The sequence below is a fragment of the Netta rufina genome (assembly GCF_964035555.1).
Source record: "Netta rufina genome assembly, chromosome: 1".
In the NCBI taxonomy this organism is placed as follows: domain Eukaryota; kingdom Metazoa; phylum Chordata; class Aves; order Anseriformes; family Anatidae; genus Netta; species Netta rufina.
The window spans coordinates 102,105,451-102,249,629 of record NC_140123.1 but is presented as its reverse complement, the minus strand read 5'-3'; the positions used below and the strand labels follow the sequence as shown (position 1 = coordinate 102,249,629).

The window sequence follows — 144,179 nt, the reverse complement described above, 5'->3', positions numbered from 1 at the left end:
AACATTAATTGATATCTCTACCATTTCTTTGAGCTTTAGATTGCTGCACAATAGTCTATATCATTTCTAACAACAAATGGAGTAATAAACTGTCATCCTGACTTGACGGAATAAAAGTACTATCAAGGACCTCTTAAGAAATCTGTCATAACAGCAACGAAACTTGGTATTGATTTAAGTTAGCATGGTTGGTTCATAAAAAAAAGAGTGGCAATTAATTTGGAATCTGGCTTTGCCTAGAATACATGGGCTGTCTCTGAGCCATGAGACACAAGAGATTACTGAAGAGAAATATGCAGAATATGGCATTCTCCCTTCAGATCTCTTATTCAGCTTGAAATTGTTATATTACGTTCCGTTCTGTTTGTTTCTGTTCATCGCTGGCCTTTGTTTCTCACCAACTTCAGTGTGCCAACTGGCACAAAGAGAGGACAGGGTAAGCTGGACTCTGTAAGTCTGATGTCCTTGTGGTTGCCCTCACTCCCTTTCCTCCCTTTGCCCATTTCTCTGACAACGACCTGAAGTTCTTAGATTACTTCTTTGCCTTTGCAAAACATCTGAAAATATTTGGAACATTTAAAACTCATCTAGACTCTCAAATTTCCATTTTATTATTATTATTATTATTATTATTGTTACAGACTTTGGTGAGAGAATAACTTAACATTCACAACATAAAATTAATAGCAAGTGCCTATTGTCTAAAGTGCTATTTTCATTATGTTTTTGAAGATAACAGTTGCAAGTCAGAAAATATGCAATCTGGGAAAACTCATCACATTTTTTATTTTTTTTTTTAACCAGGGAAATGCAATCCAGTTATATGATTTCAGTTTCTTTAATTGTCATGGTCTGTAGAGAGACAGTGATTCTTTAGATTCTTCCTTGTCCTGTTTCAATAGCCTCATCACTTCTCCTCTCATGTCTAGCTCTACTTCTGAACGTATGTTTGTATTTTGAAACATAACCTGAGAGTAGCTATGGTCATTACTCAGCCCAGGTGAATTTCATGGTAATTAATGTTTGGGTAATTTTTTTTCACAGGCCATTGTTTGCCTAAAGGGCCATATATATTTATAATTTCTCCTCACTCCACACATGCCCTGCCTACACCCTCCCCTGCACACACCCTACCCCTCCCTTTGGCCCTAGACTTTCTAAAATAATAATCATATAAATGTACTTTGCTTTTGATGTAGCGGTCATATTCATTAGGGGGAAATGTTTGTACTTCTGCATTTCCTGTTTAGTTCCTGAACTGTTTGTCATGTGCAAAAATACATATTTATATATATATATTTATTTAAAGGGCGGGGTGGTAAAAGCCTTTAATGTTAGCTTAGCTTGGAAATATTCTCACAAAAATACAAGGAAAAGAATTTCTGGCCAGAAACATACGTGCTCAGATTATTCACTCACTGGACTTATACATGCAAAACCCCACTGCTATAAATTGCTCATTTCAAGAGAGGATCTTTCTTGAAGAGATTGCAAGACTGGGCTTGCGGAGGCTGATACTTTCTGCTCACCTTATTCTTACTTTCTTCTAGCCCCCAAAAATGTGTATGCTAGCATGTAGGTGGCACTAAAATAACTGAAGTGATTAATTTGACTCAGTGGAATACAGTCTTTTATAAGGTCAGTATTATTTTGCCTTACGGGAATGCAATTTCTTCAAGCATGCTGACTGATATAATTCTATTGCTAACAATGTAACAAATTTCAAGATTAAAATTGTTTAGAAAAAAAAATAAGTATAAGGCTTGTAAGACTTAAGTAGTGGAATGAGCACTCAGTATAACGCTTTGCTAGATATATAAATGTATTGCAGAGATTTTTTTTTTTTTTCCAGTATTTCTTATGGTGTTTCTAGTCAAAAGGCAGAGGGGAACTGCTCCCACAACATTCTGCCTAACATATTTCATCAGTGCTAGCTATCAGTAAGTCCAATCTTGTTCATGATTATGTTCTTTCTCAGTTATTGCAAGGCTGATGGTGGCATTCTCAAAACAGTATCTATTACTAGGTTATACAATACATAATAGGCTATATGTTTTACTGCAACAAAAAGTCAAACTAATTTTAAAATCTACCTGTAACTGTAATTGAAAACTGAAATTTCTCAGGTATCTGAGAAATGAGTAGGAAAGCTGGTGAGAGCATATATTAAAAGCCAAATGTCATTCAACGACATGGCCTTAATGATAAGAGTCAGAAAACACCTCCATACCAAGCCAGCTCTCTAAAAATAACCACTCTAAAATAAATGACAAATTCAAAATAAGCTATAGCACAATGGTCTGTACCTCAGTAGTGCGGCATCTCAATTCATCGTTCCCAAGAGAACCATATATATTTCTAAAAAACCTATCTTATTAAGACTGCAGTCTAAGAATGCATTCTTTCGGTAGTAAAGCAAGGCATCTGTTACATATTATTGTTTCATTTGTACGGTGCAATCAATATTCTAATCTGTTATGGTGCTTTCACATTAATGTTATTATTTTCAGAATAAGCAAACGGCAAAAATTGAGAGGAAATGGAAGAAGGGAACTGTTCCACAGAGAGAAACATTTTACAAACAGCAGAGGATCATCCAAGCATGCTCTCTGCTGTGCTTCAGGAAAACAACTCATTTACCAGATGTTTCAAATTGTGTGTAAAATATAAAAGCGCTTATTGGGGAAAATGTATTTAATGCTACAATACGTGTCTGTCTATTGGAAGAATACAACACAAGAAAGATGAGCTAGCTTAAAAATATTAAAGTGCATTCTATTTTACCCTTGAAACATATAGCTTTATCTTTGTCAAATTATTCTCATTGCTTTCAGGATCTGAAGAGTTTTTAGTTGTTACATTTTTCTATTTGTCAAAAATGAGCTGATCCTTCTTTTTCTTTTTCGCCTCTCCCTTTATTGACTTTTTTCTACTTTATTATTTCACAGTTTTTCTATGGTGACTCTTTTAAGCAGGATAGAGATGTGGAAATATACAATAAATACTTGGGTGAATGGCAAAAGACAAAGACCTACTATTCCAGACTTCATAAATGGGTAAGAGTCCAGCCTATGGAGATTATAGACCAGGTGCCTGCTACACTGAGTCTGCTAGAAGCAAGAGAACAGAAGTGTATTTTAAAATAGGTCAATCCAAGAAATTTGTTTTCTTAGCAACTCCTCATTGCAACACAGTGGGAAGTAATATGGGCAGGTACAAAAGCTGCCAAAGAAGTGGGAACATGATGTCCTGTGATACAAGTTATTACATGGGGCACTCTCCTGGTGGTCAGTGATAAGTGAATGAAAGATTTTTTGTGTCCAGACTTGGCAAAAATGGAAAGTGCAGTCCCGTGCACCCCTAGCCTACATCACCACCATTTACATTTCCCAAGTACCAAGCAAATTACAGCAGGGCACGGCAAAACCTCTGCAATGAGTTTCACATGTATTTGTACCTTGATTGTGAGCCCTAGTGTATCCTTTGATGTCTGACAAAGTAGAAATTTATAGTGCTTTTTCTGTATATTATGCATACTACGAGAGAGTGGAGAGAAAATAAGAGAAAGATAATATTGTCTTGCTTCTCTAAGTGCTAAAGGGATTGTATGATGCTCACTGTTCCCTCTGAGCAAAACTGGGGCCCACACCCACAAAGGAAGCGGTCATGGCAGGGGTCTGCATATGAGGAGGACCAAACCATGCCCTAGCCCTAATGCCCATGGTCCTTTGTGAAATGACACTGTGGTGACATGCATGGGCTGAGGGTAGGCTCAAGTGCAACAGAAGCTTGAATGGTTGCTTTCAAGGTGAGCTGACAGAGCTGTGCTGAAACAGAGGAGATAGATACTATATGGTAGCAGTCCCAACCTGAAGGGGCCTTATCCTGAAAGACATGACTCTATTGAAAATGGGAGAGTAGAAAAAGAGGTAGGGGAGCAGCTGGAGGCATTACCAAGTCTTCTAGTGACACTGCCAGGTGAGTCCTATTTTCACATAATCTTTTATAAGCTTTTCCTGAAAAGACATTACTCAAAATATGGCTAGCCTCTCTTGAAGTAATGAACTTTCCTGTTAGCTATATGACTTAGGTATAACATTTGGGGTTTGCAGATTCTTGAGAACTGGCTGATTTGCATAAGCACGTTTTTTTCTTCTAAGCGGAACTGGCAATACTGCCAAAAGTTTCACTTGGCCAGCAATTTCCATTGTAAAATCCTGCTTCTGCTGGGTTAAATTATTTTTCAGTGTTCTGAAATTTCTTATGCCAGGCTTCTGCCTCAGGGTGAATACTTGCTATTTTGTTTTACAGTTACTGAAGTGTTTTTGTTTTGTTTTTTACATTTTTGAAAAAAAAAAAAAAAAAAAAGAAAGAAAGAAAAAAATCGTCTGTTCTCAAGATAATTGTAGCATGATGCATTTTCCCATGTCCCCAAATTCTTACAAGTGTTCTACTGGGACAGGACAAAGATCATTGTGCTTTGTAGTAGCAACTTGACTTCTGGACAGGGAGAGCCCTGTGTGTCTCTGCGGAAAAACTGCTTTGTTCATGAAATTTTGCCCAAATGTGGTCAAATGCATAAGCCTTTGAAGCATCTCAGTTCCTCTATGCTAATTTGAAACTCGCTAGGGTTTCTTGGCCAAAGCTCTGACACTCCATCTCCATGGGTTCAGAGGCTCAGAGTTAAGCAACATTGCATCGAGCAACAGATCCAGGGCTGGAGCAGCCTGTGGCTCTCCCAGGTCTCACAGTCTCTCTAACAGACCAAGAACCAGCAGGGACCATCCGGCCTAAGTGTGGGGAACACAAGCACTGACTGGATTACTGAGTCCTTGGGGGAAAAAAAGGATAGAGCTGGTTTGATTCAGGAAGAAGGAGATTTCTGTACATCTCATCCAGGAACCTCTACTTTTTCTAACTCAAAATAAAGCCTGAAAATTTTGAAAGTGTTAGAATTTAAGAAAATGAAGGTAAAAATCATCCATCCCTTAATTCTCCCTGCAAGGGCTGGGTCTAAAACCAGACTCTGGATATGTCCAGTCTTAGGATGGCTCAGTCACAGTTCCAGAAATAAGTGTGCTGCTTAAACTCACATCAGTTGCTAGAAGCATTATTTTACAATGCTTCTAGTTTAATCAGTACAATTACATAAAATTTGATTATATTTATAATCTCAAAGAAAAAAAAAAAAGTGATAAATAACCCATGTGGCTTTAGAGTGAAGGGTATATCTAAGAATAACCCATGCAACAGTACCAGTCTAATAAAGGGGGTCTACGAGAAAGCTGGAGAGTGATTCTTTGTCAGGGAGTGTAGTGATAGGACAAGGAGTATAATGGCTTTAAACTAAAAGAGGGTAGGTTTAGATTAGATATAAGGAGAAAATTCTTTACTGTGAGGGTGGTGAGGCACAGGTTGCCAAGGGAAGCTGTGGATGCCCCATCCCTGGAGGTGTTCAAGGCCAGGCTGGATGGGACTTTGGGCAACCTGATCTGGTGGGAGGTGTCCCTGCCTATGGCAGGGGGTTGGAACCAGATAATCTTTAAAGTCCTTCCAACCCAAACCATTCTATGATTCTACTACATACAAGAAAGATTCTAATATGGTCTCATGGGGCTGCTGAACACCACTGCCTTCACAAAGGTATGGCAATGAAATAAAATTGCCTATCTTACATGAATATAAACAAGAGACAGCAGACTGAATCTAAATGCTTTTCAATGTGCTGCAAAGATAAACATCAGAAATATATCTAATCATTACATTTGATGGAAGTCATATAGTCAGAGACATTTATAGGACTAATGACAAATATGTCCAGCCTGACAATTTCTTACCATGGGCTAATACCTCTAGTCCTTCTGGTCCCAGAGGAACCTAATGACTTATATCTGAGATATTTTTTGTATATGAAACAAACACAGTGGTATTTATAACACATGACAAATATGTGAGAGGAGAGAGTCTGGTGTTTGAGAAAAGGAACTTTGGCTGATTTGCATATGTTTTGTTGTTGTTTTAAAACAAAAAAGACAGCAAGAAGACCACCAATTAGAGGACTTTTAGGGAAGAAAAATGCTTGCATTAAAGGGAGTTGCTGGAAGGGCTAGCTGAGATAGGACTGGGTCTGTCCAAAAACCCTGGTGTTTCCTGAGGTCTGTACAGCCAGTCACCTTGGACAGTACCGCCATCTGCCCTGTGATCCTTCACATCCTCCCAGTCAACATGAATCCAGGTGAGAAGTGGGTGTAAAACAGTGTCCTTTAAAAGACAATGATGCAAGCAAACAGGCTTCAGGCAGAAATTAGTTTTAATTTAGTCATTGTAGCCCTTTGTTTTAGAGAACATGGGAACTGTTGTGTTACATACTGAAGAAACAGACCTGATCTATTCTGATCACAGTCTGACTGTATAACTCACACTGACAAATAGCTTCTTTTATACTAAACATCTGTGGGAAAGGCTGCTTCCCATGCTGGCCACATGCCTGCTAAATAAAACCCAGAGGAAATTGGCCAGGCAGTTCTGCATGCCATTGTGAGAGAGGTTAAGGTTCTGTAATGACCTCTGGTCTCTTGCCCCTTGAACTGATGGGGCTAGATGCACCATGAAGTTAGCTTACTAAGTCTTTGCTTTGCTATAGGATTGCCCTGACCAGTTAGGTTATTCTTTAAAGGGATTAGCTATCACAACTCTGGGAGCATGTTTCGGATGGTCAAAGTCCTACTTTTCCTTCCTCATCAATAACCTGGTTGCAAAAATGCAGAGTACAAAAACATTAGAAATGTTAAAATACAGAAGCTAGACTGAAATATTTTTTAAAGCTGGTTGATTTATGGAAGGGAATTTTATTAATAGTAACTTACCAGTTGTGTAATTGGTTGCATGCAGAAATCTGTGAAATTATAGGCCAATAATCTTTTTAATAAATGCATTCATCCCCATAAAATTACCAGTGATCAACCGTGAAGCAAATACTAACTATACTCTAAAGACAAATTTTAGTGATGAATGATCCAATTAACCATAGTGCAGAACTCTTTTAAAACGCCTTTTTCACTCTTGGTGAAGTATCTTGGTCCTTTCATTACATGTCCTATAACAAACCTATCAAAGGGACTGCAAATAGAAAAGTCACATTGCAGTATGATTTTGCAGTGCAGTGTTTGATGATGGAGAACACGGCGTGCTGATGCATTCAGCGTACCAAGGAGGATAGAAAGAATTTCAAAGAAGCAATGGAGTATTGTTGTAAACTTAGTGGCAAGGCCTCTGATTCTTTAAATATTTGGAGACTCATTTAACTTTATACAGCAGTAGATCAATTTAAGACAAATATGCAATAGTTGGAGCTAAACTCTTATATATATTTTGAGATGTTTGGGTGTATATATGTATGTGGTTACTCCCAAAGTTGGGTAGTTGGAGGTGGTGGTGAGAAATTCTGCTTCATTCAATTCAAAAGATATAAATCAAATTTAATAGCTTACAGGTCTTCAAAGAAAGGAGGAGGTCAAAAATTGAGGAAGGGACTGTCTTGTTTGAACAAAACAGAGATTTACTTTGCCTGACCTCATGCACATTTACCTTGATATTAGCAAATTGTTTTTCCTGCAGAGAAGTGCAAAGAAACAGAACATTTTAAAGAGGTTATTTATGGAAAGTAAATATTGAAATCCTAAGTACAAGAGCTTGCTGAGATGCTTGAGTTTAAATGTCACTCAGCTCTTAAAAGAAAAAGCCTGCTTTATATGTCATCCTAAATACAAACCAAAGGGTGTTAGGAATACTGAATACTTATTAGTCATTGCAAGTAATCTACTAAGAGTGATTCACTTATAATTGGTGATAAATTTTAGCTATACTTGTAAAAAGTGATCCTATTCCAGGCAAATGAAACATCTAACTTGAGCAATTGCAGATCTTTTTTGGTTCAGATCAAAATGTAATGCTTCATTCAGCAGTGTTGTCCAATTCATAAGACACCAGAGAATGCAAAGAAATGTGAGTTATCTTGTCCTTCTCTGACTGTCCTTGTTTTTGTGGGTATTAGTCAGACCTTAAGCAATGTTTGTGTTTTTTGTCAAAGATAAGCTCTCAGGCAAACAGGAAGAGAGGGTGTAGTAAAAAGTGAATGTAAGCCATACACTGGAACTGCTGGTGTCCAGAGATTTTATCATCCTTTTCTTTTTTATTATGTCTGTATTTACCATATATTTATCCATTGTTTTTTCTTTTCTTGCAGAGCTGTCCCTTAGTGCTAGTAAATTCTGTATAACACAGGGTATTTTCATGTCCAGACTGAAAACTCTTATGCAGCATTCCTTTTGTCTACATGGCTTTTATGAATTTGCAGTTTGTGTCATATATAGTTGGCTTGCAGGTGATGGCTTCAGGGGAACAAACATCATGAGGAAAATTCAGTCTTTCTGTGCATTTATTCAGCCGAGTAGCAACAACCCTCTGTGTGTTTCACGTACAATAAAAAAACTCATTAACACATGTGATCTGAGGATTTCAAAGCAAATCAGCTGATACAAAAGCAAATATTTCAGCTTCAAAAAAGTCAGTGATATGCAGAAACACTCATTGAATCCATCAGTAAGGCACCTTTTAACTTTGGCTTTCTCATACAGACTACAGATACTGTGAAATAAACCAAATCCCTCCAGAGGCTAGAAATAATTTGGCCCTCTGAAGAAATCACTTGGGTAATAGAAACATTCAGCACATTGCCATCTCTTAATTTGTCTCTAATTTTGGCTCATCCTATTTCTCTATGAACAAAACCACGCCATCTCCCAGAATTTTTTTTCATTTTAGATGTAAGACAGCATCTGCCGTAGTCCCTTCCTCTGAACGGAGAGCATTATTAGTAATACTTTTTACCATCTTGTTTGTTCAGACTTATAAACTCTTTCAGGAAAGCTGTCTTTTATTCTAGGTTTTGTTTTATAGTGTGTTTAGCACAGTAGTTCCCCAGGCTCAGTTGAAGCCAGCGTATAGTATTGCCATATAAACAGAGTTCTGTTCTTTCATCTGCATAGTACAAAAGAAAAAAGTAAAAAAGAAAATAAAAATTAATAAACCTTTAAAGTAGCATTGGAATTTGGTTGTTTAAGCTATTAGCATCTCAGAGTGTATTAAAAAGTTGCCCAAAAATATTGCCTGCCTTAGCTGTCTGAAAGTTGTCTTCCTGACCCATTTTACCTCAGTAGGAATTGTATTGTGTGACAAATTGTGCTTAGAAATGTCTGCAGCAGTTTACCTTGATTTTGTTATCCTGATTATGATTTTGCTCTCAATTACATGAGGTATTTGCAGGGCAACAGAACTGTACAAAGCTCGGTTCTCCTGAGGTAAGTCCTGAGGTCAGGCCTTATATTACCCTTCATTTTCTAGCAGACACGTTGTTGTTTTCTTGAGATTGCTTCTACCACTTTAAAAACAAGCATCTCAGGAATTTTCTTCTGAAACAGGCTTTCCATTTCCAAATCAAATTATACTATTTCAGCTGGGTCATTTTCAACCCCTGATTCATTGTTGTTGTTGTTGTTTTATTGGGTTTTGTTTGTTTGTTTTGTTGTGTTTATTTTTCTTTCTTCTGATTTTATTTGAATATATATATATCCCTGCCATGGGGAAAGCAAGAGGAGTTTTCCCAGAGCTGACATATGGCTGTGCTCCAGCAACCCTCATGGCCACAGTTGTCTGTGGTGGGCTCCCACTGGAAGCCAGCAGGGATGTGGCGCCGGCTCCCCACTGCTCAGCATCACCAGAATCCCCAGTGGCATTGCTGCCACCCCACCACCTCAATCTTTAAATTAGCAAAAGCAATTTGGAGTTAAGGTTGACATTTAGCATTGCCCTTTGATTGCCCTTGCATAGTTTTTGAGCAGAGGGCATGATGTCAGTGCGGTGACAACAGATGCCATAAAATGTGTCCAACAAGCAGTGACTCTGCACTGTGACTGCAAAATGTAGTGCCTGCTTGTTCGAGGTGCATGATCTAGGAGAAAGTACCATCAGCAGTATCATCAGAATTTCATTAAAAAAGACATTTTGGTTTGAAGGAATAATTGTAGAAAACTTTATTAATTAAAAAAAAAAAAAAAACAACTTTGAAGCACTTCCATAGAGTTTTCCCTCTAGCAGTATTTCTCTGAAGTGTCAATTATCATTTGTGTTGTATCCATGTATAAAGACCCTCTTGTTATGGGTAGTGAAAGAGGACAATAATGAACCACATCACTGTCTTCAAAAAAGTGGACATCTGTTCCTAGAAGACATTTAAAAAAAATAAAATGTTGTGGAATTAAATGTAATTTCTTGCTTTAAAATAAAGTATAACATAGTCTTGTGCAATTAGCGTTTTTGCTATCTGCAGAAAGTTGTTATCCAGGATTTATGCGGATTACTTAATACAGATTTTTGTTTTAAAGAAACCCTTACATTTGTCTTTCAAAGGCTTCTTGGTCTTTCCTAAGAGAGGCCTCTGAGCAGCTGCAGAGGATGTCACTGCCGTGCTCCGGGCCAGCAGGCACGAAGGCACTGCTCATCTCCCAGCCAGGCAGGGTGACAACGAGCACTGAGCACAATGAGATATTGTGGGAGCCTTTCGGTAAGCCTGGAGGCGCCAGTCTGTGCCTGCAGAAGGACTTTAGAACTGGGAGGATGCCATTTCCCTACTTAGGTGTCTTTTTGTTGGAGGGCTGGGCAAAGGCCTCGTTGTGTAACAGTTTGCGTTGCAGCCTGGCTTTTCAGTCAGCAGTGTGTTGCTCAGCAGAAACAGTGAAACAAATCAAGTAGAGAGGCTTTCAGGACTGGAACACATGTTCACTTCTGCTGTGAAACACCGTATAAATTTTCTGAACGGTTGTGCCACACACAGTGACAAAGGGCGAAGATGTCTGTCTCTGACAGCTATCACTGCTTCTTGCTTCAGCTACAGTGCTTTATCTCTACAGCTGGAAAGAGGCTTGAGGTTTATAAAATGCCTGAATCTGGGTCAGGAAATATTTCTTCTTATTGCAAGCTGATTTCCTCATCTGATGTATGCTGGAGGTGTAGAGAGCAAGATTTTGCTGCACAGTTGCTCTCCCTTCTGATACTGAGCTGCTCGGAGGCCAAGAAGAAAACTCTGGGGCAAAACAGCAAGACAAAGCTGCAGCCCGCTTTATTACCTGATATGTTCCTGCGCTTCTATCATCATGTAAGTGTTTAACCCGAAGAAAAAACACACATCACAAACACACATATCCAAAGGGGCACCAACCAGCAGACAGGACAGGAGAAGGACATGTTAAACACAAGGTGTGAGGTTTGTCCATCAGTTGTGGGTTGGAGTCCCTGGCGTCCCATTTCACTTGTCCCTTTCTTCCTCTGTTACTACCACATGGCAGCATGGTAAGGTCTTGTCCTCCTTACCAATGCTATTTCTTACACTACAGAGAAATGGGACTTAGTCTGAAGTCCTGGGGAAAAATAAATAAATAAATAAATAAATAAATAAATAAATAAATAAATATTATATATATATATTATATATATATATATATCACATATATTTATATGTACTTCACATAAATATATGTGTGTGTGTGTGTGAAATAGATCCAGCTGGGGAGTGAACCGGTGGGAAGGAGATATGGGTTCAGCTGCAGCTAGTATGTGTCTTAGAAACACCTTCCAGGTAATAAACCCTGTTTTTAGGGGTCTGGCACTCTCATTGTCAGGGGAGGTCACCCTCTGAGCTGTAGCAAAGTATCTCTGGGAGTTTCACCTGCTATTTTCTGCTAGTTTTGCATCTCTGTTCCCTAGCTAGATCTCAACCTTGTTGGAGCTGGAACAGGTGCCAGATGAGGAAGAAGAGTTAGTGGTTCAGGAAGACTGTCTGCCTTTGTCTCTGCACTGCCAGTGTTTCAGGTTAGTCTAGGGCCTGACAAAGTCATTCCCAGCCCTGTACCGTCGAAGCAGGTGTTGCTGCATTTACAGTTACCACCCCTGTTGTCCTCTGAGACTTGTTCTTACTGTCCCAATCTGCATTCACTGCTTCCCATCTCAGGGGTAGTTGTATTTCACTACTGCATGTTTTTATTTCTGTTCATTTTGTACATCATTTATCTCTTGAGATTAAAAATACAGCAGAAATCAAGATTTGTAATGTTGTTGTGATTGTTTTCCTTCTTACAAACTGCAAACAGTAAATCGCTTAGTCTTATTTAATAAATCATGTCATCTAAGTGTCTAATATTTTTATGCTCTTTCTTAGTTCACCTTGACTCTCTTTTCTTTCCAATCATATTAAAATATTTGAAATTATATACTGGCTTGAAAATAGGACATTTTTCAAAAAGGAATCTTTATTGTCTAGTCTAAGAAGGAAACTGCTGCATATGGATGTTTGGTTGCCTGTATATTAGAACATCATGTTGAAATATATTTTGAACTTAGGAAAGTTAAGAGTCAAAGCCTCTACAAAATCTTTTACTTTTTTGTTTTTACTTTTTTTGTTTTATTTTGTTTTAAGCCAAATTATTATTATTATTATTATTTATTTATTTATTTTTTTTTAAATCTGTGGTACAGAAATGCAAGGAAGCTGGCTTGTTTGGGGGTTTTGTGTGATGTTTTTTGTGCCCTTTTCTTTTTTGGGGGGTGAGGTTCTTTGCTTGTCTGTTCTTATATTTGTGATTTTTTTTCTCTTCCTTTTGTTTCCCTCTGTCAGATATATCACATGAAATCTGTTTTTGGCTCAGTCCCCTTCACAGGTCTAGTGAGGTTAAAATATAACACAGGTTATCAGTGGGATTAGGAAAGCTGTACTTCAAAGTGGTCAAAATATCATTAGGATACTCTCTAGAATATGGAAAACTCAGATGTACCAAACATGAGAACAATATTTGAACACAAGCTTCCCATACGCCCTGCTTTATGTTGTGGAGGGTTGTCTGCTGTTTTGTGAATGGAATCTTAACTCTGAGCGTGTGGCCATGTGGCTGTGTCAGGACTTTTGTTTATGAGCTCAGTCACTGTTTCCATTTCAGAAAAAAATAAGATAAATCCTTCTGACATTCCAGAGTTTTCTGTTCTTGGCTGTAACTCATGGTGAATAGTTCAGATTTGGCAAAGAGCATTGTCTGCCCTAAAACTACATTTTTCAACAAATAAATGATTTGCTGGTAGAAGTTTGCCAACTCTAGTCAGGATTGCAAAGTTTCTTATCCATTTCAAACCTGAAGAAGAGCCTGTGTGAGTTTTTTTCCAGCTGCCTTTTGTTCTAGTAAAAGATATGGCCTCTTTCTACAAGCATTGTATATCACCATAGGTACTCATGGTTCTATATCTGCATATATTGTGCACGCCTTTATTTCTGTAATGACTGCAAAATTTTTATCACGTACTTTACTTCACCATTTTAGAAAATCGTGGTGTTTTTTTTTTACTTGTTTTGTTGTTGTTTAAGACTTAAGAAATAAATAGATGAAAGTTTATTACCATAATCCGTTAGTCTCAGTAAGTAAATGGCTCTTGAAAAATCATTCCTCTAGGATATACATGTATTTTATGGTTATCTGCATGCTTCAGAAAGCTATTATGAGAGTTCCTCTTTGCATCACTAATAAGTTAGGGCAGGACCATCAGCTTACCACTGTTAAAACACTCTACTTTGGGCAGCAAATTCTTCAGGCAGAAGCACAGCAGATCTGTATCACTAATTTCTTGCATGTCTTTTTCTTCTTTCTTTTGGAAATTCTGATTAGAAACTTTATACCTAGACAAATGCAGTGTTTTCCACTTCCATTCTTTGTGAGGTAGAAGACATTACACATGAGATAGGAGTAAGCTTTCATAGCAGAAGCTTATTCATTACATAAAGTTAAGGAATTTATTCACAATGTATATTCTATGTTAGCTGATGGAAAGGGGGAAAAAAAAGGAAAAAAAAAAAAAAAAGACGCTTACTTGCTTCTGCCAAACAATTTCATTTAGTAGGCATGAGGATATGAATGTGATAGAAGCAGTACACCCAGAGACATATCCTTCACGGATTTTGAAGGAAAGTCCTACATCATCATTTCTGTTTTAATTGTGACAGACTAATATCTCACTTGTAAATTGAATGAGGCAAACTGCAGAGAAAGAAAACAAAACTGGAAAACAAGAAACAGAGAGAAAGAAAAAAAAAGAAAAAAAAAAAAAAGTGCTGACTTCTTAGATCTGTTGAGAAATACCCACACATGCACTTATTTTTGTTCTGTTTCTTTCCCTTGCTTGTTCAGTAACAGGCTTCTTCCAGATTTTTAAGTGCATTTGAAAATGAAGATCCAAACTTTTACAGTAAGAGCCTTGGAGAAGTCTGTTTCTTCTGAAAGGAAAAATCGTATCTGTTGAAATCTAAGCAGTATTTTATTAGACTTCTCTATACAGCTATTCAATTGCAGCCAATAACAAACGTATATATTATTTTGGATGTGAATATCAATTGCTCTGAAAGAGCAGTATAGGATGCTGAGAATGCATTGCAGCTTCTGAAAGATTTTTAAAAATGGAATAGATAACATCAACTGTTTAAGCATAGACTTTGAGTTTTTAATTTTGTAGATACAGATACTCATGCATCAAAGACAAGCAAAGTCATCCATGCTGTCTTTTCAGGAGAGAGAGAAGAAGGAAAATAATGAGGGTTGTACTGCAGCTTTGTGTCAGTTTCTGTCACCTGAGTGCCCTTGCTCAGTGGCTTTTGTTAGCTGTGTTACTGGGTAGCAAGCAGTGAGGGAGGCAGCAATGCCTCTAGTACAGGAAAGCCCAGCTGGCATCAAGTAATGCATTCACTACAAATGGAAGCTGGGGAGTGAGTTGTTCACCCAGGTCAGACTGATGAAACATCTGTGAATTGTACATAGGCAACTTGCAAGGCCCTGAAGTTATTCATGTCCCTTTATTCAGGTGTGAGACAGGGAATGCCTTCACTTTTCTCTCTGGCTTCAAAGTACTTCTTAGAAAACCTGTAAACAGGCTGCTCAACAACTAGCCTAAGATATAGTGATTCATGTGGGTTTGGGATGAATTTTCAGACCAGCTGTGGTTTTATCACTTACACTGAACTTCAGTAGAACTTAAGTGGCTCGAGATGTCTGCTCACAAGAAGGTTGAACAAATTTGGAAATGATGGTTGGTTTCCCCTCGGACAGCAAAACTAACCAATCAATATGCACATGGCAATCACTGTCTGCTTAGGTGTTGTGCCTGTTTCAGTAGTTCCTTGGTCTTCGGTGAAGTTAATGATAAAAACTCTGCTGTAGAGAGGCTTGCAGGTTTTGAAAAGAGCTTCTGAGCTTTCTGAGACAGCTTCATCTACTATTGCCAAACAGAGGATTTGTCATACTAACCACTATCGGCAAATGCTGCTGTTTCTCTGTAGCTTTTTGTAGCATAATAATCTGAACAGAGGGTATTTGGTAAACAGCATCGGCATCTGATATTTATTTTATCAAAATGAAAACTCCATCATGAACTGTAAAACTGTAAATAAAGCAAAAGGATCCTCTGCATTGAAATTTGATTCATTATTTGCTTGAATGACTACATAAACACTGCAAAACCTTTATGCCTGCACACGAAGCATGTAAGAAAGGCAGATGTTCTATTCGCTTCTGTTCATTGGCATCTAATTGCTGATCTGGTTGCTATTCAGCCTCTATTTAAGGTAGTCACATGAAAAGTTCATGACAGCAGCACAGCTTTTAAATCAAACACAAAAAATGCTTTATTTGCAAGGTGGGTAACCAGATTTTTCTTGTTAAGTTTCAAGTACGTTCCCCAAATCACTGACTAGTTGTATATTTTGACTTATCTATTTTGATGCAAAGTAATGAAGTATACAGTCACAATTGTTTTCTGTTATGTTGATACATAACTAATAAAATATGTTCCTGCAATGTCTGCGTGGCAAGGACTAGAAAAGGAAAGTCCAGGGAAGTGCTCATGACAGATAGTCAGTGTACAGATAATAAATTCTTACCCAAGGCATCTACATGCACTGCACAGAGCTTGCTGAAATGGGCCCAGCTGTTGTCTACTCAAGTGTGGTTGCAAATGGCTGTGATGCATTTAGCTGTGGGAGGGAAGAAAAAAATCCTAGAAAGCCACAGACGCAAGCATATGCACACACACACAGCTGTATTGGTGACACATTCACCATTCTAACCTTCCTTAATCTGTAGAATCAGCTAGATATCTCAGCAAACCAAATCCACTCATTCTTTCTAATTAAATCAGTACAAATTTAATTAATCATAAGAAATTATAAAATACACAATTTACATGCACAGAAGACGTTGATAAGTAATAGGTTCAGCTCACAGATTTGACTGTGTTTTTTCTTAACAGCTACAAACTAGTGCATATACAGCATTTTTATTTTCCAAAAGAGAAGGCTGTGCATTCAGAGTTATATGATTGCTGTCCCTGACTCCACATTTTTTTCTTCAAAGTGCATTGTTAATGAACTAAAGACAATCTCGGCCGTTCTGAGGAGGAGGAGGAGGACAGTGCTGACTCATTCAAAAGGTTGCTGCGGAGTCTCGGGAGCACTTGAAGCCCCGTTTTTTCGGGGAGGACACGGCAGCGGCCGCGGGGTGGCACACGGGAATCGCACACGGCTCGGCTCGGCACGGCAGCGCCGCCAGCACGCCGGCCAGCAGAACCCGGATTCCTCCAGAAATCTTCATTTGAGATAGAAATCGCACAGGGACTGTGACGGTCTCTAGCACACCGGCCGCGATCCGCATTTCAGAAGCTGTTGAAAGAAAGTCTAAGAGTAATTTGAGTTTAATCGATGTAGAAAATTATGATCAACATCACATGCATTGAGTAAACTTAACTGCATGCTCTCAAAGGATAAATAAATGAATTTGGACTTTCAGATGTTAAAACTGAAACATTCAATTTGCTTGATGAGAAGGCAATCCATTCATTCTGCTCATAAAGACATTTTTCAGCAAATCTTTTCCCACAACAATGAAATCTAAGATGTCATACCTGGTATCACTACACCTTTGGGCATGGAAACAAAAATCCATTTTTATGTTACTGTGTGCTGAAACAGAGATTAATGAAACTAGTTTTCCAAAATGACTGACCCACCACAGAAACCCAATGACACCTATGTACTCAGGGCGCAAAATGGATGCCAAAGCACTGTGCCCCTCCACGCTCCAGGTGGCACCCTTCCAACCAGCAGCCTGACCCCTGCTACAATTCCTCTGCTCCAAGCACTGTGTGTTGGTGGGCACAAGACACGAGCTACCATGTGCCTTTGCTGGAGAGGCTTTGGAGACCCCGCTGCCCAGGGGGAGACCAATGTTGTGGTTGACCTGCGGAGAGGCCCCTGGTGGAGCAGGCTGTCCCCCTGCAGCCCATGGGTCCCACATGGAGCAGCCCGTGGAGGAGCCCCAGGTGGAGCAGGTGGATGTGGCCTGGAGGAGGCTGCGGCCCATGGAGAGCCCCCGCAGGAGCAGGCCCTGGGCCGGAGCTGCAGCCCGTGGAGAGGAGCCCATGCAGGAGCAGGGAGTCTGGGGGGAGCTGCCACCCACCCGTGGGGGACCCGTGCTGGAGCAGTTTGCTCCTGGGGAATGGACCCTGTGGTACGGAGCCGTGTGGGAGCAGTGCTTGAAGAGCTGTTGCCTGTGGGCAGCCCCCGCAGGCTCAGTTCAGGAAGGACGGCATCCCGTGGGAGGGACCCCACAGGGAGCAGGGGCAGGGAGAGACCGTGAAGGAACGGAGGTGTCAGGGACTGACTGCAGCCCCCATTCCCCATTCCCCTGTGCCACTTGAGGGGAGAAGGTAGAAGAGGGTGGATGGGGGGAAGGTGTTTTTAGTTTGTTTGGTTTGGTTGTGTTTTGTTGTTGTTGTTGTTGTTGTTTGTTTGTTTGTTTCTGTTTCTCATTGTTCTAGCTTGTTAGTAATAGGTAATAAATTACATTAATCTCCCTACGCAGAGTCTGTTTTGCCTATGATGATAATTGTTGAGTGATCACCCTTGTCCTTGTCTCAACCCCTGAGCCCTTTCCATCATATTTTTTCTCCTTTCCCCCCTGAGGAGGGGGAGTGAGAGAGTGGCTGTGGTGGAGCTCAGCTGCCCAGCTGAGTAAAACCACCACACCCACTATGCATTGTGCTGGTGTAGCCTCACCTCAAGCACTGTGTACAGTATGTACAGTTTTGGGTGCCACAGTGTAAAAAGGATATAAAACTATTAGACAGTATCTAAAGGAGGGCTGAGGGGAGGCCTCATGGTGGCCTGCAGCTCCCTCACAAGGGGAGTGGAGGGGCAGGTGGTCTCTGGGGACAGTGACAAGAGCCAAGGGAACGGCATGGAGCTTGGACAGGGCAGGATCAGGCTGGGTGTGAGGGAAAGGTTCTGCACCCAGAGGGTGGTCAGGCACTGGGACAGGCTTCCCAGGGCAGTGGTCACGGCACAGAGCCCAATGGAATTCAGTAAGTGTTTGGACAATGCTCTCAGACACATGGTCAGATTTTTGGGTGGTCCTGTGTTGAGCCAGGAGTTGGACACAAGGATCCTTGTGGTTCCCTTCTAACTCAGAATATTCTATAGTTTTATGACCCAATGAGACTCTTGACTCAGGGTTGATGCCTGCTGCTTGCAACCCCTCCCTTGACATCACAGGAGGTGAGGACCAAATTGGTGGGCAGACAGTTTTCTCTCCCACCAAGGGAGCAACCCATGGAGCACAGTGACCTGACAAGTGGGAGGGCCAGGCAGCAGCTGGTCACCCTGTTGGCTTTACGCCTTGAGGCCACTGGCCTGGCTCATCACACAGGTAGTAAATTACCATGGAAGTGTCTGGCAGTAGTACAGTCATGGCAGGACGCCTCATTTACTCCCTGGCACAACCTCTCTCTTTGGCCACTTAGTGACTGCCTTTTGGATGATAAATAGCTGCCCTTTGGGACAAGGGCTGCCTTTCTCTGCAACAGCAAGACATGCTCATACCATGCCTGCAAAAAACAGAGACCAACCAGGCTGCAGCTTCAAAAAGCTTGTTCAAGGCACACGTTGTTAAAAATAGTAGTGCTGAATGTCGAGGCATATGGATTTAAGTTAGACTCATAAATTCATATCTTTAATACTGACCAGGATTTTCATGGTTAAATAACATGGCCTTCAGTTTAACACAGCCACTAAGTTCCTCTGAATTAATTTGTGCTTCAAGTTCAAAATGAGGTATAATGAGATATAAAGCTGCATAATTAGATGGCCCATTTCATCTTAGAGAAGCTGGTCATCTCAGCCTCCTTAGCCCAGCTGTGTGAATTGAGTAATTAAGTATAATAGCTGATTGGCAAGCATGGACTTTTGGGGTTTAGTTTGCTTTCTCCATGGGTCATGCACAGTAAAAATGTAGTAACTGTATACTATTTTCAATATTTTTGCTTTTAGAAGTACTAAAATCATTACTGCTGGGGAAAAGAGAGGTATCTAGAAAAGCAACAAAGTAAAAAATGTAGCAGTACCCACCTAGGAGATCCAAACCATACACGTGAACTTCAAAGGGACTCCTATCTTAAGTGCTCTGACAGCTCTCTGTTACATGAAGATAGGGAAAGTATTTAGGGTAAAGGACCTATAAAGCCGAGCGATAACTCCTCCCCTCATCAGTTTTGGAGTAGGTTATGGATTTGTTTATTTCTTTGTGCATCTGTGTTGCAAAATAATGCATGGTGGCATGTGCTATGGTAGCTATGGTTATGAGAAAGGCTCTGCCTTTCTGCCAGTTTTCCAAGCTTGGATTTTATAAACAGCATACAGCAAGAGACACTTGAAATGTGTTTTTTGTTGGTGGTGGTGGTGGTGGTTTTTAAATGACATTTGGTAAAATAATCTCAGGATATTTTGTTTTCACCTTGTCATTGGTGTTCCCCACTAACTGGTGGTTAGGTGCCCACCAGTCAATCCTCACCTTCCTTCCCCAGCATCTATTTCTGTCTGCAGACGATCTTCTCTGGAGCTGTAGAAAAAGGTGACTGAGTGATAGATGAGACCTACTCTCTTGCTCGAGTGGTGATTTCTTCTATACAAAGATGTTCAGGAATAATTTAACATTGGACTAAACTAATCCATCAAATTCTTTTCAGCAATCTACGTAAGGGCTGTCAGGTTCATTGTTGTGAAGGAACTACCAGCATTGACACAAGGGAAACAGAACTGTTGCTAAAATGTATAAAATGTAAAGGTTGTCCATAGAGCTGGGTGTCCCTGGTACATATCCAGCAGTGGTAATACTCACGGGACTAATGCGTTCTCCACAGTGCTACAGAGATCTTCAGGAAAATAATTATAATATATATATATATATATATATATATATAATAGCACTAGGGGGATGGCTGTGAAGTGCCTGAAAGTGTCAGTTGTCTGCCAGGAGACCCTTTTACCCCTGCCCACCTCTCTTCACTGCCAAAAGTAGTGCTAGTACCAATTATCAGTTATAAGAAAACTGTGTAATGAATTTAAAGATATTCATCATTTTCCAAATATTTTATAATTATAGCATCCTGTCACCCAATCAAGAAAGTTTGGTATCTGTTGTGTACTCTCAAGTACTTGATTCAGTCTGAACTGGATGACTCTGGCAATGCCTGTTCCCTTGGGGAAACTTCTTTAATTTCAATGTAATGTTTTAAGTTTTCTTATAATAATCACCTTTCTCATCTTCACACTCCAATTGTTTACATCAGTGGAGCTCAGAGAAGTCAAGAAGTCCTTCCAAATGTTTTTATAACTTTACAAGTGCGAAGAGGCAGTTATATTCTAGATTGGGAGGAGCAATAAACTCTTTGCTCAAGGAAGAAACTGTCGGTTTGAAGCTGTCAGGTCACGTCTAGTCCCATTTAATAATTCAGAGGGTTGCTTGCACAACTTCTAAACAAGGGGAGATGTAAGACTCCCAGTAAAATTCCCACATGGGTGAGAACAGATGATTTTAAACATAATAAAATAGATGCTAAAGATATTTGGGGGGGGGACGGGAGGGGAAGAGGATTTGATAGAATTGTGGGGGAGAGAAAGTTAAAACTAATTAATTTGATTCAGTTAATATTGAAAACATACATAAGGATATTTTCCACAGCTGTTTGTTAGTAAAATGGCTGATTAATTTGATCAAAAGGCAAAGCTCAGAAGAATGAAAATGATGTAGTGTATGGAAATGGAAGAAGTAGCATATACTTCTGGGGATACATTTTCACAGGACAGTTAGTTGATTCTCATGGAAAATCCTGAAAAAAATCCCTTGTTTATTTCTGAAAATCTTCATTTCCCATGGTTTCAGATGAAGGTTGAATTTATTTTAGTTTACACACACACTGTGTGTTACAGTAAGGTTATTTTTATAAACTGAACTGATCTCTCATATTCAGCTGATCACAGGAAATGCTGTGCTGAGTCCCACGGCCTCCCTTGCAGAATGTCTAATACCTGCAATTGCTTTCTTCTCGCAGAGAAAAGCACGGTGGGAACTGTGGATTTAATGCTTGCTGAGATTAATGAAAACCCTCCCACTGATATCTGGACTAAAGATGAATCACAGAATCACAGAATCACAGAATTTCAAGGTTGGAAGAGACCTCAAGGTCATCGAGTCCAACCTCCAACCTAACGCTAACAGCCCTCCACTAAACCATATCCCTAAGCTCTACATCTAAACGTCTTTTGAAGACTTCCAGGGATGGTGACTCCACCACTTCCCTGGGCAGCCTGTTCCAATGTCTAACAACCCTTTCAGTGAAGAAATTCTTCCTAACATCTAACCTAAAACTCCCCTGGCTCAACTTAAGCCCATTCCCCCTCGTCCTGTCACCAGGCACGTGGGAGAACAGGCCAACCCCCACCTCGCTACAGCCTCCCTTGAGGTACCTAAAAAGAGCGATAAGGTCACCCCTGAGCCTCCTCTTCTCCAGGCTGAACAAGCCCAGCTCCCTCAGCCGCTCCTCGTAGGACTTGTTCTCCAGGCCCCTCACCAGCTTCGTCGCCCTTCTCTGCACCCGCTCAAGCAATGAGCCTCCATATGAGTTCAGTGAAATAAAAATGAACCTATATTAGTAGGTAGATGTAGTAAATTTTGTGCCATATCAGTGGAGATAAACCAAGTCAAGTCTCTTTAATTTCATCAGCTTTCCTTCCCAAAGAGTATATACATTTTCCAGCTTCACTGCAGCAACACCTTTCTGCAATGCTCAGTGTATCACACATACCAGAGGATCAGAGCATTTGAATACTGAGGTCCCATCATTCAAACTTGGATGAATACAGTGAAACCCAATCCCATCACTCTCCCCAGAATGAGACCTGTTGCTGCAGTGATCAATAGAGCATTAAATATCACCTCCTATTACAGTGAATGCCAGATAAATACCAGGAGTGCAGCGCAACCTCAGCTGGTAAATATTGTCCGCTGAATTCCTTCGAATGAAATGAGTGATCTCAGAGGCCATTTTAATTACAGGATCTCTGTGAGTGGTCAGGGGAATCAGCAATACGGGTAAATCGGAAATTAAAGGAGCAGAGAGAAGAGCTTTGCCGAAGGCTGCACGTGGCTATGGCAGTGCGTAGGTGTGCAGCGTGTGCTGGGCTGCGTGACAAACATGGGCACGGCTCAGGATGGCAGCAGTGCCCTTGCAGGCAGATTTCATGCTTGCTTCCATGCTTGATCTGCTGTTCTGAGGTGGGCGTGGGGGCCACCCCACTTTTCAGTTTGTCAGGCCAAGAAGGAAACAATTTATGTAGAAACAGAAGGCTCCGATGTTGGTAAATGTTTGCCCTTCGCTTTGGGGGGGGGGAGGGAAATAACTACAGAGACTACAGCCTTATGAGACCAGTGGCAAAATATGCTTGCCTGGCTCAGCCACGCTTGCATTTCTGTGCAGCCAGTCGGCATGACACAGCTTTATCCATACCTCTCTCCTGCCTGAGATTTGCATTCAAGCTGGCAGAGCTCTGTTCTCAGTGTTTCTACTGTTGTAGTTTCCCTTCTTAAAAATGATCTCTCCTGAAATTACTGTAATTTCATATAGAAATAATTGGATTGATATTATTAGTACCAGAATATGTTCAGCTTTGGGTATTCACCGCACTAAATGATAGCATTTAGCACTCGGATGATTGTTTCTGAAGAGGCAGCTATTCTGTACTGCTATTTCTTCAAAAGATTGAATGTGTCTTTGTAGTCACCTCATATACATATTTTATAGTAAACGATAGTCTGTAAGTAAACATGTGGCAGTTTGTGCAATAAGGATGAAAAAATGCTTATTAAATATAGCATAGCCTCAGACTATGTTAGTCATTCAAAATTCTTCTTGCAGAATGGATCCTTTGTAAAATGTAAAGACATTCTTCACTCTATTGAAATACTGCTGAATGCTCAGTGTTACCTGGCGTTGTACACCAATGGAAAGCTACTGAACATTTCAGAGAGATTGGAATTTGGCCAGGGCTTAGTGTTTTTGAAAAGCTTCATCAGAAGAGACCCAAGTAGTATTTAGCCCATTTACAGATGATACTGTTCTAACATTTCTGTTTAAAGAGGGGATGAGCCAGAAGCAGTTTAGATCTTCTTGTTTTATGTGCCTACCATTGTACTGAGGTATTTACATGCTTATCATTCTGTATGTATCGTTGGAGTTACTCATTACACAAGTGCTTTACTTTATTCATATTTTATGGCCATTTTCTCCACTTTACCTGAGCATTGACAAAATGAGTTTGTCAAGTTCCTATTTCAAGGTGAGTTAAACATTGTAAAATGCAAAACTTTTAAATGTTTGGTAATGGGAAGTGTAGTTGCTGGATGTTGCCTCTTGAGTGTCATCAAAAGTAGCTCTCCAGTCCCAAGGCTCTGTCCCTTTATCTTCACTGGCTGCAGGCTTTGGATGGACCTCCCCGACCCTTTTTTCTGATCCAGGGCTGGGCTGCACCTTCCTCCCTCCCCTTCTGCAGCTCCCAGCCATGACGAGCTCAGCTGGTCCAGCCTCAGCTGCAGGTTTGGCTTTTGGAGCTCTGATAATTGGCCAGGTGGCATAGACAGCTCCTTCAAAAAAAGCAGAACAAAATGAACCCAAGATGAAAAAACAAGGTTAATAATTTCCTTTTCTTCAGATGAAGTCCCCAGCAATAGCTGAGGTGGGTTCTCCCTGCCCCACCTCTGCCTCTAAACTCACAACTGCCTCCCCTGGCAAAACCTCTGCAATCTTCTGGATTATACCTGCATCTCTGCAGAGACAAATTTTAATGAATGACGTTGACCTTCTTCTCAGGTAAAACAGGATGGTTGCAGGGCAAGACTGAGGTTTTCTCCATTGTTATAAGCAACTGGTACTAGATTAAGGGAATGCTTCTTTTGGAGTCCATTGTTTTACTGTTCCTAGGGGTACACATAGGTGATCCTGCACAGTCTCCTTTCATTTAACTTTGTTCATTTTGGTGAGGGGTTCTGCAACACTTAACAGTGCAATCAGATCAGACACGTTGTTCCTAAAAGCACCAGAGAATTACTGTACTTTTTTAGTTCACCTCCGTGCACATGGGAAATCACACTACTTAATTTTGTAAGTACACCTGCTGTTTGATTGACAGTACTGTGATTGACTGCCAATTTTACTGAGTTTTATGGCTCCACTTTTTGCTTTGATATCATACCTGCTGGATTATGTGGATATGAGAATCTCATTTATAAAAAATTAAAAATTTCCAAACCTCATGAGTCTGGAAGGAAACTAGAAAGTAAAAACATATTTCAATGTGTAAATAGAAATAGAAAAACCAGGAAGCTACTAATTTACCAAAAATAATCACATTTCCTTTTAAAGACAATAAGGGAATGTGGCAGTAGGAATGCATATATTCATGATTTGGAACACCTGTAATAAGACCAAAGTAAGGTGTTTCTCAGAGCTGGCTGTTGGGTTTTGTTTGCTTATTTAGAAAACAAAGAGAAAGTGGGATGTATGATTATACAAAGCTATTTTGTTTGTTAGTTTGTTTGTTTGTTTGTTTTTTTACAGTGCATGTCAGTCTTATGCAAGTAGCCCAAGATAAACTACAGATAGGATTATTTTTTTTCCTTTAGTGAGAGAAGTATCTGAGAAGACATGAAAGAGAGGTATCTCAGTAGGCTATGCACAGAAGACATTGAAATGTCCATTGATTGATGACCAGTCCAGAAAGTAATTGCACTGAATCCTCATAAACCTCCTAAAAATATCACTTGAACAGGGGGAAGAGACAATAATGATTAATATCTGGTTGTCCAGACTAGTATTTCACTGTAGCTTCTTCACTATTTTATCTGGAGGTCTTACCTGTATTCGCTTAGGTTAAGGTATTGAAAATTTTTCAGATGTGTGTTATTACTTCTGCTAAAGGAAAAATGACTCTATTATTTGAATGCTTCTTGCCATGACTTTTTTTACAGGTCATTAAAGAAAAATACATGCAGAAGAACATAAATACTTATGGATACAACTTCAGAATACAAAACTGAATCTAAATAGTTGAATGAACAGAATTAGATGCTATTATTTAATTTTCTAGATGTATGCGAATTTCTCTGTAGTAAATAACATATCAAACTATATTCAAACCCAATCCTTTTTTACAAGCATTGCAATATAGATTTTTTTTCTTTTAAATGACTGTGCTGGCATGACAGTATAATCAAGTGCAGAAATATGTGCAGTTTACTAAAGATTTTTCATAACTGGGTATAAATAGAGCTTTTGGAGAAAGTTAATTGTGTCACAGGCATGTCAAAACTCTGTGGTTTGTCTGTTAATTTTTATCTAAAAAATCAATTTTATAGAAAGATTTTTTTTATAAGAAAATCCTTGCAGCATACATTTGTAATACTATATGCACTGTGTTAGTGGTAAAAGCCAGCCTCTAGTCTTGCAATAGACTGTATCCAAGCTATTATATGATTTTTTCAGAAGAGCCTCCGTTTATCATCCCTTGATGTCTAAATCTAATATCACCATTTATGGCATTGCACATTTTTTCCAGGAGATACTTTTCCTGGAGGGAACTATCTCTGGCATTATCAAGCAATGACAGATTAAACATCTTCCACAGTGTTTCCGCAAGTAACAGTCAGTGCGGTTGCAAAGATGGAGAGCTGATATTATACAGCTGCCCCCCTTCTTTTTGGTTTGCAGAACTTTTGTTGTTGCTTTTTTTATGAAGACTTGCATAATGAGGGTGAAAAGAAATAGAGTACGTGTGTGAATGCAAAGTGGGAACGTGAAGTATTAGATTTTCACCTAACTCCACCTATGAAATTATTCAAAACAAAAGGGTAATTGTGTTTTGACTTGTGATGAAGATTCTTATATTCCTTTGCTTTAGTAATTTCTGTACCTGTATGTCCTGCATTTCTGATAGCAACCAGTACCTTTCTGAAATGTGCGTGTGTCATTTCTTTGCCATTTCTTCTTGCTTTTGCTCTCATGCCTCTTTTTTTTTTTTCCCTTTCCTTTTTTTCTCTTCTTTTCTTTCTTTCTCTCTTTTTTTTTTCATTGTTTTCTTTTTTTTGTTTTTTTCCCCCAAGGAAGTGAAGAGAAAGGGAAGTAGAAGGGAAACCATAAAAATGGATATGGATGAAAAATGGATAAAAGGGGATAAAAAAGGATAAAAATACTATGGTAGCTAGCATGGAAAACTTGGTAATTTTTTCTTGTTTTCTTTCTAGTCTCGATTGGAAAAATTTTCCTACCCAAAATTTTCGCAAAGATTAGACTAAATAGGATGTTTTCCAAAACTCTAAAAACTTGGCTCTCGGTTCTGTCTTCTGTGGTACAGAGAACTGATATTACAAACGTGTTCCATATGCTAGCTTTTCATTCGTATGCTTTTCTCAACCCATTCTGGCAGGTTTTGAAATACATTTGTTAAAAGCCCACTGGCATCAAATACGCAGATCTGTTCAGAAGAGAAGAAAGAATGCAACTTACGTGATATTGTTGTGTTCTTACAGTCCCGGTGCCATCCTTCCATTAACCAAATAAAGTAAGATTCAAACAGGTGAGGTGATGTGGACATCAGTGTCTTGAAACTCCACATCTTTCTACCCATTCCCTTCAGAGGTCTAGTGTGGAGACACTGGAAATCATTTAAAAAGGCTGAATGGACCTATGGACCCATTTATCAGATTTCTTGCTGCACTGAAGTTATAGGAACACAAAAGTTCCTTGTTCCACACTCCCTAGAACAGATTTTCCCAAACTCTTAATATGTAACAAACATTTAAATTAAAAAAAAAAAAAAAATCTAGAGGAAAATTCAGGTCTTTCCAAGCCACTACCCCAACTGGCTGGTGGCAGCCCTGTGCCTGCTATGTGCCATATCTTGCCCCTCATCTTCCTGCAGACTAAGACTTGCCAAACTCCCCAAGGTGATTACTGAGGGTAAATGTCAGAGAATCTCCCCCCCCCCCCCTTTTTTTTTCAGGAGTCATTAAAAAAGGAGCACCATTCCCAGGTTTAATTTAAAGTTAGCTACAACATACTGCAAGCATTTTGTAGGAGTTGACATACCTATTGGTAATTTCACTGAATGCTCCATGAATTACCATCTGTAGAGTGATTCTCTATTCCCTATAGGCTAAGACTGTGATACCCTTAATTATATGGGAACCATGGGATGTGACATGCTTTGGCTGCTTTGTTCCACTATAGAGTAATATGACCTGGTTGGAAGTAACAAGACTCTGACCTGTAATTCATAGCAGAGTGTAGTGTACACATATTAACTGGCATGTAAATAACCTTTTCCTTGCTAGGATGCTATGTCTCATAAGCTACACATATAAAACAATTATTTTCCTGTGCAGTTCTGGAAAAAAAACACTTTTGAACTTTCAAGTACTTTTTACCTGTCTGAAATATTTAGATCCCAACTCTGGATGCCCCACATCACTCTTCCTCTATCAGACAACTCAGATGCTGTGACAACACACATTTAAACACTCGGACATTTTGAGCACTTTGTTGTTGCTTTTTCCTCTTTAGAAAAGCTACTGTGTGGCCCTTTGTATAATTTATTTACCGAATGGGAAAGATTGAACAAAGGGATATTGAATGCAGGGAGACACGAGCTTTTTCCTCAGCTACCTTGTCTAGTTAGCAACAAAATCCTTCTGGTAGGAAGAACCATTAAGATGTTTCTGATCCAGCTTCCTGCCTAAAGCAAGATCAGCCGGGGATCAGACCAGGCTACACAGGGCTTCCTACAGTTATGTCTCGAAAACCTCCAAGGATGGAGCCTGTACAGGCTCTCTGCGCAACCTGTCTGACTGCTTGACTGTTTTTCATGGGGGAAAAGTTTCTTTTTATATCCAGTCTGAACCTCTCTTCTCAGTTTCTGTCTCTTTCCTCTTGTTCTCGTGCTGCTCACTGCTATGAAGAGTTCAGCTGCATATTCTTGCTGGCCTCCCCATATGTGCAGACTTGCTTCCCCTGCAGCCAGGTGGCAAACAGGTTTCCCCACAGACATCCTTTCTCCAGGCTGAGTAAAGCCTACCTGCTCCAAACTCTTCTCAAAGGGCAAGTGCTCCACCTTGGTGGCCCACTGCTGACCTCACTCCAGTTTAACCACGTCTTTCTTGTACTGGGAGAGGCCAAAACCAGATGCAGTATTCTAGATGTGAAAAGATAATTGCTAAATAAAAAGGACCAATCTCCTTGGTATACTGGCTCAGATCCTGTTCATACAACTCAGGATGCAATTGACCTTCCTTACTGCTTAGGCATGCTGCTAACTCACACTACGTTTGTTGTCCACCCAGATCCCCAGAGCTCTTTCTACAGAGCTATCCTTTCTTTCAGTGAGTAAACCTCCATCTTGTATAACTGAAAGGTGTTATTCCTTCCCAGGTGAAAGAATTTCCCCCTACTTGTATCCCTGATGAATTTCATGATGTTCCTGTCAGTCCATTTCTCCTGCCTTTGAACATATCACATGTTCCTCCAAATTTGGCATCATCTGCAAACTTGATGAGAGTATACTCCATTGCCTCCCCCAGCTCATTGACAAAGATGTTAATCAGGACAGGCCCCAGGACAGACCCCTGAAGTACTCCACTTGTTACTGGCATCCAGGTGGAATACATCCCATACGACACTCTCTGAGTTCAACTGTTTCACCCATCCAAGACACAAGATCCCAAACTAGATACTGGGTGATGTGGGATACAGTGATGAAAAATCTTGCTAAAGTCAAGATAAATAATGTCCACTGTTTTCCCTTCATCCTTATCACCTTATCTGTCACCTTCCCATGATAGTCATCTTACCACAGAAGCCATTCAGGCCGGTCAATCATGATTGATCATACCCTTGTTCAGTCCAAGCTGACTGTTCCTTAACATCTTCTCACCCATGTGCCCAGAAAAGTACTTGCAGATGACTCGCTCACTCCTTGATGTTCCTGGGACCAAAATGAGGCTGACAGAAGGATAGATCTCTGGGTTTATTTTTGTTTGTTTGTTTGCTACTTTGTTTTTTGTTTATTTGTTTTCGATGTGTGCATTTTGTTTGTCTTCATAGTTTTTAATTGGGTACCTCTCCTGATCTCCACAACATTTTGAAGATGACAGAAAGTAACGTAGCAGTGACACTGGGCAGCTCCTTCAGCATCCTCAAATGCTGCATATGTGTATGGTTCAAGTCCTGTCAGGTAATTCCTGACTTCATTCTCTTCCACTGCCTTGAAGACAATTCTCTTCAAACTCTTGAATTTAATTTTCCTTTCTTAAAGCCTGCCTCTGAACACAGATACATGGGAGACCTTCCTGGTGGAAAGTGAATTAAAGAGAGCATGCTGTACCTCAGCCTTATCTATGCCTACAGTCACTAAATTACCTGTCCCATTCACCAATGAACCCATGTTTTCATTGTTCATCTTTATGTTTCTTAACGCCTGCTTCCTGGTCTGTCCCTTCTTCAGCTTCCTGCACACTCCATTTCTGCATTGGAGCTCAGCCATGAGTTCCCTGTTCAGCCAAACTGGTTTCCTGGTATGTCTACCAGGATCTGTGATCCAGAGACTTCCTTAGGTTATTTAAAGAAGGCTTTGTTAACCTTACCACCAGTGCAACATAGCCCTGCTAAGGTGCCAGCCTCTCCTGGTTCTGACACAAAAGCTCTCATGCAGGCTGTTGTCTAGCCCATAGCAGAGTTCACTGTGTCTGAAGTGCTCCACCACGTAGAGGGCAAGTCCCACTTGTCCTCCTAGCTTGTCTCTCCTGAAGAGCTGGTATCTACCTGTTGCAGCACAGCAGTCCTCTAAGCAAGCTATCTCATGACATCACAGTTATCCCAATAATATCATAATTTGGTGGAGCTCTTGTTCCTTCTACCTCTTCCCCAGACTGCAGCTTGAAGTGGGCATCATTTTGCCCTATTTTACCATTCCTGAGATCTCCCCTGTCACTGTCACCCAGCACTCCTTGGCTTCCACAGGTGACTGCCGCTACCACACCTTACTGTGAGCCTTAATCTCTCTACCCTGCCTTTCCCAGTTTAGCGTCCTCCTTACTCCCAGTAGCAGCAAACCTGCGAAGACAGCAAGTCAGGTCAGCAAGCGAGTGTCTAACTATTATTAATTTGCATAACTGAAAATGTAAAGTTCCCAAAGCTTGTAAAAAGCTACAGAGAGAGAAAGCATTGTAGATGAGATAGGATAGGATTTAGGAAGGGAAAGGAAGTTTCCTACAAAAATGTCTTATTTTATTTCATACTTTTGTTCACATTATTTTTAAGATAGTGCTAAAACTGGGGTAGTTACACAAAGCAACAGTACACAAGGCCACCACAACACAGATATAAGTACTAAGACAGTCAGAGGAAATTACTTTTTTATCTGATTACTCTTTTTCTCCTCAGCTGGGTCAGGTTGTTGCTATAATTCTGTTTCTCTCTGTCTCAAAAAGGAGCTTTGCTGGTCACATATGATAGGATCATCAAACTTGTGAAACTGAGTTGTTGAAACTTATGCTATCTTCTGATAAATTTTACTTGAACCTGAAATGCTTCTTAAACAACTTGAGAAAGTCATCAGGCACTGGATACAGATAGGTCAAGAAATCTCTAATAAGAGTTTAATAAACCATTGTTAGCTCATGGATGAGGTTTGATCTTGGACAAAACTCTTCTTCCCCTGAAGTAGAATTTTTCATACTAGTCTAATAACACTTCAGTGAAAATCAGCTCTTCTGCTCCTTAGGTGTTGTTCTGTACTAAAAGCAAGGCCATGTTGAAAATGTAAATTTTCCTTTCAAGTTCCACCATTAGCACTTCTCAAGTGTGGAGTTTCAAAGAAAAAACATCATGTTTTTCCTTTCAGCCTCGCTATGAGGACTCATCAGTGCTTGAGAAAAAGAGGGATTGATTTTAAATTTACAGGTAACAAGTGCTTAAAAGCAGGATTGAAAGCTGATTTGAAGCTTCCAATTCAGCTTCCTAAGAAGACAAACTTCAAGTGAATTTCAATTGGCTTGCAGGAGTTGCTGATTAAATCTATAAATCACTGATTAGAAACATATAGGGATTTTGTGTGTGTATGTGTGTGTCTGTTCTTCATACTCAGAATTTTTAGATTCTGTCTGTCTGGGAAAGATGAAATGTCTTTGTCCCATGTAAAAAATGATGAACAGGTGTTACAGAGCCTAACTTCTTTTCCATTCCCCCTATTCCTAGTCCAATAAACAAAACCAAAAAAAAAAAAAAAAAAAAAAAAAAAAAAAAAAAAGAGAGAGATCAGCTGAGTGCCAGGTAAAACAACCTGGTTTAGCAGTGCTCAGTATGGTGCCATTTGGTTTGGATTTTGTTTTTCCAGACTTTAAGTATTTCATGTGCTCTGTTTGAACTATCTGGGGTTCTTGTTTTAGCTTTTCTTTCATCAAAAGCCTTCCATTTAGGTCATTTAGTACAGCCTGTACTGAAAAAAAAAGATACTAGGAAATGAAATGTATGGTTGCTGTAGGCTAGTGCTTGCTGTGTGATCTTTTCTGAAGTTAGTGCCATAACTATTATTTGTGGGATCATGCCATGTTCAACAAATGAATGTTTTAAGACTTAGTTGTCTGCACAAATGTGGCATAAGTGAGAATCAAATGCTGTGTTCTTCTACTGCTAATGTGAATGCAACAGAAGGGTAATGAATATAGCCAGGGATGAAAAGACTCAGATCTGAGGCTGCAGAATTATTAAATTGTTTCTTTTTCCTTTTTTACTTTTGAATCACTGCAGCAGAAGCTATTGCACCAGCAGACACTCATACAGCTATTTAGCATATGCAAGACCAAACTGTAGTATAGACAACACTTTGCATATGGTGATAATGAGAAATAAAGATTAGTTATTTAATGTCAAGTCTCAGCAAATCTCTAACTCTTTGCCAATAAAATAATATTTATTTATTTATTTACTTGAGATTTAGCCTGCTTAGCAAGAATGGGAATCTAATAAATAGGCACTACTGTTTTATTCCCTGCACCAAAAATGGCACACAGGAAAAGCAGTGCTAAGCAACCTTCTGCTGTTCCTCCAAGGCCTTCCTCAAAGTCATTTCTTTCACTTTTCTTTCTTTTCCCTAGTGCCCTTCCTTACCCTGGTGTTATTATGGTTTTCTATTGTGTGGGTCTTTCTATTGCAGCAGCCAACCATGGGCTCTAATTGGTAGTAGGACCTACCATGCTGGGCACGTTCATACAGGTGAAGAGCACTAACAAGTTAGTCCCTGCTCTGAAAAACTTGCAGTGTGTAGAACTGACTGTTCCCTATTTCTATTCCTGACTTTATTCACATCTTTAATAGTAACAGAGATAGCTGTTAAGGATGTGTGAGATGAGTGCAGCCCCGTATGAGCTATAAGAGATTTGGGAAATTTCTAGTATGCTGCTGGAACTCTTTTATAAACACAAGAGTAGAGGCAGCCTTTTTTGGATAGCCTTTGTTTTATGTGAAATAATCATCATAATAAATCACCTCCTGCATGTTCTCCCATACACCTTTATTTTTCTAGCCTGTCTTCCCCATTTTTCTTTCTGTCTGGTACAGCTCCAAACTTGCATGGTATGATTGCGTGGGGGTTGTGTAAGGTGCTTTGCTTATGTAGCATGGAACAGACACTCGCTAGTAGTTCATGACAACCAAAAGGTTAAAAAAAAAAAAAAAAAGTTGTAAACAGATTTTGCCACAGTGTGCTTTTTAAAATATGTATTAAGGCATTGGTAAATATAAGTGGAGTGCAGGCATGGCCGAAAGAATAATTCCTTCATCCTCCAGCTCTACAGTCTAAAAGTCAGTCAGAGGGGGAAAACATTCACCTTAAATGCAATTTCACACAGAGGACACACCCTTGTCTGTATCTTTCTGCACTCAGCCTGTGGTATCACAGACACATAGAAACACTAGGGCATCACTGAGATGACAGTTAAGAAAGCAAATAAAAATCAAATGACTGAAATTACTTCTATTTGTGCCTGATGCTGTGGCTAAGAGGACAGAACTCCCACTGTGGCTGGCTTTGTGTGGCAAAGAAACAGGACCCCAGTGATACCTTCTGGTGTTTGTAACTCCATTGCCCTGGTGGCCATGGACAACTTCTTGGAGATGCTCTGGTCAGGTCTCTCACAGCAGGATCCCTCTAAGACAGGGATCAGAGCAGAAGTAGACAAAAGTGTGCTGAAATAAGACTGCCTTTTGATTCCCTCATCTTATACCCACCATCTGTCTCTGCTACCATCGTCATATCACTTCTACCTGGATGACCTTCTTGCTACATGAGATCAGATAGACAGATGCCCTTACACTAAGGCATCTTCCCACCCACATAAACACCTCCCTTGGACAGGGCTGTTAGCTTCACTAGAGCCTCTCTCCTCAATTGATATGTTCTTTGTCTGAGATCTGCATTTTGCGAATAAGCAAAATAACTTTTAAGTAACTTGCACAAAATGTCACATAGAACCAAGAAAAAATGACCACCATAAGGCTGAGAGACAGCAAATGAATGAAGTGAAGTGGCAGGGATAGAGGAGAAGATAAAATGTGAATAATATATATATGTTAATCAGCAATAGTCATGGGCAGAAAGTGACTATCTTCTCACTTTTCCCAGGGGAAGACCTCCTTGAAACTATGTTTTCATACTGTAGTTGGATCAGCTTTGCTCCAAGGTTAGATATTCAGTTCTGAAGCTATTAAGGAGAATCTTTTAAGAGATTTTAATATTTTAGCTGCTGTGTTTTCTGGATCGTTATTAAAACTTCTGTGACAGAGTTAATGAGAAAAAGGGGTCATCAACCTTTATGTTTGGTTCAAAACGATGATTTTCCTCCCACCTCTCTCAGTGTTGCACAGTGCAGTGTTTGTCACAGTTTACTTTGTAGAGATATTGCCCTCCATTGACAGGGAGAGATTAGCAGATGGTAATAGTCTGGGACCTTCTAGGATGAATGGTGGGATTAAAATAAAGCATTGCAAGAGATGTATGACACAATCCGTAAAAAAACGACATGGCCCTTAATGATTTTCTCAGAATCAGCAGTAATGCCATGGAGGTCAGTGATGTAAAGGAAAGACTATTATATTTGCAAATTACATCCTATGTTGTAAAAGGTATCAGTACTCAACACTGTTGTGTTACAGGCTCAGTGTTAAAGTTCATGCCAAACTAGAACTTACCTACAAAGCTGACAAAGAGAGAAGATTAAAAAGTGAGGAAATTTAGTCAACTTTACAACTTTTCTCAGTCAGAAACACCTTAGGATACATTCAGTTCTTTAATTTGGGAAGAGGGCGTGTGAGAATAGGTTTGAAAGCAGAAATCATCCTAGCACTGACTGCCTGAATGATACTCAGATTAATTTCAGTAAACATAGTGAGACTGTGGGAGAAGAGATGAAGTCAGGTATGACTAATCTCAATGTCTAGAGATAATAACTTGTCCCTAGTTAGGGGAGTGTGCTTTATCCATTCCTCCCTACGTGATGTTTTTACATCCACCATTACAACTTATTGTTATTATTATTATGCTTTTATATATCTGGAAATGCACAAGACACCTCATACTATTAAACCTTTAAGTTGCTGCTGCTTGCCAATTCAACTGTGAAACACAGAGCAATCATATCAGTGATATAAAAATTATATGATGTTTTCTATAATCTATTTATATGGAAGAATAAAAATCTTCATAATAAAGTGTTCTGCTCTCTTCTTTCAAAAGACAATGAAGATCCCTAGCAAGAGAAAGGATTTGCATTAATAAACAGGGGAAAGAGATCGTTTTGAAGATTTACTATTTTAATTTGGTTATTTTTGAAGACCACAAGTGAGAGAAAGGAAAAAAAGATAATGAAAATGGAAGTCAGAATGGAATTCATAGCTCATGAATTGGTTAATACAGCTTTTAGATGTTTTTAATGAGGTGGCACCTTTGGAGATATGGCCCTTGTCTTCCCTCTTTCCCTCCCATCCCCCACATCCATAGGAGTAGGTTTTTCCCTAACAGCCAATGCTGCAGGCTCTTCCTGGCATAGCAGTGGTGCATCCAAGTGTGGTGCAGGCCTGGAGCCTTGCACAGCAGAGGGATGTAAGGAAAAGAAGGTGCAGAAGGCATTTTTTCACCACTCTCATAAGCTGGGAAGCTCAGAATCAAATGCAACATAAAAAAAATCCTGTGTAGATGAGCAGCCCAAAGCTAGCTACTGGCTGATGATTTCAGTTTCCCCCTCTGTGGGATACCAAAAATTTTAGTGCTTATTCATTGTCAAATTACCAAATGCAAGACCTGGGAAAATCCCTTTCAAAAATGAATTGGCTTTACCTGAACTCTGATGTTTTCATCCATTAATGTTCTGGCAAATGGATTTACGAGTGGGAGCAGTCAATGTAGCACTGCAGCTAAATGCACTTATAAAAGATACCCAGAAAAAAAGTGATATTTGAATTCATAAATGGCATTAAAAAGACCAAAAATTATACTTAGCAGAAGAGCAAAGAGTCCCTGAGGATAGGCATCCAGTATGGACTAAGCAGTGTATGCCTTGGTCCTGCATTCAAGTCTCCATGGCCATAAGTGTTTACCCAAGTGGTTTCAGTAGTGAGCTCCAGCACAACTGACTGAATTTTGATTGTAAGAGAGTCACAAGAGACTGCTTATGAACTGTCTGAGAGAAAGCTGAATAATGAACAGATTCAAGTAAACAGCGTGCTGTTCTTAGAAAAATGAACCATTGGCTCCAAGCTGAGGTACCCTTGTGGCCAATGTTGCTTTTCATTGGCTCTGCAGGAAAAAAAAAAAAAAATGCATCTGGCATAGATTTTAATTAGTTAGATTACTCTACATTATTTTTACAGTACATCATGAATAGCTTTTATTATTTCAAAGACATCAGTATTTCTAAAACAGTATGAGAGCTCTTTCCTTATCATGTTTTTGTAACCTTCCCCATTGTCTCCCCTGTTGTAACTCCAGTAAAATCACTGCTGATTTCAGTGCGAATCTCAGTAAGAACCTCCACATTTGGCTTTATTGCTTAGGGCTTAATCTGTGCTCTTAGAAATAAATATGTTCGTTTGCCCTTCATGTAATTAGTCTCACAGATTGAAAGTTGCAAGTAATTCTGATCTTACCACAAGTAAATGCATTTAACAGTGTGATTGCCAAGCTGTTCAATCTGAAATACTAGAACCTGAAATTTGATGGCATATGCATGATTCATAGCCTTGCCTACATTAGAAGAAAAGACACATTATTTTACACTAATCCAATGTGCAAAGATGCTGCAGTTTCCTGGTGTCATGACTGTGAAAGGCGTATTATTTGGCTGTTTAGTTGCAAAAATACAACTAAATTCATGCCATATTTGATCATTTGCCATTTTGTTGTTGCCTTCAGCAATGAAGTGGTGTCAGGATTTTTTGCTGGGGGGGGGTCTTTGCTTGGTTGTGTGTGGTGTTTGTTGTTTTTGTTGTTGTTTTTGGTTGGGCATAGCCATGCATGTAAAGTAATTAAGAAAACAGGATATCATGAAGTTGTGTTACAAGTATAAGACCCACTCTGAACTACCAAACTGCAAGTCTTTCTGGCATCCTGAAGTGATGGCACCTGAGCCATATTTCCCATTTCTACTCAGAAGTCCCATGTACCAGGAATGCACTTCCAGTCCGAAAGAGGAGAAAAAAGGCCACCTCTAAATATAGCTGCTCCTCCTGCCAGCTGTACTCCCTTCCCAGAGTCTCACTTGGCCTTGCATGACTGATATGTTGAAAGAGAAGTCCTCACTTCTAATTCTGATCTTGCAGGAACACTGCAGCGGAAAAAAAGAAAGCAAACTTTATGAAAATAAAGTTGACTTTAACAAAATGATGGTTCTGACCTTCTTTGTCTGGGATCACTGTGATCCCAGAGTGAAAACTGTGAAACACCCTACAGAAATGGTTAGAGTGCCATTAATGCTTCTGGCCTGTTCTCTGTCACCACTCTTTTCTTTCTTTTGAGATAATGTAAATCCAATCCTGCACAGATAGTATTATCCAGTTCAAGACACAGTAAGGGAAGGGTTAATTCAATTTCTGTTCAAACTACAGTAATGCGTTGTAACACTTCCCACTGCACTTTGTCTCTGTCCATGCTAACCATGGAGCTGGGCGCCCAGTGGAGTGCAGTGGAGCAAGAGGCTGTGATGCCTAAAGCGACTAGGATGATCCAGTCCAAGTCTAAGCCAAAATTTTTATTTGCTGTTTGGCTTAATTAAGGTGATACATTGTGTCTTGATTATCGTTCTTTCATACCACACTGGTACATATAGCTTTAGAGCTTCTAACTGTTGCTAAAAGTAGCTGCATCTTAGGGGGCAATATTTGCCTATGAGAAGAAATGACCCAGCAATGAGGCTGAAGTAGCATTTCAAAGTAAAGGAAGCAAGCATTTTTAAATATTTATGTAATGTTATTTTAGTTGCAAGGCATAAACATACAAGAAACAACACTGTTCTTTCTACTGTGTGGTATGTGCAGAGAAGCTATTTTATTAAAAAAAAAAAAAAAAAGGTATATTATTAACTGACACATGACTTTGAGGTGAAGGAAAACATTAAACTGGAGAACTGTCTGCAATGGAAGTGGTAGAATAATCCCCATAGTGTGCATTGCAATAAAGAAATATGAGAATGCTTTATTCCCATCTGTCCTTATGTGGCTTATCTAGCTGAATTAACAGTTTACAGGTGCGTCTTTATACACTCCTTATGCAGAAAAGACCATGGGGGCACTCATTCTGCTGTGGATATTACAAAGCCCCCATCATGGATCCTCAAAGTATAACCTGAAGATCAAGATTATTTGAGGTGATATTATTCCTGTTCAGTGTCAGCAGCTGCCTTCAAACACGGGGCCCAGAGCACGGTGCCCACTGTCCCACTTGGGGCACCATGAGAGCGAGCCTCTGCCCACCATCAGTGAGATGTCTGCCCACTTCTCAGTGAGAAGAAGATGGTGGTTTAGGGGGTGCAGCAGCCCCTCTCAAGCAAGCAACACCACACTCAGACTATAGCAGAGTAGTATTTCCTTGTCTTTTTAATGCTGCTTCTTTCCTTTTAACTCCTAAACTTCTCTGATATCTTTGAGAATTAGGTACAACAATCATTAAAGAAGTCATTTTCAGATACAATGCTGAGAGGGGGATTAAAAAATATGGTGTAAAAATGTGGAACACGGAAGGAAAATCAATGAGGCAGACTGCTTAGTCTTTGTACTTTTTCACTCATCAGTCCTATATGGTTTTGTTACAAACAAGCCCAAGTTTGATCCTAGAGTATGTGGACCCGTGAGCTTCTCTCCCAAGGAATTAGCTGCAGATCACTTCCCCTTGACTGCACCCAGAGGCACATTTTATGGGGATAAGCCAGCAGGACTCTGGCGCTCTTTTTCTCTGATGGCTGGGTTCTGCACTCTTCATTCATCCCTGTAGTCCCAATGATGGATCAGGGCTTTAAACATTTTGTTTCAGTGAAGGGTTCATTGGGCACCTAAAAGACACATTAAATGACTAATGGATGCCCTTCTCTTCATGTCTTAAGGGTAGCAGTGCATAATGTTATCAAGGGCCTCTCAGAGTGTATCTTATTAGCATGGGCTTGTAATATTAAGTATACTGTTAACTTTGATGGACTTGCACCATTAACATTTACTGGAATATTATCAGCACTTTATCAGACATATAAAGGAGGGTGACAGGGCCTTTTTACACCCAGGCCTACATTTTTAACTCATGATTTCCCATGTTTTTGTGCCACTCATTGACTGTGTAAGCCAAAGGCTTGTGAGTAACACACACGGTTCTCTGCTATGAACAGCAGGAAAGCAGCATTTTGGTTTGGAAAGTTTGTTTCTTTCACTCTGTAAAATATAAACCATTCAGCTTGGCAGATCTGGATTTGCAGTCACAAACAAAAGAGAAGGGGGGAAAGATCTCTATCATGGTAGTAGGCAATGAGTTAGGGTTAAGAAGTGTGGGACTGGGGAGGGAAGCCTTAGCTTTCTTCCATTTTATGGATTTTTGTCATCTTAACTGCAAGGTTCAAGGCAAGCAGAGGGATATCAAAAGCTGTATTTTATTTTCTTATAGTAAATTTTAACAAGAAGAACCTGGAAAGTGTCACCTAGTAACATGTTGCTTCAGAAATATCCTTTATTGGAAGTAGTAGCTGAAAAGAAGACTCACCTGGCAGCTGGAGTTCTGAGAGGGGCTAGAAGATTGGTCCATTTCTAAGATAAGGCACAAAACAATTTCATCTCTTAACCTTCCTTCCCTTTCCTTTTCTTTCAATGAAAAATAATGAAGAATAGAGGGGATTAATAACATTTTCATTTTATTGCTCTCGGAACCAAAGAGAAGAAAATGAGCACTGAAAGTTCATACTTTCTATGCTTTACTATATTTGCTGTCTGGTTTTCAAGCAGGATTTAGTGCACACAATCTCTGTCATAATTCATGGGACAGAAATAAATGCAGCTGGCAAGCAATGAGTAGGCCTGTGCTGTACTGCCATCCTTTCCGGGTCCATGCTCAGCATCAGCTAATCCTTCTGTCTTTTCACTAAGGTCTTTTTGTTCCATAATTCCTGTGACTCTGGTGAGAAAATAACAACTTTATTTTTTCTCAGTTTTGTAAATAAGGGCTTTTTGTAGGGAGATATTTGATGCCTGGATAGTAGAAACTGAAAAACAGAAGGTAAATAAAAACAATGCTGTATTTATTTTATTTTTTTAACTCTTACCTTCTTGTGAAGGCACGTTTAAGATGTTTGAATAGTTGGGTTGGCAAAAATCAACAAACCTTCAATGATTTTGAATTTTAGCCTACTGCCTCTATCATGACTTCCTAAATACAGTACTTTCCAGGTACAATCTACATGACAAAAGATTTCAGGATTGAGTCATGAACTGACATGCAAGATAGGACCTGTTATTTCAAACAGAAATGTACGTGGGACAACTGTGAAGGGAGCAGGATTCATGGGAGTTTTTTCCTCTGTCAGCTCTATACAGGGTGGTAAGAGAAAGCCATAGTGAACTATATAGACTCTCCAGGCATGAGCCTTCCTCCCCATCCTCATGGCTGACACGAATGGAGTCTTCGTTTCCTGGTTAATGACCTCCTGAGAACTTACATATGTTAACCCATATGAATCCTAGTGCTCCATCAAGATACTGAGTCTGCTCCAGTGAGTTACTGCACGCTAATTCTGGACTCATCAGCAAGGTCTTCCCCTCGTCTCTCTTCCCCAGCCCTTCCTCAGATTTAGTCCCAGGCTCCTTCTGTGAGAGTCTTTCCCTTCTCTCATAGCTCCTCATGGGTCATTAGGCAGATAACATTGTCACGTTGACAGGGTGGGAATTGCTGAGAGCACACAGCAAACACCTTTGCAGTCTCCAAGTAGCAGTGGGGAGTTTCATGCAGCACTTGAAAGAACTGAAGTAGAGCATAATCTTCATCAGATGGAATTAACAGAGATTAGCAGCAGCCAGGTGCTCTGATGAGCAATGTGAACTGAACACACATAATTTGGCCAAATTTGAGTAAGATTTTGCAGGGGACAACTCACAGCGTGTGAATCATTCCTGCCACATTTCAACTTGCAGCTGCAAAGATACTAGAACTGCCACATGCAGTATTCTATAGGGATTTTTTAGTATAAAACAGGAAATGTGTTTGTTCTCCATAGGGATAACTGACTTTTATTCTAAATGATCAGGTGTAGGTGATAGGTAGACAGCCAAGCGTGTTTCAGCCCAGGACATCTAAATATGCCAATACTGTGACAGAAAATTGTCTTATACCTAAAAATCTACCTCTCTCCAACACTTGGACTACTGTATTCAAGTTTTTTGAAATTATTTACTTAATTACAAACTTTTTCTACAGAGATCTTCTGCAGCTAAAAAATATGAATGTTTAGGAACCTGATCCAGTCCCTTGGTGTTCCCAAAGGTGGGATCCATCTGTTTGATTATACAGGAGTTAGGCATTGAATCTCTGTTAGTCAAGGGAGAAACAGGGAGACAGGAATCCCCTCACAGTATGTTATGCCTCCACGGTCAGCATCACATGGAGTAAATCACCACTGAGTGCTGCCTGTCTCTGCCAACTGGCCAGAGCAGGTAGACAGTGGATATGGTTAGGTGTCCAATGTGGAAGTGTCTGAAGTGAGGTGATATAAATCCTGGCAGAGGAAGCTTTCTCTTAATATAATCAGAGTCAGAACAGGCACTGTAATATATTCTGGCTTTCCATCTAAGTTTATAACCCTTTGAATCTCAGTCTTATAACTAAGCAAATTAAAACTCAAAGCAGACTTTAAGAGAAGAAGGGGAGAGTGGGGGAGGCATCCTTTCTGTACCAGAAGCCTAATACTATCTTGTGTGATGGTAAACCCAAGCCAACATCTATATCTGGCCTTATGTCTTGGTAGCGGAAAGAGAGGAGAGGACACAGAGCCCTGTTCATCACTCTTCCACTAAAGAAGCTAATGTGGCTGAACTAAGAGGAGATGGTTACAGCTTTCACCTCCTATACAGTCAAAGAAAATTACCCTTCATAGAGCAAGTGAGAAAGCCAGAGAAGTTTACAATTAGCTCCAATAATTCAGTCACCACCTTTCCTACACAGCTGTCACCATGGAAAAAAAATGCAGGTCTGTAGGATTCCAGGGTTCAGGTGCAAAAAGGATGCTAAGGTGAAAAAGACCCAGTAGGTTAGCCCATATTCTGGGTGAGCTATAAAATCCTATTTCTCAAAAGAGTATTTTTATGTATTTGGAGGTTTGATCTATTTTTTTAAAGTTCAAAACATTATGAAAGAACATTAATTGAGTCCAGAATACTTAATCTCTGCAGGAGGGTGTATGAGTCATATTTACTTCCAGCTCAGAGAAACTTGATATAGACAAAGATAAGCTACTCTCAAACATAGCATAGGGAATACCATCTTATTCCAACCTTTTTGGGTAGGTTAGATTGAAATTGTTTTAATCTGTAATATTTTCTGAATATTTGAACACCCCAAAAGGCTACAAGGGGTATTCCTGCCTTCTAATTTCCTTTATTCATATTCCAAAAAAAAAAAAAAAAAAGTGTGAACTGTAAGCATAATGGGTCTATTAATGATTGTATTTGTCCCTTCACAAAATTCATCCCCATATTTAACCCTCATACTGTAATGAACAGTGACTCAGCTAACATTTAGCAGAGTAATTCTTTCCTTTAGATTTATTATAATTTGAGAATCACAGGCCATCAGCCATTGACTGCTCATCTGTGACAGGCTGAATATCTTGCTGATGTTTAGTGGCAGACAGTATCTTCAAATAGTAAAACACGATGATACCAACATTACTGTGACATAGTTGGCTGCTCTGAGCACTTAAGCATTGCAAGCTTGAATCAAGGGCACATACTTTTCACTACAGCAAGGTCAATTATCACTAATAATCCTTCCTAGAGGTTTGAGTGTGATAAACTATTTCATAGGGATCCTATGGCTTGGATCAGAAAATCCAATATTATCATCCTGATTTATTTTGTTTTATTTTGTTTTATTTTATTTTGTTTTATTTTGTTTTATTTTATTATTTTATTTTATTTTATTTTATTTTATTTTAAGGCAAGAAATTAAGGTTAGTGCTTTGGGTAGATTCTGTGCTGTTACTTGTATATTTGTGGGTATAAAGCCAACATAAATTATGCTTTTGTTGCAATAATGATACTAAAGTTGAGCGATTGGCAGGAGCATGGGAGATGAATGCACTGTGCTACAATGCCTCCAGGGGGTGGTCTCTACAGGAATATAATATTGGTCATGTTCTGGGAGTATAATAGGAAAGAAGTTCATCACAGCTCTAATAATTTTTCTCCTGTTCTCTAGAGGAGCTCTAAAGAATATGTTGAAAAAGAGAGGGCTGTTTTCCTTTCTGAGAATCTCCCTGCATTCAAGCACATCCTTTGAATTCTTGCTTCATAAACAAAGGAATAGTAGCTAGTTAGTTGCCCTTTATGTGTGCATCATCAACTGGGTATTGGTAGGTTATAGTTTATTTACTAACTTTAAATATAAGTATTAAGTTCATCATAATATGTATTAACAAATTCTACTTTATTTTATTTTATGTACATTAATTTAACACTTTATTTTATTTTTTATTTGACCACTTTGCAAGGAAATATGCAATTTTGAAGGCAAGTGGTTTGACTACCCCTGCAATTTTCAATGGGAGAGAAGTTATAGAACACCCTATATTCACAGCATTAATACAGTAATAGTAGTTTTAGATAAGGTAGGGCAAGTTCTGGAAGCAGGCAACCAAGGTAGCATAGAGGTCTGTGTGTTCTAATGTGTTTTTTGTTGTTGTTGTTTAAGAGTAGCTAGTGTCCCCAGCATATTGTATATACAACATGCTGCAACCTGTTGTATAGATGCTGACTTCATTTGACATCTGAATTCCTTGCAAGACATCGGTACTAGAAAATCAGATAAAGTAAGTCTATTTCCTTACAGTTTTTAGAATTTATTTCTAACCTATAAAATCAGGAAAAGGTGGCCATCTATACAAGATACAGGATTTGTTAGTAATGCAGTTAATAGGATGCTTTGTTATGCAAGTTGGAAAGTTTATCAAATAGTAGAGTTTTGGTTGATCATTTTTTGTTGATGTTTTGTTTGTTTGTGGGTAAGAAACTATTTTTTCTAGGTTGGTTTTGAAAGGAAACTTACAGGCAAAAAGAGAGTTAGAAATAATTAATCTAGAACTATGTATTGTGCACGTAATTCCTGGAGTTTCAGAAATAAAACCAAGATCAGTAAGTAAAGGCAAGATAACTTAATAAAATGAATTCAAAGTTTTTTTTTTCTCTCTAGATTACAGCTCTATACTTCAGCAGATTAGTAGGAAATATATAACTGAAATTAATCTCAAATGATTAAAAATGGATTATGAATTCTTATATCCAGTAAACTGTAACATTTTACATTTTAATCTGACTTGTATTTTGGTGACAGCCTAGAATCTTTCGCAATTTGCTAGATATCAAGGGATTTGGGACATTAAGTAGGCAAGTAATTTTTTGTGCTCATCATTTCTTTTCTTATGACAAATAATAACTTTATTATATTTTGATTTATATTCTATGAGGGAATTTGATCATCCAAATATATAACGATTCTCTTTGTGTTTTCAGTCAAGGAGCACTAATCAAAACTATTCGGAATGGCTTAACCTGCAACAGTGTCAAGGACTATATTCATATAGTGTTCAGTGGACATGAGCGGGTTTCCACATGACAACATATTTATTGGTGTTTCGGAAGGACTGATGTTTGCATGGTTCTAATTCTGTGAAAAAAGCCAGTAATAGGTATGGAAAAAACATAAAACAGATTCTGAACTTTCAACGCAGCACACAGAAAAAAAAATAATAGGGCAGGAAAAAACATAAGCTTCTTTTTGCTATTGAAATTTCTTTAGCCCCAGTGTAGTGAGGTTGGTTTTGAGACACATTATTCTTCCTACCTCATTTGGCAGGCTGTCAGTGCACATCTACATTAGTCATGGACAGAAAGCTGGAACAGGCGATTTCAGTACAAAATACCTATCAGGACTTTACATGAGATGTTCATTTAGATTGCTTTTTGCTTCAATTTTTGAAAAAAGTGCTGAGCAAACAATTCCATTTTCAAGGGTGTTTTAAGAAAACAAGTTTGGAAGACATAAACCCCGGGTTCGTTTTCTAGATCTGTTATTGATTTTGCTTATTAACTCAGTTATAATACTTGGTGCTTCTATTTCTCTGCTAACTTACTCAAGATATTAAAGCATAGCTCAGAAGGGTAGAATAAGGTTACAGTACTTTTGAGATCCCTGCCTTGAGGGTGCTGAAAAAAAAAATGCAGCTATTGCTAAGGCCCATTGGTCTATTCCTGCTTCATTACTAAGATGTTATGATGTCCTTATCTGCTCTTATGTGGTCTATCAAGCTGTTATTATGGTATAAGGAAGTACGTGAACATTCTTTTGAACCTGCAGGGATGTATTTACCCTTGTGTGGTTGTTACTTCAGTCTCTGAGTAATTAATGACAAAAAAGGAGGAAATGCATTTACACTATTTTCTACCTATGGTCCATAACTAGTGTCCATCTGCTCAAATTGAAAGGCAAACAAATCTTGCTGGTCTCTGAAGGAAGACTTGTTGGGATCCAAAATATTAAGCTTGGTTTTGTTTTCCACCGTCATAGTCCATTAAGTAGGTTATCTCACATGCACGTCAATATTTTCTCATGGTCTTTGTCTCCTATGAATGTATGTGGCCATACATATCAATGGCTTCTGGTGTCATGCACTAGCTCGCTAGTCAAAAACTATGTCTGGATAAAGACTGTAGTTATACACCTTGGCCCATAGATTTTCTGATGAGATTCCTGTAAATTTTCTTACGATTTCCTTTCTGTTCATGAGGCAGGCAGTCCATCCTTATTCCAGCTACCTCAAAGTCAGATTGTATCTCCACATCCCTATCCACATCTCCACAACCTGCTTTGGCAGGGGGGTTGGACCCAATGATCTTTCGAGGTCCCTTCCAACCCCTACAGTTCTGTGATTCTGCGATTTAAACATGACAGTTCAACTTGACTGTTGCACTTCCGAGGCAATCGGCTCCGGGGCAGACGCGTTCTGCAGTGGAGCGGGGGATCGGACAGGCAGGGCTGAATTTTCTAGCACCGAGCCCACTCGAGGGAGCCGCCAGGACCCAGCAGCCCTCGCGAAAGAGATGAACGAGGTGAGAACAAGGTGTAGGTGGAGCCAGCAGCGCCCCATCTCCGGCCGTTCATAAACTGCCCATAGGGAGTGAGGTGACCCAGACTGACTGCCCACTCAAAACTGCGTCAGTTCAGGTCTCCGGGTGCAGGGAGTGCCTGAGCCTGTTGCTACCACCTGCGGGGGGCAGAGAGACTGTGTGCGTGAGGTGCGAGCAGGTGGACGACCTGGTCCGCCTGGTGGCAGAACTCAAGGAGGAGGTGGAGAGGTTGAGGGATATCAGGGAGTGTGAGCGAGAGATAGACTGGTGGAGTGACTCCCTGTGCGGCCAGAAGGACAGGCCCCGGGTGAGACACCTCAAATGGGGGTGGATCCCCTGCCCTGTTGCTGTTGGGCAGAGGCAGGGGACCTAGGAGTTGAGGAGGAATGGAGACAGGTCCCTGCTCAACATCCCAGGGGATGCCCTCCCCACTGGCCCCACCTTCCCAGGTGCCCTTACACAACAGGTTTGAGGCCCTGGAGCTTGAGAGACCGGTAACTGAGGACGAGGTAGAAAGTCTGCCCAGGAGGATGCCTAGGGCGAGGAAGTCGACTGCACGCCTCAGGACTGCCTCCACCAGGACAGAAAGAAGGGTGATTGTTGTGGGTGACTCCCTTCTCAGGGGAAAAGAGGGACCTATTTGTCGGCCTGACCCTACCCGTAGGGAAGTCTGCTGCCTCCCTGGGGCCAGGGTCAGGGATGTTGCCAGAAAGCTTCCCAACCTGGTTCGCCCCTCTGACTATTATCCTCTTTTAATAGTCCAGGCTGGCAGTGATGACACTGAAGAGAGAAACCTGAAGACCATCAAACAGGACTTTAGGGGACTGGGACGGTTAGTGGATGGAGCGGGAGTGCAGGTGGTGTTTTCGTCCATCCCTATGGTGGCAGGGAGGGGTACAGAGAGGACACGGAAAGCCCACCTGATAAACACGTGGCTCAGAGGCTGGTGCCAGCACAGAAATTTTGTGGGTTTTTTTGACCATGGGGTGCTTTACTCAGCGCTTTACTGATGGCCGCAGATGGGTCCCTATCTCTAAGGTGAAAACAGATCCTAGGCCCAGAGCTGGCAGGGCTCATTGAGAGGGCTTTAAACTAGGTGAGAAGGGGGACGGGGCTGAAATAAGGCTTGTTAGAGCTGTGCCTGGGGGAACAATGGCAAGGCTGGGAGAGAAGGCAATGGCCCAACTGAAGCGCATCTACAGTAATGCATGCATCATGGGTAACAAACAGGAGGAGCTGGAAGCCATTGTGTGGCAGGCAGGATATGACTTGGTTGCCATCACGGAAATGTGGTGGGACCACTCTCATGACTGGAGTGCTGCAATGACTGGCTATAGGCTCTTGAGAAGGCACAGACAGCATGGAAGGGGTGGTGGTGTGGCTCTCTATATCAGAGAGAGTTCTGATGTTGTGGAACTTGAGGCTGGGAATGATAAGGTTGAGTCCCTGTGGGTTAGGATCAGCGGGAAGGCCAACAAGGCAAGCATCCTGGTGGGGGTCTGTTATAGACCGCCAAACCAGAATGAGGAGGCTGATGAGGAGTTCTACAGGCAGCTGACAAAAATTGCAAAATCGTCAGCACTTGTTCTTGTGGGGGACTATCCTGGAAGCACAACACAGCCCAGAGAAAGCAGTCTAGGAGGTTTCTGGAGAGCGTGGAAGATGGCTTCCTGACGCGGCTGGTTAGTGAGTCTAACAGGGGAGGTACCCGCTAGACCTTCTCTTTGCAAACAGAGAAGGACTGGTGGGAGATGTGGTGGTTGGAAACTGTCTTGGGCAGAGTGACCATGAAATGGTAGAGTTCTCCCTTCTTGGAGAAGCCACAAAGGGGACCAGTAAAACCACTGTATTGGACTTCCAAAGGGCTGCCTTTGAACTGTTCAGGACACTGGTTGGTAGAGTCCCTTGGGAGGCGATTCTGAAGGGCAGAGGAGTCCAGGAAGGCTGGGCACTCTTCAGGAAGGAAATCTTAATGGCGCAGGAGCAGTCTGTCCCCACGTACCCAAGGACAAGCCGTCGGGGAAGAAGACTGGCCTGGCTGAACAGAGAATTGTGGCTTGAGCATAGCAGGAAAAAGAGGGTTTGCAATCTTTGGAAAAGAGGGCAGGCCACTCGGGAGGATGTTGCAAGGCAGTGCAGGGACAAAATTAGAAAGGCCACAGCTCATCTGGAGCTCGATCTGGCTACTGCCGTCAAAGACAACAAAAAATGTTTTTACAAATACATCAACGCAAAATGGAGGACTAAAGAGAATCTCCAGCCTTTACTGGATGCGGGGGGGAACTTAGTTACAAAAGATGAGGAAAAGGAGGAGGTGCTTAATGCCTTCTCTGCCTCAGTCTTTACCGGCAAAACCAGTTGCTGTCTGGATACTCAGTACCCTGAACTGCTGGAAGGGGATGGGGAGCAGAATGTGGCCTTCACTGTCCATGAGGAAATGGTTGGCGACCTGCTATGGTACTTGGGTGTACACAAGTGGATGGGGCCAGATGGGATCCACCCGAGGATACTGAGAGAACTGGTGGAGGAGCTGGCCAAGCCACTTACCATCATTTATCAACAGTCCTGGCTATCAGGGGAGGTCCCAGTCAACTGGCGGCTAGCAAACGTGACGCCCATCTACAAGAAGGGCCAGAGGGCAGACCCGGGAAACTATCACCCTGTCAGTTTGACCTCAGTGCCAGGGAAGCTCATGGAGCAGATCCTCCTGAGAGTCATCACGCAGCACTTGCAGGGCAAGCAGGTGATCAGGCCCGGTCAGCATGGGTTTATGAAAGGCAGGTCCTGCTTGATGAACCTGATCTCCTTCTATGACAAAGTGATGCGCTTGGTGGACAAGGGAAAGGCTGTGGATGTGGTCTACCTCGACTTCAGCAAGGCTTTTGACACTGTTTCCCACAGCATTCTCTTCAAGAAACTGGCTGCTCATGGCTTGGACTGGCGTACACTTTGTTGGGTTTAAAACTGGCTGGATAGCCGGGCCCAAAGAGTTGTGGTGAATGGAGTCAAATCCAGTTGGAGGCCGGTCACTAGTGGCGTCCCCCAGGGCTCGGTACTGGGGCCGGTCCTCTTTAATATCTTTATCGATGATCTGGACGAGGGCATCGAGTGCACCCTCAGTAAGTTCGCAGATGACACCAAGTTAGGTGCGTGTGTCGATCTGCTCGAGGGCAGGAAGGCTCTGCAGGAGGATCTGGATAGGCTGCACCGATGGGCTGAGGTCAACTGCATGAAGTTCAACAAGGCCAAGTGCCGGGTCCTGCACCTGGGGCGCAAGAACGTCAAGCAGAGCTACAGGCTGGGAGACAAGTGGTTGGAGAGCTGCCAGGCAGAGAAGGACCTGGGAGTGATGGTTGATAGTCGGCTGAATATGAGCCAACAGTGTGCTCAGGTGGCCAAGAAGGCCAACGGCATCCTGGCTTGCTTAAGAAACAGTGTGACCAGCAGGGCTAGGGAGGTGATTGTCCCCCTGTACTCGGCTCTGGTGAGGCCGCACCTCGAGTACGGTGTTCAGTTTTGGGCCCCTCACTACAAGAAGGACATGGAGGTGCTCAAAAGAGTCCAGGAAAGGGCAACGAAGCTGGTGAGGGGTCTGGAGAAGAAGTCCTACAAGGAGAGGCTGAGGGAGCTGGGTTTGTTCAGCCTGGAGAAAAGGAGGCTCAGGGGCAACCTTATCGCTCTCTATAAGTACATTAAAGGAGGCTGTAGTGAGGTGGGGGTTGGTCTGTTCTCCCACGTGCCTGGTGACAGGACGAGGGGGAATGGACTAAAGTTGCACCAGGGGTGTTTTAGGTTGGATATTAGGAAGAACTTCTTTACTGAGAGGGTTGTGAGGCATTGGAATGGGCTGCCCAGGGAAGTGGTGGAGTCACCATCCCTGGAGGTCTTTAAAAGACGGTTTGATGTTGAACTTAGTGATATGGTTTAGTGGAGGACTTGTTAGTGTTAGGTCAGAGGTTGGACTCGATGATCTTGAGGTCTCTTCCAACCTAGACAATTCCGTGATTCCTTCCCATAGGCAATTTAATGTCAGCTTTTCCTTTCATACCTGAATAGCCCTGCATGCTTGAGTATTTTTGCCTCTTTTCCTACAGATCTTCTTCCATCGTTGGCTAACCTTGTCATTGATGTTCTTCATAACAGTTTTTTGGAGGCATAACAGAGTCTGATTCCTTATTAGAAGTACTGGAATTTAATTAGTGACCTTATTTTATTTATTTTTTTGATCACATGAGGAATTGATTCCTTGTTCCCTGAAACACAGTCTGATAGGAAAATAATAAGAAACTCTTACTAATATAAGGAATAGAAAAGTTACTATTTCCTTCCTGGAACCATCCCCAAATATTAAGGGGGTGATGAAGACTGGCAATATGTAGGTGTTTCCTCTCTAACAGAAAGAATCCACCATGGGGAAATGGCACCATGCTGTGCTCTCAAAATAATAGGGCAGCATATGTGTTTGTAATGTGCAAGCTCTGTTAGGTATTTCACTTTCCAAAGTAACATGTTCATGCCAAGTACACAATGAGTAAATAATACAAAGCATGACTGTGACTCCACACTAAAACCATGAAATGCAAATAGGCATTTTTTCCTATGTTGTGCGATCAACCTATATGGAAAAACATAGTGCAGTGTAGCAAATGCTCTCCGTTTACATAGAATCGCAGAATTTACTCAGTTGAAAGGAATCCACAAGGACCATTGAGTCCAAGTCCTGGCTCCAATCAGGGCCACCCAAAAATTAGACCACATGTCTTAGAGTGTTGTCCAAACACTTCTTGAACTCTCTCAGGTTCAGTGCCATTACCACTGCCCTGGGGAAACTGTTCCAGTGACCAACCACCATTTCAGTGAAGAACTTTCTCCCAACATCCAACCTGAACCTCCCTTGTCACAGCTCCATGCTGTTCCTTCTGGTCCTATTGCTGGTCCCCAGAGTGCAGAGCTCAGCACCTGCCCCTCCATTCCCCTCATGAGGGACCTGCAGGCCACCACGAGGCCTCCCCTCAGCCTGCTCTGCTCGGGGCTGAGCAAACCAAGTGACTTCATATATCTTGCATGTTTAGGCTTTTCTTAATTATATTCTTGATTATAACATTTGTGGTTGTTTTTCTCACTCAGACATCTACTACACATCTCCACAATGTTTTTCATCCAGTTGAAATTGCACATCATTGGACCTCAGTCTGTTATTAGCTCTTTTACTACATGGATGCTTGTCGCTTCATTTACAGTCCCATTGCAGTATCAGCTTCCAGACAATACTATGCCCATGCAAATCTTTGCGTTAAACCAGTGCATACTTAGTTGATTCATGGAAAGGTTAATACATAAAGTTAGAAACTGTTAAGTTATTGAAACGTGCCCTATGAAAACCTTTTCCTTCTCTCCAAGGAGCTATAAACCTGCAGGGAAGGGAGAAGTTATTCCAAATAAGGTTTAGCCCTTATAAAGATTAATATTCTAATAAGAGGCTGCTGTCTATATAATCACCACTGTTCTGTGGGAGATTTTCCTTTCTTAATGTGCCTCTGCCTTACTGTCAAAGATTTTTATTGAGGAATACTTTTTTATTGTTGGTTTTGGTTGGGCAAAAAGTAATTCCTATCACATCATTCTGCAGTAGCGACTCTACGCTCCATTCTGCCATCACCACATGTGCATGAGCATGCACATCTTAATGATGAAGTACACACTTCTGTTTACATGCTTCGTAGTTGAGAAATGAGATTTATCCAAACATATGCAGTATTTGCATGATCTATCCTGAACAAGCACACTTATTAAGATACCGAAAAACAGTCGGATTGAAATTTCCCTAGACAGTTTGAAATAAGGTTTATAGAGACTACTTCTTTTTTCCATTATTATAGTTTCAGCAGTTCAGGGGTGATGACAAATTTATGCAAATCTTCATTAACTTTGAAATCTAGGAGCGTGGACAAAAACTCTTTTTAACACAAAGCCTTTGTTCATAAATCTGACCCTGGGCCTACATATATGGATCATAGATGAATCATATATGGATCGTATATGGATCAGCAGCTCCCTGGGGACCAGGGCACTGGGAGCAGCAGGGGTTCCCCTGGGACATGTTTCGCCACACCATCCAGGAGCAGGGCACGCAGGGGCACTGGGCAGCCCCAGCGCGGAGCACTGGCACCTCCGTGGGGACAAGGCTCAGACGAGGAGGCCTGGACTGGATAAGGGCCCATCGGTGGGCCCAGCTGGGCTGGACCATGCCAGGACAGGCAGGGCTGTGGGGAGCTGGATCCTGTCCCTGCTGCAGCCTTGCTTGTGCAGGGTCTGATGGCCCCAGGGCTGGTGTAGGGTCCTGCCTGGGCCCTGTGACAGTCTCAGGAATGGCCCAGACGTAAATTTTTTGAATGACTTCTGATAGGACTTACCCAGTACCTCTCCTGGATTTGAGCTGGAGTGGCTCAAAATGACTGAATCACGACTGGGATGGCTAATGGCTTCTACCTGCAGCAATCAAGAGTCTGAATCACTGGATAAACTTGTACAAAAGCCTGTTGTTACAAACCAACATTAAATGAACAGCCGTGATCATAGCAATTCCAGTTGCTTCAAAACTTACATCAGAGGCAGCAATCTCTTTCTAATCATTATAGTATGACTCAGTTCTCTGCATTTTGTGTCCTGTGGAATCATTTTGAAGAGATTTTACTCCCACTAAAAATAGAATTATGGGGCTTTTTCAGTGTTGCTGTTATCACGATTCTCCTTTTGACACATGCTGATACTGTATTTGATATAACAACAACTTTGTGATAAAAGAAGTTAATATTAGCCCTAAAATTACATTTTCCTGGAGGCATATCACACAGCTCAGGGAGGATGCTAAACCTAGCATGGGTAGACCTCTCATCTGGATCTGGAGGAACTGGTCATAGTTCCTCTGACTAGTGATTTACTCAAACTAAAAACTCAATTCAAAATTTTATAAAGATTAAAAAAAAAAAAAAAAAAGGAAAACAAAATCAATCCATCAGCTTTCTTCACCTGTAGAAAGGTGCCAACAACCTCTTCATCTCTGCTGGTAATGACTTGCAGTCTTTTGTGAATATGCTGTGTATCCATATTGCTGTTAAAAAAAAAAAAAAAGGTGCTGAAAGGCTTTCAGACCTATATGGAGCCACGTGTTACAAGTAAGATATTTTATAATGGGTTTTTCTAACTTAGCTGTCAGTATTGCAGCTGGAGCTCTCTCCACTTAGCACTCTGCCAACAAGAGAGGCAATATTTGTATCCTACATGCATGGCTGGGAAACCAAGGCACAAAAACACTCAGTGAGATCTCTAAAACCTCCAGATCCAGGGAAAAACAGACAGGAAATCCAAATCTCTTGCATTTGAGACTAGTGTTGCACCTGCCCAAAGACAAGAGAATGGCATGTTGTTGCAATGGGAACTATGTTTTCCTCATCTCAACCCTCTTCTATTGCAATTATGGGAGAATCAAGTGAAGAGGATGATTGGGATGGTTTCCGAATTATGTCAGGGTGCTGAGCAGCTATAACAAAGCAAAACTTTGTGGTCTGATAGCCTAATCTAGATTGATACAGGAATTTGTGTCTGGCTGTCCTGTGCTGTCAGCATGAGAGAAAGTTTTCATATACTTTAGTCTGTGACCCATAAAATACAAAAGGATAATGCATTAGAAAAGGATAACAGCATGCTGTCAGAATTGAACTGTCTGTTAAAAGTAATTTTGAAATAAGCATTGTACAATCTTTGTGATTAACAGAAGTTAGGGGAGATGAGAGCTTAAAAAGGACTTCTCTGTGAAGATCAGAAATTCATCTCTAATCCTTCCGAGCTCTGTGGATTAATTGGAACAGCCAAAACTGTATTTAGCCATGTGTGTTCTCACCACTTTCAAGCCAATCAAATAAAATGTACCAAAGCTCAATTATCAACATTATTCTGTTACTGCTTTGTCATTGTCAGTAAGCTCTTTGCATTACACAGTGGCTGCTCAATAAAGATGTTCCTTGGATCTTGGAATAAACAGTCCAGATCCTCCCTTGCCAGAGGGACTCTGCTACCTGTTGGACCCAGCAGTCTCCTTCCTCCTCAGCATCACAGACTGCAGAGCTGTGTCCAGGCAATGGGATCAATTACACCTGTTTTTCAGAACCCCTGCAATGAAAGCAATCGTGTTTACTCTGAGTCTATATACAGGAGAAGGGAGCTAAAGAACAGGACCCTGTTGTGGCAGATGCTTTTCTCAACATCCTCCTAGGCTGTTTACTCAGTGAACAGTCCACTGTATTCTACTACAGTGACAACTCACTTAGAAAACATAAAGTCCAGATTGCAATGAGAAAATTAAGGAGGAAATTCATGGTGAGAAGAGCAAATATATAAAGCTGTAAAATGCAGTGCAAAGCTCTGGGAAAATTTAAGATCATATTGCATTCATGTCTGCCTGTCAGCATATTAGAAACTGATTTTATCATTATATTTTTACTCATAATGGCTCCAGCAGAAAATTTCAGCAGTGTTCCTCAGTTGTTTAAACTGGGGGGAGGAAGGAGAGGCAGGGGACAAAAAAGATCAGAGGGAAGCTTGATGGTTTCCTGAGAACTGACCCATCAAAAAATAAATGATGTTATAGCTGTGATAATACTAGTTGCTTCTACTTGTTGTTTGGCAAGTGATGGATTATTGCTGTCATATACTTTCAAGAAAATAGTTCAAATACCATGTGTATTCATATTTAAGAACATATTTAGGACCAAATCCTAATACATTTTCTTGCTCTAAGTGTGACCTTAATCCATGAATTCCCCAGGAATTCAGATAAATACTTGAGGAATGAAGTATAATTGTGAATGAAGGTAGCAGGATTGGGATTACACTTTTGAAAAGTAAAACCAAAATATCCCGCATTTTTCAGATGACCACTCTGTGCTTGGAACCTTAATATAGGTATATACCACAAAGTGAAACTGGACTAAATACAAATACAAATATCTTGATAGGAATGTTGTCTTTAACCCACAACAGAAAAATGTGGTATTTTTGCTGTTTCTTTGAATTTTTGGTATAGCACATGAGCTTACACAGGTCTATTTCTTATTAAATATATATATACTTTTAATAACATTATAAATATTGTTAATAACTAGAACTTATGGAGGTAATGTATTGTTACCTTGTGCAATTTGCCTGACTCGATACTATTCTATATTTTGGTCAAGAAATTAAAATGATTCAAACTCAACCTGGTATTCACTAAATGAATAAAAAATGGCCTAAGTGACATATCTCAAAATGTAATTGTAAAAATGGATGACTCGTGGGGTTGTAGGTTCTCTCTGAAAACCTCTCTATCAATGGCCTTGGCTTTGTGCTATTTAACATTTGAAATGTGACCTGCAGGGGTCTATTAAATCATTGCTAACAAAGTTTGCAGTGAGCACAAGTGCTAGGACAGCAGCCAACAGCAAAAAAAGACGAAGTCACTGATTCAGAGTCGCCTGGGTAAGTGGGAGGCAGGCTAGCAAACAACCTTCTCAGTACAGCCTAATGCAGTCACACATCTGTGAGACGAGACTGGAGGTCACACCGCAGTGAGAGGAGACTACCAGGAAGATAGAAGCTGATCAGCTGAATGTGCAATCATGTCACTGATGTAGCAAATGTAATCTTTGAGTGTATCATCTAGGATAGGGGGAAGCAGGAGACATACTTGAATCTTATTTTATTTTATTTTATTTTATTTTATTTTATTTTATTTTATTTTATTTTATTTTATTTTATTTTATTTTAATTTTATTTTATTTTATTTTATTTTATTTCTTTAATGCCAAGTTTCAGTGTCAATGGTGTCTGCCAAGGTGAGGTGATTTGGCGATTTCCCAGCACCACAGCAGCACCAGGTCAGAGCTGGGCAGAGCCTGCAGCAAAAGCTGCAGTTCTTGCTTGGGTGCTTGGGAGGGGCATCAGCATCCCCCAGGACAGAACTGACAAACACTGACAGCAATTGAAGGTGGGTATTTTCTGCTGTGGGCCATTTGCAGTGGTTAACAATTGTGCCAATTTTCCTTTTAAAAAGTCTGATATGCCAAAATAGGGAATCATGCAAGAGAACCTAATCCAGGATTACATTTAAAGCAGAGATGATTTAGGTCTCAGGAGCATGGTATAAACTACATAAGGAACAAAGCTGGACTTTGGGAAAGCCATGGTCTCTCTGCGGTCCTACCTGTTTCTGACTTCTCACATCAGTCTGTGTGGCAGTTTTGGTTTCTTGCTCACAAAGTAAAATTTGGTGGCCAACATGGACTCTCTCTTAAAGTTCACTAGTATTATTTGGGCATTTGTAGTGCAATTGCCAACAGGCTACTTGGGTGCTGGAATGGTCATGCACTTTCCATGTGGCAATGAGAGGCACAAACTCTTGTTTCTCCTTCCCATTAACTGCTGTAAGCCAACAACAACAAAAAGAATGACTTGTACCACGTAATAATCCATTCGCCCCCAAATTGAGCTCTCTACCTGCAATGTTTGGACAACAAATGCTGCTAATAGCCTTTCTGTCTAAATGCGTGACAAGAAGATCTGCTTCTATTGGCAACTTTTTCCTGCAAGTGAAAATGAAATCTCAAAACTCTTGTCAGTAAAAGTCCCTCAGATAGGAAAGTCTGTCCTATCACTTATTCCATATGGATCATTGTAATTAGTCTCACTCGAGGTGCCAGACACTTTGTGGCTGGCTCTGGTTGTTTACCAGATCATTTTGTAACTTCCTCCTCTGCAGTCTAAGACAGAATGAACATCAGAAATTAAACCAAAGATGATATGTAAATACAGGGTATGTACATTTTGTGAGAGACACTGGGTTATGACAGTCTGGGCAGGTTCTGGAAATACTAATCTGATGTTTTAAGCTTCTTAATGGCTACTTCAGAAGAGCATCAAGAGCAAACACAAGCTGTATGTTTGGTGTCAAATTATGGTTACCTCAACAGCACTCTAGTCACAGAGACACAGTCCTGGATGCAAAGACACTCCTCTCCTCTCTCTCGCTTTCTCTCACTACCAAAGGGGTCCACAGAGAATGTAGCTATAACATTAGGGTCCAACACACCTGAATGCAGCCCTGTGTGGAGAGGTCTGACAGGACGGCTCCTAGAAAGATATGTTTCCAGGCTTTCTGTGCTCTTCCCATACCATTGTTGCAGCCAACACAGGGGTCCCATGCTGATGGCACAAGACACCCCACTGAGGCCACCTGGCTCACAAGAACCACTATAAAGGCATGGAGTAGCAACACGTTTGCCAGCCACATCATGTGGGCACATCCAATCCACTAATTTACCCATAACATCAGAGAGCAGGGTTTCAGTTAAATGAAGTGCTCCTCAAAGTCCAGAATGGAGGATTACTCTTTCAGTCTTAACAGATAGGATGAACAAAAAGTTGAAAGCCAGAGGGTAAGAACAGACTCTGATGACAGAGAACTGCAGTCCAGAAAGCCTGGCACCAGTGTCTTCAAGGTCTTCAGGCACCTTTGTTCATTGGACCCCTGGAAACTGAATATACGGGCCCCAAGATGCCTACAAGAAAGCCAGAAGTTGAGACTGCATCATCTGTTTTTCAGTCCAGCCCCTACTCAAAAGGCTTCTGTTAGAAAGCCAACTCTTACAGGGAGCATAAGTGGGATGTCATCTCAAGGTACGTTTTTACTAATAGCCTCTTTGATGAGCTCTGCCCATGGCAGTGCTGTGGCTCGGTCTGGCCTCTCTTGTGGCCTCAAGTGATAGAAGTGAGTGCTACTCCTGAAGTCTATTTCCTTCAAAGTTTATTTGATACAATTATTGTAGATGTAAAACTGGACCACATGTTGAAGGGAAAGCTGAGAATTGCTTACTCCAATTAGTCTCAAAAAAATAAAGTTACAGGGATGGAGTGGCATGGCTTTTATCAGTAGCTATTTCTCCTGTATTTCCACTTCAAAAATAGCAGAGAAGATGGAAGTATACAAGCAAAAAAATAAATTTTGTGAATGCTGGAAGCTCTACTGAATATCAGATAAAATATCAAAGAGTTTGAAAGGTGATGTCTTCTAAGTTTTTTACAGTTGTCCTTAAAGTCTGCCTGCTTTGTACCTTAGTTTATGTCTCCACCAGGAAAAAAGAGAACATTAAGTAAGTTCAGCATGAGAAGATTATCTTTCAGCATTTGAGCTGAGTTCATTAACATGAATTGAGAACATAAATTACTTTCTACTGACAGCATGCCCCCGAATATATAAAACCAGCAATAAAAGGGTTTTTGTCAGGAGACAGTCTAATGGCTGTTTATTTCAAATTCCTGAGTAAAATGCTAAGAGTGTATAAATTTTAACAGAACCTTGATGATTTATACAGAACATGAGGTGCTGAAATTAAATAGGTGCTAACAAAACTGAAACAAAAATTACTTTTAAACAATTGTGTTGAAACCCTATTTCTTTGTAATATCTCTTTTTCTTGTGTCTTGTGCAGTCATGGTTTCATTAGTTCTGCAACAAAAAGAATCATCCAGTCCAGGCAGGATCTGAATTCCTAATGATAGATGAGATGAAAAGAAAAAACATTAAATGGCCTTAATATCAGCAGCCTAACTTTGGTCCAGTCTTGGAGAGCATTTCAAATGTAAGTAAACAATCATCCAGAACAGCACAATAATTTTTCCTCTAACTTAAATTCAATATCCCTTTCTTCGCCGAACAGTTCTTAAATATAAAGCATTAGCTTTTTTTTCAAAGCATTACATTGTCAATACAACATGTTGCTTTTGATGATAACATCAAAACAACACATTTACTGATGTCATGTTGGGTAAAGGAAATTTTCCAGGTCAGATATCTGTAGGTTAGGTAACTATTAAGCTTTCAATGAATCAATTAAAAAGACATTTTCATATCATATGTGACAAATTATTACAGATACTACAAGGAAAAGAAGTGTGGGGAAGCTGCCATTTTGTGATTCATCATGTTTCCAGCTTTCCTTCTGCTTTGTATGCATCCTACTGTAAGTAGCTGCAATTGTGTTGCTACTGATGCATTTTTCATACAGGCTGTATCACAGTCTCTGCTTGCAGCAGTGAACACTCTATTTGTATATTTTCTGCATTGTTTCAGAGATCATGAAACTTTGCAGATTTACATACCTTGCTCTGTTACACAAGGCGTGCATATTTACCAGAAAAAAAAAAAAAAGTCTACAAAAAAGAAGAGACTGTCTTGTAACTTTCATGCAGATAAAAGGAACTGAATTCTTCTACATTAATTACACCAATATTCAAGGATGAGAAGTCTCCATGGCAACCTTATTGTCATATGGCACGCATAAGGCTCCAAGTATCCTATGAAACTAATATTTACCTTTTAAAAATATTGAAGTACAGGGGAAAAGACATATTAAGGTGTGCTTCAGTAAACATCAATACATAGCTGTGTCCATAAATAACAGAACAAATCTGAAGCACTTGTTGTGTTGTTTGTTTGTTTGTTTTTCAATCAGTTTTCACATGTAAAAAACTTTTATCTGTGACAGTGCAGTTTTGGATCTGCACGAAGACTCTGAAATCAGCCATGTCCTTGGATGAGGAGCCATCTCACTCTTTGTATTAACTACATCTCACATTACCATGGTAAGGGAGAATAGCTATTGTAGCACCCTACCAAATATAACAGAAGGGATTAGATATACTGGGACAGAGAACTTATCAAAGATGAGTCAGAGCAGAAAACAAAACATGGCCACTTCTTTTCCCTAACTGCTTTTAGCAGCAGCATTTTTGTTGTTTTTTCTTTTTATGCTGGCAAATGAAGACCTGTAGGCCTGATAGCAGTGTAGGGGCAACTGACAGAAAATGTGTTAAAGAACCAAATTCATAAAAGCACTGCCAAATATAGCATTGGGGAAAATCATGTTATTTTATGTGGAGAGAAGTCATGCCTCACAAATCCATGAGTCCTCTGAAGTGGACTGAGCACACTGAGCACACAGACAAACATTACAGGCCCATGCCTGTCTGCTTCCTCTCTGGAAGGCTATCAGCAAGATTTCCTCTTCCCCAAGCAGAAAGCTTCTCAAGAAACTCAGTTGCTAAGGACTCAAAGGAGAAAGTCCTCTCATGGTTTTGTAATATGCTAAGAGGCATGAAACAAAAGGTAGGAACAAATGTAATTTTTGCAATCAGAAAGAGGTTACAGAAATTGGTGCTAGGACCTGCACCATCTAAAATAACCCTAAATGATCTAAAAATAAGTAGAGAGTGTAGTGACAATTTGCAGATGATAATAACTTATTCATGGCAAAGGTCAAAAGAAAAGTAGTCAACTATGACAAGCTGCAGAAAGTTCTTAGAAGACTGATGGGTGAATAAAACAGCATATGAATTTCACTGTTTGTGAGGTGATTCACAAGAGGAAAAACAACCCTCACTTTGCATACAAATTGAGGGGCTCTGAACTAGCAATTACTGTTCAGAAAAGAGATCTTGGAATTATAATAAATAGTTCTGTGAAAATGTCAGCTCAAAGCTTGGCAGCGGTCAAAAAGGCAAATAGAACAGAGAACAAAAGAACAAACGTCACCAGGCTGTTGTATAGATCTGGATGGTAGCTGTATCCTTAGTAGGATGTATAACCCTCATCTTCTCCATCTCAAGAGAATACCATACTGTTAGGAAAGATGCAGCAAAAAGTAAAAAGATGGTTAAGGTGTGGGGCTTCCATATGTTAAGAGATTAAGCAGACTAGAACCATTCAGCCTGGAAGATAAATAAACTTTATGATATTTATAAAGCCACGATAATACAGAGATAAATAAAGGATGATAACTCACTGCTTCCCAGTATAAGGACAAAGGGGCAGCAAATGATTCATGAAAGTAACAGGCTGAAAGCAAAAAAAAGGAGTTATCACCTGATACAATGCATTGCTCAGGAGTGGAATCCCTTACTGCTGGAGGGTGTGAGTGCCATAAGCATTCTCAGGAGTTCAAGAAGAAATTCAGGCAAATTCATATACAAAAGGCTGTTCAAGGATTATCAAACAAAACAAGCCTGAGTTTCAGACTGGAGAAGCATTGCAGCGTGTTGTGTTTTTTCTCTTCCTTAGGCTCCGTTCTATGCATCCCTTGTTAGCCACAATCAGAGACATAGTACTGAGCAAAGCAGACCTCCAGCCCCACCTGGACAAGGCATTCTTATTTTACCATTTGGTACTCCACCACATTAGAAGTGGAAAAATACACACATGCAGCAAGTTTTCTTCTGCACCATGAATCTGTACTTCCTATGCAGACAAGCCAACCATCTGTATCTCAGTTTTGTGTATGCTTGCTCTTAAGAGATGTCAGCCTTCCCTAAAAGGTCTTAATCCTTGCACTGCAAATTCAGTCTATACTTCTCTGGTTGGTGAAGGATATTCCTAAGCTTCTGGTACAATTCTTTACCAAAAACAAGGGAAGGGGTATTCCCTTTCAACTTTGCGTTCTCAACAACTTGGTTGTGAGTGTAGAAGCTAATCATCCTCCATCCATTGCCTTTAGCCAGCTACTGTCAGTATTGTACATGTCATTCCATAGCAAACTCTTGTGAAAAAAATAGTCAAAAGCCAGCTGTAAATATACACCTTCCATTGCCCAAATGTATCTTATACTTGACACAGTCTAGATTAGGACTTGAAAATGGATTAAAAAAAAAAAAAAAAAAAGATCTTAGTGTATACATTCCTGATGATGATGGGGGGCCATTTTCATCTTCCTGAGCTTCTGTTCAGGAACTCACAGTCTCAGTCATGCAGTAGTTTTTCATCAGAGAAATGACATATGTCCAAGGGTGTGCACTTAGAGAAATGTACTGAATCCACAGGAAGGGTGGCATGCTACATTTTGCAATTATGAATTGCTACAAGGATTCTTTCTTTCTTTCTCCTCACATTCAATATGAAATCGTGGTATAGACTCAGGCTCTGTTAATACGCCAAAAACATTTATAAATTTTTATCCTTATAATCAATTTGAAGAGTATGGACTGAGTGGATGGTCTATAAAATGGGTGAAAAAGCTAAGAACATTGGGATCAAATAATAGTAGTCTGTGATTCAAAACCTAGCTAGCAGCTGATTACTGGTATTGATCGCCACTTGCTGAGGCGATCGGCTCCGGGTCAGACGCGTTCTGCAGCGGAGCAGGGATCGGACAGGCAGGGCTGATTTTTCCAGCACCGAACCCACTCGAGGGAGCCGCCAGGACCCGGCAGCCCTCGCGAGGGAGGCAAACGAGGCAAGAACGAGGCGTAGCGGGGCCAGCAGCGCCCCCTCCCCGGCCGTTCATAACCTGCCCTTAGGGAGCGCGGCCACCAGGACGGGCACACAGCGCGTGGCGCCTCAGCAGGGAGAGGCGCGGCAGTTGGCGCGGGCAGGGCAGAGCGTTCCCCCCGCCCATACCAACACCTCCTCTAATGGCGGCCTGCCGCTAGCTAGGCTGCAATGGTGTACACCAGGCACAGTGCGCTCTCCTGGGAGTCTGTACGCACCCAGACCGACTGCCCGCTCAAAGCTGCAGCAGTTCGGGTCTCCGGGTGCAGGGAGTGCCTGAGCCTGTTGCTACCACCTGCCGGGGACAGAGAGACTGTGTGCGTGAGGTGCGAGCAGGTGGACGACCTGGTCCGCCTGGTGGCAGAGCTCAAGGAGGAGGTGGAGAGGTTGAGGGATATCAGGGAGTGTGAGCGCGAGATAGACTTGTGGAGTAGTCCATCAAACGGGACTTTAGGGGACTGGGACGGTTAGTGGATGGAGCGGGAGTACAGGTGGTGTTTTTGTCCATCCTTACAGTGGCAGGGAGGGGTACAGAGAGGACTTGGAAAGCCTACCTGATAAACACGTGGCTCAGAGGCTGGTGCCAACATAGAAATTTTGTGGGTTTTTTTGACCATGGGGTGCTTTACTCAGCGCTTTACTGATGGCCGCAGATGGGGCCCTATCTCTAAGGTGAAAACAGATCCTAGGCCCAGAGCTGGCAGGGCTCATTGAGAGGGCTTTAAACTAGGTGAGAAGGGGGACGGGGCTGAAATAAGGCTTGTTAGAGCTGTGCCTGGGGGAACAATGGCAAGGCTGGGAGAGAAGGCAATGGCCCAACTGAAGCGCATCTACAGTAATGCATGCATCATGGGTAACAAACAGGAGGAGCTGGAAGCCATCATGTGGCAGGCAGGCTACGACTTGGTTGCCATCACGGAAATGTGGTGGGACCACTCTCATGACTGGAGTGCTGCAATGACTGGCTATAGGCTCTTGAGAAGGGACAGACAGCATGGAAGGGGTGGTGGTGTGGCTCTCTATATCAGAGACAGTTTTGATGTCACAGAACTTGAGGCTGGGAATGATAAGGTTGAGTCCCTGTGGGTTAGGATCAGCGGGAAGGCCAACAAGGCAAGCATCCTGGTGGGGGTCTGTTTATAGACTCTGAACTGTTCAGGGCACTGGTTGGTAGAGTCCCTTGGGAGGTAGTTCGGAAGGGCAGAGGAGTCCAGGAAGGCTGGGCACTCTTCAGGAAGGAAATCTTAATGGCGCAGGAGCAATCCGTCCCCACGTGCCCAAAGATGAGCTGGTGGGAAGAAGACTGGCCTGGCTGAACAGAGAATTGTGGCTCAAGCATAGCAGGAAAAAGAGGGCTTACAATCTTTGGAAAAGAGGGCGGGCCACTCGGGAGGACTATAAGGATGTTGCGAGGCAGTGCAGGGACAAAATTAGAAAGGCCACAGCTCATCTGGAGCTCGATCTGGCTACTGCCGTCAAAGACAACAAAAAATGTTTTTACAAATACATCAACGCAAAATGGAGGACTAAAGAGAATCTCCAGCCTTTACTGGATGCGGGGGGGAACTTAGTTACAAAAGATGAGGAAAAGGAGGAGGTGCTTAATGCCTTCTCTGCCTCAGTCTTTACCGGCAAAACCAGTTGCTGTCTGGATACTCAGTACCCTGAACTGCTGGAAGGGGATGGGGAGCAGAATGTGGCCTTCACTGTCCATGAGGAAATGGTTGGCGACCTGCTATGGTACTTGGGTGTACACAAGTGGATGGGGCCAGATGGGATCCACCCGAGGATACTGAGAGAACTGGTGGAGGAGCTGGCCAAGCCACTTACCATCATTTATCAACAGTCCTGGCTATCAGGGGAGGTCCCAGTCAACTGGCGGCTAGCAAACGTGACGCCCATCTACAAGAAGGGCCGGAGGGCAGACCCGGGAAACTATCACCCTGTCAGTTTGACCTCAGTGCCAGGGAAGCTCATGGAGCAGATCCTCCTGAGAGTCATCACGCAGCACTTGCAGGGCAAGCAGGTGATCAGGCCCGGTCAGCATGGGTTTATGAAAGGCAGGTCCTGCTTGATGAACCTGATCTCCTTCTATGACAAAGTGATGCGCTTGGTGGACAAGGGAAAGGCTGTGGATGTGGTCTACCTCGACTTCAGCAAGGCTTTTGACACTGTTTCCCACAGCATTCTCTTCAAGAAACTGGCTGCTCATGGCTTGGACTGGCGCACGCTTTGTTGGGTTTAAAACTGGCTGGATAGCCGGGCCCAAAGAGTTGTGGTGAATGGAGTCAAATCCAGTTGGAGGCCGGTCACTAGTGGCGTCCCCCAGGGCTCGGTACTGGGGCCGGTCCTCTTTAATATCTTTATCGATGATCTGGACGAGGGCATCGAGTGCACCCTCAGTAAGTTCGCAGATGACACCAAGTTAGGTGCGTGTGTCGATCTGCTCGAGGGCAGGAAGGCTCTGCAGGAGGATCTGGATAGGCTGCACCGATGGGCTGAGGTCAACTGCATGAAGTTCAACAAGGCCAAGTGCCGGGTCCTGCACCTGGGGCGCAACAACGTCAAGCAGAGCTACAGGCTGGGAGACAAGTGGTTGGAGAGCTGCCAGGCAGAGAAGGACCTGGGAGTGATGGTTGATAGTCGGCTGAATATGAGCCAGCAGTGTGCTCAGGTGGCCAAGAAGGCCAACGGCATCCTGGCTTGCTTAAGAAACAGTGTGACCAGCAGGGCTAGGGAGGTGATTGTCCCCCTGTACTCGGCTCTGGTGAGGCCGCACCTCGAGTACGGTGTTCAGTTTTGGGCCCCTCACTACAAGAAGGACATGGAGGTGCTCAAAAGAATCCAGGGAAGGGTGATGAAGCTGGTGAGGGGTCTGGAGAAGAAGTCCTACAAGGAGAGGCTGAGGGAGCTGGGTTTGTTCAGCCTGGAGAAAAGGAGGCTCAGGGGCAACCTTATCGCTCTCTATAAGTACATTAAAGGAGGCTGTAGTGAGGTGGGGGTTGGTCTATTCTCCCACGTGCCTGGTGACAGGACAAGGGGGAACGGGCTAAAGTTGTGCCAGGGGTGTTTTAGGTTGGATATGAGGAAGAACTTCTTTACTGAGAGGGTCGTGAGGCATTGGAATGGGCTGCCCAGGGAAGTGGTGGAGTCACCATCCCTGGAGGTCTTTAAAAGATGGTTTGATGTTGAACTTAGTGATATGGTTTAGTGGAGGACTTGTTAGTGTTAGGTCAGAGGTTGGACTCGATGATCTTGAGGTCTCTTCCAACCTAGACAATTCTGTGATTCTGTTCCTCAGGGTAGAATACAGATCCCAACTGCCTGACATTTTGCCAGTGCTCCAGACGATGTGACAGAATTCAGCTTTGTATGTAACATCAAACCAAGGGCAAGTGGTTGAAGGTTAGAAGGCAGCACTACAGATGGAGAGACCTCAACAGGCTGGAGAAATTGAAAGTAAAAAAAAAAATACTCCTAAAGTTCAACAAAGACGTCTTTTACCCGGGACTGAACAATCCCATGAAGCAGCGTGGACTGAAAACTTACCAGCTAGAAGGCAGCTTTCCATGGCTGAGAGGTCACGCTCAAAGGGTTATAGTACTGGGGTTACTTCAGGCTGGCAGCCAGTCATTAGTGGGGTTCCCCAGGGCTCCATTTTAGGGCCAGTTCTCTTCAACATTTTCATAAATAACCTAGACCCAAAACAAATATGTACTAAGTTTTCAGATGACACCAATTTAGGAGGAGCTGGTGACTCCTGTGAGGGTAGAGGGGCCTTGCAGAGAGATCTTGACAAATTAGAGGCTGGGCAGTCACCTGTAGCCTGAAGTTTAACAAGTACCAGATTCTGCACCTAGGATGGGGCAGCTCTGGATATATGTATAGACTGGGGGATAAGTGGCTGGAGAGCAGCCCTGCAGAAAGTGATCTGGGAGATGTGGTTGATGTTGAATTGAATATGAGTCACCAGTGAGCACTGACAGTCAAAATGGCTACCATACCCTCAGGTGTATCAGGCATGGAATTTCTAGGTGGTCAAGGGAAGTGATTGTCCCACTCTGCTCTGCGCTGGTGCAGCCTTAACTTAAGAGTACCATGTGCAGTTTTGGATGCCACAGTACAAAAAGGGCATAAAGCTATTAGAGACTGTCTAAAGGAGGGCTACAAAGATGGTGAAGGGTCTGGAGGGCATGTTGTATGAAAAGTGGCCACAGCAACTTGGTTTGTTCAGCCCAGAGCAGAGGAGACTGAGGGGAGGCCTCATGGCGGCCTGCAGCTTTGTCACAAGGGGCAGGCACTGAGCTCTGCTCTCTGGGGACAGTGACAGAAGCCGAGGGAACGACATGGAGCTGGGACAGGGGAAGTTCGGGCTAGATACTAGGAAAAGGTTCTTCACCCAAAGGGTGGTCAGGCACTGGAACAGGCTCCCCAGAGAAGTGGTCACAGCACTGAGCCTGACAGAGTTCAAGAAGCATTTGGGTAATGCTCTCAGACACATGGACTGATTTTTGGATGATCCTGTGTGAAGCCAGGAGTAGGACTTAATGATTCTTGTGGGTCCCCTTCGACTGAAGAAATTCTATGATTCTGTGATTTGCACGGAAAGAGCTGGGGGTGCTGGTGGCCAACAGGTTGAACATGAGCAGCAATGCAACCTTGCGGCAATGGAGGTCCACCACATACTGGGCTATGTTAGTGGTAGTGTAACCAGCTGGTTACAAGAGAAGTGATGCTTCCTCTGTATGCAGCTCCTTTGAGACCCCAGATGGAGGACTAATAAGAAAAATACCAACACGCTGTATTAAGTCTGGAGACATACCAATAGGACACTAAGGGACTGGAGCACGTAATATACAAGGAGAGGCTGAGGTAACTTGGATTGTTCAGCCTGGAGAGATGGCTTCAAGTGACCAGGAGATTGCCTTCCTCTGCTATCTTCTGGTATTTATGGAAGAGATAGAGTCAGAAAGGCTGGAGGTGCTCAGCAAAAGGACAGGAGGCAATGTTTACTAGTCACATCTAAGGAAATTCCAACCATAAGCTAAAAAGATCATAATAACAGAGTTTACACAGTGGTACAGATTGCTCCGTGAGTTATCAGAACCTCCACCCTTGGAAATATTCAAAACTAGACAGTACAATGCCTGATCAACCTGACCTGACTGTGAAGTTAGCCCCATTTGGATCAGGGTGTTGAATTACACTTGTGGTACCTAGCTGTCTTGGGATGCAAAGGGATGCCAGGTACTTGGCTAGTGTATTCAAAGAGAATTTGGTGTACCTCCTGTGTGTGGAACAGGTTAGTGTGGAGCTGCTTATGCAGCTGCTCAGAGAATCTGGAAGTACCGTCTCCTCAAGTTGTCTCTGATGTCTACCTGACCCCAGAGAAATAAATATCTCACATCTGGCAATCCCATGTCTTCTCTGTAGCACAATTTGTCCTGTGAGGAAGGAAATTACTTTCTATCTCTTTGAATGTAAAGGGGATTTCTTTCTCACCTGTGGATATTTATAGCTAGAAGACTGTATTTGGGGAGAGCCTGGAAAAATGTTATTTTAATGCTTTATTATCTGTGAAATCTTTTTAATGCTTTTATTTTTATTTTTATGTAGTTATTATAGTAGGTAAAAATACCTTATTTTGCCATTTTTCTGTATTTTTATTTATTTTTATTATTATTCTTTCATGCCTAAGTAGAAAGCAACAACTCTTACACTTCATTCAGGAGACTAGGAATGCTCCATCTTGGGTAAATACATATTTATTCATACTTAATAGAGCAAAATTACTCCCACTGGAGCTATTAGTCTATCAGCTAAGTATGTAATTAAGCTTTTTTAAAGCATATTATGTACTCAGCAGACCAGAATGACAATACAGTAGTTACTCTAGTCTATCTGGCAAATCGGCAATTATACCTTTTATTCAAATTTTTATTTACCATTTGCGAGAGCCATTCAAGTCCATTACATTCTCTACAGACAGTACTCTTGTTCAACTTTACATGTAACAACAGGTTTCATTTCTTCAACTGAAGAAACTGAAGTGGGGTGTGCCTGAAGAAATATATGTTATCCAATATGTCATGAAAGTCTTAGTCATATAAAAAGATCGAGGGTGCAACACTTAGTTTCTTTCTGTTGCTGTCTCTCTCTTGGGGCTTCTCCAGGTTTTCCAAATCCCTTCCAAGAAGCATATAACAACATTTTGAGAGTTATAAAAATCTTCCACAAAACCAACTTGCCTTAATATGAGAATGAGATGTAAACCTATGGTATTGCTTTCCTGACTAATGATAGGATAAATATGCAATACCTAACAGCTAATAGGAGTTGGATGTGAACGTCTTACACTATAGGAAAAGAAACATACCTGCTATTCCTCTGAACTCTTCCATTTGTTTTCAGGACCATTTGGTAGAAGGTTTTATGAATTAAACTTATCCTTATGTAGCAAATGCTTTCACACATTTTATTCCTTTGAAATAAACCAACATTAAGCGTGGGTTTTCTTAATATAGTTTCTACAGTCATTTTATCTACAAGTGACTAGCCTGGTAAATGAAGGGTGTGCTGTGGATATTGTCTACCTGGACTTCAGTAAAACCTTTGACACTGTCTCCCATACAATTCCCATAGATAAGTTGCTGATTTATGGGATAGATGGACAGACAATGAGGTGTACTGAAAACTGGCTCGTCAGCTGGTCCCAGGGGAGGTCCTCTACTCAGCACTGATGAGGCTACAATGGGAGGGCTGTTCTGGGTTGCCCAGTACAAGAGAGGCATGGACCTACTGGACACAGACCAATGAAGGGCCACAAAGATGATGACGGGACTGGAGCACCTGTCCTATGAGGAATGCCTGAGAGAGCTGGGAGTCTTCAGCCTAGAGAAGAGAAGGCTCTGGGGGGATCTTATTGATGTATATAAATACTTGAATGGAAGGTGCAAAGAATATGGAGACTCTTTTCAGTGGTGCCCAGTAACAGCAAAAATGGAAATAGACACAAATGGGAACACAGAAGGTTCAGTCTGAACATCAGAAAGCATTTCTTTACTGTGGGGGTGACTGAGCAATGGAACAGGTTGCCTGGAGAGGTTGTGGAGTTTCCCTTCTTGGAGATACTCAAAAGCCATTTACGCAACCAGCCCTAAGTAGCCCCGCTTGAGCAGGGAATGGGCCAGAAAACTTCCAGAAGGCCCTTCCAAACTCAACCATTATGTAATTCTGTGAATTTTGAAAACATCAGTATTGAAGAATAATCTCTTTTAAAGCATTTCTAGAGACTTCTGAAAATGTATTAATTTTACTATTTTCTATATATATGCCTTTATATATAATAATATATATATAATTAAAATGCCTTTAAATGACACTTAAAATTGTGCAATTTTCTATAAAACATATAAGACCTCCATTATAAAAGGAATAGTTTATGAGCAAAGTGTGGAAAAAGTAAATAATCTGGTAAAAGTTACAACATTTAAGTGTTGATCCAAGAATGCTTTTAAGCACAAGCTTAACTTTACCAAAGAACTATCCCACTCATATTACTGGAAGAGGTTGGGACACCCCTAGAAATATAAAAAATAAGGCTTCTTCATATTTTTAGTTTTGTAGAGTATGCTTAAATCAATGAATGCCTAGATTCATCATATTCCAGAGACCTGTAAATGGCTTACAATTAGACGAGGCATTTCCTGTGAAGAGTAAGAAAAGTGGTTTGTTTTGTTTTGTTTTTTTTGACAAGCAAGGGAAATATCATTATAGATTTTTGATATTGCCCTTTTTCAGCATAACCAGCTGCATTTTTATAGTTATTTTTAAGGGGTTTTGTGGAACCTTTGTGAAACAGAATTTAAACAGGAAGCATTTTCAAAACTAGGGTAGTGGTGGTTGTCTTTGTTGTAGAAGAAGAAGAGAATGAGCAGAAATCCCTGGGCTCAAAGTAATATGTTTTTATTTTTTTTTTCTTTATTCAACAGAGAGAATGGCAATAAAAATAAATAAATAAAATAAAAAAAGTTCTCTCAGGAAACAGACCTTTAAAATCCAAGGCTATTACAATCTGTAAAATGACCTCTGTTCTGGAAAAAGTAGATGGTGCTGATTCTCTTTCTTCCTTCAAACAACAAATGGCCTTGGACATACTCAGCTGCATTCCAGCCTTCAGACACGGATGCTATCATGAACTATGCATTCACTTGCACAGCATATTAGTACATACTTCTTTTATGTGGATATAATAATGGAACAAGCAATAAGAAAAGTTTTAGAATCCTCATTTTTACATTTTCTGTTGGCAGGCAACCAAAATTTTTCTTCTCTGGATTTTGGTTATGATGTTTCTTGCTATAGAACAAGTTAATCTGTGAACTTTGTGTTATCAAAAAAGTTCTTCTTTCTTCTACTGTCATGCTGTCAATGCTAAAAGTGTTATACATTTAATTTTATTACTTACTGATTTATTATTCCTGTAGAATTTGAGTGATAAGATATAACTCACCTACTATTGTAGATTCTATTGACGGTTTTCAATGGATCTTGCAAAACAAAGGAGAACTAAGAACTCTGTGGGTAGCCATTGTCCAATTTAATTTATGGTTTGATAAACAAGGAATACAAAGGTTAGGGAGCTCATGAAGGAAATCCTTGCCATTTCTGAGAAGAGCTCTCATTTTTTGTGAACTTTCAGCCCTATTATTCTTTCAATTTCTCATTGTGGCTTCCAAAAAGTTGTTGGTATTTGATCTTGTGGTTCAATACCTTCTCAGTTTATGAGTTTGCATTTGTGTTCTCTGGCAGATGTACCTTCTGCAAGCTTTGTGCATAAACATCACGACCCAGATCCTTATTTGCTGTAGAGTGGTGTAACTGCTCAGATTTTAGTGGTGCTACAGCAGTTTACAACAGCAGAGGCTCTAGCCAAAAATTACAAATGTAAATGACATGTTTCAAATAACTTTCATTAATTCAGAGGTTTGTTTTTTTTTTTTTTTTAATCTGAATGCTAAAGTAGGATTTACCTAACCCTCAAGAACACTACTTTTATAAACCATTTTCCATTTCTTTTTTTTGATTATCCCATGTGCCATCAATTCCCTGTAAGGATATCTGTCAAACTGGAGCAAGAATATCACTGTTTCCTGAAGAGGTCACTCCTTGACTGCTTGGCATATGGATATAGATAATGTTGACCAATGGTATTACCTCTAGGAAGCCAAAACAGGATTTCTTTCAAGAGTTATGGTTATGAACACATATGTATTAATTGTACCAGCTTCCTTCTTATATGTTTTAGTAAAATTGTATTTGGTCCGCTCGTATAATGCAGTGGTTATAATTAAGATGTCATTTTCTATTTTTTTATAGGTAACAATATTTTCTGCTCTGAATAGAGAAAATACTCATCTTTGTGTGATAACTGTCTACAAATCCTAATTTTCTTTGACAATCACTTTATTGTAACTAATGACATTAACTTATGCATAAGCTGTGAAACATCTTTGAGATTACTTATATTCATTGCTCTTTTTTTTTTTTTTTTTAATCAGTATTGCATTCATAGCTGAGTACTGAGTCTACAACTAAAAAATAAGAGACCTTTGGAGATTTTCAGAAGAGGAATTGATTAAAAATGACCTTTTAAAGCTTGTGTTTTCCAACTGATTTCCTTGAAGTGACCCTCATTGGTCATCAACCAGTTACAATAATTACCTCTGATCACCATAAACAAGTGAATGGAATTTTAAACTCATGCTTTATCACAGGAATGTCTGACAGGAAGAGAAATTATGAATACAGTATAGAGGGCCAGTGTCTTAGACAGAGACTCCAGATACAACAAAGGAAATGGATAAGGATATGGTCATTATATACGTTGTGCCTTGCATAGACATCTGACAACATTTTCCTCTCAGAAAATCACCCAACCAGAAAATTGAGAAATACATATATAAATTAAGAAGGAAGCAATGGTTAACTCATAGAAGTTTCCCAGCTCTATTCAACAGGCAATCTGGCCAAATCCCAAGCCAGAACAAGTGAAAGGGATACAAGGAGCAGAACAGGAGCACAGGTGGATAAAGAAGTGCCTTCATTTGGAGGCAATTGTGGTGATACGTGTCCGCAGAACGGAGCTCAGTTACAGATGCCTGTGTTGACATAATGCCACTGTTTTTCACTGGAATTGTCCTGAGCTGCTAGGAAAGTCTAGGCAGTTCTCCTGCAAGTGAATTACATGACTGCATTGGTGTTTTCTTGGGAAAAAACATACCTCCTAGGTTTGGCACATGGACAAGCTGGGTGCCTAATAGCTGTAGAGACACAATTTTCAACACATGAATACAGAGCTTCACAGTGTCCTTTCATCCTCCTTCTCCTACCTTTCTTGCACCCTAACTAAGTGGGCGGACTGTTGCTCTGATGGCATAGGGAGGACAAAGCCCCAAACTGGAACAGTTTTCATGAACTGACCCATGCTGATTTCTAATAGGAGCTTCAGGCTGTCTCTAGGGGTGAGTGTTGAAGTACTTGATAAAATGTTGCCCCTGCAGCACGCAGTGCATGTGGATTAGTACAGGGGGGAAAAGCTTGCGTTTTCTGTACCTTTTATAAAAAATAGATACTAAGTGTATACCAGGTAATCCATTGTGTGATGCATTATAACAGGATAACTCTGGATAGATGCAATTAAATCAAAATGAGCACAGAGATGCCTTCTCTTTTGATTAAGTTAGTAGTCTCTTGGCTTTACTCCTACAATCCATTTTACTAAGTATTTCATCACTCTGAAAAGATAATTTTTCAGTTCCTAAACTGAATGTATTTGGCTTGATTATAACTAGCCCCCTTATGATTATACTCCTGTGTTGTTCCAGCCCTTTGCTTTTCGGTTGCACATCTTGTGTCACCACATGACGAACTCTACAGAATACAATTAACAGCTGTTGTGCTGCTGGCAAGGGGGACATCACATGCAAGCTGCCTCTCAATTCAAAAGAAAAACTTAAAAAAAAAATGTCAAGAGATTGAAACCCCTCAAGTTAAAGTATAGCATGAAAAGTGGGACACTTCTTGAAAATGGATCACCTGAACTATTATGGCAACTGGCCATTAAATCTCTAGAAAATGTTTTCTGCTTCAGAAATTATTCTTTAAGCAAAAGTATCCAAGGCTCAAACACTACAGAAGAGAGCATGACCTCCAAAGACCCGGTGTTTGGGAAGAAAGTACATTTGTCATTGTTAGACATTTTGTTTTTAACAGTATTTTTAATTGTGTTAACAGCTTTTTGGTTCCAGTAAGTCCTTCTTATGGCAAGAAGTCATTGTGAGATGTCTGTGGGGCATTTCTCAGAAGGGTGAGCTTTAATCTCCCATTTATTAGTCCTTGGCACTTACTTCCAAATCCCTGGACTTAATCTGTGTCTCTAGCCTCAGGACTCAATGCCTGTCAATTCCGTCAGATCTCAGGGTTTGAGAAGGAAGTCTTTGGCTGTCTCACATAAGGGTCAAAACACAGTGCCACCATGGAAGAGCATAGGGAGAATCTTTGGCAACTGCAGTTTCCTCCTCTGAATCCCATGGATGTTGCCTTTTAGCCTTAGCTGGGAGCACCATGTCTCCACAACAAGCATCTTGTGCTGCTCTTTATCAGAACACAGGCTCATTGCCTACTGATGTATTTACATATATGTGTGTGTATGTGTGAATGTAAATATATATAGTATGTATTTAGTGTATCACCAGGAAAAAGAGAGACAAGCTTATAGTTTTTACGAGAAGTTACAAAATCTCTGCGTTTGGAACCACAACAGAGCCATAGTTCTTGAAGCAGCTTTTAAACTTCAAGACTTCACTCTGTGGCCAGAGTGTGATGTGAGGTGTGGCCAGGTTTGTCCTCAGTTTCTCACCAGAATCTGTTGATGAAACTCATGTACCTAGTATTTCTTATGCTGTATGCAGGGTATCATTTATGACTGCACTTGAAGGAGGGGCTCGCGATCATTTAGGTTCAAATCTTGACTCTGTCACTGACTTCTCATGTTGGGTTAGGAAAGTCATGTAGTCTCTCTACCTCAGTTTCTTACAGACCAGGAAGCAGAACACCACTGTAAGAATATTAACAATATTTTTATTATAATGTCCTATGTGTCATGGAGATTAATACAAAGATGTTTGCATACATCATGGAAAATAGAAGACACAAGTTGTTCAGCTGAGCTTTTTTGGGAAACTGAAAAAACATCTAGCAATTTTAAGGATGGCTTTTTGTATGAATACAAAGCACTTGTTTCCATTGCCAGTTCTGGTGAACTAGAAGGCTGCCAAGGTGCTAATGAGTGTGCAGTCTGAATAGTAATTCCAATGTCACTGGTGATGATGATTAGGAACATTACTGAAAATAGATGGTGCTGCCTTGACCCCTATCTCTGCCTCCGCTTTGAATGAGTTCTACCCTGCTCCAAAAGATTTTTCATCTTCTTTAACTGAAGAGTTTAGAACATTTTGTTTTGTTTTTCAATGAAAGCATGCTGCTGCTGCTGTCCCGCTTATCAATTTATGTGAGAATTTGAGGTGTGGCCATACAGGCCAAAAGAATTTTGAAAGGTAAGGCACTGAGTCCAGCTACTGAACTCAGAGACTGTTTTTTTTTCTTGTGAAAGGGTTTAATAAATGTTAATATTTTATGTTTTCAATATTATTCTCCTGCTTCAGTTTGTGGAATAGGATACCAAAGAGAATGACACAGGGTCCATTAGCATAGGGTGTCTGTTAGGATAAAGGCATTCCACCACCATTTCCACAAGCAGCATGCCAGACTGCTCTCTTTTCAGGCCAGCAGGGTCTGTATTGCCCTAGGCTTCAAGTGGAAGAGTTATGTTTTGTCCAGTATAATGGTTCCTCTCAAGTCAAGCCACACTGACAACGCAAAACAGAAATGTGTATTTTTGTAACCACGAGGATTAAAAGGATGCTATAGAAAAAATAGCACATTAAAAACAGAACATAGTTATGCTTGCCCAAGCAAATATATAAGAACATAGTATTATAGAAGACTATCTGTTGAAGACTATCTGTTTCAATCCTAATAACTGTAGAACAAGGACTAAGGGATCAGCAGAATAACAATTTCCTCTCTCCTAAATACATGTACAACAAGCTACAGTTCCTAACTACTACACTCCTCTTCATGCACTACCCATTTTTGTTGATTTCTGCTACCTGTTATTTCATTGTTAGTCAAGTAAATAAGTGTAGTTATTTGTAATCCAGTTTATCCACAGACTGAGATGGATAAACCACAGTCTGCCATTTGTTGGCTTTTGGTTTCTGTAAAATGTTTTCCTACATAGATCTGTTTGGCAAGAAAAGTAGATTTAGTGACATTTTTCACAAAGTCAAAGTTCTCTGAAGGTCACAAGTACCAGCCAAGCATCAATAATTATAACAGACACTGATAGGAGAACTTGAGGCTACTCACCCTGCGTGCTGGATGCTACAGGAAAAGGTGACATTTGGCTGTTTACACTGTACATTCCTTAGGAAAAATTTTAGTAAGTTCATTATATGAGTGGGGAGGGAACAGAAAAAAAAAAATAAAAAGCTTTTCCTAGCACCCCTTCAATTCTACTCTTATCATAGGCGGTAAATAAAGGCAAACTGAGATAACACATGATGTGTTAGGTAAACACAAGACAGAGCAAACTTTGTAAGAGAAAGTGTACAATAAAAGACAGAGCTCTTCTTTAGATACCAATGCATCCTTCACCAGCATTCAGCATTGCTGAACCAGTGAGATTTTCATCTACCTATCTTCAACACAAGCTTTTAAAACCTCACTCAACTTTGAATGATAGAGGCATTGTGCATGTGCTCAGAATTATTCTGTTTAGAACAACAAAAAACAAACAAACAAACAAAAACATTCTGTTTGGAGCAGAAACTTGAAGTTCACTGAGCTCATTGTCCATCCTATTTCAGTGTTTTTCTGTTTAACTAGAGTTTTGCCTGATCTGTAGAAGGAATGTGAAAAATAACAGCAACTAGGCTGTTGAGAACAAATTTTGGTTTGGTAATCTCCAGCTGGTTGCTCATCCACTTACATATCTTCCTCACCTGCTGTCATCCTAAAACCAGATACTACTCACAAAAATTTAGCATTGTCCCCTAAAAGTATGTATGCGATAAAATTTGCAAATTAAAAATAGTAATAATAATAAAATAAAATAAAATCTGAAAAATTATTCAATTAATAGAAAAAAAAAAAAAGTATTATTAGTCAGATGATAAACTACTTCTCCTAACACCTTTTACTTCAAGTTAACTCACTTTATGTCATAGACCGGTGTTTAATGGCTAATGGAAATGAAAGTCTAGTTTAGATCAACTAATTATATTTCTGATCTTGATCCAGTCAAATCATACAACCTCAAATGCTATATCATTATTTAAGAAAGACTATTTATTACCCAGATTCTGAATTTTCATACTGAATTATGAAAAAAAAGAAAAAAAAAAAAAAAAAAGATTGTAGAGAGAGGGTGTTTAGAAAACAAAAATCATCAATCTTAATGGTAAATCCAAGGCTTCTGCAGTTAGTGAATTTTCCCCAATGTTGTTACTGTTTGCTAAGCTTCACCAAGCACTACTGATTAGTTTATTAAATAAATGTTTCATTAAGGAAAGCAATAAAGCACACAAGTGCCTGTATTTTTAACTAGTGTTGTTCAAGTCTGAATGAGAGTTAGCCTTTCAGCAGATAGATGCTGCCTGCACAGACTTATAAATCACTGCCTGGTGCTCTACCTGAAATGAAACAGCATTTTGGGGACACACCTTGTTCTTAGTAGAAATAATGCTAAAGATATTCCATTATTTCCCTTTCTGTAGGCAAAAACTTGAAGTGGCATAAGAGATGGCATGAAGAAGGGAAATGTCTGATTTGTAAATATTAAAAAACAGCCACCTATTTTCTCTACTGCCTTGAGCTTTTGTGTGTGCAAAATGTAGGCAAGATTTCTCTAGCTTTCATTCATGCTTACAAAAATAAAGAATGCATTTATACCTGCAGAACAGTTCCATTCCATAGAATATGAATATACTCTGTAAAGTAGGCATTATATCTACCTTAACACGGTAGGTGTAACTGAAGGGCCAATGTGATGTGTTGCTTGCTGCATCTGAATTACAGCATTCCTGCACCGTGCTTTCTGTGAGCTTCACACAGCAACACGCAGGAGTGTTTGCACATCCATCATGTGACAGAGATTGGTAGTCTGTGGAGAAGAAAAACAGTCTAGTAGCCCAGTCTAGGAGCTTTGTGATAAATTCTCCAATGTCACAGATAGTGGCAGAAATCTGAAACCCTGAAAGAGATAATAAAGTGGCTTGTGTGGAGATAAGCAGCAACGTAATCATAGACAACACTTTTGAAAAAGAAAGCAAGCATGTACTTTTTGTGTTAGAGTCATTAATAGTGTGAGACTAACTATCTGCCAATACTGCAACAGACCTAATGCATGCTAATGGAGTGGTCAGGAAAAGACGTGGCATTTTGTCAGAGAAGGACAGAATTTGATATTGAAAATCCATTTAAATATTGCATTTAGTGTTCATGCCATCCTCAGAAAAAGATTTAGCAGAAATTGCATCCCAAAATGGCAATGAAACTGATTAGAAGTGTGAAAAGATTTCAATTTAAAGAAGGATAAAAGATTAAGACTTTTTGACCAGCAATGAGATAAGTACAGGGAAGCAGAACATAACCAGAAATTAAAAGCCGGGTCTGGCTAATGTGGAGTCACTGGGAGGCCTTTCATTAACTTCAGTGGAGGCTGGAGTTATGCCCTCTGTCAGCTAATCCTGGTTGTACTTTTGTGATGTAGGAAAAGAGAAGGTACTAAATGAAATGCATATTTGTAGTGGCAAGGTTTTGGTAGCAGGGGGCTGCAGGGGTGTCTTCTGTGAGGAGAATGCAGCAGCAGCCCCATGTTAGGTAAGTGCCAGTTTCAGCTAGCTCCAAAGAGACCTGCTGCTGCCCAGAGTCGAGCCAATAAGTGATGTTGTTTGTGCCTCTGTGAGAGCAGATTTAAGAAAGGAGAAAAAAAAATGCTTTGCCACAGCAGCTGGCACAGAGAAGAATGAGAAACACTCTGCAACCCCCAAGGTGAGTGCAGCAGGAGGGCAGGAGGTGCTCCAGGCACGCAGCAGCTGTTCCCCTGCAGCCTGTGGAGGGGCCCCTGGTGGAGCAGGCTGTCCCCCTGCAGCCCATGGGGGAGGAGCCCATGGGGCAGATCTCCACGCTGCAGCCCGTGGAGGAGCCCCCAGTGGAGCAGGTGGATGTGGCCTGGAGAAGGCTGCGGCCCATGGAGAGCCCCCGCAGGAGCAGGCCCCAGGCCGGAGCTGCAGCCCGTGGAGAGGAGCCCATGCAGGAGCAGGGGGCCTGGGGGGAGCTGCCCACCAGTGAGGGATCCATGCTGGAGCAGTTTGCTCCTGGGGGATGGACCCCGTGGTATGGAGCTGTGTGGGAGCAGTTCTTGAAGAGCTGTTGCCTGTGGGCAGCCCCCACAGGCTCAGTTTGGGAAGGATGGCATCCCGTGGGAGGGACCCCATGGGGAGCACGGGCAGAGAGGGACCGTGAAGGAGCAGAGGTGTCAGGGACTAACCGCAGCCCCCATTGCCTGTTCCCCAGTGCTGCTCAAGGGGAGGAGGTGGAAAAGGGTGGATGGCAGGAATGTGTTTTTAGTTTGCTTTGTTTCTCGATTTTCTAGCTTGTTAGTAATAGGCAATACATTTCTCTAATCTCCCTATGCTGAGTCTGTTTTGCCCATCACGATAACTGTTGAGTGATCTCCCTGTCCTTTTCTCAATCCTTGAGCCCTTTTCATCGTGTTTTTCTCCCCTTTCCCTTTGAGCTGAGGGAGTGAGAGAGTGGCTGTGGTAGAGCTCGGCTGCCCACCTGAGTAAAACCACCACAACAATGAAATCATATTTGCTCTCTGCAGTACATTGGCTAATCGTCTGGTCCTTGAAAGAAGGAACCTGCAGGAAAACAAAGGTGATAGTTATTCTTCTGATAGGTACCAAAGTGTATGCAGGCATCAACCATGACTGAGACCCAATCACTTAAATCTTGTAGAGCCAGGATGAGAAGGAGCTCGGAGGTGGCTAATACACAGAAGTTGAGACTACGCCTCAGTATATAATAACATGGGGCAGAGCTCAACAGGAGCATTTCTGGCCTCCCCTCGTTTCGGAACTAGGAGTTTGGCCAAACCAACAGCTCCACTGCTGCCACAGGGAATGTCCAGGCTTTTCTGGAGATGCTGAGAAGCTGCATGGCTGGTTACATGCTGGAAAACATCTAGAGGACTTGTCATTCCTCATGCTCAGCCAGCCAGCAGTCTTGCTTCAACAAGAAACATCTTCAGTATGTATAAAAGATATGCTGGTAAGTGTTCTTAAGTGATTTCTCTAGAGGTAGTCTAGAGGTAAAGAAGTCTAAACGCTTGCCTTAAGCATGTGACTTTTTCTCTATTAAGTTTCCTCTAGTGCTCTACGTGTGATAATTACTGTTTCTAAACTGCTAATTAAGCTTCTGGAGACAGAAATGCCCGATTATAGTGAGTTTCAAAACACTAGTGCACTGGGAACGAGATTTTCTCCTTGGATTGTGCCTGAAGATTGACACTTCAGGGCTTGTACATAACATCGCTTTATCAATCCCACATGCTATTCAAAACTGTCTTCTGAAAAATATTTCTGATAAAAAATAAAAAATGATTTTGTCATCATGTATTGCTGAGTTTTGTAAGAAGTATCATCATGGCTAGGGCCTCAGTTCTCATCTTTTGCTGTTCTTTGCTGTGAATCTGCCTTCCTTTAAAATCTCCTTCTGAGCACATGAAACAGTTTTTGGTCCCAGAAGGCCCTTACCATATCCCAGCTGAAGCAGAAGATACTGCCTTGGCATCGTGCTTCCTCTTCTCAGCCTTCTCATAGTTTGTGCTGGGGAGCATTAGAGAGGCTCAAATGCTGACATAAACAAGTGGCAACTACAGAAAGTCCATAATCTTGTTATGTGCAAAGCAGTACTGAACTCAAACATGCTATGCTGGTCTATAAGCACTGGGCAATTTTACCCAGCATTTCTGGGTAACAGTGAAATGTGACTTGCTGTGAGATCTATGAAGGGGAGGGGGTTACAAGGGAAGGAACCAAGAAATAAGTGAAATTTCCTTTTATTCATTTAATTCAGGCTGTTACATAACTAAGGTATACACACTGCAGGGTAGTTAAAAACATAAAAAGTTGTTTCTCTTTGTTGATGATTAGATTCTGGCATATGTTTAAAAAATAGCTGTGTGCTGATAAACAAAACAACTGGCATTCAAGAGATTTGACTTGGTGCTTTGGGGGTTGCTTTTTGTTGCCGCAGTAGAATAGCTAAATCCTTTTAAAAAATGTCATTGTATGTTTTTGTGTCAGCCCTCCCTTCTAAGCTGCCAACAGCAGGAAGCCCTTTATGAGCAGAAACACCTGTGGATTTTTCTCATTTTTGCGTGCATACTTCAGTGCTTCCAAGTGCATTCCTTGACTTGTAACTCTTTACACAAGGTCAGTGCTGGCCCTATTGTTTTGTGAGAACATGGGGAAAACATTCTGGCCTCCGGGCCCTGTCGATGGGAACTCTGGCACAGGGCTAATTGCCGCAGCATTTGAACAGTTATCAAAAATCTCTCGTGAAAAACACTTTAGAGAGTATGGCTCCAGCCGGGTCACGGAACAACTCTAACAGTGGACAATGCAGACAGGTTGGCTGGGGGGGGGGTTGCAGGCTGCCGGCCGTGCTGTACTCTGCTCTGTGCCAGCTCGGCAAGGGCTGTGCTCCCTGGGGGCAGCAGGGGACCTCGCCACGCTTGGAGAGGTCCCATTCTGCTGTTGGAGAGGTCCCATTTTGCTGTCACTCGTGTAGATGGTATCTTGTGTTCACCAGGAGGTGCCATGCTTTGATGCCTCCCTCGCGGTTACGAACAGGGCATGGTTTTAACCCCAGAGGAGAGAAAGGAAGAAATGTAACTGCTCGGAAACCGTGCTTGCTGGAGGAAGAAGGAAAACAAGCGCGGCCATCCAAACCCCGCTGGGGGAACGCAGACGATAGATGCAGCTCCCAGCTCTCAAGCCAGACGGCGAAACTCTGCGAAATCTTTGGGAAAGGGGCTCGCGCCCCTGGGACACCCCTCGGTGTGCGAAGGGGGACGGGGCGCGGAGCCTTCCCTCCCCCGAAGGGGCTCCCCCGTGCCCTCCTCACACCCCCGACGGCCGCAGGGCCCGGGGCGGACAAAGGCGGGGAAGGGCCGGGGGCCGGGCCGCGACGGGGCGGCCCCGCCGACACACACACGGCGCCGCCGGCCCTGCCCGGGGGAGGCCCCGGCTCGGCGGGGGGCAGCGGGCCCGGACCGGCCCCGACGGCGCCGCCCGGCCCCGGCCCCGGCCCCGATCCCGGCCCCGGCCCCGGCCCCGGCCCCTGCCCCTGCCCGCCTCCGCCTCCACGACGGGGCGGGCGGCGACGGCTCCGCGCCCGCTGCCGGCATGGAGGCAGCGTTGCGGGGCGGGCGGGCCCGGGGGGCGCTGCTGCCCTCCCTCCTCCTCCTCCTCCTCCTCCTCCTCTTCCTCGCAGGTCAGCGGGACGCGGGGCGGCGGGGCTGGGCGCCGCGGGGCGGGCTCGGGTTGAAGGCAAAATCTCCCGGAGGTTTTTTCTTTGTGTCGCAGGGGCTGGGGTGTGCGGAGGGGGCTGGAGCCCGGCCGGGGGCTGCCGGGGCTGGGGGAGGCGGTGCGGGGCAGGGCAGGAGCCTGGCACTGCTCGGCCCGCAGGCAGGGCTCGGCTGTGCCATGCCGTCGTGCACGTGCCCTCCTCCAACATCGCACGGATTTAGGGCGCAGGTGGGCAGCTTCACCCGCACCTTGGTGCTTGTTCTCACGGGACCGAGCCTGAGCAGGCTCAGGGAGCTGACCCGTTGAACCCCAACCAGTGGGAATCAGGTGATGAGCTGCGGGATGGACCAGCAGCACGAGCAGCTCGCCACACATTCACATTCACACATTCAGGGGAGCCTCAGAGCAAGGTGGCGGCTTGCAGCCGGGGATGGGGCAGGAGGTGGCCAAGGAAGCAGCTGGGATGAGGTGGAGTTGCCCGGGTCCGGGCAAACAGGGCCAGTGCGGGTGAGGGTGGGAGTAAAACCCACAGGGAGAGTGGGACCCCCCCAGCAAGGTCTGCTGCCTGGGGAAGAGGAGCCGCAGCTGGTTGGGAATGCAGAAGCGTGGTTAGCTGTCCTCGTGTCTAGGTCTGTGCTGTAGCAGCAGCAGTCTTCAGGGCTGAGGCTCCATTTGTGGTCATAGGGGCTGCAGGTGAGCTCCTTGCAGTCAAGAAGGAGAGCCCAGAACGAGACTCAAGAAATATGGGACCCGTGTGGGTGCTTTTGCAGGACAGTGCCAGCACACTGAGGCTGTACTGTAACATTTACCTAGGGGGACCTGGCTTGGAGCTTCCAAAACAGAGGAGCAACAGCAGTGCTGCAAACAAGCAATCGATAGCTTCAAAACAGCTCCTTGCTACAATAAAAGGATGTGTTCTTCCATACCTCTCACTTGTAAAGAACTCCCTTATTGTTATTTTGCTCTTGGAGTTGCTCATCAGTCCTGAGGAGCATCGCTGCTGAAGCCATTCCTGGCCCCTGCTAGGCAGAAGAGCCCTTGGGGCAGCGGGCAGGACAGTGCTGTGCCGTGCTGGCTGGGGCCCAGCTGCAGCCGGAGCCGGATCTGGAGGTGGCGCAGAGCGAGGGCAGCGCTGCCAGCTGGCCAGGGCAGCTCTGAGCTCTGAACCCCGGTGGGCTGCGCCAGGCGGGGGGCCAGGGGGCAGCCAGCTTGCAGACAGCTTCATTCTCCTCTCCCTCCGCCCGACAGCACGGCACAGGAGGCAGCCTGGCCTCGGGTTTTAATCTGGACTCTTTGCTGGAGCGTAAAAAAAGATCATCCGCGGTGACTTGACATTTTGAGATGCTCTTTTTTTATTTTAAGTGATTAAATATGAGAAGGAACTGATACAGCCAGCTACAAAGTACCTGTACACAAAGCACCTAAATCTGAACTTCTTACTGAAATTTTGAATGAGTGGGAATTGGCTGCCATTTGGATTACAGGGTCAGGTCAAGCCTCAAGTGAAGTCCTGTGATTGTATAAAACTGGTAGATTGCGTTTTCTTTAAAGCTGTGCTGTACAGATTTTTGTTGTTGCTGCTGTTTGACCGCATGAATGTTATTTTTATTCAGCAGAAGATTGTCTGGCTCAGTGTGATAATGACTGCAAGGCTTACTGCTGTGATGGGACTACTCCCTACTGCTGTTCATATTATGCCTACATTGGGAATGTCCTTTCGTAAGTATATTTGCTCTTCAGAAAAGCTGATGCACTGTGTTCATGGACTTGATGTAAACTCAGGTTGCTGGAAACTGTTTTGGCAAGAAACTGTGGCAGGGTTTGGGTTCTTGGGGTTTTAGTTCTTTTTTTTTCCTTGCTAGTAACAAATATTGTTATTTCTGTAAAGTCTCACTTTTTGAAGCATGCTTATTACCTAAAAAGCTTGCTAAAATTGAGGGTTACATCCTTAGATTATGTACTTTGATAGAGCCTTTTGAAGCAAACTGTAGAGACACTGAGAACTTTGTTTCAAGCTCTTCAAGTGAAAAGGAACAGAAAGCTTTTTTTTTTTTTTTTTTGAAATGCTTTGTTACAATACCTGAGTCAAGCCACTATTCAAATGACTTGGATTTGAGATTTGGGTACTTTTTTTTTTCTTTTTACTGACTCATTTGTTTTCATTAAATGGCGTTTTGGCTTTTGGTGGAATTTATTGAATGGATTCTAGGTGAGAGTAATCTGATCCTTTAATACTGTGGTACAAGTAGCACCTTTCACAGTGCCTAAAAAAAAACACAGCAGGTGAAGTGGAATGGGTATTTTCTGTCTAAAGAAAAGTATAGAGGTGAGCTGTTGATAAAAAACAGTCTCCAGTTCAAGTGTTAGCTCTTCGATCTCTATCGATGAGGAAGAAGAGAAGCCCGTGCACTAGCAGACTTGACTCCAGGCTCTGGGCTTCATTTAAGTGACAGCCCATAAGTATTACATTTGTGCATGTGGATAAACCTAAACAAAACATAAAATGTTCTGACCACAGAACATTTATGTTCAGAACATAAAATATTCTGAAGGTAGGGCATCTTAAATGGTGTCTTGTCAACCCCATCAAGTAGTTTCCTTAATCTTTAGCATGCAGTCTGTGCTGTGGTTTTGGTTTGTATTCTTGGCTAAAACCAGAGAAGGAAGGTGAGGCGTGTCACATGAACTGCTCAGTGCTTAAGGAGGAGTGAGTGCGAAGGTGGTAGTTGCCTTTTCTAAAAGATTCATCTGTTGCAGGTTTTGTTTTAGCCATGGTACCTGGGGAACGTGGTAGTGTTCCCTTCAGCATATTATATAGCACTTTGAAGGAGTAGGCATAGTGACAGCATTTTAGTACAGAACTGATCCACAGCATTTATAGCAGATCAGAGCAGTTCTTGGTTTAAGGTAAATAAAATGGTGATAGAGCGCCAGAATACTTCATTCCTCTGGGAATAAGAAGGCATGCATTCAAGACAGATTACTGTTGGAGAATGACAAGTGATTTTGCTTTCTTCTCACTTAGGGAATGTCTGCTTTGATTTTTTTTTCTTTTCTCGTTCCAAGATTGCTTTCCTATTTAAATGCATGGAAGGAGGTGCTGCTTTTGAATAGCTGATTCCAGCTCATGTGCAGTTAGAAATGATGGACTCAGCAGAATGGGATATTGCATCGTACAGAGGCTTCCCACAGAGCAGCAAAGCAAGTGGATTTCGTCTCCCACTTGCACATGAACACCATTGGCATTGGTCTAGCCTGATGTCAGAGCTGTACTGTGGAAAGGATCAGCCAGGTTTATTCTTTAGAGTGGTTGCTGAAATGTTCAAACCACGGCCTTAATACCAGGTTCACACTTAGTCTTTTGTATGCTTATTTAACCAAGGTAAACAGCTATTGAATTAGAGCTGAAGTGGGAGTGACACTGGCATGTTGGGAAGGTTTGGGTGTATCTGGATGATTTCGAACACCGGAGTGGCTCTTACAAATACTGTTTGTCACAGCATGACATGAAGGAGACATTTGATTCTTCTCATTTTTTATGGTTAAGTACTCCAATTCATAAACTCAAAGACCAGTCAGGAGTCATTATACTCCTCTGACCTGACATTTTGCATGATTGAGCCACACCTTTTTTTCCCCTGAAATCTGTATGGGGTGTACCTTCTACAAACACATGTAATACCATTCTGAAAACTTCAGTCATTAATGAGTTCACCGTCTGCCCTGGTAAACTCTTCTCTAGTTCATTTACTGATGTTGCTGGAAAATTTTGTTGGGAAATGAAGGCTGAAATTCCTAATGTCAGCTCTTACCTTATCTGTGAGTTTGAAATGTGGTCCTAAATAGCCGTCATGACAGCCTTCAACCTTATCAGTAAGCTGGGCAAACTCTGTCAGCCTCATATGTAGGATCTGCCTTGTTTTGCTCTGCCTTGCCCAGGGGTCAATTCTTTGGCCTTCCTTTGAGCACCCTCTAGTATTTTCACTTCCTTCTGAAAATGTGTCTATCGGAGCTGAGCACAAGGTTTTGACAGAAGCCTGACTAAGATTATTTTTTTCTATGTCTGAGAGTCTAGGTTTGGGTACGTATTTTGAAGCACTTGTCTATAATGATCACCACCAAAGACATAAGTGAACTTAGCGGTTTGTTCCAGGTCTAAGTCCTTAAGTCACTGTCCTCAGAACATGTCTGCTACTTTAAGCTTACAGATTGTTCTTTGCTAGGGGTTAGCAGCTTTAGTTTTATTACAGAAGAGTGACTTTAGATTGTATCTTCAGCTATGCTCCGTAACAATAACCATCGCTTTTCATTCTTTGGCACTATACCGGTCTTTGTTTCATGTGACACCATTTTTCCACAAAGTTTCATGTTGCCTCACCCCCAAAGGACAAACCTGTGAAATTACACTGTGAGATCTGTGGAATCTGGAAATCACCACTGGTGACCTTTCTGCTCATGTCTTTCTGTGTGTTGAAATCTTTCAAAGAACTGTTTTTAATCCAACAAATGATGTGCCCTGATAGTTCCACATAGCGATGTCCTATCAATATCCTTGTTTGCTTGTATCATCATTCTTGATCTTACTGCCTGCACCAAACACCAAGTGGACTCGATCTGCACGGCTGCTTTTAGAAGTGCCTTTTTACTGCCTGAAGCACTGTTAGTAGTCCTTAGTGTTTTATTGGCTCCTCTGCTTCTTCAGAGGTTCCCTATGCTTCTTCATTTGTTTACCACTCATTTTTCTCCTCTCTCCATTCTTTATACACTGGGACATCTTTCTGAGGTTTCTGTTCTTTATCTTCTCCAGTATGTTTTTTTCACAAGCATAACTCTCCCTTGCAGTTTTGGAAAAGCCTTTCAGTGTGTGGTAGGTTCCTTTTAAACAGCTCTGTGTTTTGCTTTACGTCTCTCACTGTTCTCTTTCTAGACCCATATGCCAACGACTGTGCAAACAGAATATAAACTCCAGGCAATAATGCACATCCTAATTTTAAAACAGAGTCACTGTGACTAGATCATGATCATTGATACTTAGGCAGCTTTTAGCTTTTCAGTGATTAATTAAGTCTCTTCACTCATTAAAATGAGATTCAACTCTGAGATATTCCATGTAGGGTTCTAGAGTTATCTATTTTAAGAAGCCGTCATCTTTTTAGGACACCAGGGAATTTTTTTCTTTAGTCAGATGAGGTTTTCAGCAAACATCCTCCAGGCTGTGTGCATCTGTGATTAGCCTGTTTTTCTTTCTGCATATGAAAAACAGATACAGAGTTATCAGCTCACTCTAGTGTTAGGACTTCGGGGATTTTAAGAGGTGCTCCCATAACACCCTCTTTAGCTGGACCACAGGCATAATCTAAGTACTCAAGGTCTGTGACTGAGTCACTTGTTATCCCATGAGCATCTCTAATATAAAGTAATGCATCCTTCCTCCTCCTTCTCCCCCTGCTTTTCATGATCCCCTTTCAGAGCAAGTTGTTACAGCATTAATGTTCCAGCTATATTTCCCTTCCCACTACTTTTCAGTATTTATAGCCTGTCATTATTTCCTCTGATGCATGTGCATTTCCTCCTGTTTATCCACTAGGCATCTAGTGCTCAATACTTTGCCCTTCTAAAAATGTGTTTTTTTTCTTGGACAAATTATAGATTTATGTTTGGACTTGTGCTATGTAATGGAGCTGTTTCTATGCAATGAATGAAAAGATTCAGGGATGCTTGAGTGGTCAGACTGATCCTCCTGCTCAGCTTTTCATTCCTTACCAAACAGCAGAGTGGAGGCACCCTTTCCAGCCAGCCTTCAGCACCATCCCAGCCCTTGGAGGCAAGAAACTCAAATTCCCCTCCTCCTCAGAAGCTAGTTTCTATGCCTGTTGAATCAATGGTGACTGACCTTTTATCAGTTTCCCTGTGTTGTGTCTACTTCTGCAACTTGCTGCCTGGCTGGGGACTGAAAGGACTGCAGTTGTGTTTCCTCTGTGACAGATGCTCCAGCTTTGCCCCCAGCAAAAGTATCTTCATAACCAACCAACGAGCAGCGTTCTGTTACTCAGAGGATCTGGAGACATCTGGTTACTGCCTTCAGCTCCAGCCTCAAACCCCTGTGCTCCTCAGAGGCTCCAAATTTGCATCCATGAGTGTTTCTGCCAGTGCCCTATGTATTTGCTTCTAAGGCCCCAAATTGTCTGGTCCACATACTTGGCCTAGTGGCTGCTGGGTTTTCTGTGGGCTAATTTCACACTTAGTTTTCTCCATCACCTTCTGCCTTGTGTTTACAGTGGCCCACATATACCTTTGGAGTCACAAGGAGGTCCCTGGGAGGAGATGTCAGCAGTTGCATGCTGACAGGACACACTCGGGGTGCTGCTTTGCCCTTTCACTCTTGCCAGCAACCATCAGTCCCAGACTCCAGGTGAACAATGAGGCACAGAGGACAAATAAACCAGCTCTTCTTTCAGATGAATGTTGCTGGGCCAGTTGGTTATTTGTTGGAAATGAAGGGGCTTGCGCCCAGATTTGGCCCACAGTATTTGTGAAAAGTCACTGCTAAAATATTCAGCCTTAGTGGTTCGTCCATATTTTCCTGTGTAAGGCTTGAAGGGGAATAAACTGGAATATTAGCTAAAATGGAAGAAGGAAGCTAAGATGCGGTGGTGCTGCACTAAGTCACAAAGTACACGAAGTTTCTTGGTAAATGTCTTCACAATGACTTACGCTGAGGGAACTTTTTTAGAAAAAAAAAATAGTTCCAAGGACTTCAAAAATAACTGGGGGAAAAAGTAAATAAAAACTTTAGGGAACTCTGATCTCATTATAGGTAGTGGATGGCAATTTGCAAGAGAGTAGGTGGAACAAATCTTACCAGAGATAATGAGGAAGCAGCAGCCTATTCAGTGACTGCTGAAACAGGTGCTATTTACGTGAACTTAAATGTATGTTGGAAAGCATGAGTTTTTTGCATGGTTTTTTGTTTTGTTTTAAGTCCAGGAGCTGCACAATGTGGCCAGGAAGGAAGGAAGGCAGACAGAGAGAATGGGAGGAAAAGAGGCAGAGAATATATTTAGCATAAAAGTCACATGCAGGCCTCAGCCTGTAAAACCGAAGAAAAAAACGTGCGTAGTGTATGTCAGTGTGTCATTTGACGTGATTTGACATCATAGCCAGTAGTACTACGAGAAGTGCAGATGACCTCAGAGACCCCCGTTTTGTTTGTGGAAGAAAGAATGTCCCTTAAGTTGATTCACTTAATATGGCAGCTTGAGTTGGAGGGTGGGTATGGAAGAGGAGTGCACTGAAGGGCAGAATTAACATTTTAAGAGTTAGGTATAGAGAGATGTAGCCTCCGGGCTTCATAGTGAATAATAAAATAAAATTAAAAAAAAAAAATCAGGAAGCTTGGCATTCACTGTATATTCCAAATAATTAAAATTAGATATTTTCAGGCATCCCACAGTAAATATGTGAGGCAACATATGGGGTGGGAATGGTTCTGTGTCTGCACTTCAGCTGCTTGGTACTTTGCTTAAAATAAAACTGGGTTCCTCATTGTCAGTGCAGTGTTCAGAATTTTCCCCGATTGGAGCACTTTTGGACAGTATGTTAAACTGCAGTTCACCTGACAATTACCATGGCGTGCCTCTGGCTCCACGACTCCTGATGCGACGCCGGAAGGAGGGACAAAGGCCTGCTTCAGTAACTATTTTTTCCAATTGGCTTGACTTGTGGCTTCTGGTCAGGAAAGCCTCCCTGAATGAGCACACTGAGTGCAGGCTGAACTGCGAGGTGACGAGGGCAGAGCCTGAGGACGCTTGTGTTGAGCGCTGGGGGCTGGCTGTAAACACATGATTGGTACAGGCAAGGCTCCAGGACTAAAACTATTTCCCTTTCATTCTGTGTGAGAGGAGGATCGCAATTCAGCCCTTCAATCCCTGTCTTCAACATCTGCAGTACCTGTGGAAGTGTGCTATTCATGCTTCAGCTTGGGAAAGCCTCCTCAAGAGAGGCATCCAGCTTGCTCTGTGCAGGGGGTTGATTAACTACAGCTCAGAGAAAGACCTAGGACCACGTTTTCATTCTAAGATCTGCTGGAGAGGGAGCTGATACTTGAAATGTGACCTTTGCTAAGCAGTTGAACTCCCAGTTGTTTTTTGTTCCATGCCTATTGTTCCAGCTCATATCCTTCAGTGGAGAATGTGCGATCAGATTTACGACCAGAGCAGTATCTGCTCCCGACGACGGATGCAGAGGAAACCCTTGTCAGCACCAGAATTAAAACGTAGGGCGTCTCTTCTTTAGCCCTTTGTGTTTTTATTTCTGACCCTGTGTTGTGACAAGCAGCTCAAAATGGAAAAAAAAAAAATTCTTTAACTTGCCAAACAGAAACTCTCAAAAGATAGCTCCCACTTCAAGTTTCCCACCCCTTTTTCTTTTTTTTTTTTTTTTTCCTTTTTATTTGCACAGGGCATCTGACTAACTGTTTTGAAATGTTTAAGGCCAACGGGACTGGGACTGGATTCTTTTGGCTGTTTGTTTGTTTTCAGAAGTTTTGTTGTTATTTATTTATTTATTATTCAGTAAGTAGCTGTAAGAACTAGAATACCTTTTTAATGAAAACTGGAAGCCGTTGTAAAGGTGAAAGATATGCTGTTCATGAGAAAAAAGGATAGCATGGTTGTGTGAAGCCCTGAGTTCTTGACATCTCTGTGGATCATCTGTTTTTCATCACTTGGAAGATTGCTAGAATTTGGCCTGCAAATGGATGCATTAAGGTATAAATCACTGAAGTGCTGCCTGTGGCTTACAGAAAACTCACTGGAGGGGGGGAATAAACATTCTTAAGGAATTCAGTGCAATTAACTTGCCTTTACTGCACTGTTTGCTTTTAAAAGATTTATTCAGTGAAAAGGTGAGATAATTTTGTATTTATCACTTGCAATTGTCTGTTTTGGAAGCTTGTAGGATTTTCCCACAAGGTTTGGTCATGTAAAAGATGATTCTTTCTTAGCACTTAGTAAGACTGGCATAAAGAACTGGGCCTGGGAATTCTGTTGATCACAAGAACCCTGTCTGTCCTTTGTAAGAATTTTATCTTCTGTCTGTTATTTTGTACCCCTCCCCATTTTTTTTCCTTTTTCCAGTATGAGAAAGGTACAGCCCTGAATTTTATATAAAATTGTAACTTTGTTAAGCCATCTGTACATCCAGAGCTTTCAAGATAATTCAGACAGACTGCTAGGCACCAGTTCAGCAACTAGTTAAACGCACGTGTAACTTCAAGGCAGTGAGGAGATGCAGTGTATCATTCACCCTGTTGAAATCAATAAGCTAATTACTTCAGTGGGGATTTCATACACTGGCTGTATTGGGACAAGTTGTAAGCTCAAGTACCTTGTTGAATCCAGCTGTTCGAAAAAAGACACTTTTCTTTCATTTTTTCCATAACCGTGGTACCTTCCATGCTCTCTGCCACTTCGTGCTCCCTTGCTCCTACTTCAAGTGGCGAGAGGTCAGGAGATACACAGGACAAACCCCACCTCCCTGCACTGCCTCCCTGCATTTCTCAGACACATACATGCCTTCCCTACCCTCGGCTGGAGAATTTCTGTTTTATTGGCTAATTCTGAGATTTCACTGAGCTCACAGGATTCTCAGGGGATTGGCCTGATGAATTTTGTACTGGTTCCTCTGGAGTAAGTAATATCAGACTGACTCAGGGTAGGGTTATTAATGAAGATACTTCTGGGTCAAAAGCTGTGCGAGAGGGCCATTTGATGCTGTGCACACTGTAATTGCAGCCAGTCCAAATAACACCTGTAGCACTGGTTCAATATTTGAACAATATTCTCCTAGAAAGACAAACTCTCCAATCTTACATGTGCCTCTTTAAGGGACAGAAAGAAAGTTTGGAGTATATAAGTGAGTTATTAAAAATTAAAGGAAATGAACTATTAATTCACAGGGCAGCCACAAGTAAGTTCCTTTGAGATTTATAACCACCACGTAGATGGAAATTCCACGGTTAATATGATCTTTAGAAATTCAGTGAAGGTTTCTTAATAATTTTTCTCTATTAAAAAAAAAAAAAAATGGTGACATTTACTTTTGGAATATTCTTTTTTTTTTTTTTTTTCCTTTAATGATTTATTTTAGTAAAATAAAAGATTTGTCCTGGGTCTTACTCTATATGTGAGTGTTTAGTATGGGATGGCAAGGCAGTAATACCACATGCTGGGCAGGCATGTTCTATCATCCTATCTCCCTCTGTTGGCTCATCCACACAGATAAGAGGTTTTTACTGCTGTCATTAAATGAAGTTATTCCTTTTGCTCTCAAGGGAGGCTTGGTTTAATGCTGAATGTTCCAGCTTCTCTCTCTTTATTGAGGACCATGGTACAGTTTGTGACAAGCGCAAGAGGATCTACTGCTATTGTTGAAACATCTGTTCATCAGCCAAGATGCAGAGAACCTTATTTTTGGATACCTTGTGGACTTCCTACACTGCTTTTGAAACATAAAGAGACTGTATAAATTCTCTGTATTTCAGCCCTTCTTACAGTCCATAGTCAAGGTGATCTAATGAAGGCATGATCTGGGTACTGCTGACCTGCAGCTATTTCCAGCTGCTAAGCAGCCCTGTGGGCTGCTTAGTGTTAGTAAACTAGGAATAATATATAAAATGCAGTCCCAAATGCATGTGCTGATGTGATCCCATTAACTGCAGTTTTGATCTGCAATTCCCTAGTACTGCTTGCTCCTATGCTGCCTGTGCATTTGAGTTTTTTGTTCCAGCAGTGGGGTGAGAGAGGACCTGGAGGTAAGTTGTGCCCTTTCATTCCCTCTCTTCACCACTGGTGCTCCCTGCTCCTCCCCAGTAAAAGGAACAGAATAGATACAGTCGTTTGGGGCACCAGGAAAACAGCTTTGGAGAGCAGTGGGTCCTGCCATGGAAGGTGAGGTACCAGCTTCACCAGTGGATGTCTTGCATCCAGAAGACAAAGACCCCCAGGAGTAGATTGCAAGCCTGTGGTTAAAGTAACAACAGCTGGGGAGAACAGGAAGGTTGGCAAGGGAGGACAGGGGCTTGCAACTGCTGTCTGTTATGTTTTTTACATTATATAAGTATTTACATATATTATTTAATTTATAAATGAATTATAATATATATACATATTGTTATATATATAATTTTTATATATATTATAGAATCATTTGGGTTGGAAAAGACCTCTAAGAGTATCTGGTCCAACTGTTAACCTAGCACTGCCAAGTCCACCATTAAACCATGTCCCTAAGCTCTGCATCTATATGTTTTTTGAAGACCTCCAGGGACGGTGACTCAGCTACTTCTGTGTGCAACCTGTTCCTGCTTTCCTGTTTTCCAGCAACACTAAAACCATCTAGAGAAGCTGCTGGCATTACAGTCCTCTTTTGGTGTTTGTGTTGCTGAAGCATAAAATTGATGGTGCCCATCATCAGTAGTTGGCACTCAGAGTTCAAGGCTCTGTGACTTTGGTTGTGATTGAAACACTGCAGAGCTCATGTTCCCATATCATGACACCTCTACAACAGACCCCTTGGCGTGGAGCAAATGAGAAACAGAAATACTTTGATAACATACTGAGGAGAATTCAGGGACAGAAGACAAGCATTGGAAAGACCCTAAATTAATTACTCACTTAAAAGTAGTGCTTATAATATTATAGCATTTATATGATACATGACAGCAGCTCTTAATTCTGTTTTTTGGATTTTCCTTCAGCAAGTCCCTGAGCTTTAAGGCCTCTCCTCATCTGCTGCTTTGGAAATGTAAAACAACAGGAGAGAAAATAAGCAGCCAGCATAAATTTATCACTTACTTTTTATTGTTGGGACTAAAGCAGTGCTACTCATATTTTATACAAGACATTGGTGAAATATATCTCATGGAATATCTGAGGTTTTCCTGGAAGAGTAACAATAATTTTGTTAGTGCAGTTTTTTTGTATAAAAGACTGCAGCTTTTTTGAAATTATCTTTGCTTTCCCCTTGTGTAGCATATGACCATCCAAAGGGTCCAAAATACTTACAGGCTTATCCTGTCAGGCAAAGAAACTGTGTCTGGGTATTGCTTGCCTGTAATCCACGTGGCGGTGGGCTGGTGATGGGCTAGTCAGTTCTGAATGATCTAGAGGTGTCAATGATCACAAATAAATGTAAATAATTTGGAACTCTGGGCAGAATTTTGATTATTTGGAGACAAAGTTTGACATCTAGATGTGGATACTGAGTATGTCATGGGTGAGCACATTGAGATGAAAACCTCCTGGGCCTTGTGTGTGAGGAGCCTCTTAGTGCTATGTCCAGCACAAAAGCTCTGCAGTTTTGAATGAAATTTCTTGGTGTTGATCTAATCAGAGGAATTAGTAACCTATTCTGTCAGAGCATCCGATGTGCAAATGCTGTGTTTTTCTATGGCAGCTGTTATTTTTGTCTGCCTTTCTGTTTGCCGACAGCTCTGCTCCAGGGCACAGCTTCTCCTGCACTGTAGTGTGCCGGCTGCTTGCTATGCCGCATAGTCCTCGTCCCCACAGACCTCAGTGAGGCTGTGTCCGACAATAGCTGATATATTGACATGGCTGAAAGCTAATAATGTCTGCTCAGCCCACTGTGGTAACCCTGTGTTTGGCTTGGCAATAGACGGCCTATTTGCATGAAGTGAAATGATGAAAATGGCTGACAGGATTGCCAGGCTGCTTACCTCGCATTGCTTTCCTCATGTGGCTCCTTGCAGAGATAATGTGATATTAAATTCTGGTGGAGGGCAAAAGGGTAGAGTTTCAAGGGGGCGGGGGATGGATGAAAAGTTATGGCCCTCATTCTCCATTTAAAATTGTTTTAAGTACAGCGCAATGCATCTTTGTTCCTGAGCCTTCATACTGTCGAATGAAGCTCAATGATTGAATTAGCATATTTCCAGAAATGTAATAAAATGTCAGCTTGACAGTAACGCTTTCAAAATTGCTATATGACGGGTGCTGTAAACATAGCGGCATGTCTGGTGCATGTTTCAAGTACCACGCTACATCAAGATAATAAGATAATGCGCTGAAATTAAGAGGGAAGCTGTGGTATTTAACATTTGTATTTGGTACGTTTACATTGTTGCTACCTTCTAAAATAAGCCATTTTGCATTAAGATTCCCTATCAAGAAGCGGGATTTTTCCTGCTCTCTCCCCACAGCCTCCCTTTACTCTTCCTTTCCAGGAAGGTGTGTGAGGACATGCAGCCTGCTCACAAAATGGCTGGGATGGTCTGGCTGCCTGGCACAGCAGCGAATGGATCTGACGACCTAGGAAGGTCCCTTTGCATTAGCCACAGAAAGAGGAGGAATTTTGGGTCTGGACAGTTCATACCATTTGAAGCTCTGGGCAAGCTGCTAGATACGGGGACCCCTCTCTTTCTCTGAAGTCACAAGCTGACAGCGGCTATTTACAAGCCAGCCTCCAGGTTGGTGTCTGTGTACGGGGCTAGTACTGTTTATCTAGCATGCAGAATTGCCTCTGAGGGTGAACTGGCCTCTGCTCTGCTCCTGTAGCAGCCCTGGCTTGTGTCACTCCTATTTAGGAAGTCATAAAGCAATTTTGCTGTGTTGTTTCAGCAGTGCCTCCTTCTTTAAAGAAGTTGTTGGCTTTTTCCTCTTACAAGGGAGGTTTTGTTCTGCATGTCCATGAATAATTACCCAGAAGGATGCCCAGGGGGCATCTGAAGAGCCCTTGGTGTCCTCTGAAGGGCTGGGAAATGGTCCTGAAGGACCCTATGCAGGCAGGGGGCAGTGGGAGGCTGCAGGGAGGCTGCTGCTATTGCAAGCCAAGGAGGGCTGAGTGTTCACTGGATTGTCAGGTATTTAAACAAGTTCAGGAAAGTAACGTCTGCAACTTATCTCCATGTAATTTGAAATCTGTCTTAGGCTAAAGTGAGGTTATTTTCAGACAGCATCAATTAAGTTGCTGTATACTTCTGCTTTATTTTTCTTCCAGAGAGGAGCTGTCATTTGCAGAGCTACTTGAAATCCCAAATTACCCCAGGAACTTGCAATGACTAGGTTAGGCTCCCATTAAACATTGGCTCGTCTCTTTCTTGAAAAGTTGTGTTACTTGAAAGTTCTTAGTACTTAATATGTTGGGAGGTTACTTTTCCATGGGGACACTTGAAGGCTCATCCAGAAAGTCACCACAGTACAGCTGGACTGGCACAGTCCTGCCCCTTGTGTCATGCTCCACAGCAGGCACCGTTTGAGGCCTGTGGGCCTAGCCTGGTGCTCGGCCTCTTGGCTGAGGTAAGGGTGGCCAAAGTGGTCCCAGGGAGGCTGGGTCTTTGGCAGGGAGGACACAGAGGCCTTGGGGGTGGCAAGGACATGCTCTCACTCTACAGGTGCCTTCTTGCACCTTCCCAGTAGCCTCCCAAAGCCACTCTGTGAGGATACAGCCTTGGCACTGAGAGAAGGCGCAGCACCTCTTCTAGCCAATGTGAAAGCAATTACTTCTCTGTGAGACCGCTAACTGGAAAGCAAATTAGGAGTTAGTAGCCGCTGTTTAAACCTGAAGGAGCTATGCCTCCAGTGACGGTTTTCACTTTGGCTTTGTTACGTGTCGGTAATTTAATCTACATTTCAGGTGCCGATAAGGCTTTGTAATGAGATGTCATTGTTTTTCTAGGCTGCATATTTGCTGCACTCACACACAAAAAAACATGATGTGTGGATTTGTGAAACAAGCCAGATGATTTATTGCTGCTAGCTGTCACTTGCACCAAGTGGTTTTAATAACTGCCAGAACTAACAGCTCCTTCATAACCACCAGTAGCACCTCTATGGCTGCTGCCATATTTTTGTCACTCTCGTTGCTTTTTCAACTCATGTCAGGAGATGCAAACCGTCAATAAACTAATCAAAGTCATCAAGTCACTTGATTTGCACTGACATGCACAGGCTGAAAATAAAGTTCAGTGTGAGAGGGGTGACCACATTGTCCTCCCAGACTAGCCAGCAGCATTATTTGGGCCATCTCTCCATGACCATAAGGATTCCTGGTGCTCCACTGCCTGCACTTGGGCTTGAGAAGCACTTCTTTTTTTCCTGGTAGTGTCAGCAAAATCCTCATACTTCACAAGAGCAACACAAGCCCATCCATCCAGGGGCCTGAGCCATAAAACAGAGATTGGAGGCCCTCCATCACCCTGTGAGTTCAAGTCTTAGGGTTTGGATTTTGTGGTCTAACCTACTTAAGAAGTTGCTTGAGGCTGACCTTCAAACTGGCCCCTGCTCAGTAGCCAAGTGTTTTCAGTCCTGTTTTATTCTGAGCATTTTAACTGATTCTTCCTCACAAAATAGCCACCTTAATTTACTTTTATCTCTGTCCACCTGCCTGGCCTGCCAATGGGCTTGGAAAGCTTTTGTGATGACTGCAGTGACACAAAAATCTCGGCAGCGAGCATGTTGCTTGGAAGAGCTCCCTTCACCAGGCTTTTGCTCTTCTGCTCTAGCAGTTCCACACAGGCCCAGAAGCCAAAATAAAAACAGTTTGGGCCAGACCATGCAACTGTTCCCCAGCAGCAACAATGCTGTGCCTCTCGTGCTGCAGGGATGCACGCGGCTGTCCTGAGGCACATCAGGCCATGGCCCTAGGTGGGAGCTGTCACTGCCCCTGCCAGCAGATCTCTTCAGAGGAAATCCTGCACTGCAGCAGTGTTACTCCTCTGCCCCCAGTGCCTGCTGCTGCTTCTCCCAGCCTGAAAGCCCCATCCTCCCAGATGGCCGAGAGCTGTCCATCCCCGTGAGCAGGATCCGAGCCCGTTCCTCCCTGCCGCGTGCCACGGAAGCGCTCTCCGGAGACAGATCGGTGACCTTCCGCGGGACGACGCCGTTGTGTAACTGCTCCTTCATTAAGAAGTTAAAAGGATTAAGAACTGGCTGACATGTCAGAAAGTGGAGGCAGCAAAGAATTACCGTGTAATAAGGGTTGTTTGCAGCAAAGTTCGTGGGGGATTAGCACTAGCACTGAAAATTTTCCGATGCCAGTCAGAACCTTGGATGTAAATGCAAAATCCTTGCTCAAAAGTGTGTGCGTGTGTGTATGTGTGACAAAGATACATCTTAAATGAACGCACTTTGGAAGTTCTCAGATTTAAGGGCAGTTCTGTGACCTTAATTTGTTCCTTTTCTGTGTATTTTTGAGGTGCAGGCAATTACATAGTTTCCACAGAGCAGCTGGATTATAACATTTGTATGGCTTTTGCAGAGATATTTTCAATGTATAAGGGAATGTACTTCTCTATACAAATTTAAACTTAGACTCTTAATGCATATTACTCACAGTAGCACAAAAGAGCCCCTCTCTGATCTTGATATGGGAGATTTTGGAGCAGAAAGTGGCTCAAGCCACTCATAGCCAAAATTCTTTACCAGGCCTAATTAAAAACATAACAAACTGCTTTACAGCCTCTATGTTCAGAAGTTCTGTGGGATCCCAGATCCTGTTTTCATGCATCCAGCAAGAGGTTCACTTCCAGAGAAAAAGCATTGGGAAGTCTCAAAAAACTCAGGCTTTCTGCAGGTGGTCTCCTGTGGGTAGGGGCATCCAGAATCCCCCCTGACTTTTGGAGCACTCACTTTCCGTGACCAAACTTCCGAGTGTTGGAAAACTGAATGTCTTTGTGTACGCTGACTTCATGGTGTGCTTCCTGACTTCATAGTCTTAGCAGCATGGCTCTTTCCTGTTCCCCTTTAAACAAATAAAAAGAAAATGCACTCACAAATATCTCAAAAAGTCCTTGTACTCTCTGCTTGCTCAATTACTCTGATTCTTGATCCCTCCAGACTTTCCACTAACATTGTTACATTATTTCTGTTAAACCATGAAATATAATAAATAAGCTCTTAATCAGATGTGACTGCATTTCTATTTCTGAAAGCTGTCCAAGATGGCAAATTAAATTGGGGGGCGGGGGAGAGGGCATTGCACTGTGATCTCTGATAGTTGAATATAGGTTGAAAACTCCTTTGAATTAGTGCCATCAGATGCAATACAAAATATCTGGAGTTTCAGGGCATCTTCTCAAATAAAGGTCAAGAAGAGAGTGAAAATAAGCTCTATCCTGTTTGAAATAGATTTCAGTAACAATATATTCATTCTCTTAAGCTACTTAGCATATTTTTCATAGCAAGTGTTATATTTAATCTGTGGAACAGGATTTTTTACTTGCATTTTTAGCAAGATATTTTCAAGACTCTTTAAAAAATGAATCTGCCTTTATATGTCTGTCTCAGGTTTAATTTCTACAGTCTGAAAACAGATTTGCAGTGGTCCTGAAAATGCCAATTTGATTTATCCTTAAGTCAGTGGGAGTGTTGTTGAGGCTATAGAACCAGACGGGTAATAAATGCTTCTGGTCTGTGTGCATAGCGATGGTTGATGCATGGTTCGCGTGTGCCATTTTAATCTCCAAAGTAAATAGGCAAGAGTGATGGTTGGAGCCCATTCGTCATAGCAGTGCAGTATCAGTGTAGTGTCTTTATGCCATTCTTTCTTCTCTTTCTGAAGCAGGAGGTTGTACAATCCAACTGAGTGCAGGGCAATGGGCTGTAGCAGGTTGCCCAGTGCCCATCTGCTGGAGTTTGCTCCATGATACAAAGGTGCTGGCAGGGCTCAGCAGGCAGGTATGAGAAATGAGGTGTGATGATGGCACGTATCTGCCCCCTCCAGGGGTGCTTTGCATTCGAGGAGAGGCAGGAAAGGGGTGGCAGAAGTTGTCATCCTCCAAGAAGAAGGAGCAGTTCACAGGGATGTTCCTCCTATGTTGTGGAACAACCTGCAGGGTGTGGGAACCGAAAGGGGTTGCAGAGGAACATCATCTGCTAATCCCTCTCCTTCTGGAAGCCTGGTCTGTTTTGGGGATGTAAGAAAGTGGCCAGAGCTGTTTTATGAATCTTGTCCTGCCAGATGGCTGGCATGCTACCTGCACGAGCAGCACGCGGTGGCATACAGCAGGGGATGTTTCCTGATGGCCCCTTGGGGCAGCTCTTACAAGGAACAGGGTGTAAGGAAAAAGCATTCACTGTTAAATACATGGTGGTGTCTGGCTCTAAATGTTACCTTTCCAACACGAGTACAGGCTTTTGAAAGAATCTGTGGTTAGTGGGAGCTGGAGCAGCTTTATACTAAGGAGTGTTGTAGCATTTTCTGAATTGTCTTACAAGGGCCAAAGTGCTGTTTACGGTAGTGTTTATTTTGTAAGTACAAGTGGTTATGCTGAGAGTGTATGGATTTGCTGCAAACCATGTAACTTTTTTTTTTTCTTCTTCTCGAAAAAAAAAGCGTTTTTTCTTGAAAACAGCTTGTGTTGTAACCTATGTCCCAGTCCAGGCCCCCAGGAATTCAGCAGAAAGTTTCACACTGTATTTCATGGGCTGTGATAGAGGAGACCAGAGGACCATCACCTCCTTGGTGGCAATGCTACCCTCTCCTCCTCCACCTGAACAGCAGTGCCATTTGCTTCTCAGTCTTGCTGCTGAGCTGGCCAGTCAGCCTCATGGCTGGCACCGGTTGTGGTGGCTTAATAGCCGGTTATGGCTATTGGGAGCTGGATCCCTTTCAATTCAGGAGCAGGCTGAAGCCATCCAGCAGTTTCGCTGCTGGTCTTACAGCAGTGGCTTCTGAACTGATCACGTAGAGGTATATTTTATTACAGCTCTCTTGGATGTCTCAAGCCTCCCTTAAGCAGCACATTTAAAAATCAGTGTAATCTCCATTTAGAACCTGAAGCAAAGTCATACGCTGAAAACAAGGCTGCGGAGTTTGGCTCCAAGAGAAGTGCTTTGATGTAAAGCAGATACATTTTGAATCTATTAGCTTAATGTCAGGAAGCAGGACAGTGAATATTGCAATGTATAGTCCATGTCTAGAAGTTTCCAGCAAATTAGTTATAGTGCCACGAAGAAGGCAATGTGTAACAAAGACAACGCTTGCAAAAATAGCTAATGTGCCGTCAGCTTTAGGGCTCCATTTAAAAGGCAGGGTGATAATGGAAGCACATAATGTTGCTCAGGCATGAATATCTACTGCTGTGATCTGTAGGTCATACTGTAGCTGCTCTCTAAATTTAAATAGGTACTTACTGTGTGCCTCTGCACCAGATGGCGTAGGTTTAGCACAGCCTGTACTGCACCGAGTGAAATGGAGCCTTTTGCGTTGTTGTTGGGAAGGATACGTCCAATAAGTTAGAAATACATGAAGTACAGGCTTTTATTCCCCACAAAATGCCCTTCACTGCAGTGTCTGTCAGTCAAACAGACAATGCTCTAAAGAAATGAGTAACCAAAGGGGGGTCCCAGGTGGGAAAAAAAGTTATCAACTTGCGCAAACGCTTGATTTCCTGAAAAATTCCTCCTACTGAGATACGGGGTTGTAGCTGGACCAGCTACCTTTAATAAAGCATAATCTTTTTGGCAACTCACTGTAGTGGTCTCCCATTATCTCTTTGGAAGGGAGACACATATGAGCAGTCTGTGGTGCATTTATCCTGATGTTCAAACAGAGAGTTACCAACCCAGGAATTTATAATTCCACAGGCAGTCCATGTAAGTAATTTTCAGCATTCTCACTGGACTTAAGCTCTTTTTGTAATCTGTTTTATCCAGGACGCTTAGGAATTGTCCATGCTCTCGGAAAGCTGTGCCCTTAGCTGGCAGAGGCTGTGTGGCATGCTCGGTTGCTCAGCTCAGCTTCATGCATGTCTCTTGGCTCCTGGGCTGGATTCACAATGGTTCTGGCATTTATAAGTATCACTGCACACACAGTACCTCCACAGAAGTCTATTTATAGTGCAGGCTTGAAGGAAATATAAATTAAGGCATGCACGCTAGCTAGTGACAGAGATAGGACATGTTTTAGGGCTGAATGGAAGGCAGGTCAGCTGACCTTTGCTTTGCCAAATAGGAAATATATTTAAAAAAAGAAAAAGAAAAAGAAAGAAATCACATGTTTCATTAAAATAAAAGTAGCTAGCTATTCTCTAATCAGATGCCTTCAGAAATGCTAGGCAGTAACAACCACCATTTTCCTGCTTGCAAGGTGCTACATAACCAGCATTATTTCCTGATGTTTCAAAGGAAGCAAAATTGGGTTTGTTCTCCTGAGAGTCAATTAGTTGTCTACTGGTAAATATTACTAAATCTGTAGGTAAAAAAGAGTAATGCTTCATCTGCACTACAGAGAACAGGTCAATTGTGTAACTGTTTCTGTAGAATTCATTAGTGAGTTACACGTCGAACAGGTTAATTTGCAGAGATTTGTGTTCCTCAGCCCCAGGTCCTCCAAGCTATGAAGCTGCTGCCCTTGCTGAGGACTCCGGTGCCCCAGGGGACCCATTTACCTTCTGCCTTTTTTAAGTCCCAGCTTCCGATTTCCAGCTAAAACAGGAGTTAAATTTTACAGGTGTAATCTGGTAGAGCAAGGGGATCTCCCTGTCAGAGGCTTTTTCCACTGTCTGCTCTGTATTACGGGGATACTGGTTTGACCCTTGTGTTGTCAGATCTGCCTCCATCACTTCTCTGTGGGCTTCCAAGGACCAGCTTTGTGACAGCGTGTCACTCTAGACTGTGGCCACCACTTTAATTACAGAATACAAACTGCTGCTAGGGGAAAGATAATTACAGTACAAATAACGTTGTTTCTCTACGATAAGATATGCAAGTGTAGTGTTGAGAGCTAGTGTAAAGAAAAGCAAAATTAGCCCTAAAACATAAAAATAACTGCTTATTCCAAGCTGAGTTTTTAAAGAGAAGTCATTTGCAAGATGAAATCTTAGCTCCTTTCGTATGGATAAGAAGTTGGGAATTGGCTGTTAAGCCGAGGATATCGTAAGTTGCTCTCATGCATTTAAAAAAATTTCATTATACTTTTTGAAGAAGGAGCCTGCCCCTTCTCTCCCATTTATAAATATTTCATGCTGAAATAATGCATGAGGTAGCAGAGCTCACACCATGCTGCAGGGCTGGCATCTCTCTTTTCAGATTCTGATTGAAGTGGATCACTGGGGAACTGAGCTTGTGCTGAAGCCAGCGTACCCAAATCTGCCTCAGTAGCAGGCAGTTTGCTTCTCAGCAGAAGTGTATTAGGGAAACAATTTGGCTAACCAGGACTGAGTGCATTTGTGTTACTCGTTCTTTAGGCCGGTATAGAAGTGGAGCTTTAAGAAAATAGGGGGAAAAAAAGGTTGTGTCTAATGTTATTCTTTAATGCAATTACAAATGCATTGGCCTTTTCACCAGGTAGTGGATAAATGTAATCAGTGCGTGAGTCATTAAGGAAAAAGCTGTCTTTTTTCATCTTCAATTCTTTCCTGGCCCAGAGGTTGAGATTTTGGGCTGCTAGTTAACCAGGGTAATTAAAGAAGCAGTCACAGGAGACAGCCATGGGAAAGAAGGAGAAAACCTCTTTTCCTCTTCGTGGCTTTGGGGAGGAAAGGTAGATTCCCTGAGCATCAAGTCGGGAGTGCTTCATGGAAATGGGGTTTGGCTGCACTGGTGTGTGGTGGTAGAAACCACAACAGGTGGGTAACCAGCGAGGTGGTGAGGGTGCCCGACAGCCAGTGCTCCCTTCTCAAAGCAGATCCTGGACCTCTGTGAAATGGAGTCTGCCAGCCTCTAGGCAGGACGTGGGGAGAGGTGAAATGCAATTCTGGGGATGCTGTGTAATGAATGCATGAATGCCCAGTGCAGCTTGTTATTTATCATGTAAATAAAGTGTACAGGGCACGCTATATAGTGTAACTCAGTACTATTTATATACCCAAAGTCAGCGCATTTTATCTATGTAAAACACTTAATTTCCTGTGCTCCATCTCTCCTAATGCTCTATTTTGTCATAAACTCCACAGAATATGGGTATTCCTGGAGGTCATATGTTTCCAGTTATCTATGAGGGAAAATGTAAAAGAACTTGAGCCGAAATAAACACCCTGCCAATTAAAATATAATATGCTTCCTTTTCTGAATCACTAGCAATTTGCATGATCTGGTCAGAACTACTGGGAAAAAGTCCTTGGAGAGATATTACAAAATGCCCAGATGATTTGCATATTTAAACAATTTATTCAGCAATCTGTTAAATCTTAAACGATCTGTTGAAGTGGAAAACATAAATCACGCAGTATTTTAGCACAAAGGGGGTTTCTTCATCAAAAGATAAAACTTAATTGTACACTGCGTTTTTCTCTTAGCAGGATTTTTTATCCTGTTAAACCTTTATAAGGTCAGTAATTAATTGTTTTACCAAGCCAGTGGTTTGTAGGGGATTACCAGCATCATCCCTGTTTCTAATGCGTGGGAGAGAAACACATGTTCCAGCAATACTCTAGTTTTTGTGATTCATCAGAATTATCTCAGCTAATACTGGAATCTCCTTTTGGTTTATTTTGTGAAAGTATCAAGGACAAAATGAGGGTTGAATTGCTGGATTATTGACTAGTAAAAGTCATAGGTAAATTCTTGGCTCTGGTTCTGGTGTCCTGGGTAGCCTTGGTTTGGCCTGTAAATGCCTTGCAGGAATCAAGTGTTCCCAATTCTGTGGGCATGTGTGTATTTTTTTTTCTTTTTCAGGCTCAGTAAGTTAATAGCCTTGGTTGAAACCCTGTGGTACTGTTAGTCATAATAAAGCATATTCCCTGTTTACTAGATGCACTTTGACAGAATTTAGGAGTGAAATTAAATCAGAATTACCTCCACATTTTATACAGCTCGCAATCCCAAAGCTGCAAGGAACCAGATACTGCTTTACAGCTCCTTTTGGAGGTAACAGAAAATCATTTTTCCCCCCCTGTGTTTGCAGTAAGGCACCATGAGATGAAGTGAGTTGTCTAAATATCTTAAATGAGCAAGGAGTAGAATTATATCACCATGCATAATCCAGTTCTCCTCATATCTGGTCCCTTGCTGCAATAACTGCATCTCTGTGCAAATCTTTCCCAGATGCAAATTGGCAAGGTCTTGCTCAGCTAATGTACTCAGTCCCTGATCTTACCCTGCAGGCAGTTGGCCCTAAAGTTGGAATTTGGTTTCTTTAAAAGTCATTCTCATTGTTTGAAAAGACACAGGCCATTCTAGCTGCTGACCCAGGAGACTTAGAAACTGATGGGCAAATCTGAATGCAGAAAACAGACACTGGTTAAAATCCAAGTGCATATGTGATACCAGTTGTTTTAACATTACTATAATCAAGTAATTTCTTGTGGATAATTAAGTACTTGGAATTCTTTTGTCTTGCATTAGCTGTTTCAAACATCAGGAAGAGGGTGGTTGTTCTTCTGCAAAAAAAAGCAAACACATAATTAGGTTAAGTAAAAGTACTGACAGAGTGGCAAGGACGAATTACAAAATGCAAAACTGCACTGAAGGAAGAAGGATTGCATTGGTGCTGCTGTCTCAGCAACCTGAATTGTGCCAACATTTCTTGTGTTTCTGTGTTGGGGTGACCTTGGCTGGCAGCCAGATGCCCACCCAGCTGCTCTCTCACTGTTCCTCCTCAATAGGACAGGGGGAGAAAGTGGGATGGAAAAGCTCATGGGTCGAGATAAGGATGGGGAGCTCACTTACCAGTTACCATCATGGGCAAAGCTAGACTTGACCTGGGGGAAAACTAATTTAATTTATTTCCAATTAAAAATAGAGTAGGATGGGGAGCAACAAAGATAAAATTTAAAAACACCTTCCCTTTGACCTCCTTTTCTTTCCAGGCTGAATGTTGCTCATTCCTGATTCTTCCTCCCATCTTCTCAAGGAACACAGGGGGATGGGAAATGGGGACCATGGTCAGACCACCTCTTCTCTGCCATTCCTTGCTCTTCACGCTTTTCCCCTGTTCCTTTGCCACAGGCTGCAGCTTCCTTCATGCCATATCCACCTGATCCACAGGCTGCACTGTGGGTATATATGCTCCACGGTTCTCTCTTTCTAGATCTGATGTGGTACCTGGGGCACCTCCTGCCCTCCTCCTGCTCTCCTCTTGCTGTCTATGCAGGGCCACTCCTCACACAGCTCCCTTCACCGCCCCCTGCCCTGCGGTGTTTGCCCTCCCTTCCCCAGGCTGCCCCTGAGGTGAGGCGCCACCATCTTGGTGCCCTGCGGTGGGGCCATTGGGGCTGGCATGGGGCAGCCCCGGCGTCACCTCACACAGCGACCCCACAGCACCTGGCTATAAACACCTTCACACCTACAGCCAGTAGAGTTTCAAAATCTAAATCTGTTTATGTTCTAAATTAGTATGTATCCTCAAAATTAGCTCTGCAGGGATAATGCACCGTAGGTGCTCAACCTCGGGAAAACTAGGGTTTTGAGGATTAATGGTGTCCAGGACCTTGGTCTCTCAGGTAGCAATACACTTGAAGGTAGTGTTGTTACTCAAGCACAAACCTCTGGCATGAGGATGTGCCTGTGGGGGCCAGTGCAGTGAATGCAGTGAGGTGAGCCGCCACTCTGTGTTTTGGGGTGCCCTGACCCAGACAGGGATAGATGCAGGAGAGGAGTCTAGCAGAGTTAAAGCTTTGGGAGGTATTATGGGGTTTGTCAGCCTGGAGACAGCCATTCCCTGCAGACAGGTGTTCCAAATTGTGGGTTGATCCTTTGACCAGATCCTTTCCATCCCTGGAAGCTGCTGCCCCCAAGGTCAGACAGCTGAGCCAGGATGTGGGGACACAGCTGGGTCCAAAGGAGGAGGTCTCCTTTCAGCCTCTTTGGGGCTAAAAGTGCCTCTGTTTCCCTTCTGTGGTCCCAGGAGAGATGGTGCTGAGCAAGCAGAGGAGGTACTGAGACAAAAGTTAAAGGCCTGTCTGCCATCAATGTTTCTTCTCCAGTACCCATGTGGCTGGAGGCCATGCTTCTTCTCACCTGTCTCCATTGTAGGTAGGTGAGGTTTTTCCAGACAACCTCACTCAATGGCAGGGTCCCCTCACTATTCCAGCGGGTTGCACTGACATGGTTCAAAATTGGGGCGCAGGGCTGCCTGATTTTTAATCATGACATTAAAATTATATTAATTGGATTTACCACACAAATATTCTCAAAAGCCTTTATAAGTGAAAAATTAGATTTACAAATCCTTCCATGCCTTTATAGTACAAATCCTGCCAATAAATCCTAAATATGCTTTCAAATATAAATCCTTTCTTTACCCTTGGGATGGCAATCACTGATTTATGAATCAGAACAGTAAAAATCATGAGGTTGTGTAGGGTTTGCAAATCCTGGAGTGTTTTTAAATGAAAAATTCTGGTCTTGAATTTCTGGGGTTTGTGTCACATTATCCCTGGAAAAACACTGCATGGTTTGTGTCTGCTTCTATGTTTTCACGTGCTGGCACAGGTCCTGAAGTTTTATTCCACATGGATCAGCAGCAAGAAACATTCTAGTGAATGTGGTAGGAAGGAGTTTGTCTCTGGAGACTTTAAATAGTTACAGCTCCCATGTCAACAGGAGAGTCAGTGCAGGCACTTCCTGTCAGTGGCATGGCTCCCTTTGGTTGGCACATTTAGTGGTCTCCTTCTTCCAGGGCTGACTCTGTCCAGGCCACCCTCTTGCTCCTGATCCTGAGGCAAGTGTCAGGACTGGTAGAGGTGCTGTGAGGATCAGAGGGCTAGAGAGTTCAGCAGCAGCCCTTGGCAGAAGATCAGCCTGACCAAATGTGGAAACCAGCAGGACAATGATAATCCGGAAAAGCTGCTTGGAAGAAAAAGACAGTTTTGCCAAAATAGTAGGTGATACTGTCATATATTTACTGATTTCTGATGTAAGACTAAATTTTCTTCTGAATAAAATTGACAGTAACTAATACATGCAAGAAGTTCTTTTCTGCTGGCAATCGTGTCTTCCTGCATACTGCCCTGCTCTCCATCTTCTCCACTGATTTTCTTCTTGCTCCGCAAAGGCAGACTGTTTAGACCAGGGCTAAATGAGAAGCAAACACAGCTGTGCTGGGTCATTAGAACTGTATGTTCACTCTGCACTTACACAAGCAGAGGGGGTTGTGTGGATGACCTTCTCCACAAGTCCATCATATCTGACTGTTTTCATTCAAAAAGTTCATTCCCCCTAACTAAGGGCACAACCACAGCTCAGATAACATGACTAGGGTTACCAGCTTAGCAGCAGCAGCTTATTTTTGTTGTTATTTCACCCTTTGAAAAACTGAGTAACTTTCTGGAACATCTCCAGAGGCTCTCCATACAAAGCTACCTACTTAATTCCTTTAAGTATCTATTGTTTCATTCTATGTTGTTTTTTTTTTGTTGTTTTTTTTTTAATATTGACTCAAATGTGATTACCAATGAGGGGAAGGACCTGATAGACCTGGGTCAGAGGCTTGATGTTTGGTAGGTCCATGCAAACAGCTGTTGTGAGCTTGACTTAGGCTCCACAATTTAACTCTGCTTACTTATCATGCTATTAGCTAGAAGCCCAGAGTTTAAATCATACTGGATTTCTCAATAGCACCTTCTTGGAAATACCTTAAAAGTAACTTTGATCAAGTGAATAGTTGCACTTCTAAGTAGCCCGTAAGACAACTCTGAAGAACTTGACTACAGGTAGTTTTTAAGCATCCCAAAGGTTGAATTTCTTTTAGATCTAACCCACTGCTATTCCCTAGAAATTACTTCAAGATACTCATCTGCCAAAGCTATCTGTAACCATTCTTCTGTCATGGTCATACAGATGAAGAGCAGGGATGGGCCATCTTAGTGTGGGCCCAATGCTGGGTCCTGGGATGTCACCGCTCTTGCATGTGAGACAGTGTGTCACACCCATTTCGTCCTGGGAACAAGTACTTATTATCAAGGTGGTTAATGAGATACTTAGGTTGATAAAGATGAAAAAGCAAAGCTCTAATATGATTCCGTGTTGCCTTATAAAATTGTGAAGAATATTAGCAAAATGTAGACTTACATCTTTCAGAGGAAAATTGCTGGCTTACTTCAGCGTTGCGTCATTTTTCACAGCTAGATTTACCCTAAAGAATGACTGATACGCACCTTTTTTATAACACATGTTGTTACTTGTACTGTGATTGTGCTTGTCATAAATGCTCTGCCTTAATGTCATTTCAAAGACGGTTTATGAACAATGCAAACAAATTCCAAACTTTATGAAAAGGAAGAACAAGAGCAACTCTTATACTGATGCCAAACTTCGAGTCAGTGCTCAGCAATAGTAAATAAAAATATAGTTGAGGGGTCTTTTTTATGCGAGATGTAAGGCATTTTTTTCTGTTCACCAGCAATTCAGAGCTTCCATGACAAAGGAAATAGGGAGTAATATAATGTCAGTAATCTTGTGTCCAACTCCAAGATATGTATTATGCATGAATAGTTTTGCCTGGCAGGCAATGAATTTCAAAAAGGGTTGGATTTACACCACACAGATAACATTGAAAGAATTACACTGCCGATGCCATCATGGCTTCCAAAGCATTTTATGTTCAGGCAGACTCAATACTGAGGGAAAATAACTGTTTCAAATCACCAGTTCCTGAGCCAAGAGCTTGCCTGGTTCCTGAAATGAAAGCAAATGCATTAATAGTTCCTGCTTTATTTGAAACAAGGGAAGTTGACATAAAGATTAAAAGAACTGAAATGTTGAAAAGGGAAAAACACATTGTTGGGGGTTTTGGTAGGACTTGTTCTACAAAAGCTCACTCATATTTTATTACATACCTTCTTGATTTTTCTGCCTGGTTCAAAAGTGCACAGCATTGCCATTAAGATTCCCAGGGGAACAGGTACTGTCTTCTTATATTACATTTGTGCCAGCATTTCATTCCTGGTTTTTAGGTCTGAGCATGTAATAATGATCTGAGGAATGTATGTGCTTGTCAGATAACTCACTCTCTGCTACAACACCAGTTGTGTGAAAGAAGGAGTGTCACGTAGATTTATGGGGGCTTAGGGCCACATATAGCCTGCAGGGCATGGAAGGGTCTCTGCAGAGCAAGGTCCCGGTGTAGCACTTAAAAGGCTCTTATACAATCTGACATGAGGATTTCATGGAAGCAATACAATCTTGTTTTTCCTACCATGAATGCCCAATTTATGTTTTGTTGTTGTTGTTGTTGTTGTTGTTTTTCCTCTCCACTGCTTTTCATCTTGCATGTTTACAGAAGAACAGTGTAATCTCCTGTCCTTATTTGCAGACCTTTTACTGTCATCTCACATGAATGTAAATGGACACACTAAAGTGCGTCCTATGAAACACTATAAAGAATGGGATGTGCTATCAGATTTTCTTCCTAATTATTAACAGCGGACCTATTTCTTTTCTCCCTGTTCCTCCTCTATCAGGAAGAGGGGAATGACTCCATTCCACTTAGCTGCTTGCCCCATGACTTAGTCCTAAATAAAAGAAGTATTCTGTATTTACCTCAGCCCCAGGACAGCTGGAGGCCTTTCCCTCACTACTACTCAACAAGCAAATCTACGGCATAACTCTTCAACATGGAACCACTCATTCCATTCATCCTGCAGTTGAAAGGGGAGGAAATGTCTAAGAGTCACTGTAGAAAAGGGTAGAAAAGTGCCTGAAGTTGACTACTTCCATCAGCTATGTTCAGCTTGTCTGCAGCCCTCAATGCTTATGTATTGAGCACATTACGTATTCAGTAAGTGTTCTGTTTGCCACCATGCCTGAAGCAGGAGAAGCACCCAATAAACCCAAAGTCTGCTTTTAAGATGCCTGGATGAGATCAAAACTGGCTGTTCTGGGGGTGCTCCTTACCATTTGTTGCCAGCCTTGCTTATACATCAGTGCTCCCCCCTGTAACTTCGTCAGCTTTGGTTTGCATTTAGCCCAAATCCAAACTAACGGATCATGGAAATTTGCTGGTAGATACAAATGGCTGCACATTTATTTATGAATGCCAGCCTACTTGGGTAAGAACTCCTTGTGAGCAAGGAAGGAAATTCAAGCCTACAGTCAGACTGAATCACTGGAGGGCTCTTTGGCTCAACACCAATATCTCAAACACATTCTTTAAGTTTAAGACCCTTTGAATGTGTACTCAAAGAGAAAGTAAAGCATCCCACAGCCTGCATCAGACTGCATTCTGCACAGATCTTTGTGCTCTGACTGTTGAGGAAGCTTCTAGCACTGTTTTTCAATATCTCCTTATCACGTGCAGTAGAACATTTGGAAATTATAAAGCTTTATTTTGCAAGTTTTCAATGTGAAGCAGCTGATACCTATGATGACTGGAAATCCCTGCTTCTTTTTCAGGGACTGCTGCAATTCAACTTCTTGTGTCTCCTTTTCTCCTTTCATAAAATAGGGCTGTTGGTTAGTTACCTGACAGGAGTGCTTTTGTAAAGCTAATTTGCTGTCCTACACAAGATTTGTAAAAGCAAGCTAGGGACACCGGCATCAACTTCCAGAGCTTAAAAAAATGCGATTCCTAGTGTTTATCTTGGCAAAGAAAACCTGCTACATAGGAGTAAGTGTATAAAAATTCCATTTGTCTTTTCAGATAGCAATGAGAAGACATGTGCTGAAGGCAAAATACAGTCTGTGACCTCTAGTTTGTCCAGGCATGCTATACCTTCCACCATGACATCTCCATTTCATGTGATTGATTCAGCCAACCTTACTGAGATCCCATCCCTAGGAGCTGAGACTAGTAGGGAAGGAAGGGAATGGGTATCATCCACTTTTCCTTGTTAGCCCCAGGACAGCAGCAAATCTTCTTTCTGCCACCATGGTAGCTTCTAGGCTATGATTTTCTTGGCTGCATTTCCCAGCTTTGCTCTTCTGGCACTGACTAATTTCTTTACAGCACCATATAATAGGAAAGCAGCACACATCCTAAAATAAGTGCCTCAGGTTTCTCTGTGGGAGGTTAATAGGGTGGGCATAGGTATTTGTGAGAAGTGTGATTTAGCTGTATTTTCATAAATTTAGAGGATGATACACGGGTGTTTAACGAGTTTACTTTTAAAGATAAGAATGCTTTTCCTTTAGTTTTATAGTACTGAGACAGTATTTATTTTCACCCTTCCACATTAAATCATGGAGATTCTTGTTTTTCTGGAAATTATGGCTAACCAGCTACTCTCAAGTCTTTTTAAATATTATTGAACTACGAAACACATTTTTTTTTGTCCCTCATTCTATTTTTTCTTTCTGTTTAAACTATTGTCACTTACCTGCAGTTTTTCAGTATGACATTTTAATAAACAGCCTGTTCCCTCAGCTCGGTTCACAAAAGCTTTTCTCCTTATGTTTTTATGTCATGTCAGCTTGAGACCAGAATAGGTGAGCTCCACGTCTGAGCACCTGTGTTACATTTTTTAATATAATGTATTCTCTGAAGGTCTGTGCAAGTTCTGGTATTTCTACAATGGATTGCTTTGTGTTTGGTCTCACCAAGCAGAAATGTTTGGAAGGAGCAAAACTTTCTATTGCCTTGTTTTGGAGGTCATATTAACATTACACCCCAACCTGAAAGAAGAAAACAGCCTACCTTTTAATGAAAATATAAGCCTTACCACTGCCTCCTGCTTCAAAATGGCAGTCAAGCTCTGTGCAGTTAAAGTAAACTCACTCCGGTTTCATGTTTTCATAATATAGCAGGCTGTTATTTGCTGTGGGTGGGTAAGTGATTAGCAGAAACCTGAGCGGTCCCTGCAGCAGGGTTCTCTGGGGAGGTGGAGTGGGCAGCTAAGTGACAGTCCTGGGTGTTTCTAAAATAGATCCTCCCTGATAATGAGTTGAAAATCTGACTTCTCCTGGCATAGGGATTGGGTACTTAAGATATCTTAGGACATCTGTGTCTGAGAGCCTGAGTCATGGAAGAAAATAGCTCTAGTATTTATCTGCTTGTGGTGGCTTGACCTTGCCTGTCAGCCAGATGCCCACCCAGCCCCTCTCATAGTTTCCCTCCTCAACAAGACAGAGGAAGAAGAGAAAATGGCAAGGCAATGGTCAAGATAAAGGCCAGGAGATCACTTTACCAGTTACTGTCATGGGCATAACAGACCTGACTTTGGGAAAATTAGTTTATTGCCAAATGAAAATAGAGAAGGTTGTTGAGAATCAAAACCAAAAACTCAAATGCCTTCCTGTTGCCCCCTGCTCCCTTCTTCCAAGGCTCAATTTGTCTCCTCCATTACCAGCTTCTCTGCCAACACCCTCGCCCCCGACCCACCAACAAGTTCTGCACAAATTAGGAAATGTGGGGGGTTGTGGTCAGTCCGTTACAGTTCCTCTCTGCCACTCCTTTCTCCTCACACTTTTCCTCCACATCTCTGCTCTGGTGCTTGGAGCACCTCCTGTGCTCCATGCTCTCCCCTTGCTGTCTGTGCAGGGCCGCTCCTCACAGCACTCCCCTCACCGCCCCCTGCCCTGCGGTGTTTGCCCTCCCTTCCCCAGGCTGCCCCTGAGGTGAGGCGCCGCCATTTTGGTGCCCAGCGGTGGGGCTGTTGGGGCCGGCTGGGGCAGCCCCGGCATTGCCTCAAGCAGCATCCCCCAGACTCCTGCCACCACCTGGGCACCCGCCCCTCATACGGGGCTGTAGGCATCAGCAGAACTATTTCATCTCTCATTGACCACAGTTTTATATGGAGGAAGAACAGAAATGGTCATTTCATTGCTACTGGGGAAGGAAGTATTCCAACACCTTCTGAGCCAGGTCTTGGGCTGGTGAATACCTGCAGTAATATTTGTTAGGTTCCATAGATCTACATCTTCTCAAGCCACCTGGGAATCTGAAACAACTTTTTTGTTCTCTGGAAAGAAGAAATGAGAAGCTATTTCCTGTATTGTGAATATTTTCTTATGCAGAATAGAACAGTTCAGTTGGAAGGGACCTTCAGAGATCATCAAATCCAACTTTGTGAACACACCAGGGCTAACCAGAAGTTAAAGCATACTATTGAGACATTATCCAAATGTCTCTTGAACACTGACAGATTTGGGGCATCAGCCACCTTGCTAGAAAGCCTGTTCCAGAGTTTGACCTCCCTCCTAGTAAAGAAGTTTCTCCTAATATCCGGTTTGAACCTCCCCTGGTGCAGCTTTGTGACATTCCCTCACATTCAGTCACTGGGGTGTCTGGGTATAATATGTCTGGTGTCAATCAGTTAAAAAGAGATGAGGATCCTTAGAAAGCTGAGAAAGAGACTTTCTCTTTGCTCCTTGCTTTCCCTCGCCCTGAGATCTCTTGCTTACCTGAGGCCAAAGGTTGAATAGCTGGACACAAAGTGTGTTGCAAAATGGCAGTCAAATGCAGTCAGAAAACGATACCTTGGTTGGCATCTCTGGAAACAAAGCACAGCTGTAAGGCTAGGAAAAGGGGAGTATTTGATCTTGAGTTATGTATTGGATATGCATTTAAATTTTCCCTTCTTCCAGTCAGACTTAACTGCTTTCTGCTAGCCTAAACTGTCATTGATTGACCATGATATACGTTTTGGTTCTGTAGAGTTTAATTCTGTAAAGGGCTAAATAAGCTAAATGAAATAGCTTTCTGTGTAATTAGTAAATGAGGAAAAGGCAAAATTAAAACATGACTTTCCTTTGACAATTAAATAGGAACAAAGGAACACCATCGTTTAAATCACATGAGCTTTCAGCTAAGCCTGTCATTAGTGGTGAAAACCTTTTTTCTGAAATCTCCTGAACCATGTTTTTGAGGAGGGAAATGGGAAAAAGCACTTTACCAAATTGCTGTTTTGAAATAGAAGGATTTAATTTATCTGTTTCTCTGCTTCCCAAAAGTTAGTCTTTACAACAGGGTCTCCAGACCACCCATAATCTGGTAATGGGTCTAGCACAACCTTGAGTCTCCAAATAGATGTTTATCTGAGCATTATCTGATTCCCTGGTGGTGGGAGAGTCTGTTCATAATCCCCACAGCCATTAAAGAAATGAGGGGGTTGTAAAAACATTTTGAAATAGATGAAACACCTTTCAAGAGAAGTTGCTGGAAAAGGAAAGCCAAAGCACCATGGGACTGAAATGATTCCGTGGATACTTCATGCTACTTCTTTGGCAGCTGCAATATTTATCTCGTACTGTGATAACTGCACTGTGTGGCATGTACTGAACAGTAGTTCTGCAAAAAATAGCTGCTGGAAATACAGTGAGGCTACTCTTTAACTTACTTTCTTATACATGCTTTAAAAATGCAAATTACTTCTTAAAAATAATGGTGATTATTTGGTCATTGATGCAGTCCAGGTAAAAGCTCTGTTGTTTTTGGCCAGTGCAGGACTTGAAGGTTGAAAATCAAGTGATAGTCTGATGTTTGAAATTGCAGTCTTATAAAACGTGCAAGCATGTATGTTTCATTTTCCATGTGAGTTCTCCAAGCAGAAAAAAAAAAAAAAAAATAGCTGTAAATCTCTTTCTTTGTACTTACCTACGTGATAAAGCAGGGTAGAAACATAATGTGGAAAAAGGGATTATTAAAGAATTCATAAGCAAAACAACCTACGGAATCATTACAATAATTAGGTAACTAGAAGATCACATACTTTATTACTCATAAGCTGGCAGGTGATAAGAAAGGCGCAAGTGCATTTTTATAGCAGGAAATACTTCCATTAAATTACACCATTAAGTCATTTATACCATTTACTGTATTCTCTTGCTTTATGGGTTTTGTATCGACTTCTATTCAGTGCTGTAAGACCAGAGGGCAGCATTAAAGATAGGCAGATAAAAATATCTTTACCTGATTGTTAAGTCATGTTTTTTGTTCACACAAACATGCATAAAAGTATGAAATAGTGAAACTGGAAAAAAAAAAATACTTTCAAAAGTGTGTAAGCACTCCATTGCTGAAAAAAAAAAAAAAGGCTGAAAATGAGAACTGTATCATAAAACATTATTTTCCCTTATTTTCTCTGGTTTCTTCATTATACTCAGTAATGTTTTGCTTTCTTCCTTTAACAGGTTTTAAAGATCGTATTTATTTTTCCTGGTGGTGCTATCCTTTTGTGTGGTGATTCAGTTTGCTCAAACAGGAGTTCCTAATTTTCTAATTAACGCAACGGGCACCTTACTCACCACTGTTCTCATTCTCTGTGGCGCTTCCTGCAATTTGTGGCTGGATGTGCTTTCATCTTGGGCCAAAACTTAGCAGCTTCCCATGGCAAGATCTCATTCTGCGGTGTGTGTGCCAGGTGATACAGCCACAGGTTTCTGGTGCAGTTCTCCTACTTTTGGATGCTCTCATGTCAGGCAACCAGAATTCAGATATTCCCATCACCCCCACCCTTGCTTATTCACATGATCCACGTGTGCCATTGCTGTCACATCCCTAAGAGGTGCCATTTGCAACTGCAAAACTTCAGCCCACTTGCAATTACTTACGTAAAGGGTGGGAAGCAACAAAGTTGCTATTTGAAAAGCAAAGCACTAACCAAAGGTTTGCTCGTAAAACTTGGTTCTATTTTAGAGAAATTGGTGTGCCTCATTAGCTTCTCTTAACTTCAGGGTTAGTCCTTCCAGGCCATTACATCATCTGGGCCATTGGTACTTAAAAGCTTGTTAATTCCTAACTCTATTCCCAGCCTTCTTCCGTTTCAGTTAATGTCACGTATTAGATGCAGTGCATTCTGCTACTTCTGCCAAGTCCAACATACTGCCACTTATTCTTTTTTTTTGTTCTTCCTTTCCTCATTCCATTTAAGTGCTGGAGTCCCAGTGCAATAAAGCATTTAAACATATGTTCAGCTTGAAGTGATGAAGTGTTTTGTTGAGTCAGGACCTTTCTATTCTACTCTGCGTGTTTGAGTGCGAGTATCCTTTGAAGTTTGAAAGGCACATGGAGAGGTTCTCAGTGGCACAGAGAGGACCAATTAATTCTTCCTTTTATTAGTCTCTTTGGCCCTTTAATGTAGTTGCTCTTAGCTTCCCATTTTTTGCTTTCTCTGCCATATTGTATTGTCTGCCTTTTTGTTTCTCATCACTCTGCTCTTCTTTTATTTACCACTTGTCTTCCGCAGAGCTGGCAAGCATGCTTCTATTTTGAACTTCAGAAAACATAGTGAATGGTTATTTAACTCAGTTGGCACCTGAGGTTGTTTGGTCCATGACATGCTTCTGGTACCATCAGGTGCCTGTCTATACATGCCACTCTCATGCCACAGTGAGACTGGTCTGAGGGTACTATCTCACCTTCATTTGTCCTGATGGGATAAAAATATACCTGCTGGCCTAAATGTTTACTTAGTACAAGAGTGTTCCTGGGTTTTGTAAGCGAACAGTTGATGTGTGCAGCTGCTTCAGAAAGAAAAGATTTGAAAATTTGGAGAAGTTGAAAATGGGGGTTGCTAATTAGATCCTTCTCTCAATCTGAGCCCAGAGCTTTCCCAGAGTGTTGGTGACTTAGCACTGACTCAGAGAGACACGAGTCCTTTTGATGTCTTTGCATTTTTTTTTTAACCTGCTGCAGCTTAGCTTTGAATTCAGAACTTTTGCTTGCTTTGCACTCCCAGGTCACCGTGACCAGGCTCTTGCTATCACAGGCAACGCACCACGTGGTTGCTTTTATAAATGTGCCAAGCTCAATATTCACACCTCATAAGTAGCTAACCCCAGCTGCATCCACGAAAAGCTGTTCCAGAGCCATACTCTGCAGATTGTTGAAAATCTTGATTTTGCAAGCTTCCTCTACAAGTGTGTTAATTCTGGTGATATATTATCCCTGGAAGTCTTCAAAAGACGTTTAGATGTAGAGCTTAGGGATATGGTTTAGTGGAGGGCTGTTAGCGTTAGGTTGGAGGTTGGACTCGATGACCTTGAGGTCTCTTCCAACCTAGAAAAATTCTGTGATTCTGTAATTCTGTGATTCTGTGATTCTGTGATATATTTGGGGCTTGGTCTATTCTCCCACACGCCCGATGATAGGACAAGGGGGAATGGGCTAAAGTTGCACCTGGGGAGGTTTAGGTTGGATATTAGGAAGAACTTCTTTACCAAAAGTGTTGTTAGGCACTGCAATTGGCTGCCCAGGGAAGTGGTGGAGTCACCATCCCTGGAGGTCTTTAAAAGACGTTTAGATGTTGAACTTAGCGATATGGTTTAGTAGAGGACTGGTTAGTGTTAGGTCAGAGGTTGGACTGGGTGATCTTGGAGGTCTCTTCTGACCTAGATTAATCTGTGATTCTGTGATTTATAAATTGACCCTGCATATGCCATGTTGCAATCTTGAAATATCCTTTTTGGTCCCTTCTTGAGTGATGGTGTCTCCAGACTGGAGCTGCTCTGGGGAGCGGCTGTGGGGCAGAGTACATGTATGTCCTCATATGTCTCACAGTGTTCCTCTTCAGTATATTAGTCAACTGTGTAGGTGAATGTGCATTTCTTGATTAAGGGATGTAATTCCTGTTTAATTGGGGTGCATGGTTTGCTTGCAGCAAGGGACATAATTCAGTCTGCTTTCCTGGGGAAATAATTCTCTATGTTACTTCACCACAGCGTTGACCAACCTGGCTGTTCTTTCCAACAGATGCACGCAGGTCTGAAGTGACTCTAATGGACTGTGACACATGTTAAAAAAAATGACCCGGTGAACATATATCTTAATTTAAAACTGTATTGATGTGTGGTTTAGCAGTGGTGGATGCTTTTGATTTTGAATATTTTGAAAGCCATATAATGTTATTCAGTCACTTCCTTCACACTGTTGCAAAACTGTGTAAAGTTTAGATTAGTAACAGGTCGTGGCATAACAGCAGTGCTTAAAGCCTCGAGGAAAACTTCAGAAAATGTTATGTTTACAGATCATCCTGTCAAAATAACTCAGACTGTCGCTAAATCTCTATTTCTGCTGCCAGAGATACTTGTGTGGATATGAGCTCCTCTGGCTCACGGATGCCACTGTGGTTTCACAGGGTGATGCTGAACGCTCGGCCCCGTGCAGGAGCACAAACCTACTAGAGCATGCAGTATGGCAAAGGACACCTGAAGGTTGGCTGTGCTTTGGTGTTCCCGAGTGTGTTTAACTACTGTCAGATGTGATAATCACAGCACGGGAGAGCCTTCTGCCAGGCTGCCTCGCCTTTCGGGGAGGGGGAGCAGAGCATTTATTTTCAGATAGTCAAGCCAGCCTCAAAGCTGTTGTTACCTTAGGCAAAACTAAAACGGAAGGATAACATTTTAATTGTTTGACAGGCAGCGGATTTAGGCTTTTATTTAGCAAAGTACATGGAGTCTGTTGGCTTCCTTGGGAGTGTTACATTTAGACCTAAGCATATGTTTAAGTTCATTCCTGAGGCTGCCAAGCAGGGCCTTCAGGGAGAGAGCTTCTCACCTTCCCTGCATGGGAGGGAGAAGGCACCGGGCTCTGTGCCTGAAGGCATCAGGGCACTTTGCAGCATCATATTGGTGTAAAAAACAAGGTGAAGCGACTCTGAGAATAGGGAGGGAGGGACCAGGAAGACAGCAGGGTGTCTCTTCTGCACAGCCCTACAAGGTTAGGCGATGAAGATCTAATCTTCAGGGATAGACGAGGAAGATCCCTTGGTCTGCTCCTCCTCACCCAATGTGGAGGTTTCCCTTCTTTGGGGCCCTGTACGCAGTTGAGCAAGGATCGCTCGCATTTACAAGGGAAGTTGTTGCTGAGTGATCAGTAACTGGCTCTTCTCCAGCCCCCAGAGAGCTCCGGCAGTGGAAGAGGTCAAGTCTAGCTCAACGTTACTTAATGTAGTGTGTGCATACGGTTTTATCGCACAGCGATTTCTGCATCCTCCTCATAGCTGCCTTCAGATTCAGCAGCTTTCAACATTTTATGCAACTTGTAAGAGCCACGGAATATTTTTGTAAATACAGTTTAATTTTCAGGTTTTTTTTTAGTTTTCTGACTCATAGCCCTTTTCTTCAGAAACAGAAAATGATTCATATACCCAAGCACTTAACTCACTTTAAATTTGTAAATGGCACTTCATGCATGCTTAACGAGGGTATTCCAAACCACTAAAACCATAATTTGCTTATGCTACGTAATAAGGCTCGAAGCCTGCAAAGACTTATGTAAATACTGCAGTTCATTGTAGGTTTCTGCAGATGGTGACTTACAGCCACAACCTCCACTGGCATGGGCTCGATGCATCTTTATCTCCGTGGTCCTCATAAACTCTGACACAGCACCTGGGAAGAAAGAACGAGAAAGAAAAATGAAATTGGTGCTATAAATCTGATGCAGAAAATAATGCAGAAGAAGCTCTTTTATTGCTTTCACAGGAGTAAGAGAGTTGAATATTAAAGTGCATTAGAAAAAGGAGATGGAAAGAGAAGATGAAAAACATTTTTTTTTTCTTTCAGTCTGATCCAGAATTTCTAAAATTAAACTCTCAGTGTCTTATTATTTTTATTGGAAGATATGAGGGAAAAATCCCCCTATGCTGGATAATTCAATGCCCAGCTAGATTTATTTAGACTCAAGAAGTGCAGTACTGCCTTTTTTAAATGCTATTTCACTCAGGCAGTGCACATAAATTATGATTTCCTTTTTAAAATGGAATCAAATAATATATGAAGCTGACTAATCTCTTAATCCAGACTTTTCTCCCAGATCTTCCAAGAGCCACTTCAGATTACTCAATTTCTGAAAAAAAAAAAAAAGAGCCTGCATCTTTGCATCTTTTTGTTTGTCTGTCTATCAGACGGAAGTCTAAAAGCAGTGAAGTATTCCATTTTGAAATTTGGTAAATCGTAAATGCATTTGGGGGGCATGGCTTATGTTGTGGGAATCAAATTTCTGAAAAGGTCAAAAGCATTTTTTTAGGTACATTAAAGGAACATTGTTGGGAGTCGTCTGTTCATTTTCAGGTATTTTATTGCTTCATCTTGTATTCACTTTGTTGTTGTGAAAAGGGGGTTTTGGTTACAATCTTCCCACTCTTCATTGCATAAAAAGGCAAAATTCTCTGCTTCTTCCTCCCCTCTATCTCCAAGGGGGGGAAAAAAAAGATGAAGAGTTAACAAGCATCTGTTCTGGGAGTAATTTATAGCTCTCTAATGTCAATGAAAGAGTACAAATGAAACAGTGCTGTTACATAGGTGCTGAGGATATATCCTGGGATGCCAGAACAAGGTCTGTGATGCCTCTTGAGGGGGAACGGTGAGCTCATGAAAAATGTGCTGAACAGGCAGGGAGCATTTCGGGGATGATGGTCTCTGTGATGCTCTTCCAGGTCAGTTGGCACAAAAAAAGAGCTGCCATTAGCCTTGTAATATCTGGTCTGTGGGCGTTTGCTTGCTGGCTCCTCCCTCTGCACAGCACGGCCTTCGTTCCCCTGAAAGCTCATATTTGGATTTGCTGTCTTTGTCGGGAGCTGACAGTGCAATTCTTTGCAACAATTACCAAGCGTGTATTTAGGGGCTATGTTGCATCTAGGCAGAAATCTTTCAATATTAAAAATATGTCTTACTTAGCAATTTACATAAGCTACTAGATTTGCTTCTAGGTTACTTTTGTCTTCAGAGCTGACCACAAAGGAGGAAAAAATGTTTCAGTTGGCCCTCAGTTTTTCCATAATTGGGAAGAAGACCTTGAGTCAGCAGTGTGCAGTTTTGTATGAAGCACGGACCAAATGCAAGAGACCAAGTTTGGGCTTTTGCCTCTTTGAGAGTATTTTGAGAGAGAATGCTTGAAGCACAGCCTAGTTGGGTGCCCCGGAGGGGAACCTGGAAAGCCCATGGTCATAGCCTGGAAAAGGCACATTTACATCATGCAAACAGGTTTCTCATTAGCAAACCAAATAATAACCTTGTCTGGGAGTTATATTCAGTGGCTTTTTGCCTCTCAAAGACAACTCTGTCATGAAAAGCATTTAACTGGCAAGGAAAAAAAAAGTGTAATTTTGACTCAGTCATTGAGTTTGGGCCAGAGATGCATGGTCAGTTGAGTTTGGCATGCGTTTGAGCTTCCACTGGTCATGGAGAAGGAGAAGTCATTTCCAGTGCTGCCTTCCTAAGCCACTAGATCCTGCTCTCTGCTCTGCCAGCATGAGCATTTCTGGGAAAGCCCAGAGGGTGCCGTGTCCAGGAATCAGGTCCCTTCAGCTCTTAGTAGCTGAAGAAAGTCACCCTGGTGCCTATCTTCCTCCACCCCATTACCCAAATGAAACACAGAGGACAGCACTACTTCTTCTGTTTTGTTTTTTTCAGAAAGTTAGAAATGGTGGTGTGGTTGTCAGTTTAACAGGCAGAGGTGTTTTTTTTTTTTTTTTTCCAACAACCAGTTTATTCTCTTTCATTAGTTTCTGTTCAGCTAAAGGAAATGTGGCAGCAGAGGATGGTTAGCTCAGAGCTCTGCCAGCAACTCCAGCTTGTGCCGCAGTGCTCAGGGCTAGCGGCTGGCTTGCACACGCAGGGCTGCTGAGAAAGAGAAAGCCTTGTGTGGAGAAAATTATATAAGGTAGGGCCAGCCTTCACCGTGCACAATTTTGCAAGTGAAGTTGATCAGAATGGAAAGAGTGGTGCGAAACTATGGAGACAATATTGAGGCCAACAGCAAGAAAATGAAGTGAGTTCGCAGAAGACATCCTGGACTGTGACAGAGCTCTCTTCTGGTTTCCATATCAAGCGTTTCCTTCTCTGTTTAGGCAATTGCCATGAAAATCATGGGAAACTGCTCTTTTTAATAGTAGCCATTTGAGTTCCTTGTCTTTTAAAATTCATGAATCTGTGGGTCACCTCCATCCTGCCTTGGTGCTCCTTTGCCTCATGGAGCAAGAGTTTAGAGCCCTGCCTTTTGGCCCATTCCTGTAGTGCCTGCTCACTTCTTTCACCAGCCAAGTAACAGCCCCATGCGGGATGTTCCTTGGCAGATTGAAATCCCATCAGAGGCTGGCTTTGGGGTTTGTTACAGCCTCAAAGCAGGGAGTAAGCATGCTAAGAAGTGCCGAGCTATCAACCTTTCTGGCAACTGGGTAAAAACAATCTGTAAAACCAGGCAGGTCTGACTTCAGTCACTCTGAGATTTCAGGATCCCACAGGCAAGAGGTCCAGAAGTCAGCACAGTAAGTCGGGCTCTTAGAGCAAGAGCTTCCCAGGAGGGGAGCTGCAGGATTCTCCTGTGCTAAGCTCACGGAGTGTGCAAAGTCATTGTTTGCAGAAGCTGGTATAAATAAAATTGCTGTCAGAAAGAGTATGTTAAGAATTACCAGTAAGATAATATTCCTGGGATTCTCTGAAGTGTTTACACCCAGTAAACAGGTTGGTGCCAAAAGTGAGTTATTACTGGGGCTACTAGCCTTGTGATCTTCGTGGAAACCCACCACGTCATCTCAACAGCATGCACTTTGTCTCTCAGAGGGCTGCGAGCTGGGCAGCAATTTCAGCCTCTCCTGTTGTTGTTGATTCAGAAAGTGTTTTAAATGGCAGGCTCTGCCAGCAATGCAAGCTGCAGGCATAAAGAGAATAAAAATTGCCTAAAATAAGGAAAGTCTACGTTAGGTGCAGTTGTGCCACAATTTTCTATTTCAGACAACACCAGCTTGGGCCTTGGATTCATAAACACAATGAGGAGCCTTTTGAAAAGTGGAAATTGCATTATGGCTCTGTTTCCTTTCCAGAGAAGCATGTGAAGCACATTACAGAGCAAGGGAAGGTCACGACTTCAGGGAACAGGACAGGATGTCTGAGCAGGGAAAGGTGGAGCAAGAGGAGCTGCTGGAAAGCGAGGGCAGAGAAGCAGCAAGAGAGCATGAGGGTGGAAAATGGTAACTGGAAACTTTGGCAGCATCTTAATCAGAATTTGTTTGGATATAATGTCGAAAAGAAAAGCATTTTCTCCCTACCCCCAGTTACTTCTGTATTTCTGATTTTTTTTTTTTTTTAAGTCTCTTGTTTTAATTTAAACACACGTTGATTTTTATTATTTTCACATTCTGGCAATGTTCTGAAATTTTTGAACTGCCAGACAGGCTCAGAGTTTCAAAACCAGCCTCTGCATATGTGCGCAAATCAGTCTGATGAACACGCTGGGCAGGCTGAGACTGAGCAAAATGTATTTGTTTAACCATGATCGGTTAATAACACCACTGTGTCTTAAGTGTTGTGCTTGTTAAATTCCGGCGTGCACTTCCTAGCTCCATTTCATGCATCATTCCCTCTGTCCATAAAATTGTTTCTGAGACAGCCTTGCTCCTGGCACTGACTCTTTAAGCAGGGTGCAAGCGATTTGATCCCTGCCTTCGCCTGCTTTGTACAGGGCAGCAGGAGGATGTCAGGCCCATGGTACGCAGGCAGAGGAGTCTATGGTTTAGCATAAAGGAAAGAAGCATAAGACATCTACATATTTCTCAAAGGGCAAATTGTCCAAAGAGTCTCTCCAAGGCTAGCCCAAAACAGAACAAGCTGTAATTTCTTGTCCTTTTGTTTTGCACTTTGTATGATTTTCTCTCTGGTTTTGCAAGCATGCCGCAGTTACACTTCAGTGGCGCTGCAGCTTTTTAACAAGCTGTAGTAGGTACCCTATTGCTCATGCACTGGTAGTACTAAAAGACAGAAAGTACCAGCCTTTAACCCTTTGCAAGGTTACACAGCTTAACAGTACGGAGTAGTCTTAGATGGTGACCTGCCACAGGTAGGTGGGAGGAGGGAGGTCAGGAACTGGGATGATTACCCACTCACTACCTCTCCATTGTACACCGGGATTACTCAGAATATTTTGCTGCTTGAGTTAATAATGTCATGAATATAGCAAGGCAGAGAGAGAAGGGCACAGAGGAAACAATTTTGAAGGAATTAAACATTAACAGCACACCTTAGATCCAACTGAACGGGAACAAAAGAAGGGAATAGCGTCCAAGTACAGTTTGTACTTAGTTGTAATAGGCAGACAGGTTTTGTTTACGGAAGCAGACAATCATTGCCTTCCTCTGTGCTATAAAACATGCCTTAAAATGAAGTACTAGTAGGAATTTTGTCTAAGTAGTGCCTGCAAAGTACAGCCTCAAAGGCAAACCTGGTCCATTTGAGTTGCTAGTCCATAAACTAATTATTTAATTTAAAACAGGAGGCAGCAGACAGCAGACTATTGCACTGATTCCTGAGTTAGATGATTTTGCAGTCCACCTTACACTGTTTTCTTCATTTCACGGCTGTAAAAATGTGGCTGCAGGCTCAGCCATGGGGTACCTGGGCTGCAGATATAATCAACCATTGCTCCATCAGTTTTAGCAGTGGCGCTTTCAAGGTGCCCCAGCCATAAAGCCAAACTGCCCCGAACAGCACAGCCTCTGGGACGGGCGCTCACTACGTGGTTTTGCCCTTATTAGAACAGAGGGGCAGCTGTAAAGAGGGGGAAAGCCTCCAGAGCAGGTCTGCATGCTCAGTGCGCTCAGGAGAAGTGCATTTCTGCTGCCAGTCTGAGTAAACCAAGGTTTGCTAACCAAATTAAATAAACAGCCCAACACCCCCTGCCTGCAAGGAACATCGGGTCTGATTAAGAGTCCAAAGAGTACATTTTTCAAAACGTCCATGGTTGGGTCAGAAGATCAAAGATTATTGATTTCTTCTTATTTTATTTTATCTCAAAGAATGATTTTTAAAAAATCCTTTATCAGCCTCTTTTTGAATGCCCAAAAGATGGAAGAAATTAAAGGGTATTTATTAGTATTAGCAGTAGTATTCCAAAATGTATTACATGCATTATTATTCATATTATTCTGGAGATGCAGCGCCAGCAAATCACAGATACAGAGAATTGGCAAGAAATTAATTGGAGGACTAAAAAAGTACTGGAAATTAGGAGAGATGATGAGATAGAAGAGATCAGCTGACCAAAGTGAAGACTGAAAATGGCACGTCATTCTTGCAGTAAAAGGGTAATGAAATACAGCGAAGGCAGAGTGGGAATACTGATCTTCACATGCTTCTAACCAACTTCTTGCCATACTTGGTCACATTTCTGTAAGATTGCTGACATAAGCTATTACAGAATGAAAGGACCTTTATGCCAGTATAAATGAATCTCTGGTGTAGAGCGCTACCACTTCTGCAATGATGGCTTCTAAATTGATAGGATATTACAGAGAGAGCTGGGCTTTTGAAAATCTGGTGGCTTAAGTTCTCCTGTGCTCGCTTTAGTCTCTCTCATCCAGTAGAGGACACGTGTCCAGGCACCATGGCAGGAAACCCAGGGCCTGTAAGCATTATCTAATGCATATTGGGAAAAACAGTCCCAAGTCCCACATGAAATGATGGGCTCTGAGCTGATGTTGCCTCTCAGAAATGGGACTGGGAATTATGATGAATAGTTCCACAAGATCTCAGCTCCCAACTGTTTGACAGCCAAAAAAAAAAAAGATCTAATACCATGGATTATTTTAGGAAAAAAAAATCTAGAGAAGAGACAGCAAACATTATTATGCTTCTGTGTAGCACCAGCATCAGCTGCATCCTGAATGCTGTATGCAGCACTCAAAAACCAACAAAGTAGGATGAGAATAAGTACAAGGACAGGTGACCAGAGCGATTAAAGCTATAAAGCAGTTCCTGTACACAAATCAACCAAGTAGGACAGGGATCCTGTAGGATGGGAGGGAGCTGACTGCCAGGCGTGATGCTAAAAAGGTCTGTAAAATCATGGGCAGTGCAGACAGGGAAGCTGGTGACAGAAGAGCTGAGAGCTAGGAGGCTTGGGGAAACTGCCTGTTCGGTGCAGAACAGAGCAGAGGAGGTGGTTCTTCAGGTGTGTAATTGAGCTGGGGAGCTCCTTGCCACATGAGGCTATGGATGCTAAAATTTGCATGAGGGCAGAGAGAGGCTGGACAGGTTTGCAGAGAAGTGCACTGAGTGATACAGTTAAAAACAAACAGACCTACCTAGGTCAGAGTTGCTGTGCTGCAAAGCATTGGAGGGAGCAAGGAGAGAAATGCACATTTTCTTCAGTGACTTGCCATGCAGCATCTCTTGGGCATGATGACATGGGGAGTTTGGGGATGTGCACCTTCCTGGGCATCCCCAGGTGGGAGCAAGGGGTATAGGGGGGAGTCAAGGGAGGGGCTGTTTTGGTGCTGGTGGGATTAAGGCATGTTGTATTATGGTCTGTGGGCTTTCTGGAAAAACTGATTGAAAGCTTTTTCTTCTTTTTGTACTAATAAACGAGGCTTCCAGGCAAAGTTTTGTGCTCTGGGCAATACTACTCGTAAAGTTAGGGTAGAACCAAAGAAGGAGAAACTGCAGCAGTAGAAGGATGCCAGTGGATGAGGAAGTCTCTGCCATATCACACTGCAGGCTGTGGAGTCTTGGCTCCCAAACTTTGGCAATACATTTAAAAATCAATGCCTATTCAGTAATCATTCTTCTTTTTGGAAACAATAACCTATTGAGTTGTAAAGTTTTTAGGCCTCCAAGATCCAGTGGCCCCAAAGTGGAGATGACCACAGAGACAGTATTAACCTATATCTGCAAGTTTGGCATCCACTTTGTTTGCCTAAATCCCAACCTACTGGCTTTCTGAAGGGGAAAATGGTGCTAAATGAACTTGACTCCCACTCGTTAAGACCTGAAGGATCGGGGCTGCTCTTCAGTCCCCCTCTTGTTCTCTGGTCACCTCAGCCCTAGCACTGGCAGGTTGGAGCAGCAGCTGCTGATCACCAAATCATGGTACTGCTGAGGTTGGAAGGTCAGCTGGTCCAACCCCCTGCTCCAGCAGGGTAAATGATGCCTCTGACACCTGAGTAAAACACCCAGCTGGCTGGTTCCACCAAGCTATGGAGTGCCTGACGCCGGGCACCTCGTCCATGCCACCTGCTCAGGCAGTGAGAGCCCTGCCCAGCTGACCCCTGCACGAGGCACTGTCTGGCGGGCGGTGTAAATCAGCTTTATATTCTTTCCAGTGGGATATTGCTAAAGACACCTCCAAAGCTGCTTCTCTATCTGATTTTTACCCTGGCAATTCCTCATGAGATTTCCACCAATTTAAAATTATTTTTCCCCTCTCTCTTTACTTTCCTGTGCATTGTTTTTTTCTGGTGCTTGTTCTCTCATATGTCTTTTACTCCTGTAAATGACTTTGCATAATGTTTCCCTTTAAATTGTTCCGTTTCAAAGTTTTCCCTCTGTTTCAAACTTCCCAGTTGCTATGTGACTCTGCTGTGTGGTTTGTAGGTCTCCTTTTGCGCTACAGTGTCCTTTATCTCTTAGGCAACTTCCCTTGAAAAGCTCTGCGGTGGAGATAGAATGAAAAATATCATCTGTATCCCTCTGTGTCACTACATAGAAGTCTAAAATATCTGTGAGACAAAGAGACACAAAGCAAGCATTTTTAAATATAAAATAAGGGATATGTATTTGTAGGACATTTATTTTCAAAAATTCCCTAATAGCATGAAGAGAAACCGAGACACTCCATTAAAAAATGCATACTTTATTTTTTAATTCACACAGTCTAGTCATGCCATGGGCTTTCCACAAAAGTCACAAGTCTTTGTCTTTGTGTTATATCCACAAGACCGATACTACATGCCTGTGACGGTGCCGGGACACTCAGACTGATGCAGGAAAGCAGAGTGCCCGTAGCTTTACAGGAGACACTGCGGGTGCAGCAGGTTCGTGCACCAGGATGTGTGCCAGGGAGTGTCCCCATGTGCATCTCCCCACATCCTCACAGCCAGCCCCTTTTGAAGTGAAACACTCTGTCCCTTGTAGCAGCTCCACGTGTGTGACTCTGGCTCTAATCTGAAGCCCACAAAGGCCAGTGAATGCCTCTCTGCTGATGCTCAGGCAGGCTGCAGCCAGATTTAAAAAGTGACCTACATCTTCTGCTCCACACCTCAGGCTCTCTTTGCATAACTACTCATAGGTGGTCTAAATTTACCATTGCAGTCTGGAAAGAAGGATCCATGAGCAGCAGTAGGTCTAGCTATTTAAACCACTTTCTGTCCTGATTTCTGAACCAAGGCAGGACTTGCACTTAGCCACGACAGAGCTGAGCTGGTGGATATTTTCTTTGGTGACCGTTTTTGTTCCTAGTTCATGGCTATGCCAGCAGGAGCTATGGTGGATACAAGCAAAAGAATTTGCTATCTGATGGGGGCTAAAACACAACTGAAGCTAAAACACAACTGTAAGCTAAAACACAACTCCTCATTTTGCTTATTGAACCTGGCAGAAGGTGTGTTTAGACTGAGAGGCCTTTTCAAACTTGGAAGTTTCGCCAGTGAATTTCAGGCACATGTATATACTAGCCAATTCTAGCTCTTTATGAATTTCAGATGCGGACAGATGCTGATGGGTTTTGTGCAGCTGTCTTGCCCTGCCAGTGTTTCCCTGCAGAGGCAGGATGGTGCCCGTCAGCCAGCACCATCCAAAGGTCACTAGGAGAAACTGCAGGACTGCAACTAAGGCCTCAGATCTCACTTCTGTCACCCAAAGCAAGCTGACAAGTGTACAAGCATCTGCATAGTATCTCAGGAATGGTGGAAACTCCTCTTGAAGACAACATCAGACATTTTGTCATGTTTTTTCCTTTCTTTATGAACACTTTTCCTATGAAGAGTATTATTGAATCTGCACCTGAGCAGAGAGACACTGCTTTGGAGCAATAGCTGTTCATGCAGGAGGGGAAAGTGGGCTTTGGATGCAAGCTGACTGGTGGGCACTGGTGCATGAAGAATGCTTTCTGTGTTGCTAGTGCAACCCATTGCTTGGGGCAGATAACCAAATGGCATCCAGCTGAACGCCTGCGGAACAAACAGGGCACCTTTGCCTTTGGAGACAGCTGAGTCAAACTCTATTTAAAATGGGCTTCATCAATATTGAAGTTTTAATTTAGGTCTTGGAAAGTAATTATACTATGTATTAGCTATATGTGTGTGCAATATTGGGCATTACCCACATCTGTCAACCTTTAGGATGGAAGTCACATTTTCCTCAGCTTGCTGCCAATTATGAGCAAGGGAAATTATTGTAGTTTCTGGGATTTAAGGAGATTTGCCTGGCAGATCCTACCTGGGTTGCAAGCGCTGTGCAGCAGTGAGCCATGCACAAAGAAGAAATGCAGCCCAGGTCCTGAGGCCAGCAGTGGCTGCTTCTGTTTCTTCCACCTGGGAGTGGGTGGAAGAAATGTGGGTGTAAGAGCATTCTCTGTGACCATAGCACAGCGCTCTCAGGGAAGGTCATGTTGAAGCAGAGGCAGGGGAGGTGTTTTTTAAGTCATTCATACAGGCTAATACCAAAGTACTTGATCACAGCAGTGCTCCAAAATGACTTCTGAGCTACTGGTTTTGTGGCCAAGTGCTTGCTGCTGTGAGTTAGCATTTCATAAATTCGACCTTTATGTATTCTGCAAAATATTAGCAGGTTTACTCTTCCTGCACACCCTTCACTCATTGCTACATAGCAGCAGAGAGCAATTTAGCTCCCTGGCAGTGTATTTTACTAAGACAGCAAATTGTCTGTGTTTACTTATGCTATACAATTCAGTATTACCGCAAATGTTGGCCAGATTCCTGCAAAGTTAGTACCTACAAACAAACTCTTAAATTCATATTTAGGTCCCTAAATAAAAGGTTTGGTTTTTCAAATACTGAGTCTACTCTGACTCCTGTTGACTTTTTGGAAGCCAGTAAATGGCTTCCAAAGAGGAAGAAGAGGTGCACGAAGTAAGAATATTTCTGGCAAGTCACTGGGTTTGTTACATAAAAGGTCAGGCTATAAATACTGTTGTTCATATAACCTTTCATTCCTATGCCTGACAACAAGCCCAAGTGAACTGCAGGGTCCATCAGAAAGGCCAATTTTGCCCTTGGTATTATTGGGAGTTTTTAGTGAGGTTTTTCTCCTGTGTGCCAGCACAACGAGGCTTCCTGTCCTTTCTCTGTATGATTTCAAGGAAAGCCTGATTCATTACTTCAGGGGCTGAGCTGAATTCCAGCCCCTGGACCATTTTAAAAGAAATCATTTAAGCCTCAAATCCTTGCACTGGTTGCAGCAGCAGATGTGTGAAAGGATAGTCATTGCTTTGCCTCTTGCTGCTCATCCTCAAGAAGAGCAGGCTCTCCTTAATCTGTGGGCCGAGAAGCAGAGCAGGAGGACTTTTTGACCCAAGATAAAACAATGACACAAACATTCCTGTGGAAGCAGGCTGCACTTCTGGATGCTTCTGGAATATATTACTGGGGATAGCTTACACTGCCTTTAAAAAGAAAATCGTGCCAATGCCTTCAGGAAAAAAAAGGTCTTGTGTGATGAGGAGAAAGGGAGGAAGTTATTCTGGCAATATTTAGAAGTGTTTAAAGGCAGAAGGACCTGGAATGGGAGGATTTCACATACAGTAAATCAGGAGAGTGATCTGGCATAATTGCAAAGGTGACTTTGAAACAGTCTGCGTTTCAGTCTCTGAGATCTTTCATTTCTTTTATTCTAATGGGTCAAAATTTGCAGCATTTTCAATAGCCGATATGCACTTTTTCTGCTCAAATGAGGCCACTCCTGAGGAAAGAATTTATTATTTTTGTAAACATTATTCAGCTGCGACTGACTGCATATTTCCATTCCCCTTGCAGAGGCACAGCGATAGCCGGGATCGTTTTTGGCATCGTCTTTATAATGGGAGTGATCGCCGGGATTGCCATCTGCATCTGCATGTGCATGAAGAACAACCGTGGGACTCGAGTCGGGGTCATCCGCACGACGCACATCAATGCCATCAGCACCTACCCAGGTGAGGGGGCAGAACAGGGCCGGCAGGAGCGCTGGCAGTCCGGGTGGAGCCATGGCTCTGGACAGCCCCAGCCCCACAGCGAATGTGGGTGCGAGCGCAGGTGGCTCTCCTGGGTCTGCAGGGGAGAGGCAGGAACCGCGACTCCCAGCTGACAATCGCAAGACAGCCCAGCCTGCGCAGGGTTCATTAGTGCAGCTCTCCACCCAGGCTCATTTATTCCGCTCCTCCATGGGCTAATGAGGTCTGGCCAGGTGCCAGATCCTCAGCACGGCTGCACAGCGGGCAGTGCCCGCAGCAGCACGTCCAGGCCTCGCTGCGCTGTGCAGAACTGGCTCTCTCCACGTGCCAGAGGCTCTCCGGTGACAGATCAGTTGGTTTTCCTTTGTGCTCTGGTTCTTGTAGTTGCACTGGGTCACATACAGTCAGCTCCCTTTCATCACCCAGCACCATGGGGGCCCAGCATGCCATATGCCAAGATGGCCATATGCCATTTTGCCGTAATGGTTTATCAGGGCAGCATCAGGGGAGGCACTGAGCCAGGGCCCTGGGGCACCCCAAAAGGCAGTAGGGACCCCTTACACTTCTGCTGTAGCGTAGCTGTGCCCATGGTGACCAGGAGCTGGTAAGTCTGGTGGTACCCAGACAATCCAGCTGAGGCGATCGGCTCCGGGTCAGATGCGTTCTGCAGCGGAGCGGGGGATCGGACAGGCAGGGCTGATTTTTCCAGCACCGAGCCCACTCAAGGGAGCCGCCAGGACCCGGCAGCCCTCGCGAGGGAGGTGAACGAGGCGGGAACGGGGCGTAGCGGGGCCAGCAGCGCCCCCTCCTCGGCCGTTCATAACTGGCCCTTAGGGAGCGCGGCCACCAGGACAGGCACACAGTGCGTGGCGCCTCAGCACGGAGAGGCACGGCAGTTGGCGCGGGCAGGGCAGAGCGTTCTCCCCGCCCATACGAACACCTCCTCTAATGGCGGCCTGCCGCTAGATAGGCTGCAATGGTGTACACCAGGCACAGTGCGCTCTCCTTGGAGTCTGTACACACCCAGACCGACTGCCCGCTCAAAGCTGCGGCAGTTCAGGTCTCCGGGTGCAGGGAGTGCCTGAGCCTGTTGCTACCACCTGCGGGGGGCAGAGAGACTGTGTGCGTGAGGTGCGAGCAGGTGGACGACCTGGTCCGCCTGGTGGCAGAGCTCAAGGAGGAGGTTGAGAGGTTGAGGGATACCAGAGTGTGAGCATGAGATAGACTGGTGGAGCAACTCCCTGCGTGGCCTGAAGGACAGGCCCCGGGTGAGACACCCCAAATGGGGGTGGACCCCCTGCCCTGTTGCTGTTGGGCAGAGGCAGGGGACCTAGGAGTTGAGGAGGAATGGGGACAGGTCCCTGCTCGACATCACAGGCGATGCCCTCCTCCACCAGCCCCGCCTTCCCAGGTGCCCTTACACAACAGGTTTGAGGCCCTGGAGCTTGAGACACTGGTAGCAGAGGAAGAGGTAGAAAGTCTGCCAAGGAGGATGCCTAGGGCGAGGAGGTCAACTCCACGCCTCAGGACTGCCTCCACCAGGACAGAAAGAAGGGTGATTGTTGTGGGTGACTCCCTTCTCAGGGGAACAGAGGGACCTATTTGTTGGCCTGACCCTACCCGTAGGGAAGTCTGCTGCCTCCCTGGGGCCAGGGTCAGGGACATTGCCAGAAAGCTTCCCAACCTGGTTCACCCCTCTGACTATTATCCTCTTTTAATAGTCCAGGCTGGCAGTGATGACACTGAAGAGAGAAACCTGAAGACCATCAAACGGGACTTTAGGGGACTGGGACGGTTAGTGGATGGAGCGGGAGTGCAGGTGGTGTTTTCGTCCATCCCTATGGTGGCAGGGAGGGGTACAGAGAGGACACAGAAAACCGACCTGATAAACATGTGGCTCAGAGGCTGATGCCAACACAGAAACTTGGTTTTTTTTGACCATGGGGTGCTTTACTTGGCACCCGGACTGATGGCCACAGACGGGTCCCTATCTCTAAGGGGAAAACAGATCCTGGGCCAGGAGCTGGCAGGGCTCATTGAGAGGGCTTTAAACTAGGTGAGAAGGGGGACGGGGCTGAAACAAGGCTTGTTAGAGCTGTGCCTGGGGGAACAATGGCAAGGCTGGGAGAGAAGGCAATGGCCCAGCTGAAGCGCATCTACACTAATGCACGCATCATGGGCAACAAACAGGAGAAGCTGGAAGCCATCATGTGGCCGGCAGGCTATGGCTTGGTTGCCATCACGGAAACGTGGTGGGACCACTCTCATGACTGGAGTGCTGCAATGTCTGGCTATAGGATCTTCAGAAGGGACAGGCAGAACGGAAGGGGTGGTGGTGCAGTTCTCTATATCAGAGAGAGTTTTGATGTCGTGGAACTTGAGGCTGGGAATGATAAGGTTGAGTCCCTGTGGGTTAGGATCAGCGGGAAGACCAACAAGGGAAGCATCCTGGTGGGTGTCTGTTATAGACCACCAAACCAGGATGAGGAGGCTGATGAGGAGTTCTACAGGCAGCTGACAAAAATTGCGAAATCATCAGCGCTTGTTCCTGTGGGGAACTTCAACTTCCCTGACATATCCTGGAAGCACAACACAGCCCAGAGAAAGCAGTCTAGGAGGTTTCTGGAGAGCGTGGAAGATGGCTTCTTGACACAGCTGGTTAGTGAATCTACCAGGAGTGATGCCCCGATGGACCTTCTCTTCACAAACAGAGTAGGACTGGTGGGAGATGTGGTGGTTGAAAAATGTCTTGGGCAGAGTGACCATGAAATGGTAGAGTTCTCCATTCTTGGAGAAGCCAGAAAGGGGACCAGTAAAACCACTGTATTGGACTTCTGGAGGGCTGACTTTGATCTGGTCAGGACGCTGATTGGTAGAGTCCCTTGGGAGGCGGTTCTGAAGGGCAGAGGAGTCCAGGAAGGCTGGGCGCTCTTCAGGAAGGAAATCTTAATGGCGCAGGAGCAGTCTGTCCCCACGTGCCCAAAGACGAGCTGGTGGGGAAGAAGACCAGCCTGGCTGAACAGAGAATTGTGGCTCAAGCATAGCAGGAAAAAGAGGGTTTGCAATCTTTGGAAAAGAGGGCAGGCCACTTGGGAGGACTATAAGGATGTTGCGAGGCAGTGCAGGGACAAAATTAGAAAGGCCAAAGCTCATATGGAGCTTGATCTGGCTACTGTCATCAAAGACAACAAAAATGTTTTTACAAATACATCAATGCAAAATGGAGGACTAAGGAGAATCTGCAGCCTTTACTGGATGCGGGGGGGAACTTAGTTACAAAAGATGAGGAAAAGGCGGAGGTGCTCAATGCCTTCTTTGCCTCAGTCTTTAGCGGCAATACCGGTTGTTCTCTGGATACTCAGTACCCTGTACTGGTGGAAGGGGATGGGGAGCAGAATGTGGCCCTCACTATCCATGAAGAAATGGTTGGCGACCTGCTACGGCACTTGGATGTACGCAAGTGGATGGGGCCAGATGGGATCCACCCAAGGATACTGAGAGAACTGGTGGAGAAGCTGGCCAAGCTGCTTACCATCATTTATCAGCAGTCCTGGCTATGGGGGGAGGTCCCAGTTGACTGGCGGCTAGCAAACGTGACGCCTATCTACAAGAAGGGCTGGAAGGCAGACCCAGGAAACTACAGGCCTGTCTTTTTTACCTCAGTTCCAAGGAAACTCATGGAGCAGATTATCTTGAGTGTCATCACGCAGCACTTACAGGGCAACCAGGTGATCAGGCCCAGTCAGCATGGGTTTATGAAAGGCAGGTCCTGCTTGACAAACCTGATCTCCTTCTATGACAAAGTTACACACTGGGTGGATGAGGGAAAGGCTGTGGATGTGGTCTACCTTGACTTCAGCAAGGCTTTTGAAGGCCTTTAGGAAGGCTCTGCAGGAGGATCTGGATAGGCTGCACCGATGGGCTGATGTCAACTGCATGAAGTCCAACAAGGCCAAGTGCTGGGTCCTGCACCTGGGGCGCAATAACCCCAAGCAGAGCTACAGGCTGGGAGAGGAATGGTTGGAAAGCTGCCAGGAAGAGAAGGACCTGGGAGTATTAGTGAATAGTCGGCTGAATATGAGCCAGCAGTGTGCTCAGGTGGCCAAGAAGGCCAACGGCATCCTGGCTTGCTTAAGAAACAGTGTGACCAGCAGGGCTAGGGAGGTGATTGTCCCCCTGTACTCGGCTCTGGTGAGGCCGCACCTCGAGTACTGTGTTCAGTTTTGGGCCCCTCACTACAAGAAGGACTAGAAGAAGGTGCTCGAAAGAGTCCAGAGAAGGGCGACAAAGCTGGTGAGGGGTCTGGAGAAGAAGTCCTACAAGGAGCGGCTGAGGGAGCTGGGTTTGTTCAGCCTGGAGAAAAGGAGGCTCAGGGGCGACCTCATTGCTCTCTACAGGTACCTTAAAGGAGGCTGTAGTGAGGTGGGGGTTGGTCTGTTCTCCCACGTGCCTGGTGACAGGATGAGGGGGAATGGGCTAAAGTTGTGCCAGGGGTGTTTTAGGTTGGATATTAGGAAGAACTTCTTTACTGAGAGGGCTGTGAGGCATTGGAATGGGCTGCCCAGGGAAGTGGTGGAGTCACCATCCCTGGAGGTCTTTAAAAGACGGTTTGATGTTGAACTTAGTGATATGGTTTAGTGGAGGACTTGTTAGTGTTAGGTCAGAGGTTGGACTCGATGATCTTGAGGTCTCTTCCAACCTAGAAATTCTGTGATTCTGTGTGCTTCTGTGATACCTGAGCTAGCTCCGTGCAGATCTGTCAGCTTGCTATGCACTAGGAGTGGGGTACAGGAGCACCAAAGGTGAGTCTGCACCAAGCTGCAGGGCTTGTTTTTTGGGGTCCCCACCTTATGAAAATGGCCACATTGTTGAAGAACAAAGCTGGCCCCTGGAAGCAGCATTAACAGCGTTTATGCATTTCAGCTGTGTCTCTGCTTTGGTGTTGTGATTAATTACACATCCAGGAGCAACTGCCTAGGGATAACTGCGAGTTCAGTGTCATAAAGGGCAATGGCATTTCACAGAACATGTCCCCCCATCCCACTCTTGGAGATCTCCTGCCTTTATATTCCCTCCCGTTTAAAAGGTTGCCACAAACCCCAGGTGCATTAAGTATACTCACAGGCAAGCCATGCAGTATTTGTCTTCCTTCATCACATTCACTGCCCTTCGTGTCTGTTCTCTCCCTCATCCTCTGACTTTCCAGTTAAACTAAACCCAGCTATAATCATCCTTATCATGGCGACCTTGTTTTGCATAGAGAGATGAGTAATGAAAGAAAACTGCAGTACTCTCAGCCATGAATTGCTGAAGAGCTACTTCAGAATCTAACAGTGACTGCAAGCTGTAAAAACAACAGCAAAATGAAGTCTCTGGGGCTGTAGCTTCCCCAAGTTTGCTCCTGCTATGACTCACCCCCTATCTCTCCACCTCCAGGCAGTTTGACTGCATACTCCCTGTTCCTGGTCCAAATATTTGTTCGTGCAGTTCTTCCTCTCAGCAGCAGCACCTTTGGAGGATGGGACAAGCCCTGAAATGGCTTCTGTGTTCCCCATTGTCATGAACACTTCTGGAGTGATGACTGACCTGGCCTTGGCTCTAAGATTTGTTCCCCCCTGCCACTGCCAGTTTTGGAGAGGAACAGCAAGTGAGGAGGTGCCTTTGCTTTGGCCTCAGCCACCGTGGCAGCCAGTTTTTCAGAGAGCAGGGAGTGCTTTTCCTGCCACACCGGGACTTGAGTCTCTTCCCTCCATCACAAACATCCCAAGTTTGTTTCCTCTCTGTTAAAGTGCTGTTTTGATGCCAGTCTGCTTGAGATACCTAGGCAAGGAATAGAAAGGCCTCCATGGTGACACGAACTGAGAAGAGGCAGACTCAAGCTTAAAATTTGTGGACTACTGTAATGGGGTTTTGATATGGGGCCTTCTGTTCCTACCATACATACAATTCTGCAACATTTACTGTCTTTATGATCACTGAATTAATCTTTCTCTAAGGTTAGCAGAAGTAGTTGAAGAAAAGCTTTTCAGCCGCCTCTTAATATATTTATTTATTTATTTATTTATTTTTCCTAACTGCCTGACCTGGTTTACAGACACAGGGCTCTCCTCAAGTGTCTCCTTTGGGGAGAACAAGATGAAAGCTCTGTTATTGTTCAGCCTGAGACCTGGGAATATCCTGGAAAAATGTCCAGCATTTGCCCTAGCAGGTGTGACACTGCTGTGCTGCAAGGAGCTTTCCACTGTGTTTGGCATAGTGTGGCATGGCATGGCACACACCTCCTGGGGACCCAGAGAGTATTCCAATTGTCTGTAGGGATCAGTGAAGGCTACACCATCATTTTGAGACACCATAAGTCTATGTTGCTGGTGAAGAGGGTGAAAGGGAATAGATCTGATGAAAACCCAACCTCCCTCCTCTGAAAAGGTGTAGCTCTGTGCCACACTACCCTGGTCTTTTTTGCCATATGGCCACTCAAGCCCTGTTAGCAGCAAAACATGTCTGTGGCATGTCTGTGGGCATAGAGACAGCAGTGAAGGAAAGGGCAATAAGCAAAGACTGGCATTGACATAAAGTTACTTATAGCAACAGTCTGAAAAAACAAAACAAAACAAAACAAAAAAACACAAGTGTGTTGTCAGGAGACTTTACATCTGTTCTATGGAAATCTTAATGCCAACAAGAAAATACTTAGGTGCCTGCATATGAAAAAGATTAATTTTTAACTCTTTCTTCCTTCTCCCTTTTTAGTGGCTCCACCACCGTACAGCTATGAATATGAAATGGAGTACCCCGTTGATCTACCTCCACCATATACTCCCACTCCACAGACTTCAATACAGTATCCTCCACCCCCTCCTTACCCTGGATATTCAGGGAAATAATTACATGGCTTTACCTGGATATTAACTGCCTGTTGAAACAGCCAGCACCGTTGGAACAAATATTTTTGGCTCAGGGACAAGGAGGATGGGGTCTGCATCAACACATCTGGTCAGAGGTTGAAATAACCAAGGAGGGTTGATGTGGCTCAGGGCAAAGAAAAATACTGTCCACTCTGGACCATCACATTTCATGGTTAAACAGTGTGTGACCAAAGTTCCTCTAAGTCAGTGCCTGATGAGTAGCTCTTAATACCAGTGTTTAGCCTCAGCTGCAGCCTGTTACAGCACACGGGAGCCATGGTCTTCCCATTTAGGAACATGCAAATGTTGCAAATGGTTCAACAAGGTCTGTTTCAAATGCACAAGAGGCAGCTGCTGGGGCTTATTCTGGGAGAAAATTCCAACTGCGGTCTTCAAACATGTGATACACCCTTCCGTGAAACAAGGGGAATAAGGAAGAACAAGGAAGACTGAAGCTATTTTCAGTTTCTACTTCAGGATGATGATAACTGATGATCAGCTGTGCATATTGACCTGATAGGTGTATTACAAAGAGAAGTGCTGTTGGGAGTTACTCAGTAACCAAAAAATGATGGATGGTATTTTTGGCCAGGTGCAGGCTGTTTTAAGTGCCTACTTTTAAACAAGTTGAGACTAGTTTGTGGCCTAAAATGTAAACATAAAGAGCATTTTTATATGTGAATTACACTAATTTATAGCTGATTAACTTTTGCCTGGACTTAAATACCGTGGACATCGGACAATGCCACAATGCCTTTTTTAAGACTAAATGATACTTTGATTTTTTAATAAAATATTAATTCAGGAAAACTCACAAGTGGGAGATGAAAAACAAATCAATTACTAAAACATCATAGATCTGTGTTTCAATTGGATTGCTTAAAGACCTTTTTTAAAAATAAAAAAAAAATTGTAGTGTTTTTCAGTAGTAATGAAATTCAGCCTAAGCAAAGAGATGGGAAGAGAGACTGTGAACATCAGATTACTTTTGAATGTTGCCTTGGCCATTCTAAAAGTCTAAGTTGCCAAGTAGTATTTTTTGCATTTGTCATGTATATTGTTCAAAATTGTTTAATCTCTGCTATGTAAAGTACAGACCTTCATGATTTAAAATCTTCCATATACTTATTGGCCTAACTGTAATTCAGCAGCAGCTATTTCAGAACAGAGTATCCAGTTACCTAAAGCATCATTCATCCTAAAGCATTGTCCTTCAATGACAAGACTGGTTTTACATGCAAACCAAAAGGGAATGGTTCTCTTCAGGGATTTAGAAGTGTTGAACTCACTTAGTTTGAGTTGGGTAGCTGGGCAGTTGGAGAACTGTGCAGCCAAAATACTGGAAGGTGACAAAATACGACACCTGGTTCGAGACAGTTCAAGACAGCTGTGGCATCAAGTTCATTTCAGAGGAGAAGCTTCAGGTTACCACTGATTCCTAGAGATCTGAAGGTATTTAAATGTTTTCCAGTATAGCCCTCGTCTTTTTTTTTTTTTTTTTCAGATGTTTCAGCATGTTAATGAACTGAAAAACAGCTTGCAAAAGGTGGTATCCATATCCCTGTGAAGCCAGATAACAAACTCTCTCATCACCCCCTAAGTGAGATATTTTTGGCATTCAGTCCTGATTTAGGGAAGAACTCAAGCAACCTTTTAGCTCTGAGTACAAAACTTATTCAGAAGCTTTCTTGCATCCAAGACCTTATTGACTGTTCTTGCTCAGATTTTGTAATTGTGTTTGTCCTTTCCAAGATGACTAACTTTACCCTCTTGAAAAAACACACTAGAAAGCACAAATGGCCTCAGTCCTTACCATTCTAGGATCAGATCTGTGTTGTGGCCTTTGGCCAAACTCAGCCTTGAATCACCGACCCACTAGCTCTCCAGGCTTTTGTGACCTGGTCAGAGGAAAACTGAGCTGTGTCACAGATTTTGGTTACTGCTGGTTCCTTGGAGCCTTACCCAAGGAAGGAAAGTTACATTCTCATTTCTGTTTTGCTTTCTGAGATGAAAAATCCTGAACTAGGTTATCTTTACAGTTACTTCTCTGGGCTTTGTCCTGTGACATCTCTGCTGCTAACATGACCTCTCCTAAGAGACGGATGCTCCTCAGTTGCAATCCTCCTGTGAATTATTACCTTCTGGGTTTTGGCACTCCCTTTGCAAAACCATCTGTAGGGGTGCTGGTGTGCCTGCCAAACTTCCCATCTGGGCTGGTGGTCAGTGTGAAGGAAAGGATGAGCATGGTGTTCTATGTGGGAAGTCCTGCTTCTACACCGTTCTACGCTACTACCTCAGCACTTTACCCTTGATTGCATTGGATGATATTTCTGTGCCAAAAAGTTACCTGTAAATAATGAGTATTTGTCATTTCCCCCATTTGTGTATTTCATGTCTTTGTATTGAACATGTGGACACACCAATCAAAAAGTAGTTTGTATTTGATGAATCCAGTCTCCTGAAAAATACAGAGAAAGAAAACTATCCTAAATCTCCCCTGAGAGGAAGAATTTCTCCACCTGTGACATTTGTCAGAACAAGTGACCAAGCAGATCTCTTAAATAAAAAGGCATTTCAGGAAAACAATTAAACATCTTTGGTCATGGAGTCCTCTGTTTTTCGGCTTTGAGACTGCATGTTGCCTCTGATGATATTGCATAAATGTCATGGTGACCTAAGTAACTGGAATGTATACATGACTAATTTCAGGGGAAAATTATGGAAATAGCAATTTGAGAATTTCATGGTGATAGAGAGCTATTTGTTTGATATGAAAACGCTGGTGAGGAGATTGATTTTAGTATGCCAGTTAATGTTCTGCAGACCCATATGTATTGGGCCATACCAGACAATTATTTTACTTCTCAAAGGTTACCACATGTCTTGTCCTTGCTAAGAAGATAAAACACACAGGAGCTGCTCTTCCAGCAAATCAGGTAGAAGTAGTGTCAAGTCGCCTCTTTTCAAAATCAGGTTAAGATTGCTTCAAAAATAAGGAAATAACCAAAGAGGAGGGAGTTTGAGAAATGTATAGAAGTGAAGAAATAGCACATGAACATAGGCTGCATAAACAAATGGGAGCACTTGCTAACACAGAAGTTGAATCCTGTTGAAAAAGTTGAAGTGTTGTTATACCTTAGGTGTTATTTTCTTTGTGTGGAAACATGTAATTTATTCAGCATCTCAGTATTCAAAGTTCCTGCAGTTCGGATATTGCTGGCCAGTAGTCATTTATTCTGTCTCACATGAATAGCTTGCAGATGAGTGGGTTAGTACAAAGAGTTTTTACTTAGTCATAAAGATTTATTTCGGCACTGCATCATATCACAGAATCACGGAATCAGAGAGTGGCTGAGGTTGGAAGGGACCTCTGGAGATCGCCAGGTCCACCCCTCTGCCAGCTCCCTGGGCGCAGCCTGACCACCCAGCTCTGCAGTGATGGAGTCACACCACACTCCTGCAGGTCCAACACGACAGAGAGACGTCCCCATACTCCCACGCTTTGGAGCAGGGCTGTGCACCACCCAGCATGCCTGATCAGCACAGATACTAAAGATCACTACATCGCAGATAATACATTATAAAAACACTTTAGTCCTACCATGAGTAGATCTCTTTTCAATGCAGTGAGGACATCAAGACCCAACAGCTGTCCTCCATGCAGGCAAAATAAGGCAGCATCAATTGTAAGTGATTATTGTAAATACCAAAATGATCTTTTGCTTCTCTTGCTTGGCAGTGGACAGAATAACTAATTTAGTTAATGAATGTAGCATTGCCTTGGGTGATTCAAATACTTGGACTATGTGCTACTGACTGGCTTGTGCTCTCAGTTTGCCCTGCCTTTGGCTCATGATTTCTGGGCTGGATTGAGAAGGCAGAGGGAAGGTTATAATATCAGGAGTACAGGATTTGGTCCCATGAGCCTTTCTCCTCGGTTTCATAGCTTAGCATGTTAGAAGATTGCCTGGTTGCGTGAATGTTATTATGGACTAGAAGTATCAGGAGTTACAAGTACTTCCAAGAGCACATATGCTTGCATATGTTCTGATGCCAGTCCTCTTTTGTGAAAAAAAATAATATATATATATATTTTTTTAATATATATATATATACGTAGCATCTTAGATAATCACATATCGGGGATATTTCAAGCCATGATTCATTTCACAAATTTAGTTTTAATCTGGTATTTTGTTAACCTTTTTTTTTTTTTTTTTTTTTTTTCCCTTGGAATAAGCTACTTCTAAAACAGTTATCTCTCTGACAGCCTACTTTTCCTAGGATATATAACAAACAGCAGGAGAAATGTATTTAAGAGCTAATGTCCCATTTGGGAGACTTTACAAATTAGTTAATAATCAGTTGGAGGAGTTACAAGGCCAAGGCAAAGCCAAGGGAAGTTAATATGCTAGGCTGCCATTACCTAAATGACACACTCCAATGAAAGGATCGTTAATGCAATTGTAAGCCCTTTTTAATTAATGTAAGGATTTACTTTTTCATTGTTGCTAACTTTGAAAGATGCAGTATCACCGTTGTACAAGACCAGATTTTCAATAGTGCCGCAATGAAAAGATTAGATTGCTCCACAGAACACCCAGATCGATATTAGCAGTGTTCTTGGTACTGTAAAAATACATTCTTTCAATTTAAAGCAAATGTTCTCAAGACCCTTTGTTAAGACACAATGATTTATTTTTTTTTTTGATGTAATGGAATAGTTCATAAGGCACTGATGGCTATCTATTTGAATAGTAAATGTTCTGCATTTCTATATTCATTTTCATCCTGGAAGCTCGCCAAATGCTTTAGTAACTGGCAAAAATATATATATATATATATTTTAGTCACCTTAGAATAAAACACAACAGGTATTTAACAGCAGACAATAGCAGTATATAACACCTTGAGGCAGAAGTTGCAGTAAAGAATTTGGAGATACTGAATATATTTCTTCAGTTTCACTTAAATGGCAGTGCTCAGCAAAACACCTTGAGAAAATAATGACCAGGAACCTTTATCAAAGTGGTTCCAATTGCTACTTTC

At 42.5% G+C, this 144,179-nt stretch overlaps 1 protein-coding gene across 2 annotated transcripts; it reads left to right on the top strand.

The window, feature by feature from the left end:
- Positions 1–82,358: 82,358 nt before the first annotated feature.
- On the top strand, positions 82,359–141,638 carry CYYR1 (cysteine and tyrosine rich 1; the record flags this gene model as incomplete). Of its 2 annotated transcripts, none has more annotated exons than XM_084297254.1 (4): positions 82,359–82,477; positions 84,129–84,231; positions 132,050–132,207; positions 138,976–141,638. In XM_084297254.1, 4 exons carry the CDS (start codon positions 82,390–82,392, stop codon positions 139,107–139,109), a joined length of 483 nt encoding a protein of 160 aa, XP_084153380.1. In that variant the 3' UTR covers positions 139,110–141,638. The 2 variants fall into 2 exon arrangements, with proteins under 2 accessions (XP_084153380.1, XP_084153379.1); XM_084297253.1 differs by having other exon boundaries at positions 82,390–82,477; positions 84,126–84,231.
- Between the last annotated feature and the right edge of the window lie 2,541 nt (positions 141,639–144,179).